Source organism: Sphaeramia orbicularis, chromosome 1 (assembly GCF_902148855.1).
Source record: "Sphaeramia orbicularis chromosome 1, fSphaOr1.1, whole genome shotgun sequence".
NCBI classification, from domain to species: Eukaryota; Metazoa; Chordata; class Actinopteri; order Kurtiformes; family Apogonidae; genus Sphaeramia; species Sphaeramia orbicularis.
The window spans coordinates 27,241,646-27,385,824 of NC_043957.1; the positions used below are offsets into that span (position 1 = coordinate 27,241,646).

Below are 144,179 nucleotides of genomic sequence, written 5' to 3' on the forward strand. Positions count from 1 at the left end.
CAGCACAGTTGGAGTAATGGTATGGATGTCAGTGTATTATGGGATGGTGCATTAGTGTCCACTGTGTCGGCCAACATGGAACTAAAACAACAAAACCCATGAATGTAAAAGAGATCAGCTGGAGAAAAACTGTCCACTGTAGTGACCACTATGCATGAAAGGGTTAACATCATAAATGTCTCGCGACCCCCGACATTCAAAATGGAGACTTTTTTTTTTGCTAAAACTAATTTATTTTTGATCATGTAATAGTTTGCAATACCATGTTACAAATACAAATAATTTTAGACGAGATTTAGTCTATATAATGCATATTATTATGGACGGAGGCAGAAAAGCCAGGTGTAGATTACTGCACAAAGGGAGAATTTGATTTTCCTTGGTCAGGATATGTACAGTCAGTCCAGCTTGGATTTACAAGGCTGACAATTAATACTGAACAAACAAGAACTCAAACTATGAATTATGAAAGAGCTGCAGCATCTGAAACTGACCACAATGAACATTTGACAGATAAACAGAACCACAGTGCTTCAGTTTCAGACTCACAGTTTGTCATGTCTTCTATGTGTTGTGATTGTCTCTGTCAACTCACCATATATATTTTTTTTACATTGGTAAGGGTTCTTTTTTTTGTTATTTATATCAATTACTAGAAATCTCAGGCAACCCCATTTGAATTCCAGGCGACCCCACATGGGGTCCCGAAACCAAGGTTGAAAAACACTGTTGTACAGGATCTCATTCTGGTTTTATCGTCTTGCAACAAAATCCAATAGTGTTTGTTATCAGGTTGGTCCATAGTGGAGATATGTGATGTTTACACTGAAACATATCAATCAGCCTTTATCTGAACGTACAGTGACCCACCATCTTTAAGTTGGCGTGCAGCTGCAAACTTGTTTCTAAGAGCTTCGAGATCCATTCGCCAAATATGGGCAACTGGAATACAGTAAAAATGTTAAATATCACCACTTTTCTTCAAAGTGTAATGTTGACATTAGAGAATATACCATTATGCATATATGGAAAAGATCTTTTTTTTTCCTTGTTTTTTGTAACAAATCATTCAGAATTTAAATAATTAACCCTTTCATGCATAGTGGTCACTACAGTGTACAGCTAGTCAAAGTTGTTCTCTTATATATTCATGGATTTTGTTGGTTTACTTGCATATCAGCCAACACAGTGGACGCTTATGCATCATCCCATACAATGCAATTCATATCATTACTGTTCTTGATCAACCTGATCTGCAGTGGTTATTAGACTGCAATTAACAGGTTTTTGTTTTTTTGTACTTTTTTTTTTTGGCATATCTGAGTAATAACTCGAGACCCAGGAAAGGACAAGTTTTGGCTTTTTTACATTTAATAATTGTCTTGATTGGAAACAGCATGATGCAACAGTTTTTTCAGATAGATTTTTTTTTTAAATTATGGAATGTCCTTTGCAGTGGACAGCATTTTTTTTATATACAGGGTGGGGAAGCAAAATTTACAATGAATATTTAGTTTACAATTTAATTAATTAATTACATTAATTTACAATTAATATTCAGTTGTTTTTTCTCAGCAGGCACTATGTCAATTGTTTTGAAACCAAACATATATTGATGTCATAATCATACCTAACACTATTATCCATACCTTTTCAGAAACTTTTGCCCATATGAGTAATCAGGAAAGCAAACGTCAAAGAGTGTGTGATTTGCTGAATGCACTCGTCACACCAAAGGAGATTTCAAAAATAGTTGGAGTGTCCATAAAGACTGTTTATAATGTAAAGAAGAGAATGACTATGAGCAAAACTATTACGAGAAAGTCTGGAAGATACTATTAAAGAAGAATGGGAGAAGTTGTCACCCGAATATTGGAGGAACACTTGTGCAAGTTTCAGGAAGCGTGTGAAGGCAGTTATTGAGAAAGAAGGAGGACACATAGAATAAAAACATTTTCTATTATGGAAATTTTCTTGTGGCAAATAAATTCTCATGACTTTCAATAAACTAACTGGTCATACACTGTCTTTCAATCCCTGCCTCAAAATATTGTACATTTTACTTCCCCACCCTGTATATATACAGCTGTAAAACTCTCGTCCCCTACAGAGGACAAAAAGGTGTTGCTGGGTCTCATGAGGTTATAGAATGTTAAAATGTGAGAACAGATTAACAGCATTAAAAACATGTATTTGATAGTTTTCACACAGTATTTCAGTAAATACATGGTGTCCAGCTGACTGGACATTTTTGTAACCCCATGAAAAATAGGTTCCTAAAAAGAAAAAATTCAATCACATTGCTTTTTTCATGCCTAAAGAGGAATAAAAACACACAGGAAAAAAAAATCTTGATTAAGGTTGTCATAATTCATGCATGAAAGGATTAAACAGGCATTTAAAGGGTTAAATTCCTGAAAATAGTGTAAATAGTGGTGCTTGTGCTGTGGCTTATCCTAGTGGTGATATGTGGTTCTAGTGCAGCTGAAAACTGACTTACGCCACACCAAAAAATAATTTCACCAGCCGCCCTCATCTGTCGGGCGCTCCTACAAGTACATTCCAATCATCTGTGTCCATCTGAATATGCTTAAGGTCATATTTGGTAAATCCGCTCAAAAGTGCCTGGACCTCATCAAATGGAACCTGTTTGCATCGGACTTGAAACGACCGAACCAGATTTGAATAAATTTCCAGGAACTTTTGAAATTTTTTTACTCAGGTAAGTAAATTCCTGGTAATAAAAGTTCTGGGAATGTGGTGGAAAAGGGGCTATTCAGTGTTTTTACTTGTGGAATCTGAGTACTTCTATCCTGTAATGTCTTTGTGTTACTATTAATAAACTGGAATATTTCCATTTGCAAGTTTTCCGTGTCTATTCCATAATATTTAAGAGTCAAATCCTGTACCTCTGCCTCTACTGCTCCTGCTTACGGTCTTCATCCCATCCTGTCCAGCGGATGCTTGTGACAAACTGAAGGATGAAGTTATCTTTCAAAAAATGAACAGATCTTGGTCCACCTGAAGATAAATGTTCTGTCTTTGAACCCTCTTGAATACAGGCCTGATTTGTTGAACTCGTAAAAAGTTGACTGTATTCCACACTTGGTTCTGACCAGGCAGCGATGATACGAACACACGATGATGCTGTGAGTTAAATAACACGCAGGAATTAAAATAGATGCTGGATCTGGCAACACAAAAAAGGATTTACAAACCCATGTCTTCTGCCAGAACTGGACACAACATGATTTATTATTCATACACAAAACCCTGTCTATCTGTGCAGATTTCAGTTTGTGGTGCAGAGGCAGCATTTACTTTACTGCTGAAAATCTGGACAATAATCTGAGCCATAGAGAACAGAGTGGGATGCATTCATCTTTATTGTACTGTTTTATTGGTTCAGGTATAGTTTAGATGTGAAAATGTCATATGATTATTACCCCGACCCCTGAAGGGTAAGGGCTAGTGTTTTTGGTTTGGTTTGGTTTCTTTGTTAACACTAGCAGCAAAACTACTGTTTGAATTCATACCGAATTGAGTTTATAGATTGCCAGTAATTAAGAATAGATCTGATTACATTTTGGGAAAAGTTGGTCAAAGGTCAGATTTTTTATGAATTTTTAAAATCTTTTTTTTTTTCCCATTTACTTACAATGGCCATAATTTCAAATGTCTATAAAACATCAAGTTTGTTTCAATTTACTTCAAACTTGGCATATACAGGGTGGGGAAGTAAAATTTACAATGAACATTTAGTTGTTTTTTCTCAGCAGGCACTACGTCAATTGTTTTGAAACCAAACATATATTGATGTCATAATCATACCTAACACTATTATCCATACCTTTTCAGAAACTTTTGCCCATATGAGTAATCAGGAAAGCAAACGTCAAAGAGTGTGTGATTTGCTGAATGCACTCGTCACACCAAAGGAGATTTCAAAAATAGTTGGAGTGTCCATAAAGACTGTTTATAATGTAAAGAAGAGAATGACTATGAGCAAAACTATTACGAGAAAGTCTGGAAGTGGAGGAAGCAACAAAAAACGTACCAAAGCTTTTATTAAAGCTCTCAAATCCCAAATCCTAAAGGATCCAACCAAATCCATGAGAAAAATGGCAATTGAACTTGAGGTAGACAACAAGACCGTTAGAAATGCAGTAAAATATGATTTGAAGTTAAAATCTTACACAAGAACACCAAAACACTTGTTGACAACAGCGACAAATCCAACTTTAGCAGTTTTTGGGAATCATGTTTATTGCCGCCTTCTAGCCCAGATCTAAACCCTTGGATTCTGCTATTTGGGGCGTTTTAGAACATGCTACCAATAGAACATCACACAGCAATGTCGACTTTCTTAAAGATACTATTAAAGAAGAATGGGAGAAGTTGTCACCCGAATATTTGAGGAACACTTGTGCAAGTTTCAGGAAGCGTGTGAAGGCAGTTATTGAGAAAGGAGGAGGACACATAGAATAAAAACATTTTCTATTATGTACATTTTCTTGTGGCAAATAAATTCTCATGATTTTCAATAAACTAATTGGTCATACACTGTCTTTCAATCCCTGCCTCAAAATATTGTAAATTTTGCTTCCCCACCCTGTATATAGAGGCAATTGCTATACTGACATCAGCACATGCAAAGACATGATGACATCAGCTGGATCGATGCCAAAATAAACTACAATATGTGAGGGCCAGGGTTTGCTGTGCCTGGAACCACCTGTTTGTTGCCTTCACTAGGAGGTATTGTGATCACTCTGCTTTGTGTGTTTGTTTGTTTGTTAGTTAGCAAGATAACTCAAAAAGTTATGGATGGATTTGGATGAAAATTTCAGGAAATGCTGATACTGGCACAAGGAAGAAATGATTAAATTTTGGTGGTGATCGGGGGGGGGGGGGGGGGGGGGGGCACGACTGGTCTGCCTTCGCAGAGGTCTGTGCTCTCAAAGTGCTTTTCTTGTTTTGTTTTTCTTCTTATATTCAAATGTTTGGAAATAGTTTCTGAGCTCATTATGAGTTGACTTTGATCATATTAATCATATTAGCAAATGATATTTTGCATGAAGACTCTGAAGAAGTTTTCCACCATTGGTGTTTTTGGACTCTAAAGGAATCTGAAAAATGTGAATGGAACTGTTTTTAGATTGTATTTGCCTGCACAAAGCATCAAACCATGAAACAACTGCATCATAAGAGCTTTTTTTTGTAATAAAAATTGATTCAGAGTATATTTACATACTGATATGGCTCATGTTGATATTAACAGGAATCTTATGAAGGCATTTGGACAAATACGGGTTTATGGGATTTGCAAATCATTGCATTCTGTTTTTATTCATATTTATTGGTTTTATTTTACAGTTGTTGGAGATGAGATTGTACTTCCGATCAAAACCATCCTGGACACTATCATTTTTCTTTCTCAGATTTCTTACTTTATTATAGAATATGTTTCAATTTAAAAAAATTCCAATAATTAGAATTTAAAGTAAACTGTCATAAATATTTAACCTTTCATTAATGCATTGGAAAAGTGAATTTGCACTATAATGACTGGATGAATGCAGTTCTGGACTTTTGTATTCCTTTTTTTCTACAGCCAAAATATACTTTCCATGACTTACTTGTACCCAAGCAGTGAAATAAATGCACGCAGACATGCAAACTATTTTTTAGGAATAATTTATTGCCAGTAGGAAAGCGTGAGCTTGTGGCAGTATTCAATAAAAACCTTAACAAGACCATAGCGTTGCTCACACACACATAGACACCTGAAAAAGTCACGTGTCCATGGATAACTCTGCACTATAAATATATTGGGTCCCGTTTTCTTGGTGGAAAAATAAAGAGGTTCCAAAGTCAAAATTTACAAACAAATAAAAAAAGGAAAAAACAAACAAAAAAAACAGCAACAACAACACAAGAATATGCAGTCGTTCATTGAAGACCCTTTTTGAAATGAGCAGGAGACGATACGAGTACACTGGGTTTGGAAAAGCCGCGCTCTTCTCTTCTCTCTTTTTTTAACATTTCATTTTTTAGTGAATGTAAGCACAGTAAGGCTGATAATGTCACACCATTTAACTCTTTTTTACTTGTTGAAAATAAAAGCATAGAATATCTACAAAACCTAGTAAACTTTGAAATCAAAACTGTACATTTAAATTTACATTGAAAATGAGGACTTGTATAAAAACATTTTGCTTGGTTTTATTTATAGAAACAAAGATACTGTTGATAATGACTTTTTTTCTTTTCATGATACTTTTCCTGTTGTTCACTCAAACGTTGATCCTTCACACATTCTATTTCCTGTGTGGTGACAGTTGAAGCGATGGCACTGCCATGTCAGCGGGGCAGGAGTTGGACCGAGGAGGTGGCCACATCTTCTCAGCCGAATGGTCTTTTTCACCAGTCTCAACAACCCCTGTGTGTGTGTGTGTTCTTCGTTTGTCGTGTGCGTGACAGTGTTGTGTTCATGTGTTTATATACTGTGCGTATTTGGGGTGGGTGCGGTGGGAGGGGCTAACATAAGGTGTAGCTGTGGGTTCAGGCACTTTTGTTTGGATCCAGTGTCAGACTTCAGTGTGCTGTTGGGAGTCCAGCGCCGGAATGGCCAGACGCTCAAAGTGGCCCTCATCGCCGCTCTCGTAGTCGCTTATCATCACTTCCGACTCCTCGCAGCACGCCGACATGTCCGAACAGGAGGCCGTGGACGTGTACAGAGACATGGACATGTTGTCCAGAGCTGAGGAGTCAAAGTCCCGGCTGCAGCCCAGCGGGTAGCCCCCCCTGTAGCCGCCGGCGCCAATGGTGGAGGCCGGGGTGGTGGCGCCGGAGGTGGAAGTGGCGCCCTGGCCCTCGGTGTCGGCCCCGTCGCTCGGGTAGGAGTGCTGCGGCAGGTACTGGTTAAGGCTGTAGAGCTGGGGCAGGGCCGGCCGCTGGCGGATCCCGGCCGGACCCCCTCCTCCCTGGCCCCCGGTGGACGGGTCCAGGTCTCTGCCCAGGGGCCGCAGCGTGTCGCCGTACTCGGGCACTGGCGGCGGCGGCAGGTCGTCGTTTGCGGGGAAGTCCTCCGGGGGCGGGGGGAAGTCACTCTCGATGTCGAAACCCCGGGGTAGTAGTCGGTGTCGATGGCACTGGGGTCGCTGTACAGAGGGGCCGGCGACTCCACAACCTCATACTGAGGAAACTCCTGGATTCCAGGAAGTTGAACACTTGGCATCCAATCAGATGTGTCCCAGTGATATCCTGATCAACAAGGAGAAACACGTTACTGCCCTGAGCCAACGCTGGAACCGTGAACAAACAAACGGCACAATGTTAAATGTTAAAACCCACACCATGCAACGAGAAGACACACAACACAATGAGTCCATTAATAAACACTGAGCTGTACACCACACTGTGAAGACAACAACCACACACACATTCACCGACCTCCTTCCAAACCGCAACTGACACTAGACGCTAAAAATCAATATGTCACATTATAGGTCACAGGTCTGAAATCCTCTACAATCCACTAAACTGAATTTATTTGAGTGCTTAGAGCGCTTTAAGTGTCCAAAAAAGCACTATAGAAATCTAATCCATTATTTTATTATTATTATTATTATTATTATTATTATTAATATTATTTTATTTTATTTTTTTAAATGTCTTAATACACTTTTGATTGGACTGAGTAACATTTATGCAGCTGTTACTTTGAAGCCTCGTTTGTATTGATCAAGCTGCAAAAAACTGATACAGAACTAATGATCAATAATACACTGACACAGGGCTGACAGTTCAGTTCAGTGCGCTGCTGTTTATTTTAGAACTCATCGGTCAGGACACTGACACCTTCAGCCAGAAATGTGTTTTATCTTTTTATGTCTCTTTTTCTTTCTTTTTTTTTTTTTAAATGAAAGTCTGTCAACATTCTACTAAACTTATGAGAAGCACCTGAATGCAGCACGAGACTCCATGTACAGGCAGCTTGGAACAACTCTGCTCATTTATTGAGTTTTCTGTTGCCACAGTGACGGTAAAAATTTGACAGACATAAGGCTCAAGCCTATCTGTATTTGCATCTAATTTAGAAAAGCTTTGAGCCCTAATGCTGTTTCATATCTCAGCTGACGTTGTTACATTTGGAGTTGAAGGTTGAAATGACTGAAGACAGACTGCAAATGTAGGCCTTAAAAACTAACACCAAACTTTAAATAACAGCAAATAATTACAATTAAATTAATGTTCAGATATAACTACATACAAAAGTGACACCAACATGGCTCATATAATCACACTTTTACTGTTTGGTTGCAGCCTGTTAAAAATAATGACTATAAAGAGGCATTAGAGTCACATGGGAATATAACAGTGTTGTAAAATAACACAAGTAAACACCCTGGATTATTCTGTATTCACAGCAGGAGTGTGACCAATGTCAGATTTCCTCACATAGGTTCTGTATTTTTTTTTTCCAGGCACTGAATTATATCCATGATGATATTATAAAAGGTGTCACAAAGTCTTACATTTAATTTGAGACCTGCAGAGACCTTGGATTAACTTCAGTCTATTAGTAAACAGGTCTGGCTTTAGTCTATATGCAGATCCTGTGGCATCTCAACAAACATACACATAAAGCGGAGAATATTCACAGTTAAAACCTTTGATCAGACAGAGCTTGGATTAACATTTTCTCCAATGTCACAGCATCAAAGCCATGCACGGGGATGTCTTTGGGGTGATAAAAATAATCTCGCGGATGCAGACACAACACCTTCGGAGACCACCGAAGCATAAAGCCCTTAGTGTCACAGCGGCTTTACCACAGGAACGACTCCAACACCGTCATCAGGTTAGTGGTTTTAAGAGTTAGAAGGTGGGACTGGGGGGTGGGGGTGGGGCGGGACAGGGGTGAACATCAGGCGAACAAATATGAAAAAAGTCACCTCTTGGGTTCTTGAGATCATGAGCCAAAAAAGACTCTTTATATGAAGCAAGAAGAAAAAGGAGAAAGAGAAAGAACAAGTCACATTAAGAATTTCAGAAGAAATAACAATGGGCTAAAAACACTGATGAAATGTGGACAAATGAAACACTGACAGTGAATAATGACAGAGACAGCTGTGCCATTGTCTTAAACAGACACTTAAGGTGTTGGATCAAGAGATAAACATCATACAAGGACCTGGAGCCATTACTTCTGACTGTTTGGCCTAATTTCTCTGTTTTTTATTCAAAGCTGAATGAGTGCTGGACGGTAAACCAGTATGTCAACATTTCATTCATATTTTCATATATTTATCTGTGTAAAACCAACTGCATCCACCATCAGCTCACTGAGTTACACTGCAACACTATGAACCTGCTTTACACCTTTAACTTTATTTCCTCAGTGGCAGAATAATGTATTATACTAACAAAAAGTGGAATGACGGAGTTTATAGCTTAGTTTAGTTCAGGGGCCACATTCATCATCATAACATAACATAACATAACATAACATAACATAACATAACATAACATAACATAACATAACATAACATAACATAACATAACAACCTATAAATGATGTCAACTCCAAACTATTCTCTATGTTTTAGAATGAAAAATGAAAATTAACATTATGAAAATGTTCACATCTACTAACTATCCTTTAAAAAATGTAAATAACCTGAACAACCTGAAATTTCTCAAGAAAAATAGTGCCATGTTAATATTATGTCTCAGCTTCTCATTTACACATGTACATTACAATGTACAGATCACAGTGGATCTACAAAAGCATAAAACATTTAGTGTCAGGCAAAATATTGTTAAAATTGCACTTACTTCTCTTAAGACATTATAACTTGTTCATATTTTTTGTGAAAGGACAGTTTGTAAATGTGAACATTTTTTTATTTTATTTTTTTACACAAAAAGAGAAAAAGTCAACAAATGAGGACAAATAACCCATCACTGGGTGGGTTATGTGAAAAATAAATGTAAAAATCACATTAACTTTTTGTCGAGGGAAAATGTGCCATCCCTGCATCTATAACAGCAAAATGCTTACTCCAGAAAAGGTTTTATGTAGCTCTTCTCATAAGTATTCTTAAAATACCATGTGAAATTTGGCTGTATGTACAAGCTTGTTATTACTATTATTATTATTATTATTTTTATTATCCATTTACTTACTTATTTGATTTATTTATATTACTCCTTTTTTTGCATGTGTGTGCTTCATGGACACGTCCACAATCATTTATACGTGTAGATAAATGTGTGTGCATGTAAGTAAATATAAATATATTCGTTTCTATATATAATCTTTATTATTACTATTTATGTTATTGTTCTGGAAAAGTAGGATGACCATGAAAAGCACTGATTTTCACAAATTACTCCTCTGATTTGTATTGCTCTGGAAAGTCCATATTTATTGAACGATATTCATGCAACAAAGATTCACAAACTACTTTTTTTTTCTTTCTTTCTGTGAGCAATATTGACAACCTTTTTAAAAAAAAAAAAAAAGAGACTGGTGCACTTTGTATCAATGATGTTCTGAGCATGTTTTAAATTTAACAAAATGAATAGATTAAAAAAAAAAAAAAACTATGTAAAATATGTTCTAGTAAAAGAGTTTCACTGTTGCTGTTGCTACAAACACGTATACGACCTTGACTGATAGCATTAGCGTGTACGTTTTTGCGCCCAGCACTCAGCTGAATCTAAAACAGCAGAAAGTGGATGAGTTTGGTCAGTGTAAGACTATGGCAGCTGTACAAGTCACATCCCAACACCAAGGACACAACTACTGGCAGATGGAAGCAATAAAAGAGTACCTTCTCCTTCCACCGTGTCAACAACAGGGTTGACAAGGTGGATTACTGTCACTATGGAGGCTTGTGAGAGGGAGGGGGTCGGGAGAGTGGGTGGAAGAAATCTAGCATTAGTTCAAATGCTTTCAGAATAAAAAAAAACAAACAAAGAAAAACATATGGATGGATAGTGATCACTTCCCACAGATGTACTGTCTGTGTTCCTGGACACATTTTCTTCCTTTTTTTTTTTTTTTTTTTTTTTTTTTATGGCTGAGCACAAGACGATGGTGAAAGGCGACACGGTGGGAGTGGGGGATCTGGTTTGCTTTGTGCAAAGATAACACACCACAACAACATACTGAGATGCTACGGGGTACCATTGACAGTACAGATGGAAGAATCAGTGAAATTCCCCCCGGAGATATAAACGCATTCCCATCCCTGACAAAAAAAAAGAAAAGAACTGGGTCTATTTGGAAAAACAAATTACTTGTTGAGGGACAAGTCTAGTTCTAATTCAATTTGGGGTTTCATCTCAGTTTTTGAGAGGTTTTGATGACTTCTGAGCAGCTTTAAGCCCCTACATGATTCCACAGTAATGACAAAGGGTAATAGTAGTGATATGGAGAATGAATGGGAGAACAGATGTACATATACCCATGTGTTACGGTCCTTGATGTTTGCTTTAAACATCCATTTGAGGCTAAATGTGAAGAAAAAGAACAGACAGAAAAGAAAAGAAAAGAAAACAAGGCATGGTGGTAAATAATAAACATTTGTTGAAGTGTTAGACCCCGTGCATGAACGCTGTGTGATGTAAGTCATCAAACGTACAGAAACTGAGAGCAGACAGGACGCATGATGGGCTCAGAATGCTCTTTTATAATCCTGGGAGAATTACATAGTACATGTTGTTGTGATTGCTTCCGTCTGTACCGGTAGTGACTGACTGAGGACTTACAGGTCGGACCCCCCTTATTTAAAACCTTGTTCTGGATCTGTGGACTGATTTGATCCATATGGGAGCTGAAGCCCCGCAGCAAAAAAAACACAAACAAAAAAAACAGGACAAAGAGAAAAGAACAAGTGACCCAGAGCCACCGTCCATTCTGAACATGCAAAGAAACACTGTTAGCTTTAACATAAACAAGGCTGAGCAGAGGAGCAGATCATACCAGTATCCCATTACAAGTGCATCCTGATTATCTGAGGTTACAGAACAAACATTACAGTATGCTGTCTTTCATAGTGTTAGTGTATCTGTAATGCCGTCAGAGGCTGGATGGTGGTTTACCGTTATCGTCGCAGGACTCTGACTGGAAGGAGCTGAGGGACTGGACCTCAGACATGCTGCCTCTGGTGTTGTATGGGTGACAGGCGCTGTCCTCTACAGGCTTCTTGGTCAGGCACGGGTCCAGGTCGACCACTTTAGCTGCAAGACAGAACACAGCGTCACTTAGTATTCCATAAACATCTGGTAAAAAAAATTTAAAGAACATATAGCTGGAAGAGAGTTATTCTTTTTACTCTTATATTGTGATACTCATACATGTTCAGGTTTTACAATTATTCATTCACTAGTGTGTTGACCCGTGGGGATCCACTGGTTCTAGACATGGTAGTTTTTATGCTGTGTATTCGTGCATGTTGTACTGCATTTATCCAGCAGTCACCGCCAAAGCATTCTGGTTATAGCAACGTGATTGTAAGGCTATTGTATTCCAAAATTACTAATATCTCCTAATCAGTCCAATCAACTTGCCGTTTTCGCTTGTCTCTTCCTTGACCAGGATAAGTATGCCAAACTGCAGCAGTCAGCTCTTTCTGGATTTTTTCTGAATCCCCGCATACACAAACAAGCAAACAGAGGCCACTTGGCTTTTACAATATAGATTATTACTTTAACCCTTTAACAACTGAGACATCATTTCGGGTAAACGGGCGAATTTGAATTTATGAGGTCTCATGAAAGCTGCTGAGTATGTTCTGTAAGTATGTGCTTGTGTTCCTTTTCTTCAGTGGTTTTGTTTTACTGTGTGCTTTAGAGTCAAAACAGGGTGGAATACCAGAAAAAGGTTTTTACTAAATAAGGCGCTTAAGAACGTACATCAATAAGAGATTTAGGATGTTGAACATGAACTGTGAACTAGAACACACTGGACAACAAGTATTGGAATTTGGGCCCAGTAGTTTTTGTTTTGGGGCTCTTTTTTTCTAAATCAGTCCAGCTGCTTTTTGGCACCTGGTTGAACTCCACAAAGCAGTTACATGGTCAAAACTCAGTAAAAACACACACACACACACACACAAAAAAAAGGAAAATCACCACAACACTGCAAACAACAGTAAAAACAAAAAATGTCAAGAAAAAAAAAAAAGTCCAAACATCTATTTTTATAGTGAGTCAGTCTCATTCACTGGTCTGTGTTTTGACCCCCATTCCACAGGTGGTGGGGGGTGCAATGAGTATGGTCAGATGTCTATGGAAACAACAAGGTCTATTCTATCGGCACATTTTGAATTTTTTCCTATTGAGCAAATGGTTGATTTTTTAGGAATATTTAAAATAAATCTTACATTCAGACCACTCACCACAGACTTGTCAGGGGCTAAAGGGTTAATCCCCTGGGGAGTCGTGGTGGGGTTGGAGTCTATCCCAGCTTGTATCAGACAAGGCAAAGTACACTCTGGACATGTCACCGGTTCATTTATAATTGAACATGTAAGATTCATCTATGCTTGTGCATTCTGTGAGTGTGTGTTGTGTTAGAACCAGTCGTTTGTTGGCATTAGCTCACTCCATCTCTCAGATCATGTTAGCCAGTGGTGCACGCTGTTTCACTGAAAAACAAAACTCTGTCATAGAAATCAATAAATGCGCTGTTATGGTGTGTATGAGCAGCTGCGGTAGTTTTCAACTTTCAGTTAACCGCTGTCAGTGAATGGACACAGTTTGACAAATAATTATTTGACTTTTTCCCTTAGAGACACAGTGGTATCATGTCACTAAACTGATATAAATGATAATTAATAATTTATGTTATGAAGTTCTGGACGATATATCAAATTCATTTGATTAATGTCAAATACATTGTATATGTAAGTAGTGAATGTGCATGCGCAGAGGGAAGAGTTACAGTTGGTGGAGAGCGGAATAAGGAAGCAAGGAGGAGGAGCCTTTTAATGTACAGTCGCGGAAAAAAATTATTAGACCATCCTTGTTTTCTTCAATTTCTTGTTCATTTTAATGCCTGATACAACTAAAGGTACATTTGTTTAGACAAATATAATAACAACAAAAATAACTCATAAGAGTTTAATTTCAAAGCTGATGTCTAGCCATTTTCCATGGTTTTCTTGATAATAATCAAAATCACTTCTTAAATCAATAGCTATGACACTGTACTGACAAAAACAGTGCTTTTAGGCATTCCATGTTTTCTTTTCTGTCTGTTTTAGTCACATGATACACACAAGAGTTTGTACTTGATTGCATAACCATTGTTTTTAATGACTTTTGATGGTCTAATAATTTTTTCCCTGACTGTAGACTGAGTGTTACATGTGAGACTTGTACCACTATTTTATTGTTAATAAACTGCGCAACTTTGATTGCTAAAAGAGGATCAAGAGTCTGTCCATCTTTTACATGGTGTCACAAATGACCACGACCGGAGGACTCACGCAGTATGGCCAAGTTTAATCCTACAGTGAACTTTGCTTTTGAGAAGCTGGCAGAATGGCCCAAATGGAGGCAACATTTCCAGCACTACCGGATCGCTACTAAACTAAACAAGGATGATGGCATTGTGCAAGTAAGCTGCCTAATGTATGCCATGGGAAGCGAGGTGGAAAATGTGTACAACTTGTTTATTTTGAGGGCAATGAGTATGACAGAGTTGTGAAGAACTTTGACGAGTACTTTGTTCCACGGTGGAACATCATTCACGAATGGGCATGTTTTCATCAGCGTGTTCAGAAGAGGAGGAGAGAAAACAGAGCTTCATACGGGCTCTGTACAACCTGTCTGAACACTGAGACTTTAGTGCCAACCGGGAGGAGAACATCCGCGATCGGGGTTATCGAGGTTATGCTTTCTGAAAACAGTGAAAAATACATAAATTGCAAATCAAGATTCTTCCTCTTTAGACCTTCTTCATTCAACAAAAAAATCTAAAATGTTACCGGTTTGCTTCTTATATTATGATAATTGTGAATTTATCTTGTAAAATATGTGACATGTTTTAGTAAAGAATTAGGATTTTTGAATGGTGCCTTTAGTTCGAAAAGCCAAAATTAAATAATTATTTCAAATGCAAACTCTTTATACCAGTGAAAGAAATAACACATATTTTGGGTCGATCAGTATTTAACTCAGTGAAAAAGGAAAATCACTTCATTACACATCTTTAATATCAGCAGTTTTAAGAGCGGGACAAATTCATCCTCTAAGGAAAAAATACATCACAATCAGAATGTGGTGATCGAAAAAATCCTACCATATTTGTTTTTTTTTTGTTGGTAGTGATGATCAGAACTGAAGTTGGTTTAAGAGACAGTGGAAAAGTCGATTAATATATAATTCATGTGTGAGGTGATTTGATCCAATTATCAGACGAACCTACAAGTGAACTATAATTTTGATATTTTCTGTCCTAGACTCGTGCATTTCCATGATTTTATCACATGATTTTATTGTTGAGCAGACGTACCATCATAATCATAATCCCAGTTTGGCTTCTGGATGGAGTCACTGTCTGACACCGAGTTGGAGGGAGGGGGCGGGGGCAGGTTGGGTGCTACGCTGCACACGGCCACGGTCTTGCGGTGTCCGTGCACTGAGTCTGGGTTGAAGGTGCTGAACTCCGGGTGCTCGGGGATGGCTGAGCCCTCAAATGAATTCCTGTCCAGGTTGTTCCTGGAGTCGCTTGGAATGCTGGGAGTGTAGGAGATGGGCCGCACAGGGACCTGGGGTGGGATGTCTGAGTAGATGTTCTTGTTGAGCTTGGCGTCAAAGTAAGGCCTCTGGAGGAAGGAGTGAGGCACGTTGGAACCTCCGGGGTGTTTGTCGTCGTCTGTCTTCGACTTGCTGCGACAGGCCTTCTTGCGGATGATGATGAAGAGGAGGACCAGGATGAAGATGCTGGAAACAAAGACCACGATACCGATCACCTCCTCCAGGCCGATGTTCCAAGAGGTGGAGATGAATTCGTTGCGGACGTCATCGCGAAGGTCGCACATCTGCCCACTGAAACCCAGTGAACAGTTACACTTGTAGGATCCGTATGTGTTCTGGCACTGTCCTCCGTTGGCACACGGGTTCTTCACACACTCATCCACGTCACTCAGGCATCTGGAACACATCGGCAACTCTCAGTGGGTTGTGTTCAACAGTGAGAAACTGACAACAATTACTATCTTGTTTATCTTTGTGCATGCACACTTTTTCTTGCACTTTATTCTGTTGAATTTCCCGTTGTGGGGTCAATAAAATCTAATCTAATCTGAGCTCCAGACATACCTCTCTCCTTGGAAACCGGCTTCACACTCACATACTGGACCATCCAGGCTGTCGATACACTTTCCGCTGTTTTTACATGGGTTGTCTCTGCAGTACGGGCCGAGCTGGCACCTGAATGCAAAACAGGCAGAACAAAACTCAACTACTGAATGTGTTTTTCTGTTTTAGCAGCAAGACAGTGGAAGAAACAAACTTAAAACCTGTTAAGGCCTGGGACATTTCTTTCCATTTTGAATCATTTCAATGTAACACAAATCAATGGATTGGCCGATAGCAGAAGTTTGATTCATATAAAACTAAGTTATGATTGGAAAATGGCAAAAGTGAGACAAACTTCATAATCGTGGCATCATGATGTAACCTTTACTTTTTAGCTGTTCTTCAGCTTGTCCAGTGAGTTTTAGTGATAGAAAAATAATACTTGTACAGTTGGATCTGCTTAGTGTTAACTTGCAACGTTGGTCTGTTGTTTTATGAAATTATGCATGACACATGAAGGTTGGTCTTGGACTGTTTTGTTTTCAATATTTGCCCTTTTAAGTGCTGTGTTTGAGCTGTGTTACGTTGTCCGACAATGGAATGGATAGAATGTGTATACTAATACAAGCATCATATAACATTACCGTGGCAACACAGATGGAACTGTGCCTGCCGTCGGTAATGGGCAACTGGGCTTAAGAGGCTACATGTGATCTCACTGCAAGTTCTGTACATGACAAATACAAAATATACATGTAATCATATTAACCAAAAGGTTTTTCTATTACAGGGTTCATACAGGTTTCTACAAGTTAAATTTAAGACTTTTTAAGACCTTTTTAAGACTACTTCGAACAGAATTTAGTGCCTATTTCACAGCCATACTGGCAAAAAATTTGTGACTCCTAGAATTTAGGGAAGTGTATTTATTCACACCAATGCCATGATTCCCACCATTCTGAGTCATTTCTCATTGGAGGCTCCAAAGTTAGTGATAATTGGTTCCTAATTTCAATATAAATTGTCAGGTTGGAGCAGGTGGAACTAAGTTGACTAATGTTACTTTCTTTGGAGCTTGGACATTTAACAGACACATTTAAACACAATATAGCAAACAAGTTTATGGCAACATAACTTAAGACCTATCAAATTCAATTTAATACACTTTAAAGATGTTTTAAGATATTAAATGCAGATTTGTAAATTCAAGACTTAAGACTTTTTAAGACCCCGCAGGAACAGTTTATGTATTTTCAACTTAAATAGAAAAGAAAGTGCTCCACTCTACCTTTGTCCTGAGTACTGCCCTCTGCACTGGCAGTAGAAGTCATCTGCACGAGGTACACAGGTGCCCCCGTACAGGCATGGGTTGGAGGCACAGGGGCTGATGCCAATCTCACAGTGGGTGCCCATGAAAGAGGCAGGACATTTACAGAAGTAGCCTGTGGAATTCAGAAAAGATGACCCATAAGGAGAAAGACTTCAAACAGGCAGTCAGTTCTTAACTGCTGTCTCATATAGTATAAGCCCACAGCTGTGACAGGCTGATGTTACAAAAACTTAACACCTCCTTCTGGTGTTGTACAAAAAAGGCCTTCTGGGAATGGCAAAAGATCAAGAACCTTGAACCACCAGCAGGTTTTTAATGAGGAACAGATGCACAAGTGTTGACTTAGCTTGAACAGCACTAAGTGCATGCACATTATCACAGCACTGATTAGAAAACAGACAGACTTTCAGGAATCTGACATACAGGTGCATTTTAAGTCTGTGTTTTTAAGCAACACCCACTCAAATAAAGAAATTGGGAAACAATAAACCCTCTCTCCATCTCCCTGGAGTGGTGTGTGGGCAATGACTTATTTGTGGCCTTACTTGGGACCATCTTGGCATTGTGGAGAAGGAAGTGACTATATTTAGATATAACTGTTGAGCTGGGGATGAGCAGGAGGTACAACCACACCAATGTAAACTTGTTAAATGTTAAATTAAGTTACACCAAATCATTTAATCTACTTGGTAAGTGAGATAAGTTTGTATGCCATGTGTGTGTAGTTGTAGCTGTACAAACAGAACAGATAGACAGATACCACTTCCATGCTAACATTAGCGTGTACCTATGCTATGCTAACAAGCTAGATATCATCAAGTTATTCAAGTACTGTTTCTTATTAGCGTTAATTACTACAGTAACAACTACAGTAGAGCTGCCTGTTACAAAATAAATACTTGTATCCATTTAACCAAAACGCAGATAGTTCAATTCACTGAGCCTGTTTACAAGATCATAAAAATCTGATAACTGGGAATAATCTGATAATTGTAATAATAAGATCTGACTAATCAGATGAACGTCAGAAATGTGATGATTGAAAAATCCTGGTGTACTTGTTTAATAAATCATCAGATTTCTCTTGGAGTACACACCTATGTACGTACATAGTGATAATAAAAACCAAATTTCCTATTATTGTCTTCTGCTCACGTTTGACTACATCACTTATGTTTTCAACAATTTCATTATTTTTGAAAATGCGCAGAGGTAAAAGATTGAAATAAACCAGATTAACATGTAGACTGTATATGCATGAAGAGATCGGAGTATTCAGGAGAAATTAAGGTGTGTTAATCTGATTTCTCATTATCAGATTACTATTATTGTCTGATAAAGCATATCAGATTATGCTGTTTACATGGTCACTTGAATAATCTGGTAACACCAGAAATCAGATAATAAACGGAGTAGTAGTGTGCATGTAAACAGGCCCAGTGAGAGAGATCGATCACACCTGCTAGTTGACTAACTGCTAAAAAGGACCCATAAATTGTTATTTGTGGAGCAGTGACATACACATTAGCTACAAATACATTTACTGGTTATGAAACAAATGGAACATAGTAATTCATGGGAAAAATCTTATCTATTTTAGAAAGAAATTTTTTCAATGGAAATTAATTGCAGCCATGGTTTTGAACCTGTATCTGGTTAAATTCAAGCTGTGGTTACTGTCTCTTGGAACATTTAAAGCTCCCTGTGTAGTAGAGTCAACAAATGATAGAACTGAAACGTCAAATGCAGCCATTGGGTGTGTGAGTGACGCTGTACCTCCATTAGGCAGGGAGGTGCACACCCCTCCGTTGGTGCAGGGGTTGCTGGAGCAGCTCTCAGCAGGAGCGAGTGCACAGCCCGGGGCCACGTCCACTATGTCCTCCAACACAGCATGTGCTCTGTGAGCTTTGGTGTTGAGAGGCAGCTCCTGTCCGTTCAGGGCCATGGCCTCCATGCAGCCGCGGAATCCGTTGGTGATGGGCAGGCTGCGTCCATGGCGGGCAGAGGCGTGCTGGCGTACGTGACCACCGAAGTAAATGCTGTTGTCGAGGTTGAGGGTCCGGAGGGTGCCTGGCGCAGTGCCTGAGGCGGCGTGGACCCGGTCCAGCACCAGCTTAGCGTAGTTCCCGTCTACTTCCAGTGAGATGGTGTGCCACTCCCCATCGTTGACCTGAGCGCTGTGCACGGACACGAGGCCAGGGCCGCTGCCACAGTCGAACTTGTACTGCAGACGGCCATTCACAATCTATTAAAGCGGCAGGGAATACACAGAACACAGCGAGTGTTAGGAAACAATGTTCAGTCTGACACTCATACTGCAGATGTTTTACAAAGAAAGCCTTCAGGGAACAGCAGAAGATGCTGCACCTTCAACCACCTGCAGGTTTTCAATCAGAAACAGATGCAGGAGTGGTTGAGTTCACTTTAACAACAGTAAGTGAGTGGAAAACAGACGTAGGATATGACATTTACTAATAAAGAAGGTGAAATTAATGAAGTCATTACAAGTCTAGTTGGAGATACTCTTAGAATAAATTAAGGCAACAATAAAATCTCTTTCAGTGTCTGACAGTGTCTAAATAGAAGAACTGTTGAGTTTATTATGGTTAATGATGCTCTTGGTAGATTTATTGACGGCTGAATCTCATTTTAATTGAATTTTGGTCTGAATTTGTATCAAGAATCTTTTCTCAATTTAATAATCTTTTTTCAGTGTAAAAATCATGATGAAAACTATGCCAACTTTTATTTGTTTTATGATATACTACCTAATATTATTCAGTATGGTTCCTTTTGATTAAACTTGACAATGATATTTTTTGTATCAAATTATCAAGTAATGGTTATAAATCCCTGTCTGTCACTGTTATAAGTCATTCCCTATCAGAGTAGCCTGTTTGATTCTATTTCTTGCTATGCCATAAAACAATTTACAATCTTACATTAATGAAAAGATTAAAAAGTTAACAGAATTCTCTGGAAAACAATGTCAAGTCATATGAGATTTAAAAGAAACCTGCATCTTTATTCATCTGTAACTCATGTCTCTGCATTAAAGAGACAGTAGATATTAAAAACATTGCATTTCAGTCAGAAATACAATAAGTGCCTCTTATCCAGCCAGGTTTTTAACTGAAGTCTGGCATGCAGACTGCTATACCAGACAGACTCTAAAAGGAATGTGTGGAAAACTGCTTTCTCCTTCCCTCCCACTACTAAAATAGCTCTTGTGTGTGATTTTTTTTCAACCCGTCACCACATTCTCATAGTCCCTCATGTGAAAGGGGTTTTAAAATGGCTTTCTGAACCCTTCAGCATAGTGGGCTGGTACGCATAGCTGGATGGTCTCATGGGAGGGCAGGTCAGTTATATGTTTATTAAGCCCTTTCTGAAATGGAAATGCTGGGAGGAAATACAGAGGGAACCTGAGAATTGCAGAGCAGTCTAGACTTATTTTCATTAGAGCAAAGCAATACTGTGGAGTAATACGGCTGGACACACACAAACACACCTCGAGGATGCTGTAGTCTGTTCCTTTGGCGTACATGACGGTGGCGTGGTTGGAGAAGGTCCGGAGCCTCAGAGACAGTTTCATCAGCTCTTTGTTGTCATTCTCCATTAGATGGTATTTGATGTACCCGTTGCCACTGAATGTCAATGAGTGGCCATCTGACAGAGACCAATAAATATGTATTAAGCAGAGCAAGGACACGAGCAGTTAACATCATCATCGCACACAGAAATCGACAATTTACAATTTTTCATGTCATTTTTCAGGTCTCTACTGATGTTGAGTTATGGTGTTTCAACTCCAGAGCATTGTCACTGTTAGTGTTCATGTAGATGTGAAGGAAGAGAGCTAGTCAGGGCAGAAGATGCACAGCCTGGATGTGTGAGCAATGCAATGTGGGACTCAAGTAGACTAAAAGTAGAAAAGAAACTGTTTCAGAGAATACAGGCTAAAAAATGCCTGGAGATAACAAAAAATATGAAGCCATGATATGGATACTGAATGTTCAAAAAACAAAAAAAGCATGTTTGAGCAGATGTAAAACAGTTGGAAGTTTATTTTTGCAATCTCAGAAAGTTTTGTTAGGGACATTTACAGCTGTTTCTGATACTAAATCTGATAAAAACTTCAAGTCCTTTTTTATTCTTTTTTACTAAAACACACTGTTTTAACCCTTTATTGGGCAAGTGACTATTTTTGGTAATTTCCACAAACATTAAATATGGGGCCAGTCCTGTGTCTAAGTGAGGTCAAGAAGCATGTTAGTTTTTTATAACTATACACTGATTCAGAGAGATTTTATAGAAATGTTGAATCTGCAAATAGTGAATATGAGTGATTTTTGTCAGTTTATGAAATTATACGTTGTTTTATTGCATGTGTTTACTTTTTAGGAAGTGCTGCTGGGATGATTTATGGCAAGAGGAGATGTCCAATATTACAATTTGGAATTTCAGAGTATTTCAATGAGTGTCCTATAAAGGTAAAGCATTTATTATGAAACACAGTTGTCTTCTGGTAGATGTTTGTGTTTTGTTTTTGGATAATGAATTCACGCCCAAGATTCTAACTCTTATTCAAATTCATTATTTTCAGCCAGTTTCAATCAAACTCAAACTGCAGTCTTGTCCAGCTAAATATGGTTGGACTTTTCCTTACATCAAAGTAGTGCTAAGAGAAACATTATGAACTTGTTACTTGCAGAAGAAGCTATTCTTTCGATAACAGGACACCATAGGTGTGTTACAGTTGGACTGTACCGTTACTACTTTCATTGGTTTTAGTTTTGTTACAGTACAATCAAAATAAAAAATCCTCCAAAACACATTCAAAGGTCAAACTGAAGGTTTTGCAGTTGGAATGTTGACAGTAACAGTATGTAATTTCTGCTTCTAGGATTAGAGCGTCATGTTTATAAATGAGGTACGTTTTTTCCCATTACTTTATGATTCAATGTTAATGTTAGAAAAAGGGTGTGATGTCATTGACAGGTGGCTAAATAAAAATGGGCAAAATCATGGCTAAAGTCCATGCAATCATGTACTCATTACACTTAAATGTAAATATGCATCTGTTTTTTTTTTATATAATAGTCTTGTTGTGAGGTATTTGTTGTGAGGTATTTGTGATTAATGCTTGTATATCATCTTTTTACTGTTCTCTGTCTCCTGCCCGGGGACTACAGATGTAAATTAACTTGTAGCTAACTCTGGTGCACCTAAAAGCAGTGCATTGAACTTGCCTAGTAAATAAATGAAATAAAATAAATAAAACATTTCCTGAGGTTGAAATGCTTAATACATGAACACATAGTCCCAAAGTTTTGGAATTTTTATTGTCATTACATGTACACATAACGAAATTTAAGTTCTCAGCTAAGGTGCAAAGTTAAATACAAAAACAAGATCAAATATCAACACACAATAATATGTACGTCATATATATAAAAATAAATGTAAGATGTACAGTATATATGTACAATGGATAAGTAGCAGCAGAGGAGTAATAGCAGCAGACAGGTAAAAGTGCTTCTCAGTGCCAGTCATGATTTTCAGGTGAAGTGAGTGAATGTGAGAGAGTGTGTAGGGGGCCAGTTGCCTCTGTATGTTTCTGCAGGTGGGGGTGATGGAGGTAGGGGAGGGGTGCGTATGTCTTCAGGGGGGAGGGGCGTGTGTGTGTACAGCTGTAGGGGGGATGCTTTCACAGCTCTGGGGAGGAAACAGTTTCTGAGTCTGATGATGCTTGTTTTTATGGTCCTGTACCATTTCCCAAAATGCAGCGATACAAATGAATGTGGAAATGTGGTCGCTATACCTTTAAGACATTTTAAGAAATTCAGATCAGTAGTTTTACACTTTTTAAAAGCCCTACAGAAACCCTAGGATACAGACAGAGGTGGAGAGGATGATAAATGGGACCAGAGATAAACAAGTTGGTGGTCTTACCGGAACATTTGCCCTTTTTGGCCTCTGGACACACACAGCTGTACACGGTATCTCTAGGATCAGCCACACACTCCATCCCTTCAGGACATGGGTGGTTGTCACACAGATTATTCAGCACCGGACATCTGCCACCTAAGTGTCGACAAACGCCCAGTCAGAAGAGGAGTTCCAACAGCCAATAAAAGGGTAATAAACGTGCCTGTGTGAGTGCACAGTGGGTTTACCTTCACACTGACACGTCGCCGTCCTCTGGTGCCGTGGGGTGACGAAGCTGAGGCGGGCTGTGCTGTAGGTGGACATGGCGGTCTTATCCAGGGAGATGACCTCGTCGCAGAAGCGTAGCGGGCAGTCCAACCCTGCACATAGCTTCTGTACCACCCGCACAATCCGAACTCCCGTCATCTCCTCGATCACAGCAGTGGAGGAGTTCAGTTTACGGAAGACGACCTGAGGAACATTGAGAAATACAGCAAGAACTTTTAGTTGATATTTGACAGATTGAACTGCAGAGTTAATTTTAACAAGAACTGCAAGCAACAGGGTCCAAACACGCCTGCGCAACGCAGACACAAAAACAAAACCAGCCAGACAGGACATCCCCGTGACACTGAAAGAGTGTCAGGTTTTGCATATTGTTCCCTTTTCTCATTTTTGAAAAGAATAATGCAGGGAATCAGTGGCTTTAAACTGGCCTACCCAACATAATCCACTCAGTACATAGTAATGCTTTTATTTTGTTTATTATATATTATTTCTATTCTCCATTCATTTCTTTGTGCATAATCATGTAAATAATGTGAATATTATTGCTGTATTGTTTATTATTATTATTATTATTATTATTATTATTATTATTTATGTAACTCCATCCATTGAACACAAGGATAGAAACTAATTGAATGCATGGTGTACACTTTTACACACACACACACACAAGAAAAAGAAGAAAATTGATCCAAATGGGGATCCACCACTTAATTTACTGAAAGACATGTGACAGATTGTAACTCTGGTTGGTCTCACCTCCTGGGACTGGTATGGGCTTCCAGATCTCTCCAGAGCCAACAGGACGTCCAGATCTCCCAGCTCTGATGGCTGTAAACTCACTAACTGCACCTCACTTCTTCTTACTCCAGCAATGTTTCTCAGCGCCCGCTGAAAGTTACGCCAATACTCCCCGATAAACTCTTCAGGAGCAATATTTGCAAAGCGGACGGCGATGGAGTTATCCAGCGCCTGACGGGGAGCCTGCCGGACGTGCACGGTGACGTCGGCTGCTGTGGTGAAGCGTCCGTCAGTCACCGTCACATTAAGGGGGTAGTGGCCCACGTCAAGGGGCCGCAGGGCGATAACTTTACCATCGGACGCTGAAACTGAGAACATGACGGCACTTCCATCTGTGGGTGAGGAAGAAGAAGGGGCAAGGCTGTAGGTGAGTGTGTCATAGATGTCCTGATCTGTGGCGTGGATCTTTCCCAGGACACCTCCGGGGTATTCGTCACCAGAAGTGGAGATGAAAATATCCAGAGGGAGAATGGCAGGAGGGTAGATGCTCTCTTCAATGATACGGATGCTGATGAAGGCGGTGGAAAAGAGCTGAGGCTGGCCGCTGTCGGAAACCTGCAATTGAAAAAGGAGACAAATATGTGTATTTTATGTTTAGATCTGCAAGAAATATTTTTTCAACAGCAGAGGGCAATCTAGTTCTTTCACTGTTAATGTCCCCAAGGCAGCAGCATCTACACATTATATCTCAGAGCCAAATATTTGTACTTCACTAGATTTGTCTGGCAAATTCAGTTACTTGTAATTGACGGCTTTTTATTCCTTTCCTGTACAGTGAAAATAATGTATTAATTTTGACTGATTTGCGATGAGGATCAAGGATTTCCCCTTACAGGCTGAGTTCTTCCTTCTTAAGCGGAATAAACTCTTTTAAAATCCTCGGGGATTTACTGGAAAACGCATTGTCACAAACCTGAAAATAACCCTGTTTTTCTGAGATCACGAAAAGCTGAGTTTTTGAAAATATGTCGAGGACAGAGATGCTATGAACGTATAGTATGATGAGCTATGGAATATAGGGAGGAAATTCAGATGAGCCCAGGTTTAAACCTTTACAGAAACATAGGATGCATGTGACTGCAGGGTTCAAATGAACCTCAAAGCATCATGAAACAGTGGCAAGTCCAATTTTATTACATAATGAGTGTTTTCACTGTTAATACATCATGTATATTGGCTGATTATGGTATTGAAAACATAGCTGATCCCTGCAGTGGAATATTTTTATTGTACTGTTACTACTTTTAGTTAAACGAAGGCTCTGAATATTTCTTCCACTGCTGGATTTTAAAAGCAACACTCATGGTCAGCAGCTCTTCAAGGAAAAAAAACAACTATGACTCAAAATGAAAGTGCATCTAGTGTGTAACAAGACTTCACACTTTCACTTCATATCCTATCTGCCCACTCATTTTTTTTCTCCTCTTTCCACTAAGGTGACACAGCAGCACCCAACAGAACATGTGACTGTTCCAAATCAAAGCGAGCGGTACAAGTACTCAGCTGCTGTATTTAAGTAACAGCAGAAATCGAGCAGTGTAGAAATATTACAGTGTAAGTAATAATACTGAATTCAGGATGTTAGCAAAGTACAATGAAAGATGTAGTTTAACTTACTATACAATATAATACTGTTGTATTCAATACATGCAGGAGTCATGATGCTGTGTGTACTGTATATTATATACAGCAATCAACATCAATTCAACCAGTCTCTGTGAATGCTGTCAGTGTCATCAAACACAGTACCTTGTTTTTAGCAGTGAATACACCAGATGAATTTCTTTATCAATGTCCTATTGCACTTCAGTATTTATAATTTGGTGATTTTTTTTTAACTCCAAGCAAATTTTACTGCTTTGTCGAACACACTTCAGGTGCTCATCTCTACTTATAAATATAGTGCATTTCATCTAAAACAAAAAAAAGCATGCATCTTGTCTGCATAACATAAGAAGTCCATTATTTTCCCCTGGGATGTAGTGGAGTAAAAGTATTATAATATAATAATATATATATATAACATAATATTTATATATATATATATATATATATATATATATATATATATATATATATATATAATTGCTGAAAATGGAAATACACATTGTTCTTGAGTAGACGTACTCTATCACTGGCTATGAGTAGGGGTGTATACTGGCAAGAGTCTGGCGATATGATATAAATCACAACACTAAGATCACAATACGATATATTGCGATATATCATGATACTACTAACAAGGTGAGGTTTTTTTGGTTTGTTTCAGGATCAGGAACAGGATCTAATGCTTTATCACAAAACTTTTCTCTTTTAAAACTTAAAGTGCTGGATTTGGATAAATAAAGTTATAGCATGTGGCTTTACCAGTACAAAAAACACACCGAAAATTAATAAATAAACAAAATGATGTTGTACAGCATTACAGTTTAAGATCCTGCTCAAATATTATATTGGTTTGTGAAAAGAATACATAGTGGACAGTCCTTGAATCATCCAACACCATTAACATACTTTTGTTCAATCCCAACAAAGGAACTACCATCTACCTCTTTCGGACAGTAAAAAGTGCTTTTAGGACGCTTGAAATAACCAATATTTAACAAAACAGTGTTATCAATTTTTAAAAAAACTACAAGTATGACCTGCAATATCACAATACTACTTTTGTAGAATACAAACAACAGAGCAAACATACACATGTGAATATATAAATAAAAGAGCTTGATAAACTAAAAAGACTAAATATCTAAAAATATCAAAACAGTGTTTTTTAACATCGATACAGTATTGTGAAATGAAATATTGTGATATATTGTGGAACCGATATTTTCTTACACCACTAGCTATGAGAGGCACTTTGAGGAAGCTGCCATTGTCTATGCATGTGTTTTAAGGTAAAACACAATATTTAAAATACATGTAGAAGGTTGAGACGATGAGTCAAAGAGCCAAACACTGACTATCTGGGAAAAAGTGGAGGAGCTCAAGAAAAATCTAGCGCATGAGCATGACAGCGAACAGGCACAGAGTGAAAAGAGGGAAGACAAATAGATCAGGTTGCTGTGGCTTGACAGTTAAATCAATCCAACCTCTCAGCGCTGCTTTCTCTTCGCTGCTGTGACTCACCTGTGCTTGAAGTAGGTAGTGTTCTTTCGTTTTCCTATTCAGCGCTCCCACTGCCACTAGAGCTCCCTGCTGATTGATCTGGAAAGCGTCGGCCTCGTTCCCGTCCACGATGGCGAAGGTGAAAGGCGGGCCATTGTAGCCGGCGTCCCGGTCCGTTACGGTGAGCTGAAGAACACTTGTGCCTTCGGGTCGGTTTTCCTACGAGATACACAAGAGGCAATTTTATTCCATACGGTACGCGCTAAGAGGAGGTGGTTCTGTGATGTTTAACTACAAATGTTTTTCAGATGTGAAGATGAGTGCCTGCAAATGTGTGAGGCAAAGCTGCGACAACAAAGTAGCGGCAACTTTTTGGGAAACATCAAATAGGCGATAGGACATGTTCTTAAGCAGAAAAAAAACTGAGGCTGTCCTATTTATTTTAGCTCAATAAAACTTATCACCAGTTTCTCTGGCCAGCTGTCATCTTGGATTAAGCTTTCTGCCAAGAAATACGATACGATCTTTGACTCCACTGTTTGAATTGACTAGATTTGGCAGCAGTCAAATCTATTTTCTGTCCATTTGATTTTTATACAGACTTCAACAAAGTTACAGGATGATTAGTGTTGAAATTTTCATTAGTCTTCATTTTCATTTCATCTTCTGTTGGGTCTCTTAGTTTAGTTTTACTTCGTGCCAAAGCAGTGTTTATTTTAACTCACTAAACTTTATAACTGAGCTTTCATTTAATGGTAATGCTCATTTTTCAGGTATTATAAGGAAAACTATATTTTTAGAAACTGAAAAAGACAGGTTAAAAGAATGCATGGCATCAAATATGATTTACATATGATTTATATAACCACTGTTCATTTAAAGTGCCATATTGCACAAAGCGGTTTTATTCTTGTACATTATGAAGTATAACATTATTTGTCCCACAAGAGCTTGGTGAATAAATCTTAAAATTATCTAATAAATGAAAACTAATCTCATTTAATGTGTAATTCTGTTTTGTTTTAGCTTGTGTTGCATTGCCCACTGCAATCTAAATTTTGTCACTCGATTTTTATTATTATCTTTTTTTTTTCATTTCAATGAAAGGTTCAGCTGTTCAGCTGTCCTTTAATAACCTCTCAGTACACTGAATTTCAAACGGTTGAAGAGGAAACTATATATCTCTATCTTGGCTCTTTCTTCAGGTGTTTCAAACTCTATCCCATGACAGAAGATCCAGCTGGGCAGAGATAAACGTGGGTAGTTGACTACTTTAATTACCAATCACTGTCAAGATTTCTGTCAGACATGTTAGTGGTCTATAGTTTTGATCTTAGATTCCATTAAATGCTGTACAAAAGCCCTGGTTTGTAATATGTCAGCTGGCAAATGAGTTTCAAAGATAATCCTTCATGTTTTCCATCTGTGTCTCTGAATGGGCTTCCAATCTGTCCTATTCATTTACTCTTTCAAGTCATGACTCAAAACTTTGCTTTTTGTGTTGTCATTGTACTGTTTTACACAGTTTCAGTGTGAGTTTGTGTTTTGCTTTGATCGAGGCTCCATGGTGAGTAAAACAAAGACAGAGAAGAGGGTTTTTTTTTAGAGGCAAAACAATGATTCATCCCGAAGTGCTAAAAGTTGGTGCAATGTGTACAACACTCCACAGTATCTCAAATTAGTTTTTCAGTTTTCTAAACATAGGCTGGCAAAATGAATCATTTTCCTCTTCCCAAAATGGACTGTTCATTTTTTTTCAGACCTTCCAAATATAAATGTATCTGCCCATTTTTTCTTATTTTTACTCATTTCCTTTAGTGCACTTGGCCATGCATTCTTCATGCTACACATCTTTCCCACTCTCCACCACTTCTACCTCACAGTCTTTGTCTTCCAGCCCTTATCTGCATTCTTATACTTAACATGCAGCCTTTGTCTTTCAATTCCCTCACCCCTCTTTCTTCCTCCTGTCTCTTTACCTCTGTTCTTGCTCTACCCTCCCTCTTCTCTTCTTGACATTCTAGTCGCACAGTTTCCCATTATTTCTCCCTGTTAATCCCCCAGTGTCCGCTGCAATCCCCTCAAGCTCCTCCCCCTTTCTTTCTTCCTTTCCATCATCCTTTTCTGCCTCTAATCAACCCTCCATGCTGACCGCCTTCCCCCAACCCTCTCACCTGGATGATGAGAGTGTAATTGGCCTGGGAGAAAAGGGGCGGGTTGTCATTGATGTCTAGGATGTCAATGTTGATCACGGCGGTGCTGGAAAGAGGGGGCATCCCGTTGTCTGAGGCGAGCACCGTCAGAGTGTATCCTGAAGTCTGAGAAAAAAAGAAAAAAAAAAAGAAGAGAGAGAATTACCATACACAGTCAAAGCTGCTTTTGTAAGCAATAATGCAAGGGAGATCAGTAAACAAGCTTCCCTATTAGGCCTGACATGACTCTGATTGGATTCTGCATAGAGTGCAATTAGTTCCTCAGTGGATTAAACTCTATGTGTACAGTCAGCATTGTATCTGCTGTTTCTCTTACTCTCTCTCTGTCCAGCTGGCGAGCAACTTTCAGCTCTCCTCGGAGTGGATCGATGGTGAATGGGCTGCCTTGGTTACCGTCCACTATAGAGTAGCGCACGTGATCGTAAGATGGCCCATCCGCGTCCTGTGCCATGACCTTTAAAACAAGTCAAAGAGAGGAACGAACATAAATCAACAATCCACAAAAAGGCTGACAAAAATAACTCTATGCATTTTCTTGTACAGATTATTTGAAGGTATAAGGTATATTTAAGGTATATTTTAAGGTAAGGTAAGTGAGTCTATATGACTCATTTGGTCGTTGCTATCTTAAATTCTTGGAGCCTGCAGCTAAAGCTAATGCTGGAAAAACTGACTACACTGCTACATTGTAAACATTATGTTAACCCAAAAGGACCCAGTCTGACTTTTTTGCAGTTACTAAATGAATTTTTCTCTATATTTAGCCTTTCCTAAGTGATTTATCACCATTGATTATATTATCCTAATTTTGCATTTTTTTCCAGTGGAAATTGTGTAAATGGCCATAAAAGCTCAGAGTAAAGTCAAAGGTTATTATATCAAAACAGAAAAAAAAAAAACTTAAGTAATAGTGACTTTTTCAGTAAAATATGCCATTAACTGAATATAAACCCAGTGTTTCCATCCACTGCCAGTTATCTAACTCCATGGGTTTAACTGGTGAATTAATGTTGTAGAAGATGACGGTGTTTCCCCATTCACTACAGAGCCTCTAAATGTCCAAATGGGTCATATCTGATGACCATGAAAAGATGACAAATTGTATTTTACACCAATTATTTACATGTGTTGATTGGATAAGTGGATGAACAGTTTAGATCAATACATGCTTTTGGTCGACAGCAGATGTTTGGGGTCTTTATGGTTTAAAATTAAAAAAAACAAAACAAAACACTAGAAGACTAAAATGTACAGCTGTGTTCAACAACAGTAATATCAACTTTATGAAATGTATATAAACTCTTGAGTAAGACAGCTGGTGGAATATTTTACCATTTTGAACTGAACTGATGCAAACATTAACTACTGTGGCTGAGTTATGTTAACAGGTTATGTTGTATTAATGGTATTTTCAATGAACTGTTAAGTAGGAATGATTTTTTCTGTCCCTGTTTTTTCCTATCAATGGCCCTTTAAATCAACCCAACAGTTTTGTGGTGACCAACGTCCATCTGTGGACATGTCACTGTGGTGTTTATATCTATGTTAGTATTGCTGACAGTATTACTAAACTAGCTAGACCAGGTACTGTGCTGTGGAGCTAAAACCATCCATTACTTTTCATTGCGTTTTGATGTCAAAATTCTTGGTGTTTGTTGTGTTGATAGTGTATCTTCACCCCCGCTACAGTAGAAAAAAATAACATTAGTAAATAACTTTTCATTCCACACACAGCAGACGTTAACACCTTGTTTTAGCCCTGAAATCTTAGTAACAGAACATCAGTGCACTTATTAGAGGGTTCAAACAAAGCAATGAAATCATAATTGACAAAAAAATGAACAATTATATCTTGAGAGCACTTGACATTTTTGACAGAGTCATTTGGAACCAGGAATATTTAGTGCCTCTAGTGGACATCAGTGATATTACACCAGAAGGCTGGCACTACTTCAGTTTCAAGCTGCATTTGTTTGTCTTCCGTTTTTACTGTTTATTTAAGCAATGAATATTCATTATTAAAGGGAAATACTCCCAAGGTAGCTGTTACAAGGTCTTTAAAATAATTATTCATGCAACATCATACGGATGCATAGCACCTTTTCCCTCTAACTCCTCCTTCACACACACACACACACACACACACACACACACACACACGACTTCACCGTTTTAAAAACCCACCAACCATCACATGCTGAAAGGGATCCCCTGGGAAATCAGCAGACGGTGAAGATTTACAAGTATGACACAACGGCAGGTATTAAAATCTAATTTTCTGACACACAGATTAATGGCCATAAGGAGCGGCCTTTTTTGTGATTTGAGGGAGGAGGTGGGCAGCAGATGAGAATAGATGAAGTGAAATTTTTTTAGAAAAGGTTTAAAATGCCTTATTTCTGATGGCGCTTAATGAGTCAAGAGGCTTTAATTAAAGAGCTTGAGCGTGTGTGTCAGATAATGCATGAGAACAGAGGTGCACTGAGCATGAAGATCATTGGTCCTAATTTAGCTGTGCCACCAGATGGTGATTTGCCACAGGTGCAGATATGTGATAGTGTACGCAGTGAGTAATGGGCAGAAAAGGTGAACAAACACATTTAGCTGGAGGAAAGTAACTGTGGGTATGACACATGAGAAATCATTCTCCACGAGAACCACCCTCTGTTCACTTTTACAGTAATAATGACTTATTTTCCCAGTAGGCACCTATACAAACCTGTCCCTGAAGAGTATTCGCATCATTCTTACCGCCAACACAGTCTTCCCCAGCTCTGCGTCCTCGCTGACTACAGCTGTGTAGACGGTCTGGCTGAAGACTGGTGTGTTGTCATTGACATCAGTCAGGTTGATGTTCACCGTGGCCATGTCGCTGAGTGGAGGCGATCCACCATCTGTAGCCTCTATAGTGATGTAGTATTCATGAGACACCTCATAGTCTAGTGGCTCAATAACAAAGATGTCACCTGGGGAGAGACACACAACAGATAAAATGCTCATTTAGTGGTATAACAATATGATATTTGAATGTGGTTTAGCATTTAACACAAGAGGATGACCTACTATAAACCCGTTTCATTCAACTATCATGAATTTTGCAGACCAGTTTACAACACTATGTGCCGACATTTCAGCTGAAATGCCCCACAAACCACAAGTAAAATTGTCCCAGACTGTCATCTGAAATAAAACACTCTGCTTGGCTAAACTACTTTGACTTAGTCAATAAAACTGCGTCCTATTTGTGTGTGTGTGTTTTGATGCAGCAGTGTGGCTTTCCAAAGCAGCCCAGCCTGACATAAAACAGGGTGTTGTTTTAAGGTTCATTTGATTTTCTGTGATGGTTGAACACAGTTTGTGGTGAGTTTCAGTTAGAAAAGTCAGAAATAACAAATATCTACATGGTGTCTGGGATAAGACTGTTAATGTTATTTCTGTTATCGTCTTCCTATAGCAAATTAGATTCAACCACATTTAATTGTATGTGTGATGCTCCAATTTTACACCCTGTGTTGGGCTTATTCAATATGATTTCAAAAGCTTCAGATGAAATTTAACTGGACAAGAAGTGCTTCTGAATTTGTGGAAAGGAAAACATTAAGAAGCAGGATTATTAAGGACTCAGAAGGAACAAAACTGAGAACAAAAGCATCCTGCTGAAATAAAAACAACAGTTTTATTGACTCAGTCAAGCAGACAAGTCTTACTGTTGAGCCTTGTGTGGGTTGAGCAATGTCTATGGATCATGGTGAACAAGAATAATACATCTTTGCAGTGTATGATCTTTAATAATAGTGATTTTAATCAGAGTTTTGTGTCTTCATTCAACTTTTTCAGCTTTCTTGAGAATACCCAAAAAACTCTAAATATAAAGCAAAATTTGTTAATTTGGTGTAAAAATACAACTGAAACTATTAATGCACTTAACAGTCAAGTGAAACCAGCCTGAAATCTAAACCCCAGTACTCCAGTACTACTGCTCTGATGCTTCCACGTACCAGTGCGTGAATCCACACTGAACATGCCGTGTTCATTCCCACTGATGATGCTGTACGAGATCTCCCCGTTGGTCTCCGTGTCGCGACTCGCCGCCTGCACTCTGAGCACTTGTGTTCCCACTGGCAAGTCCTCAGACACGGTTGCCGTGTACTCACGATGCTCAAACACTGGCGGGTTGTCGTTAATGTCCAGGACTGAAACCACCACCTGGCAGAGGGAGGAGAGGCGTGGCGAGCCCTGGTCGCTGGCGCGGGCCTTCAGCTCATATACCGCCTGCACCTCACGGTCCAGAGGGCGCTCCAGGCTTATCACACCAGTGTATTCGTCAATGGAGAAGTGACCATCAGCAGAATCCACCAGCGAGTAGAGGATGTCGCTGTTGAGACCTAGAATGACAGAGCGGTGAATTTTACAAGCTGAATAAGGTTTTAGAAGGGGCACTTTGTGTTCATTATATGCTCAGTTTACAACCTGACTGAAGATATTCTAATCATCAGTAAGACTGATGGCCATGTCGACAGAAATCCTCCTTTAAGAACAGGCCGTTAAAAGCATATTGATTCTTGATTGATGCATTGATTCGTAAATGATTAAAATGGCCACCTCTTGTTCTCATTCCAGACCATCCATCTTTTACAGCACCTCTGATAAACTGGAGCTGTAAACGTCTAATCCACACCATTGTCATAACTCATGTCCTCCCACTAGCAAGACACTACCAGCAACAAGACAGAGACGGATCACAATAATAATCATAATGCTTTTCTGCAGGTGGCCCCATTTGGAATATGCTATTATATTCTCATTTATCAGGTAAGCGCCCCCATCCTCTGTGGATCTCATTATGGTACTGAAGAGGCTACCACGGGGAGCCCTACCTATATGGTTTCCTGTCGCATAAACCTCGTCTGATCATCCTACACACAAAACGGTGCTGACATTGATAGTTCTGGATTGTGATTGGCTACTTGCTATTTCTCCATATACATAATATGGCCACCATTGCATAGGACCTTTATTAATGGAAAAATCCCTTTTATAATTACATTCAAAAGTACCTGTTTACTACTTGTTTTTAAGGCCATACAAAGCCTGGCACTTAAACATGTCTCTGACATGTTTGTGAGCTATGAGCCAGCGAAACCCCCCAGGTCATGTGGAACAGGCTGTCTGGTTATTCCCAGGTCTTTACCAATAAAACTGCCATATGCTCCACTCATATATGAAGTACTCCAATGTCATTACGCTTTCTAAACTGAAAAGCTTCTTTTTTACATACACCTTTCAGCAGTCTGGTTAGTCTACATTAATTATTTTTTTAACTCATACAAAGCATTGTTGAATACATGATTTCTGTAATTTTGTCTTAACTATCCTCATGTTCTGTTTTTTTTTTTTTAATTTTTATTTTATTTTCACATGGCTGCAAAATCCATAGTATCATCATCATGTGCTTTTTGCAGCACTGCGCTTCCACCCAGAGTGAAATGTGGTATCTAAATGAAGTTTTGCTTTGCTTATCTAATCACAAACTACTATAGTATACAGAACAAAACACCACATGCATTAAATCTAAAACCTTTGTTAAATGACTGTAGATTATAACACTGCTCAAACAATCAGGGGTTTAAAAGCCACACAAGATGAACTGTCTGCCACAAATCTTTTTAAATAAGCTACTAATTAAAAATCAACACACAGTGTAAATCAATACTGTATCAGAGAGAATAGTATTGGAAGACCCCAGTGCATCTATATTTTTCTTACCCTCCGAGTCTTGAACACATAAGAATTTGGCACAGCACCAATACGGACAAAGAAGAAAATGAATATGTGGTTTCACATTGGAGAAACACAGAATACAGAATGAAGAAAGTTTAGTGCAAAGCAGAGCAGAGGGCCAAGAGACACACTCTGATACAGGCCGAGTGAAAAAAAGGACAAAGCAGAATCACAGAAGGAATGTGTACTCGCATAACTTTAGTTTATCACAGATCAAGGGCACCAGCCTGGGTCTGTTTGTCTGTCTGCTTCATAACCATTCCACACTGATAAGTGCTGGCTCTCAGAGATTGTAACAGCGGGCTGAGCCGAGCGCCGGCAATGTGGGTAAGCATCAAACATCTTCCAGCCAAATGGGCAGGCGGATCACAGAGGCTGTGGCACAAAATGCCAAGAGTGAGTCCATGCAGAGATATGCAGAGTCAAATATCGATGGAAGATAAAGAAGCCCTTTTCTCCCAAGGACAGGGTTACATTAAGCTTCATGTTTTCACTGGAAAAGACAGTTGACTGAAACTTGAGCAAACTAGGTCACAACAACAATGCCTATTTTTTTGTTCACGCTACATACTGCATGGGACCTGTCAGTTATGCTACAAGCTTGCACCAACTGTACTATAAAAAACACTAGATGACACAAAAACACATAAACTCCTCGACAAGTCCACCCATCAATGTGTCAGATACTACATGTGTGAGAGAAATACTAATCAAATCCCACTCTTCTTTCCTTCTGTAAAACTCTAAATAATTATTGCCTCTGGCTAAACTGCAGGGAGCACCTTTCTTCTCCACCCCTCCTTCAAGTACCCTCATCCTTGATATTCAAAGTGTGAAGCAAAATTTGTGCCAGCAAAAGCCTCAGGGAAGAAATGTCTTAATACCAGCACTTTTCCTTTCACTGTTTAACATTTCTTTCAGAGGGACCTGTTTCTAGCATCCCTTTCATTCTGTCAAGCTGTCAGTCCACTTGAACTGAGGGACTGGGGGAAAAAACGGAAATAGAAAGGGAGGGCGTGGATTTACTGGCAGCAAACAGACTGAAATGTTCTCCAAGCCAGAATGTCCTGCTCCACTAAGCTAAAGGTGTAATCTGAAATGGCAAGTCCAAGTGTTTCCTTCTACAGAGGTCGCTTGGTACACACTGCCCAGTTTTAAGTTCTCACTTCCAGTCTGGGCGGTTGGCAACACTCGTTAAAAGGTAAAAAGATAAATACGTGGCCGTCTGGCTTTGCACCAAGCGAATGGAAAATTGCAATGAGCCCTTTGGAGAATTCAGCTTGAACAGAGAAGAATTTCATTAGAGTGTAATGGAGCTTTTAATTTGAGGGGTTGATCACTCATGAAATTTCACATTTGTTATCCCTCCCTCTTGCCATTTAGTGTTATACAATTGCATAATGGAAAGATAATAACCTGTGCATTGTCAGCACTGTGTCAGCACTGAGCTAAGGCTTAGAGAATGATACTAAAAGTAAAGGGTTTATTTTTAAATCGAAACTGCTTTCTATTAGTAGTGGTAACCTTGATTTGCTATAATGAAAAAGAATGTGCGGGCGTAATACTTGGAGTTCATTTTCTTTGCCTCAGCAGAAAATAAAGGTAATTGAAACAGATTCACCAAAGAGCTTTCAGTGACTCTAGGTATATTTACACAGTTCTACATCATGCAATCCCCAAAGAGGAAAGACACAACAGAGATTTTGCCATTTCTAAACATTAAAAAAAGTTGTATCAGTGTATCAGTCAAATATGAAGCAAAACCAGAACATTTATCATAATGGTTTTACTGAAGCATTATCTTGTTTCAGATATTTATACAAGAAAATCTGATTTTTTCCTTCTAACACACTTCAACCTGAATAAAGTGAATTTATCATACACAGATATTGATAAAAATGCTGTTTATTGGCTCAAACTGAAGACCTCTAGATGAATAAAACATCTAGCTATACTCCTTTCTATTTCTTTTCTTGATTTCATTGGCCAGTTATTTTATCTACTTTTTTGTCTATGGTATGTTGTTTTGTCTTGTTTTCTGTCTTCTTTCATGTACTTCATCTGTTCTAACTCTTTCAAAGTGACTGTCAGTACAAGATACAAACTACTAATGTTTTGTCTGACTTTCATTTGATAGTAAAAATAAGAAAAGTAATACTGTCGAAGTACAAGGTCAGGAAAAGAGTGAAATTCCTCACCAATGTCAACATCATTTGCCAGCAGTTTTGCCACAAACGTGCCCGTCTCTGTGTTCTCGAAGACTGTAATGGTGTAGGGGTCCGATGAGAACTGTGGAGCGTTATCATTGACGTCCTCCATGGTGATGTGGACATCGACCTCACAGTAGCGTCCACCTCCATCCACTGCCCTCACTCTGAACCTGTGCTCATCTTGCTCCTCTCTGTCCAGGGGTTGTGAGGTCTTCAACTCCCCTGAAGGTGAAAGAAAACTATTTAAAGCAAGACACGAAAACATACAAACAAAAAATACATGTCCTGTCCTGATGAAGGCAGATACAACCTGCTTCCCAAAAAAGAATATATCTAAAAATAGGACCAGGGATCCTGTAGTCCAACTGCATATTTAAAGACATTAACTGACATTCATTTGACCTTTCAGGGTCACTCAAGGTCAAAGGTCATGGCACCAAATTAAAATCCATATGTGACTTCCTATCTATTGCCAATAGTAATTATATCAATATCTTCAGCTCTGTTGAAATTAGAGCATTTTGAAATTTGTCCCATTATAAACCAGTGAGGATTTTTAAAATGTCAAAAATTCATAAATATTTCAAAAATCAATATTTCTCAATTCTTTGAACAGATGCGGTCTTGCTCTAAGGAATCTCTGCTATGAATTTTATTTGATTCCGGCTGACGGTTTTGAAGAAGAAGCTTCCTGAAAAACTGTTTACGGATGGATGGACAGACGGACAACAACTGATACCAACAGTCCATCAGACCTTCGGGCCATTAGCCTAAAAAGAATTACATTTGAAGATGCAGCATGTGATTTCTGCTACTAGGGGCCTATGAGTAAAAAAAAACAAAACAAAAAGACGCAGTTCAATGATGTCAAAAAGTAGCTGTTTTACTCCTATTTCTTATCTTTTGAAATTTATCACTGCATTACTTCTGTATGGGATTACTATGTTGCAAAATAGGATGCAAATAATATAAAAAACATGTTGCTTGACTGAAATATTACTGTGTAATTGTTATTACATGTACTGAATAACTGTTTTTTTGACGTACAGTATTTATTAGGTTTCTTCAGAAAATGGATATGACAGGCCAGGCCAAAAGAAATGAATACATAAAATAACAGATATCTATAAAATGGAACATTACTGAAAATAATTGCTGTAATGTAAATATGCAAGTCAACAAAACATACAACAGTCAGAAACCTAATCGTAGACACATATTAGTTACTTATTAAAGGTTTGATTGGATGCACCATATGTGAACTTCTGTACAAATGCTAATGATAATTTTTTTTACTTTGTTGTTGCTAGTTTTCTGCATGTGTCTGTGATGTCAGTCATCAAGGCTAAAACTGGCCAATATGATGTTCAGTTGATTTATCGGCACATTCCTACGCATTTTAATGCAGAATTATTCAATATTACACATTTACATCTGACTTGTAATGTGTGAAAGTAAATGTGTAAGAGGACAAACCATACATGCCGTACACTTTCAAGGATTATAATGCCTTCTTCACTGTCTACTAACCAAGAGAAAAGTATCTAAACAACTAATGGCTTTCAAGAGGGACAAGAGGGAAATAAATAAGTAATTGAAGCATGAGTGGAGACAGAATGGCAAAGAGAGTGGGGAAAGGAAAGGAAAACATCAGAGTTGGCAGCTAAGAGCGGCTTGGGAAGTGTCCTGGGATGTGAGGCAGCCAACATTACCACAACCTCTCTGGAAAACTCTAGAGCCTCTTGGTGCTCCTCATATGCAATAATCCTGCTTCTGTGAACTGACAAAACATTCATCCAATAGAACAGTTGCGCTGCAGCTAGGCACCCAATATTTGAGCTTGCCAAAAGGCAGCTGGATGGCTTTGTTGCCTCACTGTCGGCCTTGGTGTGAATCTCTCAGCATACGAAGGCTTGTCGTCACGCGTTTACATTCAACAGCCAATGCACTGAATGGCTGTTTAAATGTACTGGCTTAGTCTCTTCATTTCATGCTTTAAATTTGCATTTATTTTACAAACAGGACAGTAGTGTTTAACTGGCACTACTTCTCTTTTTCTCATCTTAGCAACCAGATGGAGAGTCTGATTTATGGAACAAATTATTTGCACGCAAGAAGTATAGCAGCTTTAAATTCAATTTAAGTTTACAACACTATATTTTGTTTTTTCACTTGCCCTGCAGGTAAATGTTCCTGGCTCTTTGCAATAGAATAAGTGAATAATGATTGGGCACACATTTCTTGCTTCCCCGGTGGCTGATAATAACACATACAGAAAGAAAAATCCTCATATTACTCAGAGATCACAGCTGCCAACTTTTAAGAGCTTACAATGTAAGACTACAGTCATGCTGAGCAATGGATTCAGCCGTTTAGATTTTGTGCCTTGAAGCAGAAGGCTAAGTGTGTTTTATGAGAGCTTTTGCATGAATGTCCCACATACTGCTAGCTAACTATTAAAATAACTGGCATACAACATAGCTGGAACACACACCAGGGCCATTCTACAATCTGCTGTTTCACAACCAAAAACTAGTTTAAAAAGCAAATCTCGAGGACCAATCTATACTCCTCTAGATTTCCACTCATGGATATAATCATTAAATAAGATTTTTAAAAAAAATACATTTATGCTATATTTTCTGTGAAAATCAAAGTGGTTTTATGATGATATTTCTATAACTCATCTTAACAACAATAGACTGGTCCCATCATTCTGAAGTAAATGTGTTAACAACCTCAAAATCGTTGTGAAAATGTAATTAACATCATTAGTGAACGGGTATTTTCTGCTATTCAGCACACTTTTTAAGTGTTAAGGCAGAAAATGCAGTTTTTATGAACGTCCAACACAGTTTGCACAGAGCTAGCCAATCATGTACTGACTAGCATCAGCTCATAACAACAAACTGTCACAACAAGTAGCTTACTGCTACCATAAATAATATTTTGGGTTACAATGGATCAATAGATCTTAGATTTGTCATCTTAGACAGAGTGTAAATTGAGTGAATAATGTGGCCAGAAGTTCCCACTATTACACTAGTGTTAAGGAATGACCTTCCATTGTGTTGTTTCTTAAGGAGTAGTGTAACAGACTCCTAGATGAATAAAAATATTTTTTTGTAGTAACAGTGTTAATGTTGCAAGGTTTTGACTGGACTGTGTTGGTAGATTTTTATTCATTTAGGGAGCGGGGGTGCCAGTAGATAAATCCGACACTGATATAAATCAGCCACTGGGACAACGTTCGGACTGCAGAATTCGCAACACAGCACTCAATACACTGAACTGACACAGAACTGAGAAGTCACACGGCACACTGCTGCATCTAACATGTAGCTCCGCCCACCTTCTCCAGCCTCACTGACTGAACAGAGCAAAGAACACCGTAAAACAACATATAGAGCATTTGCAACAATAATTCCAGTTCTATACTACATACTACCACTAACTTGTTGTTTCTTCCATGAATTGCTACAGTACTGTGGTAGCAAAATGTACAAAAGAATACACTGAAGTATATGCCATCATCACAGTACTGTGGCAACAAGAGGCTAATGAGTTCATGTACGAGTATTCATAATTGGCTCTAGTACAAATCCTAACAACTGATTGGCTCTGTGGCAATAGGCAAACGGATATTTCGTGCCTTTCTCCTACTTGTAATATTTACACACATGCACAATATCACACAAATGCTCACCTGTATCTGAGTCAATGATGAACAGTTCTGATCCAGGTCCCTGGAGCTCATAAGAGATTTGGGCATTTGAGCGGATGTCAGCATCTGTGGCAGAAACCTGCAAGATGAGCCTGCCGGCAGGGGAGTCCTCTGGGACACTCTCGCTATAAAGGGACTGGGGGATAGAAGAAGTACAAGAGCAGGAAACAGAAGAGGTAAGAAGAAAAGTGAATAAAATGTAGAGAAAATGTGTGAAATAGAAGGCACAAAACAGATATAATGAGTAATGCTATCAGTTTGAGATAATGATGCACTGAGGAAGTAAATAGTCTGTACCTTTTCACATACTGGGCTGTTGTCATTGGCATCCAGCACCTTGACCTCCACAACAGCTTTGGCAGTGAAGATGCCATCACTAGCGGTAATGTTGAGGAGATAATTGTCCCTCTCTTCACGGTCCAGGGGCTTCCTGACAGAGACCTTCCACTCATTCTGAATGTGCTCGATGGCAAATTGGCCAAGTGGGTCTCCTCCTAGTTGGTGTTAAAAAAAAAAAGAAGTAAACTGCTTTAAAACCACTTGGACCTCCTTCTTATACACATGATCCAGCGTCATTAAAAATAAAAGCATTAGGATCTGCCCTGAATTCTAATCTCCTTTCCACTAAAGATCAATTAATAATTTCTGATCATTTAAGTATTCATCACTACTTCACAATGCAAACTGTGTCTTTTTCCAAATCAAATGTTTAGTACACAAGCAAGTCTTTCCATTAGGACACAAGAGAAGACATACATGAAATAATGATAGAGTCAGTTTTTGATTTCTCCTGGTATTGCTTGACTTGGCATAGTTACTCACACTTGCTAATTAGCACCAGAGGAAGTATTTTTCCCAAGTCTATTTCAAAGCATTATTCAGATAATTATACATTTCTCTATTATGGTGACCTAAATATTTGCCTTGAGCTTCAGCAGATTAGGCGATAACTCACACTCCTAACAGATAATAGAACTGTGTAGTGTTTCAAAGATGAGATATTATCGTTGTATTAAGTAGCATAAACGGATAATCCCCCTAAGCTGTGTTTATGAAAAGTGTTACACAAAGGAGTTGGGGAATAAACACTCCCGGCGAACTAATTATTAGTTTCACAAAAGGATAAACGCCCACCTGTGATGAAGTAGTTCACTTGCTTATTGATGTCCTCAGAGTCATCATCTGTGGTGCTCAGGATAGCGATCACGCCACTGGGGGGGTCATCTTCGCTGACTGTGCCTTTGTATATCTCTGCAGTGAAGCGGGGTGGATTGTCATTCACATCAGCGACTGTTACCTCCACTTTTGTGCCCGTAACATGTTGAACTTTGTCTCCTTGATCAGTGGCAAGAACGGCGATTGTATATCTGTCCATCTTTTCACGGTCAAGCTCTTTCAAGGTGGTAACCCATCCGGTTTCACTGTTAACAGCAAACAGTTCAGAGATCTCCTGCGAATTCTGCTTGGGGTCAAGGCTGTAAACAACATGACCGTTGGTTCCGGAGTCTTGGTCGGTGGCTTTAACTTGGATCACCTGAGTCCCACTTGGGAGATTTTCCACAACTACTGCTTCATAAGGGTCCGACTCAAAGACGGGGCTGTTGTCATTAAGATCTTTTACTTGAATATTCACATTTACAGATTCCACAATCTCAAAGTTCTCATGTGTGTTCTGGGCAAGCAAAGTGAGTTGGTACCACTTGGTAGTCTCATGGTCGAGGCTTTTCTGGAGCTTCAGTGTTCCAGCATCTTGATCTACAACAAAAACTTCATCTTCATTGCTCTCAGGTGTGTTTCCCTTCACAAGGCTGTAAACAATGGGCTGTTCGCTCTCAGCCTGAATTACATCAATCTCTGTGCCAATGGGCAGGTCTTCAGCAATTGTGTAACGGTAATGTGGTTCAGCAAATTTGGGAATTGGCGTTTCTGGTGCAACAATCCTTATGTAAACCTGGACAACTGAGTGTTTGGGTGGGTTCCCGGTGTCTTTTGCTCGAACAAAGAAGGCATAGAGCTCATTTTCAAGTCCAATGAGGCTCTCTTTGGTTACAATGACCCCAGACATTGGGTGGATTTCAAAGTTCTCCTCCACATTTTCAACATCTGCTTCGATTGAGTACTCTATGTCAGCATTGCTTCCCTCATCCATGTCTGAAGCTGCTATTTTAATCACAGATGTTCCCCTTGGGACATCTGATGCAATAGTGGCTTTATAATCAACTGCCCTGAACTGTGGGGCATTGTCATTGACATCTGTGAGAATGACATTGACAGTGCAGAAGCCTACTTTTCCACCGCCATCTTTAGCTACAAGAGAAATTGGAATAACTTTTTCAATAGTGTTCTCACGGTCCAGACTCTCAAGAGTGAAAATTTCTCCATTGTCATTGACAGCAAATTTGTCTTTAGCAAAGTCGTTGACGATCCTGTACGATATTTGTCCATAAATGCCTTCATCATCATCTGTTGCCTTTGCTTCTGCTACCAAAGTACCAGCAGGAGAATTTTCGACAAGTTCCACCACATAGTCAGCCTGAGAGAAAGTAGGGTTGTGGAAATTGGCTCCAATAACGGTTATCATGACAAGGCCTGAGCTTCTGAATACGCCATCAGAAACTGAAATGCTAATGTTGTAAAGAGGCTGCATATGTGCCCTACGGTGGTTAGAAATCACAATGGCACCAGTGTATTTGTTTATAGCAAAGTTTTGATCCTCATTACCAGAAACGATGGAGAACTGCAATTCACTTATACCTGAGCTATCAGCATCAGATGCCTGGACTTGAGTGATAAAATGTCCTCGAGGAGCAAGTTCGCTGATGATACTTTTGTAAATGTTCTCGGTAAATACTGGTGCATTGTCATTGAGGTCTGTAACATCTATTGTTACAATAACTTCACTGGAGAGAGCTGGAACTCCTCCATCCACAACTCGAACTCTCAACTTGTGCTGTTGAATTTCCTCATGGTCGAGGACTTGAGCTGTGGAGATGACGCCTGTGTCACGGTCAATGGTGAAATAATCTGCAATCTTTCCTTTTTCTTCCGCCAACTGAAAGAAAATCTCTTGATTATTACCAGTATCTGAATCTTTGGCTTCAACTTGCAGAACTGAAGTCCCAATCACAGAAGCCTCTGAAATATTAGCATGATAGACCTTTGACAGGAACACAGGAGCATTATCATTTACATCTTCCAGTATGATATCGACAAACACATCAGAGTGTGCTCCGGTTAAAGAGTCTGTGGCTTTCACATTTAATTTATAGGCAGGGTGTGTTTCAAAGTCCAGAGGCTGAACCACATGAATAACACCTGTGTTGAAATCAATCGAGAACTGCTTGAAGGGGTCACCCTCAGAGATGGTATACACAATGCGAGGGCCTTCTGAGTCATTGGCCTGCACATGAAGCACAGGTGTGTGTAATTGAATGTTTTCAGGGATTTCAATGCTATAAAAAGGTTTTTCAAACACAGGCATTGCTTTATTCACTACTGTTATTGGCACTTCTACTTCTGAAGAGAGTGGTGGCTCGCCATTGTCTTGTGCAATAATAACAACAACAAAGTCTTTATTGAGTGACTCTTTGTCAAACTTGTTGTGGACTGAGAGTTCGCCAGATGGGCTAATTTGAAAGTGTTCCTGATGTTCCTTAAATTGATAGCGGATATCTGCATTTGGACCCTTGTCTCTGTCGACTGCTGAGACTTGTAGGATGACATGGCCTTCCTCTGCATCCATCTGGACCAGGGCATGATAGGGCAGGTTCACAAACATAGGCTTGTTGTCATTCACATCTTCCACTGTGATAGTTACAAGAATGTGAGCCCCATCTTCAGATTTATCCTCCCTGGTGATTTCAACAACAATATCAAATGTGTCCTGTGTCTCACGATCGAATGGAATTCCAGTGGTTGAAATAACCCCAGATGTGCGGCTGATTTCAAACCTGCTGTCAGGGTTCAGAATTCTGTAAAACAGAGGTTCGTTCACCTGGTTCCCAACAGCAGCAATGACTGCTAATGTCTTCTTCTCAGATGAATTTTCCTTGACAAAGGCTTTGTAAGACTCCCTGGTAAACTTAAGCTTGCTCTCCTTGTTTTCTTTTACATTTATCTTTACTGTGGTGACTGTTGCAAATCTTCCATCTGAAACCCTCACTTTCAGCTCATACCTGCTCCTCAATTGTGTGACATTCTGAATTGAGATTATGCCTGTGATTGGATCCATTTTAAATTTATCACCGATATTACCCTCAGAAATGGAAAAGAGAAGTTTGGAGTTAGGACCAGAGTCAGAGTCTGTAGCATTGACTTTAATGACCTCCACTCCTTTGTAAGTCGGCACAATGACAGTGGCCTCATACAGTTCTTGGCTGAAAACTGGTGGACAGTCATTAACATCAATTACTTCAATGGTCACATTGGCTGCTGTCTCTGCAAACAGGCGTGGCATTCCTAGATCATGGACCTGGACTGTGAAGCGATAAACACTCCTCTGTTCGTAATCCAAAGCAGTTGTTATTCTGATCGCCCCAGTGCTAGAATCAATGGCAAAATAATTATGAGCAAAAGGCTCAACAATCTGATATATGAGCATTGCATTCCTGTCGCAATCAGCATCAGAGGCTCGGATGACAAAAGGAGTGTTTTCATGGGTCAGAACAACACTGTTGACAGCGGCCGACTCGCTGATTACACCTTTGAATTCCTTCTGGAGGAAGATAGGAGCATTGTCATTTTCATCCTTGAGATGAATGAATAGTGTTGTGTTACTGGAAAGCCCTGCCATGTTCGTGGCTTGTATGATAAGCTTATATTGAGACGTAGTCTCATAATCTAAAGCCCTCTGAGTCACAACAACCCCAGAGTTTGGGTTTATATCAAATGCACGGTTGATGTTGCCACTTTTTATCTGATAGAAGACAGATGACTGGCTGACAGCTGTGACCAAGCTCACAAATGTTCCGAGGTTGGCTGATTCACTGACTTCTGCAGAGAACTCCTTTTCAGTGAATCTTGGGGCTGCATTGTCAGAAACTGTTACTGCAATGTGCACAGTAGCTGTAGTTGACATTGGAGATATTCCTTTATCAGATGCCTTGACAGTAAGCTCAAAGAGGGTCTTACTGCTGCGATCAAGCTCTTTGGCAACTGTAATTATCCCGAGCACAGGGTCAATGGCAAATGAGTTTGCAACATTTCCTGCAAGAAGCAAAAAAATTAAAATAAATTTACAGTTTATCACTGTTTATCACTAACGTCAAGACTTTTTAGGACCTCATACATACACACATTCAAGCCTAAAATCCATTTTTAAGACCTGTCAAATTCATTTTGATGGTAATTTCTAATTGCATTGTAGAATTTTGAAGAAATTTAGTAGGGGATACAGTTAAAGACCACTTATAGAACACATTCAGTCTTGTCTTTAGGATAATACTGTTCTGATGTCCTTTTCAGAACACTGCCAGATCTTACTTTGACTCAGTAGAAATCACACTATAGTTCAAGTACATTAAGTCATTTCAGCTATTTTAAATATGCATCAACACAAACAAAAAACCTTCAGCACATGTTTCATATTCTCATGAAACAACTCACTGTTGCACAAAGCCACCGTGGGAAAATCTGAGTGGGGATTTGCTCTTCTCCCACATATTTGGAGATCCTCGGACAAAGTCTCCAATATTCTCCTACTCTTTGTAAAGTATTCCATTCATGATCAAGATCCAGTGGGCAGCTAGATTCAATATGACTCATACATTTTTACCAGCTGATTTAATTTGCATCCTTTTACAACGAACCATTTGCAATGAACATATCTCTTTTTTCAAGTTAAAGTGGCAAAACATTTCTTACCTGATTCGATGCTATAGGTGATCTCTGCATTCTGGCCCTTGTCTTTGTCGAGAGCTGTGATCTGGAGTACAGCTGAGCCGATGGCAGCGGATTCAAAGACACGGCCAGAGTACGGTGTGCCTATAAACCAGGGTGCGTTGTCATTTGTGTCCTCCACATTCACAATTACACGAACAAGGTTCCTTTTTACAGGGATGTCCTGGTCTCGTACCTTGAAGAGGTAAAATAGAGACAAAAACAAGACAAAGAAAACCAAGACAGAAAACTGTATGAGAGTATAATTAAGGCATAATTAATTCTTGCCTCATACCAACTTTTGAAAGTCACAGAATACAGTAAACAAGCTTAGCTTAATTTTATGGATGAATGATCTCAAAATAAAGTAACTATATTTAAACCATATATAGGAATGTGAAAACATAATTTATTTCTTCAAACCATGACAGTGAGGATGTGACTGTGCATAGTCTCATGGTCCAGTTGCTCAGCTGTGTACAGAGTCCCAGTTCCTGGATCAAGCCGGAACTTCCTCAGGCTGAAGGGATCGGTGCTGCTCAGGAGTGTAAAGGTCAATTTGTTCTTCTCATCCTCGTCCACAGCACTGATCTGCAGGACCTCAGTGCCAGCAGGAGTGTCCTCAGGGACATTCACCTCGTACCTTGGCTGAGAGAACTGTGGCCGATGGTTGTTGGTGTCAATGACACGAATGAGCACCTGTGGGGACCGCAAAAGTACTGTAAATGATCAAGAATATGTTTGAATGCCTAGTATGAACCATATAGTATAAATCCAGTGTTACATATTGGTGTAAATGTATTAGCTTGTTTCTCATACTAGTACTGATGTCATTTGATTCTAATATAGTAAGTACAGAGGAGTGGTGCACTAGTTCAGGAACACACTCTGATTTAGTCAAAAGTCTCGTTCTGCCCAATCTCACCCCAATTAGTATGTTTTTTAGAGCTGACACTTAGACTGCTATTCTTATTCATGCTGCTTTCTCCACTCTCGATCTCATCCACCTCCCCAGCCTCCTCCTGAATTAAACAGAACAACATATCTATATGTGTATTTGTTCATATATCCTCTGTCTGGAGGATTTGTGATCCCCGGGACCATCTGTGTCATGCTTGCACAGATGTTCCAAAGCCTTACTCGAGCAGTCACCACCAAATACAAATGCATGTCATTCTGTTGTAGGTTAAATCTGAAATACTACTGCTAAGAAGTGCAGTTCAGTGACTGAAGAACAAGTTCCCTAGCTGATAAAAAGCTGTGATAATGGTTCTTTTATTTTTAAGTCACTGCCCTTTCTGTCTGCACATACACACCATAAGTAGTGCATGTACAAACCACATCAATATATATGATGGAAAGAGCAATATTTAAACAGTGAAAACAAGAAATCAGTGTCGAATAACCACAATGCATCTAAATGAATTCTCAGCAATGTACAGGAGCATCTGATTAAAATGAGGTTATATCTGTGAAACACTTCGTGACAGCAAGCTGTCAACACTTGATGATCATCCAGTGACATTAATAATTAAATAATATTATATGTCAAAAATTAGCATGATGTTTAGGACCATTTGACATGTTTTACTGTTCTGCAGAAAAAGAATGCACCTATAAGCAACTATCTGGCATACATTTAGACACATGAGCCTCTTTGGATGGAAAAAGTGCAAGCATTGTGTTTTCCCCACACACACACAGCAAAGAATCTAACATCCCCAAACTGTAAAATTCCACTGGGAGCGTGTTTTATCAACACCAGCCACTCGTCTAGTGGACTTCCGACAGAGGATTATGGAGAGCTGCTGGAATGCCATCTCTGCTTCCCAGACCAGTGAGGGGCTTCTAACGTTGCCAAACATGGGGAACAAAGGGATCAGCCCAGATTAGACACCTGCATACCAGACACCAGGGGGTGATGTCCCGTAAGGAAACACACCGAGCTGAGCCGTATGGTGCAGAAACAGCAAGTGGAGACCGGTCACAAAAGTACTGATCAGTTATCAGCTCAGCAGCCTCAGTTTGTCTGGTCTCTTGTCAATGTAGCTGCCCGCTGTTGTTTTCGTCATAATACTGTTTTCTCATCACCGTGAGCCTATATCACAGACAAATATAGACTCAACCTGACAGGAGTGATAACATTTACAATCTGCTCTGTGCTGTGATGTTGGCAATGCTGCTGAGGCCCACAGATGTCATCATTCTGGGGGGTGTATGGCTGCATGCTGTTGATCGGTGCTGTATGATGGCAGGTTGCCACAAGTCTTGTGTCATGGACCACATATGTCATTGTGCTAATCAGGAAACGTAATCTCAAATAAACACATTTCTCTGACGATGAACTAACAGGGTTCCCACACTTTTGTAGAACTCATTTTACAGGACATTTTCAGTGACGATACAGCTGGTATGACAGACAAGGGTCAACTGTTCTAAGTTCTTCTCACGAAGATGTTCAATGTATGACTGTAATTTATCACTGAAATCTTCACATAGTGTTTACGCTACTGTAAACAGAGCACAAGTATTATGGAAACATATCAGTATATGTGCATAACCTTTACATCTCAGTATTTTCACTGTTATTTCCTCTGACCACTTTATTTTTTTTTTTCCTTTTTTGCTTTATTTTAATGATTTTGTATTCGTTATTCATGTTTTTTATTGAATTCCTTCATTGTATTCAATTGTCTCCTTTGAAAAGCTATTATGCTCATTTATGCACCATTATAATTACATTTTTTTAAACATGTTTTTTTTCTCCCTTGTGAATTATTTCAACCGCTACCGCTCACACATGAATACCTCAAATACTAAGCTGCAATTGCACTACATCTTTTACCTTACCTTTTAACTAGCGCTGCACAATATATCGTTTGAGCATCATCACTGCAATGTACGTGTGCATATTAGTCACATCGCAGTGTAGGAGGCTAATGAACTCGTGTTCTCATCTAATTTCAACCTGGGTACCTGACACACACTGTGCACAGTGATCTACCAATCACAATCGTTCTTAATCAATTTGCCAAAGCAGAGTCCACCCCTGCACATAGAGTGAGTCCCTGGTAACAACATTGAAAAATGAGCAACGAACAAGAGAAAATCCTCAAAAACGAAGACTTGGTGCCAAGAAGAAAAGTAACGTTAATTATCTGGAATTATTTTGGCAACAAGGATGATACTGAAACATGTGTTCTGTGTCAATAGTGCCGTGCACCTGTTGCCACAACGAGAGGAACCACAACTAATTTGTTTGACCATTTATATCGGTGCGACACAGCCATTATATCCTCCTAAGCATTTTTTCATATCGCAAAATATATCGCAGGATTTCAAAAATTTACAATGTCAGTTTCTTCCAATATTGTGCAGCCCTACTTTTAACAATCTGCACCTAAATGTGTCATTTAAGCAGTCCTTGTGTTAACTACGGTTAAGATAAGTAGTTCATTTTTAGCTAAAGAAACACAGAAGACGGCTGAAATAATTTCCCATGACATTGTACTTTTTCTTTTATTATTCATTTGTTCCATGAATGGAAATTTGCCTCAATATTTTCCAGGGTTTACAAATCGTGTGGGAACCCTGACTAACCCTAGAACGGTGTAAGAAAGTGGGGCCCTCATTATATGTTTCACCCTTAACAACCAGGCAGTCGATCTCATGCCACGTAAGTCTTCTCATGTCATGCCAGACATCATATAGCACAAGTTCCCTGATGTCTCCTGATCAACCTTTTGTACACAGAGACGCACATGCACGCACATTCCCACCCACACATGCATCCACACAAAGAGGCTGTCCAATGTATCTCAATCTGGCCAGCGTCAGATAACACGTCCGGTGAATAATGAGTAAGGTGGCGAGAGCTGATACTGCTGTCAAGAAGCAGAAGGAATGGAACCTGGTCAGTAGTAACCGCATCTATCCACAATCCACTATTTTATATGGTTTAGAAACCACACAAAAAGGCAATTCAGCCCTCCTTGCAGACCCCATGTGCACACAAACTTGCTTTTCCCTTTTCAAGGAGTCTCTCTTCAACACTTCAAAGCAACTTTGCCCCCGAACATCACAAAGCAGCATGATACAGCCTGACTGCAGCAGAAAATGCTGGTGCAGAAGAAAACTCTGTAGTCTTTGTATGTGGCTTCCTCTGGGAATGCTGCAGAGGAACAAGATTGGGACAGAGACACAGACGTGACAGATGGAGACACTAAAGAAAAAAGAAAAACATGCTGTGAGGGTGAGATGAGAGTATGAAACAGAAGTGACAAATAGAAACCAAAGAAAGCTAAGACAAATGGTCAAATTTAGCAAACACAGGTTGAAAATAAAAGAAACACAAACAAACGATGTGGCTGAGAATAAAATGAAGGAAAAAAAAAACCTTGATACTCACTGAAAAGAAAAAAACATACATGTATGACTGAATACTACACTGCAAAAATAGCCAGGCTACAAAGACCCCAAATATTCTCATATATAGCAAAAATATCATGTATTAAGATTTAAAAATCTGCTAATGAGATATGCACATTTTACATTCTGGTTAGATTTCTTAAAACAAGGAACCTTTTTGGGAAAAGTGGCAAAAGGCAAGTTGTGCTGACTCCACAGTTCTTTACAATTTAGCCTAATCTTGTTAAATTGGAAAGTTGTGCAAGTGATCTCACTCATAAAATAAAGACACAATCTTCTTACTCTGGTGAAATAATGCAAACCATTGTTTTATCTTTCAACAAATCTAGCTCAATATTAATTGGAATATCTTGATAAGGCAAGGTTAGATATAGTTTCTTACAGTTGGATTGGTTTTGTAATAAAAAATACGTTTGACAAGATTATTGTTACTTAAGGCTAATTTCCATAACGCAAGGAATTTTTACATGAAATTCCTTTTTACAATATGTGAATGTCAAAAAGACACAAAAAGGGTCTTTATTATATGAGATAATGGGAGAAACAGGAGACCAGGAACAGATTGTGAGCAGAACAGCTTGAGGTACTTCTAAACGGCCAAGGGAGGATGTCATATAGCTCAAGATGGGGGAAGGGACGCTCGGCCGAATGCCGAGGCTGCCTTGTTGGCGCAGCTCCTGGCTATGAGGTGCCCGAACTGGAATGCAGCACCCTTTGACTGCATCAGCTGATCCTTCTAAGACGCCTTCACAGAACTACAATGGTCAGATGGAAAATGCAGCAGAATGGCCAACTGTTTTCCACAGATCTCCCACAGACCAGGAGCCTAATATTACCACCGGGGACTGTATAACCAGCAAAGTTTTTCATTCGCAGATGATAGTTGTGGCAACAATTTGAAAACAAATAGAGACATAAAAGAACAAAACAGTCAACAAACAACTGAAGTGAATAGCGAAACACCATTTGTGTAGTATCCAGAACAGGACACGTGGGAGCTCTCACTGTGCTCATTGTCCTCCTGTGCCATGTGTAGGAGAGGATGCCCCCCTGCCAGGTGGCAGGTTCTGGGCAAAGGCAGGGCACTGGCACAAAGCACTCCAACATGTTCCCAAAACAGGATTAACACAGCCCACTACCCACAGAGGTCCACTGTTCTTGTTTGCATTTTTATTCTACCCAAACAGAATAATCATCCTCCCTGCATGCATGGCCAATAGGTGTGGAGTTTTAGGAAAACTGAGAGGGAGAAAATCAGAAAGAAAGACACCGGGAGGCTAAAGCGAGAAGGGAAGAAAAAAAAAACATTCCAAGGAGAGGGAAAATAGGCCAGTCTGTCTGGCAGCACAGTTTCCACATGACTTTGATTTGAGGAATAGATAAGTCAGAGTTTAAGCTTTCACGAGGTGCACTGCATGTGAGTGATTTGTAGAGAAATTTAGTACAAGTTACTTCAAAGGTAAATAACAGAAAGAAAACACATTCATTCTTGAGAATTAGCTATTCCGTGGCGGGACATTTTCAAACTGTTTGAAATTATCTCTCTTGGGATTAAGTCAATGCTGCAAAGACATTACAAGGCCTTTTTGGGGAAAAAAGGGTTATTGGTTGTTTATTCCATGTAATAATCTTCACATTAGATTATTTCGTCAAGGGTTTGATGGTTAATCCTTGCACTGCGATTATGTAAACTATCTCTTTCACTCTCTTTCCTCTCTTCTGGCATTAAAATACGTTCATGCGGCTCCTCTTAGTGAGGACAATGTGACTTTGACTTTTGACCCTCTAAATCTAATCAGTTCATCCCTGAGTCTAAGTGCAAGTTTGTGCCAAATTTGAGGATGTTTTGTCTAATCATCACTCAGATATCGCTCTTAAACCTAAATTGGATTTACCAACCGACAAAGTTCCATAAGTCTAACTCAGTGATCAAGTAACTCATCAATGAAGCTTTAATTTAATGTAGTACGGTTAATTAATGGTGAAATTAGATGTAAGAACCAAAACCAGTTTTGTACCTGGCTATAAACATGTTTATCTCTACTGAAAGTTGGACATTTAACACAGAGACTGGCTTGCTTTTGGAATCTGCCTTGTGGCCATTCAAGGAACAGCCTGTTTTGCCACTTCCACTGACTTCATTTTTTACCCCCAAGGTTTCTGCTTGAGACGAAGGGGTTAATATTGCTTGCCTACCCTGCCCATAAATGAATACCAGGAAACCTATCTTGAGAGTAAATTAATACACTTCAGTGGCCATGACACAACCTTTTCTAAACTTCAACCCTATCAGTTACATACTGTTACAGCACAGTTGCAGTTCTGAGCAAGAAGTGAGTTTACAGTTTGTGTTTTAAAGCCAGGCAACTGCTATTGCTGTTTTAAAGTTTACAGATAACATCTAAAAAAAATCCCGAAGTATCTACTTTAATAAAATATACTAAAACACTGCGTAGGCCTACTTAGAAATACTGCTTCAATTTCTTTTTCATACCTCATCTCAGAGCTTAAAAAATAATTTTCATAAGAGCGTCCTTTTTTTTTTTTTTTTTTTTACATAAATGGTACAGTCTGCGTTAATACTGCATGCCTTGTGCAGTCACCTATTTGGCTCAAAGCAGATCCCAGGCAGCTGGCCTACATCACAAAGTGCAGTTTATAGAGCATACAAATTCGGTAAATCCATTCCCTCGACAGAAAACAGCTGACCTGCAGTGGTCATCTGGGTATATAATGTCTTACACAGTCATGCTCATCTGTGAGAAAGCCTATCAGTCACAGCAGTAAAAAATAGACAAAAATACAGACATTCAAAATGTTCTGCCTGACAATGAGACAGAGCATTGCTGCAAGCTATAAAGATAATTTTACATAAAACAGGTGATTCTTTGACCCGTTTCTTGTGAAACAAACTAATGAGGATACAGGATAAATGCAGCAATTTGGTCTGTAAATGTTATTAAGTATTGGGTTCAATCAGAAGTTGACAAATGAGCGTAGCAGTCACATCAACACTGCGTGAAACTGTTGCAACCTACGAAAGTCAGTCAACAGCAGAGGAAATCAAAACCAACAGCAAAGATTTAATTTACAAAAGCACACACGAATTAGCTTTGTGAAATTTGTTTCTTTTCTGAAGATGATGCTCATTCAAGCACAGTGTGATGCAAATTATGCCATAAAAATATCACAACTGCAGGTAGCAGTACACTGACCAATTAATGTCACCATCCCAAACATCCTCCAGTGCAGTTTGTGTGTCCGTTTGAAAGTCAGTCCCATCTTGTAACATGATGATACAGTCACAGGACAGCTCCCCCTGACCAGTTAGTAGTTTGCAGCATTTTCATGTCACCTTTTGGTAACACATTAACTCATTTAGGACCATGTACCATGTAGTGAGTCCAATCCACAACTTTAACCTGATGGAAAACCAAACAACTGGAGCAGGATTGTGTCAAGTTGAGCCAAAGGAAACTTCTCATTAAATACAATACATTACATAGGCTAACCATTAGGGGGTGTTCTGTGGAAAATAGTTAGTAAGCACTGCAGTAAAGTTATCTAGGTATTGTTGGATCTCTACTGATGGACATATTTTGTCATATCACTCAACCCTGAACTTCATGATATATATTTAGATCAAAGGACACTGAGGCTGATCAACTCCTACTTTGACATTCATCTGGAAATGTGTTCCAACAGTGAAAATATATATGCACATATGTGAGATAGCCTCTTGATTAGTGTATAAAATACTGTATACCACAACGTTATTGGATATGGCATCATGTCAGAGTGTCTCAACTCAACTTCCACCATCAAAATTCAACACCACAGGATGTGAAGGAAACACTTAAGTGAAAAGTTTGAAAGTTCATTATGTTATACTTTATGTGAAAGGTTAGTACAGCTGGACCCGCTGTGAATTAAGCCCCACTGGGAATTAGACCCTGTGAATAGGTTAACCTTTGAAGGTGATTAATTTGACTTAAAATGTCAGTGCATGCTGCATTGCTGAGAGGGTTTTAAATAAGTGCCTCTTGTCAGGGTTTTTTCAGAAATCACAGTACAGAAAAGTAGCTGCTCTCTGGCTGCTGTTTAAGGTTTTTGCACAAACTAAAGGACGCATCTGCGGATGAGCTGTAAAATGCCAGTGAAGGCGGTGCTTCAGCCGAGGCTCAGTGGAGCACAGCAGCCAGATGATGAAAGGCTTCATTCATACAGAGTGACAACAAATAGATTCTTTTCCAGCTACAGTTCTCTGATGCTCCCCTTTGAGGACAAAGGACAACACATTTTGAATGCCGACGTTCCCTCTGACCCAAACTACCATGTAAAAACCATCAAAATCTCATGGACAAGGCATGACCATCTGAACAAAAACTGAAGACAGCTCGCATGCTTAAAAGCTTTTATCATGGCAGTTCAGCTTTGGTGTCAGCTGGGAAGCAAGATATGCAAGTAAGATGAAATTTACATATTAATATATTCAAATTCATGGATTCAACTGCTTTGGAGGCAACTTTTTTGTCATTTGAAACACTCCATCGAAACTGCTCATAGACTGTAGTTTACAATAACTGAGTTTTCCTATTTTTGATCTGGAATAAAAAAAACATTTTTCAGTTTATTTTGTCAGTTTCAGACAATAAAGCATGCATGAATGTGCCACATTTTCTCATTTAGAAGAGAAAAAACCAAGGATGTCTGCTCTTCCCTGTGCAAAGTAAGGGAGGGTTCACAGGTTCAGAGAGAAAACACAGTAGAGGGGAGAAAAGGGGGGGGCTTAAGAATGTACACTTTAAAAAAACCTCTGGCTAGACGGCACCATCATCACAGAATCCCTGCTTCAGGAATGAGACAATGGAAGATTCCTGAAGCTCAATGCTCAACAGAGGGAACAGAAGAGGAGGAATGCTGACTACTGAAACCATCTCTAGAAAACCTATTAATAAAAGAATGTGTTTGTTTCATGGAAAGAATATAACTAATGCTCCAGTTACATTAATATACACGTTGTCGTTTCTGAATTTATAACTTATTATCTTTTCCCATTTTCAAGTGATTGATATTACATGTGGTCTTGTGCAAATAGAAATAAACCCACTAAAAATAAATAAATTAATAAATAAACCCATTACCTGCCAATCGTGTTATTCTAATCATATATGATATTAACACCCAGGAAAGCATGGCCACTGCTTCACTCATTACTTGTCTCTTTCCTCCTGCTACATCTCACATGAGAAGAACAGAACCATGACAACTGCCTCATCAGCTTCCAACCGTTTCATTAGTGTTTCAATTACCTGGGTGCTGACAGTTCGTGTCCCATCTGTGGCTTCCACCGTCAGGTTGTAATTTGATTTCTGCTCAGCGTCCAAGGGCCGTGCAACAATCAAGGTTCCGCTGGCCTTGCCCACGTCAAAGCGGCTGTCATAATTACCACCTGTGGATTTTTTTTTTTTTTCACAAACAGTAAAATGGGACAAAAGATTAACCATAAATCATCACTCACAAATGATATCTGTAAAAGGTTGTACAAACATTACAGAGGGGAAGTGATGTGGACAAGCAAACATCAATATTCTGATATGCTGATGTTGAGGGATATATACCAGTCTGTTTAACCACCAAATGGCCATCTCATGCAAAAAGCAACAACTCCAACAGGAACTCAAAAACTTAATACCACATGAAAGGGTAAGCCTAAATTCAGGGGATATAAAACAGGTCTAATTCACAAACGAGAGAAAGGGAGGCTTTCTGGTTCTCATGAGAGTCTTATTCAGGTCACAGGTTTAAGGGGAAGATGTGGTTCAGTACCAATCCAATGGCATAACACAGTACAATCACAGCCAACATACACCAGTGACACAAAATGCAGGATGATCTCTTAATACAGCACAGCCTATTAGGAGATCCCAGCAGCTACCTTCTGCTGTACAGTTGTGGTCACAAGCCATCTGAAGGATGTAAAACATCTCAGAATCCTCTATGCCGTCTTGCAAAAATCCAACCAAACAGAACATTCCAGAGAAAAGAGGAAAGCAGTAACAGAGCACAGAGAGAAGAAAAGAGACATGTCAGTCAGACGTTGATTAGAAGAGGAACAGGTGGGAAGAAGAGAGTGACGTCTTCTCATGCATGCAGTCAAATGAAACATTTAACAAGCACAGATTTAGTACAAACACTTCAAAACTCTGACAGTAGTAAAAATTTGTTAGACTTTATACAACAGCTCAGCTTGGAAAAGGCCAATAGTTTTTATTTATGTATTTATTTTACTGAGTTTCATGCTAGTCTATTGAAAAGGGAAGAAAGTAAAGTGGGAGCAAGAGGTACAGGTAGTCTGGCTGTAGCAACGACCAAAAAAAGGCAAATACAACCTTACAAAAAGATATATTGAAACTATATAAAGTTTAAACGGCATTCATGCTAAACTAATTGTTTGCTGCCTCTGTACAGCCTTGTATTTAGCATATACACAGACTACATCAATGCTGTAGCTCATAGTAGTACAGTGAATTATTTATGTGAATGCTCAAGTATCACTTCACACAACACAAAACGTGACATATGGTAAACAATATGGGACTAACACTGAACCATCCTTGTGTCTCACCAAAAAGCTAAACTAAAACAAAGCTAATATGAAGCCAAAACCATGAACATAGCTTAGCATAAAGGTAAAGACCAAAAATGCAAAGCTAGACTGCCACTAAAAGAGAAAAAAAGATTCCCTTAAAAAGAATACATATTTTAACTGGTAAACATCCTAGAACCATCTTAAAGTGTATCTTGTAGAAATGTTTTATAGGTGCTGTATGTAGGTCCTTGTGCTAAGCTAACTACCTGTTACCACTTTATAGCCTTGCATTTAGCATTTAGATATAAAACAATAAATTCTGCGGTACACAGCAGGAAAGTGAATTATTTCCATATACACTGAACTATTTCCTTGAATTCACAACCTGGTAAATATAATAAAAAGTACTGTACTAATAAGATACGAAAGAAATATGTTGCTCAAATCTATTGAATATTTGCACAGAATAGCATAAAGGTGGCAATAAGTACAGCTAGCTTGCTGTTTAAGAGTTTAACAAAGAGAGAATAAGGAACCCTCAAGTATTTTAAGGGTGCCTTATTCTAATGTTTGTATATTTAAGGTGCCTCATTATTGCAATGTTTTGATGTCTAAAAGTTGTAAAACTTGCCTTGTAGGCTCTTTATTATTCTTTTAAATAAGCTTTATACACCTTCATGCTGAGCTATATGTAACTGCATGCTAGCTACTTATAGCATCATATTTAACATGGACAGTTACATCAGCACAAAATTGAGTTGAATCACTAAATTTGAACTATTACTTTGACATCACCTGTTGATCTTCGGTGTAAGAATTGAAGATATCCTATCATATGAACACAAGATGTTAGTCCTACCTATAAAGCACTACAACATGAAGCTTTTTTATACATGCACACACATAATAACAAATGCATGTAGAGGAAGCAGTACCTGTGATTTCAAACCATACAGGAACGTCTGAGGATTCTGTGGCGACGACGCCCACCATGTGAGCCACGGGGTCACTCTCCATTACAGAGAAGGTGAAGGGGGACTCTTCAAAAAGCAGAGGTGCTGCATCTTCTGGTACCTCTGGTTTGGGAATCCACTCGATATGCAGACGGCAAGTGGAGGATTTCTGAGGACGCCCATTGTCGACAGCTTTAATCTGAGAAAGGGACAGAGAATAAACACTTGTAGCAAATGAATTTCTGTACTCCTGCCTTAACCTTTTCAAAAGTTAATGCAAAGCAAAGTTATATTGTACATCTTACAGGTTAATTTATTACAGATTAAAACATCCAATACAGAACATTTAATTCACTACACCCATGAATGATGCATGAATAATTTAAGATGATCTATGCCACAGTTTCACACATTGTGTTTCTCTATACTCCAAGCGAGAAGGCTGTGCATTCTGAATAACAAAACACCCTTTGTGCTGGATTCTTTTGTGATTAAACCTTTTGTGAGGGCTTCTATTACTGTAAACTGTGGAGAGCAGAGTCCTCTTGAAGCAGGAAATGCAACTTTTAGGATGCATAGGGAAATAAATACAGGATTAATATCCATTTCAGCCTCAAAGGATGAGTGTTAGGTTTCATTACGAGGTGTATCACAACAGTCTGACAGCCAGTTTAGTGAAAAAACTAGAATTAAAATCATAGGTGAGAAGATTGACAGATATGATTCATTTTCACGCATAACAAAACACATCTTTTAACCATTAGTCTTCAAAAATTCTTAAAAATAGCTGTCATGGTGAGTGGAAAATTATGTTCTAAAGTGCTGTTCACTGTAGCTGATTACTAACATTAAAGAGCCACAGTGACAACTGACAAATTTAGCACTTGATAACAAATGAATCATAAATCCTACCACTTAAATCATGACAGTCTAACAGCAGGATGCTAATTGGATATTGTAGGCTGGAGCTGGTGGTAGAACATGCTTCGGAAACTACAAAGTAGATGTTTTGTCAAATACATTCCAACTATATGATATCTGTGGAGCAATTAGACTCTTGTCCTTCTTGCAGAATCTTTGGACTGCATTAAAAAAACAGAGTTGAGGGCAAATAAAAAAAAATGTAAAAAAACTTTGTACAAGGATATGAGAGATATGTTGCTACAAAAAATACAAACTATAGAACTTGAAGACCACTATAAATGCCTGTGATTGGATACTCACTGTAAGGATGTCATATTCTCCAGCTGAAGAGAACTTCTTTGACGATACGAGTCCAGTCTTGGGTTCAATGAAGAACTTCCCATGTTCATCTCCCTCCTCGATGCTATAAGAGATCTCTGCGTTGGGACCCTCGTCGCGGTCCGATGCTATGACCCGATACACCGGATCTCTCTTCATGGCTCTCTCTCGTTCTGGCCTGTCCCGCTCAGGAAGCTTGATTTTGTAGATCTTCTCCAGGAACAATGGCCGGTTGTCATTCTCATCCAGGACTTGGACGATGATGCGGACAGTGGTGGATTTAGGAGGAACACCGTGGTCAGTGACTGTGACCTACAGAAGGGAAACAAACATGACCCGATGCAATAAAGTGGTTGAGCCATGATTCCACACTCAATCAGCATCATAATACAGTGGCACTGAAACGCATTAACTACCACAAAACTATTCCTGAGTCATTTCCTGAGTTCCTGAGTAAATAACTAAAAAGAATCCAAATTAAATAATTAAAGAAATCCTTAAAAAAAAATCATAGCCATACTACAATGGAAAACTGTTTACTACAAACTTGTATATCTTATCTTATAAGGTCACCTCTAATAACATAATGCATCTTGTTCATTTGCTCCAAACCCATGCACATATTTTTTTTTTCCTATTATGCAACTTTTTAAAAAGTTTCTTTCATTTTCACTTGACATTTTATGGAAACAAAATAACTGATACAGTGCAGACCAAATAAAATCATTTTTAATCCTATCAATGTGAACAAGGATAATGAATAAATTAGAAACTCAGACACTGCATTTAGACTATGATCAAACATCCTTTGAGTTTGTTACAACACCATCATCTTGAAACTTAACCTTTCCAAAGTGTTTAATTAACTAAACTAGAGATCAAAAAACAAAAGTACATCCCTCTGAGAGTTACTGTCTTTTCTAACACACAAACACACATCTGTTCCAGGATTTCAAGCATTCCATTTGTGGAGACTTGTTTTCTTTATGAGTAAAGTAATAACTGAATCCCAAGATTCACAAGACAAAACATCCTTGCCATAACAGCAATACTGGTGCCTTGATTGGGTGCTGGTTCAGTTTAAACCATTTCTTTTTGGTAGGGTGTAGAGAGCATCATGATCCTACTGAGGTTATCAAACCCTTAGGCCAATGTGTTAGCATAATTATTATGAATTCATTATCTAATTTAATGCATCAAGGTATAATTTTTAAGGTGCAAAATAGCTCCTCTAAACCCCACAGGTAATGTTCTGCAATAAAAGCAGAGAAAAATCTCTGGGCCAAATTTCACAACTGGGAAATATACCTTTAATATGAAAATATGGGAGAGGCATTATCCTGATATTAAAATAACAATGGACCACTACTGTGCCTATGGAGTTAGCTGCTGGTTAGAGTATTTAGGTGATTTAATTCATCTGCAGGCTTGTAATGTTTGCCTGTGATCAAGATAACAGTAGCTTGTACAACAGCTACATGAACCCACCAGAGCTAATTATTTTTAACAAACTGCACCTTTTCATTCTGTTTGCAGCAGCTGCACTGACTCTGCTGCTCCATGTCAATGTTGCAAACAAAAATTTTGCACCACTAATAAACATTAAGATTTGCTGCTCTAAAGCCTCATCTTTTTTCTACATCCCAGAGCTACTCTGTGTAAAAGAGACAGTGTCACACAACTGCATCATTAGTGTAGCTTTAATTGAAGGCTAATACCAACTCTCTGTAGTGTGTGTCATTTGTGTTACAGAAGTTCTCTTGTCTTTGAACCTCGGGTGCACAGTTTGCAGAATTTAATCAAAAGCCAGGAGACATGCTCTGACCTAACCAAATGCAATCTACTTTCACAAAGAATTGCTCAGCAGCTACAGTACATTGGTGTATATGTGAATGTTTCTAGCTTGGATCTACAAAATACTATTAAAGGACAGAACAAGTGTCACAGTCATTTAAACCCATCTACTAAGTGCTTTAGTTAAAACAGTCAGGAGTCCAGGGCCAGGCATACACCATTTGGTACCATCGTTTCAATTACTTAACTAATGTGTTTTTGTTTTTCTCGCAGTCTGCTGCAGCTGTCCGTGCTTTTCACATGAGCTGAATTAATTAAATGGGATGACAAGAAACCTAAATGTCCCTCTAAGGGAGGACATATTGGTACCCATACTGAGCTGCGTAATGAACATTTTCATTACAATCAGATCCAGAGCCATTTGGCCTCATATGTGATGTTCTTACAGCCCTTTTACTTAAAATACCCTTAACATATTAGCACCACCAGAGTGTGAATGTAAGAGCGAATGACTAATGGATCCATTGTACGTGCTTTGAGTATGGTTAATAGTAAAGCTCTATATAAATCGAATCCATTCTTCTTCTTATTATTATTATTATTATTTCCTGTTTATGTACTGCAAGCAGACTCATTGTGTATTGATGTGAAAAAACTTGAAGTAATTAAAAGAAAATAATTCCTCCGAGTATGTTTGAGCACATTGCCTAATCACTATGCTCTATGTTTGTGTACACTACAACTCCTCAACTATCCATCACTGCATGCCACTGTTTGGAACTTTTCATCAAAAGCCTTTGTTTTATAATTAGGCAAACTGTACAAAAGACAGAGGAGTTACACCAGAGAGAGTGTAGCTCATTGCATCAGTATGGCACTGCTGAGAAGCAGTAAACTGAGACAATTCACTGTTTTCTCATTATACAAACAAACTTTATCTTACTCACTATATGTAAATCATTTTCCTTTTAATTTAATTGCATTGGATGTTAATTAAAACTACCTGGAAGCTGGGATAAGCACTAAGTAATACATTTTGTTGCAGAGACTCAGCTGAAACTGCAGTTCCTCTGAAGTTGTTTACATACTTAAACAGAGTAACTCACGCTGTTATCAATTATTACCCAACATGCATTGCAGATGGGAGAGTAATGCCTGCAGTAATATGTATGGACTAATGTTACAACAGTACCATTCCATTAGCTGTGAAAACAAACGAACATGTCATACATCAGAGTAAGTGAATTTTATGTAGTCAGTCTACTCATTGCTTCATAAATACAAGAATTTTGATGATCTGACTATCAAAAACAGACCAATACATAAATATATAGGAAAATGGAAAGTATTCATTGGTTTTAGCTTTGAGCTCATACGTTCCTCTGTTTTCAACTTAGACATAATGTCTTTAGTTTGGAGTGTTGTTAAAACAAACCATCTGAAGACTAACAATGTCCTCTATAAGTAAAACCTATTCATTACAAATAAGGATGGAAAAGTCCATGGTTCAGTTAAGGTGTTTGGGCTGGTGCTCGGTTCATACCTCATTTTTGTTGGTTCATTTGACAAACCAAAAGGCCAACATAATCAGGTTTTATGAAAATAACTATACTATGGCATACTATTTGCTAATTACATTAGTAAAGTATTAATAATTATAATTAGTGATTTAACTGTGATATAACCTTGATTGTATTTGAAAGCCGTGAAGGAACTGTAACTCCAGAATGTAGATGTTAGTAGTGAAGATTCTGTCTCGGCTTTAGAGGCTTTACAGCCCTAATGATTATTACATGACAGATTTAATGATTATTCAGAAAAAAGTGACTGAGTAGGATTTAATATCTTGATAAAACAGTACAAGGCCAGACTAGTACCCAGTCCAGAATCCACCTTGCATCTTGCCAAATGCATGCTGGGATGGATGCCAAACAACAGATGTGAGCAGTCCATTCACCTTGTCTTTGCCATTATAATTTTTTCCAGTACAGTCCCAGGCCTGAGCACTAAGCATGTCCTGGCATGTCCCACTTTTGCTATTTACCCACTCCCCCCTTCCTGTGATGGAGGCGTCTCATCCTGCCGCTAGAGCCCACACTCAGACCAGCAGCAGCTCTACCTTTACGCTGCCTTTCTGCCTTTAGCGCACTGTTTCACACACAGGCACACGACTCCCAACCCCCATTCGTCCCACCATAAAAGCTCACAACCCCCCCACCCCCTGTGCTCCTTCCACCTCCCCTTGGCATTTGGTGCAAACAATGCTGACACAGCCCCCACCCTAATTGGTCCACATGTTCCACATGGCCCCACATGTTTCGTTTCTTCCTCTCCAACAAGCTAGTACAAAAACTTCAGCACCAACCAGGGTGATTTTAGTTTGAGTCACTGTAGCAGGACCCGGTGTGTACATTTGATTTCTTCCGACTCATGATTAGGCCTTGATTTGTTGCCCTGAGGACACATCAAGATGTGGGAGGGTGTGGGGAGGCCAGAATGTATGGTTTAGGGCTCCGCACTGCCCTACAACTAAGGAGCCCAATAAAGAGCTTCCTGCTGGATTCCTAATAACCAGTAACCAACGCTCACAAACTTCTTAAGTTTCTGTGGTTACACTGCTCTTCTTAGGCTGTGTTCTCTCAGCCACTAACTATTTAGGTCAGAAGTTACTTGCTTTAAATTAGCTCTCTTCCTCATATTTTTTTTTTTTTTTTACCAATTTAAATAGGATTGTATTCAGACGACTGCACAGTTAAGCTCACTGCAAAAAATGCTTTAATAGGTTGTTTTTCCTTAAATGCTATGTGCACTGTAATTACAGCGTCTGATTAATCATTTTTAGTAATAAACATTACAAAGTAAAGAATGAATATAGGTGCTAACAGAAAGGGAGTGTTGAAATTGGATTAACATAAAAGTATATGGCATTTTAAACTTAGTGTTTAATGTGGTTATTAAATTATAAAATGTCTGGAGGCACTTTGTCAAATGAGACAAATGAACAGCAGTCATGAACTCAGCCGAGGCAGGAATTTGCTTTTTTCACAGACTCAAAGCCTTTGAATGAGACACCAATTCTAACCTAGCAATTCAACAGCTTTCAACCACATGTTGAAAGTAGCAATTCTGTTTCTACAGCAAACTGCTAAGGATCTTTGTCTGGGAACCTGCTGTTCTGATACTGATATGTATTGGCTGTTTTCTAATGTAAGGCAGGGTGGCAACAGGTATCAGACACAACAATTGATGTTTTTCAGGACTTTGATTTAACCTAAGACTTAGTTTTTGACAAATCACCTTTTCCTGACTGAAGTACAGCAGGGGAATACATGAATCTGATGTTACTTTACTAAAAACTGTTCATTGATTTCCACATAATTTGCAACTATTACAATATTTAATAGCTGGGGTTAGGATTAGTTGGGGTTTGGCTCACCAGAGAAGACATGGTAAAATAGTTGTATTGATGTATGTATTAAGCTACATTTGAAAGGGAACAGCTAGTGTCTGTGTTCAGTATGTGGCTAAAACACAACCTAAACCATATCAGCTCCAAAATGCTTCAAATCCTTAACCTCACAATGAATCTGCAGTGACATTCAAGAACCTAAAGGGACCATAATTTGTATCTGTGTGAGATTTTTTGGCTGCAGTGTTTGTTGCTTAATAGTATCATTAATAATGATAAAATAAAGAAAAATTATGCGCATCAGCCGCATATGTTTCCTGTAATTAATAAAGTCTTCCCTTATTTCCCTGTTTCATGTCACTTACTTTTAGTTCTGTAGTACAATTAGTGTGGTACAATGTACAGAGTATGAAATACAAGCTTGCTCTGGCACCAGCTGCACAAACATTATCCATTACCAAATGATCACTGAATTGTGCAAACTCTAACAATAATTAAAAGGTGTCTAATCTGGTCTGTGTCACCACCGGAAACACAATTAAAACAGCTATCATCAACCTTGGTTGTGGTGAGAACGAGGGAGTGAATTATCAGAAGAAAACAGAGCTAGCTCAATTAAAACCCACAAGTTTAGACATTGGCCCGTTTGGTTGACGGCAGTTTCCTGTCCCAGCTTGTTCCATCCACGAGATGGAACAGTGGGAAAGAACAAAGACGCAGTAACCGGGATCTCCCACATGCCTCCCACCCATCCCTCCCCCTTCAGGAAATCAATACAAGGAGAAATAATTCCAAACGGACTCTTCTTGCATACACAGCAAGACTTTTTTGTGTGTTGGCAGTGCTTGGATCTCAGCCAAGCCTGGCTTAAAGATCAGAAACACAGAAATCTAGTGTTTTGAACTCAGGATCTGAACAGGTTGACCTTGGTTGGAACAGGATTCTGAACGACTCCATTTTCACATAAATAAGAAAGGCTCGCACTGACCCATCTCTCACTCTGAAAATCTGCCAAAATAAATTGTGCTTACCTCGAGGATGTGCTCATCTTGTTGTTCTCTGTCCAGCTTCCTGGAAGTGGTTGTAACCAGACCTGTTGGAAGAAGATTAGGATATTGCAATTAATTCATCTCAAACTTAAACAGTTCACATAGAGGAAAACTGAACAGTTATAAGCTGAGGATCAATAAGCTTAAAAACCATCTTCTCAAATAGTTTTCAATATATTGTTGTGTACATGTTAAAAATGTTGCATTAGAAACTGTTTAGGAAAATGCCATAACTTAAAAACTCTAAATATTGTATTGGTTTTTGCCTTTTTCATAGTTCAAAAAAAAAAAAAAAAGTTAAAAGCTTAAAAAGTTGAAAAGCTTAAAGGGAATTATTTGACACATTGGTACCAGTTCAAGTGGTACCAATCAAATAATTAAAATCAGGACCAACTTTTTAATAATCGAAACTGAAGAACAAAATAATCTATATTACTTAAAGTTGGGGACAGTAATAATAAGCTGACAAAATATCTGATCTGTGATATTAATGCAAGAGGCTTACGTTATCTCTTTTCCTATTTATCTCTTTGCAGTTCACTTTAAATTCACATAGTTGAAAAAGGATCAGACATACAGTATATTTCAGCTGTAAAAATTCAAGTACAGAGCTATGATATAATATCTTACTGAAAATAGAGTTCTTATATGAGCAAAGTGCTTCATAAAGAAAAAAAATGCTGAAATGACAGATAAAAAACTTGAGCCCCTGCTGGATGACATAATCCAAACTCCCCTGGTTATCTCATCAGTTTCTTATGAGTGGGATCACACCTGGAGAAGCGCTCTCTTTGTAGGTCTCCCTTGTTTTTGGGAAAACCACTTTCCAGACAGCCAACCGCAGTGCTTTACACATGTGAAATATCACAATGGTCTGCAAACAGAGTCCAAACAGCAGCCCAGCCCCGACACCCTGCTTTTACTTCTTCCACAAGCTGAATAAATAGACAGCAAGACAGACATAGCGCAAGGTCCTGAGCGCTTTTTCAAACAGAAAAGGGAAACCTCAGAGAACATTCTAGTTCTTGTTTAAATGCTTCAAGGGTCTTTTTGAGTTCTATCATTCATTTAAAGTAGACGGATTGATGCCGTGTGACATAACTGACAAAGGGGACTTTGCAAAGCCAGGCTTTGACAAAAGTAAAAATAAAACAAAGCTCAAGCTTCTGACTAATCCAATTTAAAATGTAGCTACTTCACAAACAAGGGCAGAAAAGTAAAAAAAAAAGAGGGGGAAGGGAAGGTTCCTGCTATATGGTTCTACTATAAGCAACTTTCTGTTCTAACTCCCACTGTAATTGCAACTTTGCAGGGACACTGAGTGTAGAGTAGACATGCCAACTTCAACCGCACCAGAGCTGTCTGCTTGCCACACTGCGCCTGATTAGCATAAAGCAAAGGATTTCCGAAACCCAAACCCATCAATGGCACATATGCCTGCACTGAGAATAGCAGGCCACAACTTAGAGGCCCTGAAATAGCCCTCCTTCCCCACTGCAATTGAGGCACAGTGTATGAGCAAAGGAGCTTCTGCTGCCCCCGTTTATATCTGCTCCCTCTTAGGCTTTATTTAATCTTCACAGTGAGCTGCGAAGACATATCTACTGATACTCTGAAAGAAAAAAATACACATCACCAAACGGCAATCAGGATCTCATTCCATTTTGTGCTCTGATGGTATAAATAGTCAGAAACAGATGAGTGAAAAATTAACTGTTCTGTTTTACGATCAAACAAAAATAGCATCTACTGCGAATGCAAATAAGAAAAACTTCATAATAGTGTTACATGTAGAACACTACCTCTACCCCCTGAGTAGAAAAAGGAATTTTGACACCATCAACATAAATTTAGCTTAACATATTAATGATCTCACCTGCAGGATCTGCCTCCTTTTTGTCCTACATGATGTCTGAGGGAAAGTTAGCAGATCAGCATGGGTTTGTGAGCTACAGATTATTACCATCAAAGCTAATGGTTCTACTGTGGTGCATCAAAACACAGCGCACTGGCTAATTATTCATGTGCTTTAGCAAGGCTGAGGCTGATGGATGATAATGGTTTTAAGCTCCCCTGTGTGCCCTGTTAGGTAACTCCTCTCTTCCTACATGTATCACAGAGCTGAATCCAGATGACAGCATTAATAACACCACACTTAAGCATCTATTTCATCATTTTCAGTGAATTTTACCACTTACGAGGTATCTTATCTGACAGTATAATATAAACACAAGTGCCATCAGAGCAGAGACACAGCATGGTAACAAAAATTAGCATCAACTGGCCTTTATCACAAGCCCACTCACAGGGATATAAATTTAGACTGAAAAGAATTCCCATTGCACAAAGATAATTTACACACTGATGCGACAACAGCAGGTACACCACAAGATGTGTTTATCACACAGGGTCGCACATTCCAAAATGAAATTTGTTTACGAGTGGGCATATTGTACATGTTACAAGAACGTATAATTGAGTGTTTTTCTCGCTCTCTTTCTATTTATGTTACACACAAATTAGCACTGCTACATTTAGGCAAGAGGTGATTTGGGATTTCAACAAAACTACAGCTATTACATTGTGGTTACATACCAAATTAAATACTGCAACAGATTCAACTCTTAAAAATGCAAAGCTAGCGGCTGTGTTCAGGGGTCATGCACTTTTCCATATCAAACAGCGGAAGTTATTTGCACTGAATGCATCAATGTGTCACATTGTTAATTTCCATCCCCAGTTATGGTGGATCCCACAAACCTAACTGTCAAAAGTGTGGGAATTCAATAAAACAGTGATCTAATAAAGTCGTTCCATGAATGCCATATTTAGAACTGACATGGCAGACCACAAAAACTCAATGAAGACTCCCTAAGTACATGCTAATGCTTATGGTATCCACACTGCTTTGTTTTCATGTATACTGTATGTTAACTGTGAAATTTCCCCATGGTGGGATAAATAAAGTCATATTTTATCTTATTTTATCTTTTCTTATCTTATCTAAGACTAAATAGCATAGTGTAAACAACAGTTACAACTGCATCTACACCTGGTTTTAACCATTTAAGTAAAACACATCCTATAACACTATCAACAGTAATTAAGAGGAGAATACATTAAATATTTTCGTAATTGGACCTACTTTGCATGAACCTTAACTTCTGAGATGAAGCGTATATGCCAGATGATGACTTTCTTTTACTTTTTGACACTTTGTTTTTTGTTTTGTATTTTTAATGGAAATATAGCTCAGCGTTTTTGGCACTAGTTTGAGCATACAGCAAAGATTTATTTCAACACATTAAGGAATGTTACAAGTGAAACACACATCAGAGATGAAAACTGCATCTGCTGCGGATGAGTAAAGCCGTTTTGATGAGCCATTTTGTGGTTTAAAATGCTTTTCTTTGCTACTGTTCCATTTTTGTCTGACATGCTGCCAGCTTGCTGCTAGATCTCTGACCATGGGACTTGCCACCCATGCTAATATCCAGGACTGAAACCACTGTGAGAAAATAATTCACAAAAAAAAAACCTCATGTCAAAAAATCCAAACTTTTACAAATTCTAAGTAATTCTACAAACTGAAGCTACAATATGGTTCAGTTTGTAAGACTTTGCATGCAAGTGTTCTGTGGGAATAAAGACGCATACCTCCGTATTGCTACCTAAAGCCAGAGCTCACTAAAGAGGTCTGCACTTCCAGTGAATCCACAGCCTTTGTCGCCACACACTCATACAGATACGCACACAAACACACAAAAACCATCCTCAGGCGTGGGCTGAGCTGCGCCGATAGTAATTATAGCCATGCTGTTTTGAGAGGGGGAGAAAAACAACAGCGAAGCAGCAGTGTGGCGCTCTAAACCATGTCCCTGGGCGCTTGAACCGCTGCTCCAAAATGGAGACCTGGAGGGAGTCAGGGAGCCTGGGACATTGTTGGGCTGCTTCAGAGCCGGGCAGTGCTGCTGTGATTAGCAGTCTTGAGAGTGACACACATATTTACGTGACACACATTTAGCTGTGACTCCAGACAATCTGGAATGTGCCGGTTGTCTACAGTGGCTAAACACTTTGTGTAATTTTAACATCCTTGAGATACTGAGCATTGTCAACAAACTGACAAAAAGCTACAAAAAAGTTTTTAATCGCTTGCTATTTTTCTCTTTGAGGGAAAATAATGATAAAGGCCTGAGACATTTGTTATCCTGAAACACAGTGTTCAGACAACTATATCAATAACCTTAATGTAATTATGAGTCAAGTATCTTGTACTTGAGCCTAAACCAATGCTGAGAGTAGCATTTGTTTTCAGTATTCATGACACCATTGATATTCTCAGGGACATCCAACTCCAAATGACTGTAGAAGCTTGAAAAGAGATTGTTCCTTTTGCTGTCTTTTAAATGCTGCTGAAAAAAAACCCAGCTCTTTCTTTCAGGAACACACAGTATTTAACAAATGTAATAATGAGAGGCTTTCTGAGCTAACCTCAACGCGCTCATATATGCACATGTCGTACTCTCGTACTAGCATCTGTGTGAAAGTCAGTAAAAGGCGTTTAGCTGGGATGTATTGTTTACATTAGGATTGAGATATCTCAGCACCTCACAGCTGCAAGGCTTATGTGTAATCTGAAAAGGCGGCTGCGATATGGAGGAGCTGCAGCTATAAGGGGATTCAGGTTTCTAAAAATTCTGAAAGTGAAGGTTATGTGTTGTTGTGAGATGAAGGAGATGTTCTGTAGCAGTAAAGCAGCTGAGGTATCATAGTGTTCACTGACAGTGTATACATATACACGGACTGTTCTGTATTTTACTCAATCTGATGTATGAAAAGCAAAAAGAGAATAAGAGATGTGTCCTTGGCTGGACATGTGAAAAATAGTAGACAGTCAGCGTGGTTTCCAAACCAACAGAAAATACTTTTTATCCCATCACTACTGTTATGCAACAAGAACGGTGGTTCATTAAGATTAGCAGCAGGAGAGAGTGTGTGCGTTTACAGCAGACCTCCATTAAAAAGCTAAAGCTAGCTCCAAAAGGAAACATATCTGACACTCATACACAAACAGTATTGTGTCCAAATCTTCCACTTACATCTTCACAATTTCAGATTTTCACACTTGTTTCTGAGATTTTAGTGGCATTGTGGTTTTGTTTCCCGTCTTACACGACAGTCCTGTTTGTTTCTTGTAATAATTTAAGTTTAAATTTTTAAAGTTTTCTTACTGGTCCACATGTGCCTGATTTTTTTTTTTTTTTTTGCATTTACTTTTTTTCATAAATACATCAGTTTGCTTCCTAGATTTTTAGCACTTTCACTCAACATTTTTAAACAGCCACATGTAAATGCATTCAATGAGATTACTAGAGGTGTTGATCCACATTGCTCTGGGACTGGATTATGGTCTTTTGCCATTTGTCTAATTCATGGCCATGTAAAACCACCTAAGTAGCATTGTTTTTGAAATATATCTGCATAAGAATGACTGTTCACAACCTGCCAATTTATTCCCTTTGGTCAGAATAAAAATGTCATAAAGCTGGGTTCTGGAAAGGCAGATAACTGACACAAAATGTAATACTAGGCAAGGTATTATACATGAACTGACCACATTAGCACAGGATTCAATGAGAAATGAAGTCCTAAGGAGATCATTCTGTCATACTTGAATGATTTCCAGGTCAATTCATCACACAGCTTACAGCTTTTGTAACACTAGGATATTGTCTGTTTTACAAGGTTTCCTGTTCTCATATCAACAGGGAGAAAAGGTAACAATATGCTTACAAGGGATTTGGGTGTCTACAAAACACAAACACAGTAAAATGTGTGACTACATACACATAAAATATAAATAAGTATAAATTTGTCCACTCATTTTTAAGGCACCTTGACATCCGCCCAATCTAAAGTGCTTGCTTCTTCGGTTGACTTGAGAAGGTGAGAACAGCCTAATCGCATTTTGATGTGCACCAACAGGAGCGACCTGGTCCATTTAACAGAGCACTCCCACATTAACCCCTGGTGGAGAAGGGATGAATGTTTAAGTCATGAAAAACACATCAGACTCATGAACATACCCACATTCTGAGTCTTTGCAGAGTAGCAAATAATGTTGAATTTTTAATAGATGCATCAAGATGAGATTAGTTTAAAAGGTATTATCCTTGTATGACACCGTAATGGAAGTACTATTTCAGATTTAGACTGCAGAAAAAAGGAAATTTGTGCTAAATTTAAAAAACAAAACAAAAGCCTTATTCCTGGACGAGTCACTTTCTTTTAGTACGCAATTTTTTCATGAGAAAAGTACTTTGATTTTAAGACATTTTATCTGTCTTTGTCTAATAAGATATTCCAGCTTGACCTGCATTTAGCCTGTAACAATCTAAAGTAATGGTTTATATAATAACTCAGTAGAAGACCATGAATTTGTACTTTATTTGAAGAGTGAGACCACTTACATAACTAATTAATTTAAGAATATTAAATAAATTTGTTTTCATTCCTTGTCATGCACTTAACTGTTTCTTTTGTTTTTTTCTAGTTTTAAGAACCATTATGGTCTTTCTGTGGATATAACTCTATCTCGTTTTAATAAATCTAAACGAAATCTGCTGAAATCATTACCATCTGTTTCCACTTAAAGACAATTTGGTTATGTTAAAGAGTATTTGGCTTCTTTCTAGTAGGTTTATTTTTGCAGTGTACTTTTTTCACATTGATTCCTCTTTGGAGCACTGTGACAATTGTTCGACCCCCAGTTCACTGGAAACATTAGGAAGTTGTTGGAGTTATCCGTTTCCTATCTCCCTTCCCCTGATAGTGGTCAGACCTTTGGTAAACCACCAATAATGTAGTGTGTTTGTTTTCTCTCCCAAACAAAGAAGGTACTACTGAAAGTTGCCACAAGAAGCAGACAACTCACAACTGCAGATCTCAGTGGTAAAGAATTGTTCCTGTTTTCCTATTACCTTTTCATTCACATCTGGGAATAACAAATGCACATAAAACCAGTGGAAGGGATCTGAGCTTGCTCAAGCATTAACCACGGCATTCCTTTTTCAACTGATGGCAATGAACTGGTCGCTTCAGGCAGATAAGAAGGATGGGCAGTGGAGCTTTAAGGATTCACCTGGGTGTATCTTTCCTCAACTGGGTTTAACCACTGAAATGGAAGCTGCCATTAATGGGCAAAAACAATCAGGTATAAACACCCATATCCTTCTAAAGGCATGTTCTTGTCAGCTGTAACTGCACAATTGTCTGGTGACGAATACAGATAGGCGCCAGTGGGTGGAGGGTGGAGTTTTCAGCAGGTTTTAGGCGCTCCATGCACAAATCTCAATATCAGGTCAACACAGAACACTAATGATAGTTTGCTCTAGAGAGAACGTCAGTACCTCAGAACGTCATACAACCGAGGAATAATTGTGAAAGCTTTCAAAAATACTTGATAAAAAAAAAGGTAACATCAAGTAGAGGGTAATAAGTGTTTGTAAAGATAAGAGTGCTCTCGTACTGATCTCTACTACGACTCCTTCTCCTTGGCTCAGATATTAAAAGCTTCCTGTGTGTGTGGTGGAGGTGGTGTTCTGACTACACGTTATGCTTGGTTGCCCTTTCCTCACACATGCATGTTCTGACATAAGAGCTCTGTTCAAAGTCCATGAAGTCATAGCACGGTAACAGTATTTCAGCAGAGACAGAATATGATTCATAAGGTAATAAACACAGCTCACTCTCCCACAGAAAAGGTAGGCAACTAATGTCAGCAACCTCACATGAACTGGCAGCTCTGACAACTCCCTTATAAAGAGAAAATAAAACCTGGCAGCTCGTGGGCAGACTCTAGCTTCAGTGCTGAATGTAAAGACAAGCCACCTTTATTCTGCATTTACACCCAGTGATAAACACACTTTGATTACAGTAAAACCATGTGGTATTTTACACAAAACACACACAGTTATGTCTCTGGCATTCCTGTAGCACTGTCCTTTATTGACAAAAAATTTTTAGCTGAGTTGCACCAACAAGGATTAATCTAAGAGGAGCTCTACTTAAACTTGGTTTAACATGAGTAAATTTAGATTCAACATTAAACTGAGCCCTTCTGTGCAACTAACCAGTCAAGCTTCTCCCTCTTCATCAAAGAATTAGCGGTTTCAGGGACTTTCTACCAAATATGTTTAATAAATTAAACTTGATCTCAAATTAAAATACATGTATAAATATATAACATAAACTTGTGTAAAGTTGGGACCAGTCATACAAGGAAACGTTCACTTTACGCTTCCCTATAACTTTACATTTTTTGCTGGCTAGTTGCAAACACACTCCTGATGGCTTAGCAAAGAAGCTCTGTTTTTTCCTAAAATAACATCTTAAGGCCACTGGGAGTTAGAACATCAGTGGTTCAGTAATATTAGATTTTTGATCAAATCTGTGTCAAATCTCTATCTTAAGAGAAATTTAGCTGCATCATAACTTTGATGGTGTCGTGGTCTCTGAAGATTTTCAAAGGGTTTTTGCTCATTCCATCTCAAAATGGCATCATCTGAAAAGTTAAACCTCCTCAACACTAGGTTAAAGTTACAACTTGATTAATATTTTTTGCATTTGTGCAAAAGAGTAAAAATATAGGTTCTGAAATGATAACTAATAATGAGGTTAGAATAAATACTACAAATTTGCAAAAAATGTTTAATATGTTTTCAGTATTGCAACCAAAAACCTAAAAACTAGAAGAGCTGTTTTAAATGTTCTGCTATCTGATAACTGTTTACAATGTTCCAACAGTTTAGCATGACAATTAACCATCTGATTTCTTCAACTCTCAATAAAAAGCACAAAATACCTGATCAACCATAAAATAATGATTTGATAATTATAGAATAGAACTGAATAGAACTGATCAGAATAGAATAGAATAGAATAGAATAGATCTTTATCGTCACTGTCACAATGGAAATCCGTTTAGCAGCCCTGTTCTGTTTAGCAGCAAAAACAATTAGTGCAAAAAGGGACTGTATAAAAGTATCACACAAAGCACTGGAAAAAGCTACAAAATAAAATGTACAAAAGCTACTGGATAAAATATCAAATATACATATACTACTAAAGTACTACTAAAACTACTGATGAGTAGTAGTAGTACTACTAAAACTAATTCGAGTACATGTGATGTTGCTAAAAATCACTGATTTTTTATATCAATGGATATAAAAAAATCTTTATCACAATAATTTTTTGTGTTTTAGTTAAAAGTAGAGCTGTCAAAACTGACACATGACCACAGATTAATCTATCGTCATGATTAATCTGATTAAAAATTTTAATGCAATTAACCCATCTGCAGCACATAATGACTTTGAAGGTCTCTGGCAACGCATTTCGTGCAGTTCGTCCACGTAGAGATAAGAGTTATATCCGTTGCGCATGTGTAAATGGGCAGATGATCTGGTAGTGACAGGCAGCAGAACCAACCCATTAAGATAGAAGACACTAAACAGTACGTTGGCCCTCTGGATGGAACGATGACTTTCCAAAAAACCAAGACGGAACAGCTGTTTCAAGTTGTTTTGTTGAAACTGTTGAAACAAGTGCACATATTCCCTTCTTTTTGAGTCTGTTCACTCATGCAAAATGAAATGTGATTAACATACTGTAGATTAAAAATGAATGATGAATTGTAATTGGAATTAATCCACAGCAACCCTGTGATTAATCTGATTAAAAATGTTAATCGTTTGACAGCACTAGTCAAAAGTTAAAACCAATGATTTAATTGATTTTAAAAGTTAGCCTGTTGGTGCTACTCTGCCTAAAATTGTGATGTGGAAATAAGTCTCTAGAGTCACTAAAATAAGGCTGAGAAGTCTAAAACAACCATGGTTATGTTTGTGGGTGGGATAAAGATCTGTGCTACCAGACAACCAGGCCTTGGTTCATCTTGAATTTCAACTTCCAGAAAGCATTACTCAGATCCACTGATCTCATTCTGTTTTAGAAGGCTTAATTCATATGAAGCTGACTGGCACAATTTCCACCCAATACAGCTCTGCCTCATCTCTCTCCTTTCCAATCCCTTCAGAAGCACAGCTATATCAAGCCGTTAAGTTCTAAGCCGTCAGATGTTGGAATTGCAATACTGTCTGTCGGAGGAAGAGCTGGCCTTGCACTTTAATGACAAACTGAAGCCAGAGAACAGCCAAAACAGTGGGACTTGTTTACTTGGCAGAAATAAAGTAGACCTAAGCCTTTCATCCTGGGCTTTACTGAGCCAATGTGGGTCTGTGCGGAAAAAGAGTAAACCGTCGCCACCCAAGGCGTTAAGCGAAGCCTTCGGATGAGTTTGTAGCTGGATGGGTTGCTTGGAAAGCATGCACAAGGCCACTGACCATGATAGAGGCCTAGTTAGTTAGCTTAAAACTCGTGCCTGCAAAGTTCCAAAACCCACACACAAAACATAGGCCTTAACATCTTTTCCTTTTTCCCACCCCTTCATAAAGCTTTGTAGATATGCCAAGACAGGGCCTATGCTTCCAATGCAATTTTAGAACATATAATTACAGAGACTTGCATGTTGTAAATTTAAACATTTTCAAAAACCTGTAATATGCGGTGGGAATGCCATATTGAGTTGATAATGTGGAGCGATATCAAGCCTATTTTCATCTCATTTAATACCACAGATACAGGAAAAATATAATTTGTGATCATTCCTGAAGACTTTTCCATCCAATTCTAAACACAAAAAAATAGCTCGTTAAACAAGGAGCTGTCTTTAAAACTACCAGTCTGGATAAATCAGCCTTTTCTAGTAGTCCCCCCTAGTGGAGTCTCCCCACCACCACCACCACCACATACTTTTCTACTGCCACTCTTCAAAAACAAAGACAGAGTAGAAAAAAGGGGGGGAATCAAAGCAACTGAGCAGTGATTTAATGAAGTTTTCTTTGTCCAAAGCGCTCTTTGTTGAACCTGACGCAAGGGGCTCTGGTGTCCCACTGATAAAAGTTTTAACATGCTTTGATATGCATGAATGGGTCTTATCCTTATGCTTCAGTGTCCTCTGTCTGTATAACCAATTTTTTTCTCCCTGCAAGTGCTTCTGACGCTTCTAAAAAGAACGACATACAGATACAGCCAGTCTTGCTCTCTGGAGGTTCTGCCCACAGAGGACATGACCATAAGCTTAACAAATACTCTATAATCCTGGGAGTAGGAAATATTTACTTCAGATATGTGGGCTAAGACGCATTCTTTCAACTCTTGAATAAGTTATGTACTGTATGTTTAGTAATGCCACTTAGTTCACGATCACCTACTTTAGGGTAAACATTCCTTTCCAGCTACACTCACATATATACTCTAAAAAAGAAAAGTAAAAGAATAGGCCTATATCTTAAAAATGCAAATAATTGCAAAGATATTTTCTTTACAGTTCAAGGTCTGCCCGCATTGTAAAAACAGCCTTATGTGACTGCCTTGTTGAGAGATAAATATTCAATTTCCCTGCACTTTTCTTTTTCCCATCCCAGACTACTTCTTCGTATTCTTATCAGTATATGTGAGCTGATCTTGTCATGCATGCAGACAAAACACCAACTTTATAGTATGCGCCTGCATACCTAAGGTTTCCCTTTTTATTATCATTTTAAGAAATGCCCGGAGGTACTGAAGGGCTTGTTTTGGGAGGTAGTGTGCTACAAGATAAATCCTTATTTGGTCAGAAATTTCTCATTGCCACTTCTAACAAAAATAACTCCAGTTTGTTGATGCGACTACCTTGGGAAACAAGACCACACACGTCACTGACGACAAATTGGAGCAACTGTTTCACTGCCCCATTCCTCATTTCAGTTTAATGAGTGTTCAAAGAAATGAGGGACCAGTTTGTAGGCTAGGTGAGCAAGAAAAACACAGTCAGTAATTGGGCCTTTTAGAGACAGATACTGAGTTTAACATTTCATTTTGCCTCTGTGATGTATAACTAGTGGTCAAAATGGCTGTTTCAACGTTCACTAGCTTTGATTTATTTCAGTGTCACATTTGTTTCATCTAGAACAAATTCCTCAATGGGATCCAACTCGAGTAAGAAATCTGAATAAATGTGTACGTTTGCTGATACACAGAATTTCACTTTGCACATATTACAAGTATTTTTCTTTGCTATTCAACCGAACATAGCTAGCTCCTGCTGCTCTAAAAGAAACCAATGAAATATTAATCATCACACCATTTCCAGAGTACCATATGAGAGCACAGTCTGGAGCGTTAGAGTGGAAAGAAAACCCTGTAGGCTTAACCCACTCCTGTCCTGGGTTAAAATACTCCATTCACACAACATTTTTCTTTTTTACATGACACGGGAGGAAGTTCACTAGCAACTCAGCAATGCAAAATATTTATCAAAAGCTGGTCTTCATGGGTAATTTAATATGTAAAACATTTTTTTATTTAAAGACGTTTGGCATGTTCGACCTTAAAAAGCGACTTGCACAATGTTAAATGGAAACACATTAACGTATGAAAAGATTTTCCAGTTGCAAAGCATTAACACAAAATTTCTGAGGTCAAACTAACCTTTTTCAGCATTAGAATTTAAAACATGGCAAATTACATGACAGAAGGGTGTTGAGCTCGATGGTACAGTACAACATTGCCGTTTCCACATTTTGAATATTTTTCTAAATGGGTTATTTTTTTCCTCTGGTTTTAAAAACAAATTATGTCCACACGACCTTTGTTTCATAAAATATTTCTGTCCACACATAACACGAGAACATAAATAGAAAATGACTACAAACTGGTACAAATACACAGACAAACCATTGTTTCTGGCAAAATTTAAACCAAAACCAACTAGATTAATACTGGACGTGACAGATGCAGTGGTTTTAATCTGTCAGGAAGCTGAGCAGCAATAACAGGTTAAGTTATAAGTTGCCTTAAGTGTAGTTTTGGTTGTTGTATTCTTTAGACTGTGAGGATTTTAGAGGTCAAGAAATACACAAAGACGAACCTAATTTCACACCAAATATAGCCGGTGATATATATGGTCTATATTTAGAGTGAAATAAAGTTCTATATGACAACTGTTTCTGGACTTCTTGACCTGGAGCTATTCTTTTTTTTTTTTTTTTTTTTTTTTTTTTTAAGTTCTCCATGCACCTTACAAGTAGGTGAAGTTGTGCTGCAGTCCTTTATTTAGATGTACTTCAGGTCCAGTAAGGTATCTGTGCTGACCTCGTTCTACTGCAGGTCATACACTGATTCATACACCTAAATTTGACATTTCAGGTATAGATTTATGACCCAAAGAAATAATAGTCATGTAAAAATTCAAATAAGGCCTTTTTCCAATCTCTATGTTTCCCTGCCCACACAGACACACACAAACTGGAGTTTTTAATAATCATCACCTTCACATCGGTTTTTGCAACTTAACACACAATTTGCAGTCAAACAAAACACCTGCATTAGATGAAGCAGCAAACACACCAAACAGTATCACCCCTCTTCTTGCTACAATACAGAAGTGTAACAGTACACGTCGACAGCAGCGACCCTGCACTAAACTCCATCAGTTTTCCCCAAAGACAAGGAAAAAACGCTTCGTGTTCTGATTATTGTGCCATTGTTAAATCACAGAGAACCACAGTGTATCTGTCCCGGGGGCTGCTGTCAGCTGATGAGTCAGCCAGCAGACGAAGTTACACCGGCACATGGTTCGAAACAAGCTTTATAAACTTTGCCAACCTTCAACTGAGACAGATAAATATAAATGCCTTCGCAAGGAGTCAATAATCAGTCCATATTTTCGTCTTAATGTGTGACAGAAACATTAAATCACAGTGTTCTAACAGCATCTTCACCCCATCATTACATTCATTTCTCATTTCTTCTTCTCTGTGGTCCCTTTGATACGACCGAACTGAAAATAATAAGCCTGTTGTTTGCCCTAACTGTATGAATTTATATTTTCAACCTGGCTTTTGTCAATATAAGCTTCTCTGTTCATTTATTGCTGTTACAAAACAGCCAGCTCAACTGTTCTCTCTTACTTTACTGTTGTTCTCTAACACATTTATGCTTTCCTTCTATTCTTTATATTTGTCAAAAGAACATAAACTAAAGCCTGACATATGACTTCAGTGATGTAAGAACTATTAGGCAACCCACACACAGAAAGGAAATGCTGCTTTTAAATAAATTACTGAATGAACTGATACAATAAAAACTACAATTCAAAGCAGGAAATGACACATATTGGCATCAAGAAAACAGCAGTCATACCTGTCTTGGCGTTGATGGCAAAGAAACCTTGGGGATTGCCGCTGGTGATTCTATAGGTGAGTTTATCGCTGGCCTTCGCGTCTGGGTCGACCGCCTCAATCTGGATGATGGACACGTCTTTAGGGGAGTTCTCCATGACCGACGGGTAGTAGACAGGTTCAGAGGTTTGCGGCGCATTGTCGTTGACGTCCTGCACCTCGATATAGACCTCAACAAAGGCAGACAGCGGCACCACGCCTCGGTCCACTGCGAAGACTGTTAGCCAGTAGTGAGGCGTGGTCTCATGATCCAGAAGTTCTTGAGTCCGAATTACACCTGAAACATAAGAAAGACACAAATCCCTTAGTTTGGATCACGCCGTGTAACAGTTTTACATCTCCACCTGAACTGAATGTCAGATGTGGATTTCTGGTGCTAAAAAGAACTAAATGTTGGTCAACAGCTGCCCCTTAAGAGGTGCTTATGGGCACTTTGACTGAGGTGTGTCACTGTCCTGTTTACATTCACTTGCAGGGAAGTGTTTTTTTTTTTTTTTTTTTTTTTTTTTACAGCCATAGGGGGCTGTAGCTATCAGCTGAGCAAACAAAAGTGCTTTCAGACACATGTGAGCTGTATAAGTTGACAATGGTTAAATGGAAGAGTGGGGGATGGGCAGGTTGAGTAGAGACAGCACTTTAACCCTCAAAGACCTCAAACAGCAACTGGCAACCAAAAGCATCTACTGATCTAACATGTTTAATAACTTTGGAACCACTAATCCTATCAAAATATTGTATTAAGTCCATTAAAATGGAGTTTCTCAGCTATTCTGCATCATCAGATATAACCCCTTTGGATGTTCAGAGGCTCCGTTGTGAACATGGAAACACTGGCATATTCTGCAACTTTGATTCACCAATAAAACTCATGTAATGCTGATAAATGACAGTGGATGTTAATGCTTGTTTTCATATTCAGTTAATGATATATTTTCTTGAAAAGTCACATCTGCTTCACTTTTATCTGCTTTGATATAATTACCTTTGAATTTTCTCAGAAATTTAATGAAAATCTACAGTCAGTAAATTAAATACTTGCTATTCATTGAAAAATGCTACAAGTAAAGTAATGAATACTCATAAATTGCTGAGGAAAGTTTAGATACAGAGAAAAATTCATTTGGAACTCACCACAGAAATAGCTCTAGGTCTGTAATTGTTAAAACACTAACAGAGAATACAGGGAAAGAGGCTAATGTGAGAAAATATAATGAGAAAGTAAGACAGAAAAAGTGAAAATAAATCTAGTTTGACATTAATAGTATTATGACTATTTTAACTGTAAGGATTCTTGTTATTTCTCTTTAAACAAGTGTCTCCAGTGGAAGGAAATTTCTGCATGTAAAGAGCAAAACTGCAAAAATATAGTATGTTCATTCTACCCTAAGGCAAAAGTGCCAGTCTTATTAAAAAAAAAAAAAGCAGATGCCCAGGATTTTAGGGAACTTGCAACAATGGCATAAAAATGCTTTGTATAAGTTTTACAGACAGTCATGTCACAATTACACCTCCTTGCTCATGTAATTGCAGTATTTTCCACGCTAATTAATAAGGTTTGAAAAGGGAGAAAGCGGCTGACAGTTTGACATCATGTTGAAGAAACACTACCAGTGAAGTCTGCTGAAGTGGATTTGCTTTGGTGCTTTTCATCCCCACCTAATCCCACTCACAAGCAATCACCACATACTCTGTGGGTGCATCTGCCCTGTAGGGAAGAGATGAGTGAATGGACTGAATGTGTGTGGGTTCTATTGTGTGTTTGTAGTGCAGGACATTGTCAATACGTGAATGATAAAATGCCTGTTTTGATTATAGATATCATATAGCTGTTTGACCAGATTATATGTACATTTTTTCAAGGTCAAATTCAAGCACTTAAGGATCATTTTCAAATTTTTCCAGCACAGCACCTTATCACTGAGGTAAAATACATATCTACAGGAAAACATATACTCATGATTATTTTTTTCACTTTTTATCAGAATGATGTACATTGTATTATGTTATAAACATTTAAAATTATGTTTCATGATAGCAAAAAGTTTAGAAATTAAATGAGAACACAAAGTTTTATCCCAAAAAAAATGGAAGCCCCTTGGAGCCAAAGATTAAGGTTAAAATTTTACCTGGAGTCGACCTTAGAGCCCCTAATTTTCTTTTTTGACATTAAGTTTTATTTTTCAAAATGTATCACCTCTCTGTAAGTAGCTTCGGCTTGCCAGCTAACCTGGCAGAATAAATATTAAAAATACATAATAAATAAATCACGTAAGTTATAATTGCAAGCACTTCCAAGCACTTAAACTAAAATTCAAGCACTCTTCAGACCTTGAAAACACAACACTGAAATTCAAGCATTTTCAAGGATTTCAAGCAGCCATGCAAACCCTGTATATTAATGTAATTGTGTTTTAGAGAGATCTAACTGAACCTTTACTTTTCAATCTACCATTTAAAATCTTCATTTTCTGTTTATGTAAATGTACAGTAAAGAAAAAAAGCCTACTTAAATAATGCATACGCCACTCCAAGGCACATAAAAGCCCAAACATATCTCTGTTTATTATTTTTTTCTGCCAAGAGCACAGTTCATGACCTCACGTACATTCTCTTCTCTGCTTTTCAGTGGCTCCACTCGAGGCACTGTTTATTCTGTTCAGGTTGTAGCACAAATAACGGAGGAGGACAACCTCTGTCCCAGTCACTTTGTGATTGTAGCATTACCAAGTGAACTTTGCTCCATATACTATACAACTCAAGTATTACTTTCTCATTATTATTACTTCGTTGTATTATTCACTCACGTTGTGCAGCTGCTCAAAAATTAAATCGATGTTTAACATGTGGTGTCAGTCAATGTGCCTATGCAACTTCAATAAATACCCTTCAGGGATTGTAGTTTTATTCTGATTGTGATTGGTGTGTCACTGCTGTTATCATATTAGCTGATAGTTTAATATTGTGCAAAACTTTAGGTGTAGTTGAACAAAAGCTCACAGAGACATAAGCTCAGCAGAAATAGCAAGAATAGAAAGAAGCTATAAATAATGGAGTAATTATTATTATTATTATTAATAACATTATTATTTATTATCTGAATACCCCTCACAAAGGCCATGTTTACTTCACCAACACATCTTTGCAGTTACCCTATTGGTCACTCAGTGTGTGGAGGTACAGGATTGGTTGTTTCCTTGTATTTTTTCATGTTTTTTTCATGTTTCATATTTTATTTAACTACAGCTGATTATGTATTTCCTGATGACCATGATATAGGCCATGAGCTGAAATGTGGTCTATATTTAGAGGGAAATAACGCTTTTTTTATACAAGTACTGTTCCTGACCTAGGAAGTAGGTAAAGTTGTGCCAGAACCTTCTATTTAGACTTATTTTAGTCGACGGTGTCACGAGTCACACCGTGGACAGTGTGTTGTGTTTTTCTACCTGACACGGACTCAAGACATTTGAATGAAGGCAACACAAACAAACATGGAGCTGAGTTCACTGCCACAGAATGGTGTCATTGTGAAGAGGACTCGTACCTGAAATGGACATGGTTTGGATATGACAAGTTTTGCTTCATTAAAAATGTAATTTTTGGTGTAGAGGGTAACTGAAACCTATTGTCCACCTCAGGTGTCCATTTAACGAAAATCCTTTTCCTGTTTATAACTATTTGAACTATTTTTTTAATCTACATGGTTGTGTTTCTTATGGTAACTGTTTTTTTGCTAATGTGTCAAAATGTTTAAGTGTCTTTGGCTAAACACTGGAGCCCAGGATCTCTCAAATACTGTGCTACTTTTGTGTGCATGTGTTTTTTTTTTGTGTTTGAATGAGTTAATGTGAAACATCAACAAGGTGCAATAGAACTAAATCAATGTCCATTCAATCGACCATCTGTAGCCTATACATCTGCTTTCCTATATTTTGTATACTGCATTCTTGCTGTTATTGTAAATGAAGACCAATCTCACTTATTTCCATGAATCTCAGATAAAGGTTCACAATACATAATATAGACCATTACACAACGAGCAATAATGTAATAAGTCTCATTGTTCAGACATAAAATGAACTATATGGGAATGTGGGATCCTGCTCATATTTCACGATCATAACCTTCACATTTAAGGTCAAATGACTGCAGAACGCAACAAACTGTGCAGACAATGTTTATATTGACAACCATTTCCATTCTTGTTATTGCAATACCTATGTAACCTTGAAAACTGCTATGGGAATATATGGCCATATATGACTTTATTATTATCTGAAAGTAATAAAAGTGAATCATGGTATAAGCACACTTGTATCATTATTGGGTATGGGTGTTGTCTGTGTCCTGGAATGAGTCTGATTCTATAACATCCTTTTTGCTTATGGCTGGCCCAGATAAGAGAGGCTCCAAAGCACCACATATATAGGAACATATACAGGATAAAGTAGTTTACACAGTCTCCCCTTTGCTGCTTCCTTTGTTCAGTTGCTGTAACTTGATCAACTGCATAGAAGGACTGTAACTGAGAGCAGCCAAACCTTTTGCCTTGGGTAATGAAAGATTTCACAGAAAAGAGACACAAACTCCAAATGACTTGTCACAAAATCCTCAAATTTAACATGAGAGGGGAGTCTGGGGGTACAGCTCATTTATTTTCTTGCTCCGCTTTACTTTTTTGCTTCCCCGTATTTTTCAGGCCTGCGATCCTCTCTTGTCATTAGTCATCATTACAGCTCTCTCAACTTAGCTGCAGGCATGTAATAAGAAGGGCAGTCAGGCAAGAGGGAAAATAGGTAGCTCCTGAAATCCACAAGTCCCAAAACCACACCAGTCCTGTGTATCAAGAATGCAAATGAGATGACTGTGTATAATCAAACAAATGGCTTAAAGCTGACAACACGGAGAGGGCGAAATGCACACAAACACTTCGAGAAGTCGTTAAATAGGATTAACAGTGTAACGTGCTAATTTAACTGAAATAATTTCCAAAATGAAACACCATAGCGATGACTTATTTATGATCTTACTGGGCTTACAATTTGCAGTGCATAATACAGAGTATAACTGGAGGAAAACATGCTGGAAACTGCAAATATTTGACATACATTAAAAATTCTAATGTGCGGTATCCTGAGCAAAGACGCTCAAGGACAGGAGGGAATGGACGTAAACTGAAGAACACACAGGATTAGAATAACTGAAATGTAGCACTGGGTATAGAAACGCAATTCTTTTATGGCCCAAAATTGAAGTATTTGCTGTCTAACATAATATTAAAATAACACATTTCCCTTGACACCAGATCATATAATGAACTTGAAATACTTTACACTCCCCATATTAACATAAAAGATCTGTTTAATGTTGTCGCTTCAGCAAATATCTGGAGTAAAACTAGTATGACTGCAAGGCTGGAGGTCTGCAGCCACCAGCAGCTCACTGAATGATCTGATCTTTTAACAATTTCAAAGCTGATGAGCTTTCAAGAAGCACTACAAACACACAACCTAGCAGCATCAATGCAAACAACAACCCATGATGCAAACAACGACCCATGAAGCAATACTCTCTGTACTGTATTTCCACTGGTTCACAAAGATGACTTAAATCAATATTAGCAAAGTAAGTTATTTTTTAAGTTTTTCATGATGAAAGCAGAAAAGAGTTGAAACAAAAGGGCCTGAAAAAAGAGCATATATTTTTTGTTGCAAGATTTATCTGAATCAAAATAATGACAAAAAATGTGACAGATCTACCATTTTAATTATTACTGTTTAGGTTGGGGCAATACATTTCATTAATTTGATTAATCAATGTTTTACTGTCTTAAAATCATCATAAATGCCAAAAAATTACAAAATTCAGATTATTCCATTGCACAGCTTTCTTACTTTGTGTAGGCTACATTTGTTAATATATTGATTGTGATATATGACAGAGTTTTGTTAAACAAAGAGCATTTTTGAATCAAGATTCTTCTTCAGTTCAGTTTTATGCACGTCAAAAAGGTCATCATAAAACTGGAATAGCATTAGCATATCCCATGGGTCTTAGCAAGTGGAATATGCAGTTTACACAAGTCAAATTCAGAGCAATAATGGACTATTAGTGTACATGTTATCATACTTATTGTAGTACATGTTCTTTTTGTTCTGAAATGTCTTGAGTATGTAAAAAAAAAACTAAGAAAATGCAATAAAACTACAGATTTGACCCACATTACGTAGAGTGGTTTTCATTTTTATTCAAATGAATGTTATAAAACTAATGTAAAAAGAAGCAGTATCAGTATCTAGACTACCCAGGTGAAAATGGCTGCAGGAGTCGAGGTGAGGAGACGAGGGAATGAAGAGGTGTGTTCATGTACTCCTGCTAATAAGGTAAAGAGCTAGAAGAAAAGACAATTGAGAAAGTGTGAGACATCTTTTTGTGCTTTTGCCAGGGAAAGGCCCATGGTTGAGTGCTCTTCTGTTTGACTGGCAGACACTGGCGTAGCACAACAATTGCACTCTTACCAGGGTCATGCATTTTGCTCGCGGTAACAAAAAACCCTTTACAGAAACTACACAGCAATAAAGACAAGCACACATAAGGTCAACGGCAGCTTCCATACTTAACTTTTACATGTTTATATTTATCTCTGAAAAAAGACCAAGTTGACCTTAAATGTGAATAATACGAAAAACTATCTTCCATGGCCCTTGGGTGAGAAGTTACAACAAAGCATATGAAAAATGAATCTGAAGAATTCAGTTACCACACCCATCCTATATACCTAGGCTACCCAGTAAGGCAGTAGCAAAACCTGCCCTTAGGCCACCAGAAAAAAACAGACTGCGCAACAATCTCTGCCAGATTTGCTTTCCGCTTTTCTTGCCTTGCTCCTTTTTTTCCCCCGCTGGCTTTGTTCTTCAAAGTTACTAAGAACAGGGGTGGTGGAGTCTTCAGACAGCCAACAGATTTTGGATAAAAACAGCAGGTATTCTGTGTGTTTAATACTGAACAGATACACAATTAGTCTATTCTGTCAAGTCACAGTTACAGAGGAGGCAGGAGTTTGCCAGAGCTGGAAGAAGGTGAAATTTGCTTTTTAAAAACTGTCTGTAGCAAGTGTGTCACATGTAGGCCAGTGAAAAGTAGAGTACTAAAAATAGTGTACAGAGTTAATACATGTTTAAGAATAAACATCTCACACGGATGTTTCAACATGATGTTTCTGAGCGGATTCTGCACGTGGCGCAAGCACAAGTGCAAAAAGTTATGGCCATGTGCACGCTGCCATCCTCCCTTCTGTTCATTTGGAAAGTTGGTGCTTGCTTTGAACTACCTCTGTTGATTTCGCTCACCCCTACCCCACATTCCTCAGCCCTCTCAGGCCTCGAGCTCACATGCTTACATAAACTTTCTCAGTGCGTTCTCCCCCCACCGTCTCTTTCCACAGCCCTGGCAAAATGCTTCAAATTCCACTACCACGTTGTCGGGCCTAGTGTAATCAAAAAGAGTCCTAAATGAAGCTTTGTGTTACCCAGCAACTTAATATCACATCATCCCAGAAGTTCCCAGACATCTGTAGCCAAGATCCTTGTGTCAAAGATATTAAAGCCTGTTGGAATTAAATGTCTGAAACTACTCCTTTAAAGTGGACCAGAGTAATACAATGTTTTGTTGTTGTGTATTATAAGTGTTACCTGAAGCACTGATTCTATCATTTTGGTGAAATATAATAACTTATAAGCCTCATTTAGTCTTTTGTTCTTAAATTCATACATATGTTTTGCAGTATTTAGTACTCATTCCTTGTTATCTGTACATGAGTGATCATTACAGTTCAGCATCAGGTTGGTTATTCTTTTTATTTTACACTTGTGCACTAAAAATACTGTGCATCAATGGCACAAGAAATATAAAATGCACAATATCTAGTTTCTGTCATTCGGGATCTCTCAATTGAAACAATAACAAACCACGTAGTTTGGCAACATTGTAAAGTAGTGGGATCTGTCCTTTTCACTATCATTGCCAGAATACTCTCTCAAACATAATTTGGACAATTTCATTCATCTTACGTTTGATAGCATACTCATGGCGTCTCAATTCCCTCAAATGAAACAGACACAGGTAGCATTAGCTAAAACAATGCTAGCTCAACCATCTGAACGGCCATCAGTGACCAAAAAGATCTACTGATATAAAACAATAATAGCTGTTGAACCACTAATCTCATCAATACATTGATATTATCCAATTAAGTGCAGTTAATGTGGTTTTTGGATGTTCACAGGCTCCTTAGTGAACATGGAAACACCATAATCTTGTGCAACACTGATTCACCCATAAAACAAATCAAAGTGGTTGTAGGTAGAGGTTTTTTTTGTTTAGCAAAATATATCATTAACTAGGCCTAAATATAAAAACAAAGTCACTTTGTCTTCAGTTTCCTGTACTGACAAAATAACATTTCAGTTTCAAAAAATCTGCATTATTTATAAAATAAATACAGGCAAATAGGCCAGCTTTTTGACAGAAAATGTAAAATGCAAAGGAAAATAAATGGCGATGCACCAATTTGCAAAGGTTAAAGGTTAAATGTAAAGAACAATTCATTTGGAAGGTGCCACAAAAAACAGATGTAGGTCTTTTAAGTGTTAACTTTATGATATGCATGCTGTTTACACATTATAGTTAGACTAAAACTGGCATGCAAATAAAAATAATAATACTGGTGTTTTACTGTATATTTAAAGTCTTTCCTGTTCACCTTGATTGTTGTAAAAGAGAATATGACAGATGACCAAATGAGATGAGTCACTGCATTAAACTGTGGATTTCACTAAATCTGAAACATAATATATACTGGTCTAAAACCCAGGCCTATTTTTTTAATTCACAAATATTGTATTAGAAACTAATACTATAATATGTACATAGTATTGTAGCCATCTTACTAATATTGATGCCTCTCTTTGTATGAAGGGCACAAAGTGGCTATAATTCCTCCAGACATAGTCTCAGAGGTAATCATAATGATGATACAGTATCACACAAAAAAACATGTCTATTTTATCTGCTTCAGTATCCAGGGCTAACAATGGCTGTCTGTTGAGCCAGAGAGCCATTTCCACTTCATGCATCACTGCGTGCGCTGTATATTGTCAGTACTGACAGAAATATGGCTGTCAACAGCTGGCTTAAGGGAAAATGGCACTTAAAACCAGCTCTGTCATTACACCAGGCAAACAATAAAAACACTGATACCCTGCAAATCTGCATAAGCCCCATTGTTTTATGTTTATTTATTTTCTGGTTCATGTTAAGGAGGATCCAAAACAGTTCCACCAGTAACAACGAATTTCTTTAGACATAATATAAAACCCATGGCTAAAGAAAACATGAACGTAATTTCCTTGTGTATTGACTCTGAGTGAATGATGAAAGTGACTCAGAAATAAAAACAACTTTTGATACAGTTATTAAGATCATCTTTGATGCATGACTGAACTGGGTTTTTCCTTCTATTTTTTTTTTTTTTTTTTAAGTTTGTGTATTAATTCCAGTTGAGATAGCTTTTGGGACTTAGCTGATAATACAAAGCACCCATTGTTACAGGGAACAGTTTTATTTCAAAGGTCTTTGAACAGGCCTCAAAGCAATATTCCTTGATTCAATATCACAGTATTATTTAGCAGGTACTTTACCTCATAGCTCTGGCAAGCTCATTGTAATAGAGGCAGAAACAATGAAACACAAAGTCCATCTTATTAAAGGAAAGCAATATCACTGCAGTCCATCTCACAGTCAGCTGACACCACACAATCTGTACATAAATTACAGCAAAATGGTGTGCAATTGGTTTAGTTTTTCCATGTATTAGTCATAACAAAATGACATGTAAATAGTCCAATGTCTTAATTTAACGTAATATAACCCCCAAAAAATACCATTAAAGTCATTGGTTAACAGTCATGTTACAAGTAAATGTATTTTAGAGTGTCTTTATGCTTAGGGCTTGGCTTTTAATGGCTGAATCAGTCACTTAAATATGATTTTATTGATGCCAAAGGTACTCTAAATTCTGCTTGTTGGTCCCATGCTTTATTGATTCCCTTAATAATTCCAAATCAATTTTCTGTCAGGGGAAAAACTGAACTGAAACTTAAAAAATCAGGCATTTATGTTACTGTTTCAGCATGTTGCAGATGTTTCCACCTGCACTCAGCATTAGCATTTTACAGACATGATAACTAGCACTGTAGTCATTTTATCTGCAGAAATGAAGCCACACTTTGAATTCTTCATTGCCATAACAGCTCTTTCTTAATTTATATTACTAGCAGAGGAGACATGACTTTGCAGCATTTTGGGAAAGTGCAATTATCAAAAAAAAAAAACCAAAACATACCAGTATCAATAAAAAGAACTGAGAACTGAGCTCAGAAGAATATGATTCCAACAGATCAGGTAAGTGGCAACCAGTGCTCCTGTACCCACATACCTATCTACTTTGTCACGACTTTTTAATGTTAGTTGTACTGGTACTGTTTGACACCATTTAAACGATCAGTAAGACCAAACCAGTGAACAATGTATGTTTTGTAGGTATTACATGAAATAAGTCACCACCATTCAGGACATGCAGATGAGATTGCAAATCTGCAAGATAATCCTCAGTCCATCAACTGAAATATATACGCTAAAGATCAAATACAAGCTAGTATTATCATGATGGGAATTAACACACGATGGATCACGTCTTGTGCACAAGGCAGCTCTAAGTTTCTTTAAAAAGATTTAATGGACTGAAAGAAAAACATACTTTTAACGAGGGAAAGTGTGTTTTTCATTTAGCAACCTACAATCAACTTTGTCTCGCTGCACATTCCTGGTCCCGTCTCCACAGTAACAGCACTCAAGCAAAGACTATTTGGAATCATGCACCACTTTGCAGTCCTTCTTTCATCTCAAACATATAGGCACCGGATAGAGAACAGGACTGGAACAGAGGGCAACAATTCTAAGTTTTAGCTAAATATACTTTGACAGCAAATGAGCAACTATAAACAGAGACCGTCATGCGTCTTTTTCATTACTGTAAGGAATTTGTGTATCTCAACAGGAGGGCACTGGAAAAAGAAGCTAACGAAGAGGCACTTTTTGGCAAACGGAAAACACTAAAAAGACTTTGTCATCATGCATCAAACTGTTTCATTTGCTTTCACAATGAACGCTTTCACAGCACATGCTGCAAACAGCTTCAAGTGAAAGGGCAATGCATATATTAGCCAAAAAGAAAGGGCAATGCATACATTATACAATCAACATCTGCGTCTCATCTAGAAGGAACACAATCTAGTCTGGTCACCTTGTGTACTGCATTATTTCACTTCAAGATGAGACACAACTTAGCTTTGAACATGTGCTTGGAGCAAGAGGTGTCTCAGCTGCAACGTATTGCCACAACGGAAAAATGCTAGATGCTTCAACCAGCTGGTGTTTGCTGATTCTAACTCAAGAATTTAGTGGCTGATTTAAATAGTAACAGTTCATTAATGTAAACAGATACAGTGGGGATATGTACATTTACTTTGTAAGTATGTAGATATCTGTCAAGTATTAGTCAAGACAAATTAAGGTTTCCTCCACGTGTTAACCATGTGCGTTCTCAACAGTACAACTCTATTCTTCAAATTAGATTTTTGCACATTCCTGTCATCCTTCTGTACCCATTGAATTATGCATAAAATTGACTGCCACTGTTCCAGAGCTTATTTATTAGAAAAATGGACAACAGACGTTCTTTCATGTACATTCCTGAGAAGTGGCACTTTTGTATGATGGCAAAAGCTGAGAACATCAAAGTCCAAAATCCTCAACCAGGCAATCCTGCAAGCTAAAATGAAGCTGTGTATATAAAACAGCTTAAGAAAGCCTCTCCTAAACCTCTTTTTCCTTATCCCTTTGACAATTGCATATTGTCTTTCAACTCGATTAATGTGCAACTTTCCACTGAGTGTTACCCTTAGTCACTCCAGACGAAGGAAATGAAAAAGACGGTTACTCATCTGCAATAAAAGAATGCTGCCTGTTGTATCTAATTTATTGTTCTCTGGTTGAAGGTGTGTCGCACTGAAGGTAAGTTCAGGGTACTGTAAGTCTATTGTTCATTGTGTTAATCATTGTGTTAATTGCATCCAAGTTGCATTTCCATCTGTTTGCTTATACAGCTGTAATTCATTCCTAATGACCTCACGAATGATGTGACCTTTGGTATCAAATTAATCTAATACTGTCAGCTGAGCTACAGTTTAGGGTGCGTCCACTCAAAAGCTGCAATGTTATATCAGAATTAGTTTAGAGAGCTACCTGAAAAGCACTGCTAAACAAAACAGTAATGGAAAAAATTATCACATCTGCACCTCACCTCCCTGAAATTGGCAACAGGCCTTGGAAACTTATAACAGCAAACCCTTCAGGGCCCAAACAAAACCTCTTAATAGCATAGGAGGGTAAAAAAAAATTACACCATGTGCTACCTACCCAGTTTAAAAAGAAACAACAGTGGTCAATAAAGGAATGTTTTCTCCAGTTAGCTTCAAAAGTGATGAATAAAATCAAACCCTGGACATCCATTTAATTTCTAAGTCAGCTAAAATGTCACACATGAGCACTCTAAAAACGTAAAGGTCTTTTAGGTCTCCTGATTTTTTTGGGGCTCTGTCAGTCAGAAAATGAGCTAATTTTCCAGTTAAACTCAGAATGGTAAATTTGGTCTATAGCATGGAAAGGGGCCCATAAAAACCCTTGATAAGAGAATGTTTAAATTACGATGGCACCGAGCCAGTGACCACAGAGCTTTTAATAACACAGAGAATGTCTGGGCAAACAGTTGCCACGGACTCCCTCAGCTGTCTAATAGAAAATGAGCCATATCAAGAGAAGACGACGTGGACTGCATAAAAGGGCTTGTTCTACTTGAAAGTGAATTAAATGAGAACAGAATGACATTCAATAAGCACCAATCATGAACGACACTTTTAAATCTAACCACTACGTCTTGCAAACAAACAAATCAATTACTGGTTCCATGGATGGTGTGGAAATGTCAGTCAAGTGGGTAGTAGTCCTGGCCTTGTCTTTGTTCAGATTTGTTAGATACACCTACTCTACAAGAGTCACTCACTGTCTTCATGCATCAACCACCACAGAATGCACAGAATGCTTCCCACAGCAACAACGTAGTATTATTGCTACTGTATTTTTGAGCATCCCACTAAAGGAAGCATAGACTACATAAAACGGCTACAATGATACAATACACTGATCTCCTCTTTAACAAACTTAACTGTACTGTAGGGGTTGGGGATTAAAGTGTAAAGGAAAACAGAAAAGAAGACCACTCTTCCCTCACTCCTTCCCACTCGGAAAAACAAAATACATAACTGAAGGTGTGTGGCTTCTGGCACTCGTCTGCATTTTCCACATTTTCATTTGTTTTCTAATTTTATACCTTTTTAAAACATTCTGGTTAAGATTCACAACATGCAGCTGCAGCACTGGCTATATAGTAGGGTGTACGCCTGTGCTTATATTTTCCCTTAAGAGGCATCAAATGCATATGGTAGCCGAACAAACCGCACCCTTCGTCTAGTGAAATCATAGGAGGGGCATTACCACCTTGGCTGTATTTAGTTGTCTACTGACCTCAGATGTAATCCATAATAACAGGGCCCAACCCAGGACAATCCCATCATTGCACCCCCTGATAATCACTTAATATAGGCCTCTGGGATTAAGCAGAAGATCAGACCAAGCTCCCTGAATCTACATCCTACACAGCATTTTGAGCTAGACATGTATCCGAGTCACTGACCTGCATGTTGCTAAATCAAAACCACAGAAATGCACACACAGCTGACAATCACTGCTTGGGAACAGACCTATCATGTAGGTTCAACTCTACTAAGCAAAAAACTTCACATCAGGTTGTTCTGAGGGGATTTTCTGTTAACTTCCTGAATAATTCACATATATCTGATTCTTAATAAACATTACACTAAAGATATAAACCACTTTTACAAGAGTGGAAGTCAGCAGCATACTAATAATAAATCACATTTTCAGCTTTTTATGTAGATATGAACCTTTGAGGTTACATGTGCCAGGAGAAATCAATGTATTATGCATTCAGTTTCACTGCCTCATTTAGACATTAAATATGTATACTGCAGAGGGAAATTTAATTTCAAAGTGTGGAAAAAAGTCACATTAAGCTGCCAGAGAATGCGATTACAAAGTTTTAAAAGAAAAGGCAGTGAGCCAAGGCCAAAACATCCAAATCAGGTGATGGCTAGGTTTTGGTTGGAACTCGTGGAATTCCAGACTGTTTATTTTGAGTTAATTTGAGTCAGCTGTTAAAATCATTCAGTGCAGCTGAGCAAGTAATAACATATTCTCAGCAATATATTAAGGAGCCCACAAGAATATCTAGCCATCAGCACATGATTTTCAACATGCCGTGATAAAAATGAGTTTCTCAAAAATGTTATTAGAATATCTTAACCTTAGGTGAAACACATTTTCCAAATTAAAATGTTTAAATATGAATGTTTTGCAGTAATAGCAAGACTGGGAAATGAGGAGGTGAAATCACTTTGGATTTAAGCTCCACAGCAGCTACTTAGGAATGTCCACAAAGGTCTAGGAGACAGCTGGTCCATCTGTTCTGTCAGTTCTCCCAGAAAAGAAAAATGACTAGAATCAGGAATCTCAGCCATCTCCTGAAGGACTCTCTTACCTCATTGTTCCACAGTATGACAATCTGAATAAACTAGCAGTAAAAACTTTTCTTATGTAAATCATTTCAAGATTTCAGAAGTGAATCACAGACACGAAAGTCACATAGCACTGTCTGAAAAAGAGAATAAACTCACCAGTTTGCTCATCAATGGTGAAAATCCCCAGGCCAGACCCATCTCGGATTGAATATCTGATCTCTCCATCCCTTCCTTGGTCTTCATCCTCTGCTGTTACAGTCATCACAGAAGTCCCAACGAGTGCATCCTCCCTTATAAATCCCTTTTCCACAAAAGATCGGAAGAAAGGCCTGTACAGATTTTCATTCACATCCACCACATCTACCTCAATGAAACAAGTCGACGACAAAGATATGGGCTTCCCTTTGTCTTTAGCTTTTGCTGTCAGGTTGTACACTTGTTTCGTTTCATAGTCGAGGTTTTGCACAATCCGTACGGCACCGCTGAGTTTGTCTACTTCAAAATTCCCATCTCCGTTATCAGTAAGACTGTATCGTACCTGACTGGAAGGTCCAATATCAGGGTCATGAGCTTCCAGCCACATGATCACAGTACCAACAGGGAGGTCCTCCCTCACCTTGACGCGGTAATTTGGGGGAACAAATTTTGGTGGGTTATCATTTACATCTTCAAGTGTGATCTTAAGCGGCACTGTGGACACTAACTGAGGTTCACTCAGGGCTTGATCACGAGCTGCGATCTTCAAGATATAAACTGGATGGAGCTCGCGATCCAACAGTTTTGTCACAGTCACCACACCGGTGTCTTCATTAATTGCAAAATGATCCGTTCCTCCCAAAATTGAATACTTCACAACTCCATTATCTCCTTTATCCTTGTCTGTGGAATCCACTTGAATTATCTGTGTCCCGACAGGTGTACTCTCACTGATTTCAACAGAATACAAATGCTGCAAAAACTGAGGGCTGTTATCGTTGGCGTCTAAGATCTTAAGATCCAAGAGGCGCGATGAGGATTTCTGTGGAATGCCGAGATCATAAACTGTAATGTTAAGCGTGTAATGGTCAGTTGTTTCCCTGTCTAGAGGAGAGTAAACTAAAAGCCAGCCTGTTTCCATCTCTACTATAAACCGGCTTTCTATGTCTCCTCCTGAAATAACATAAACTAGTTTCCCATTGAAGCCACTATCTGGATCTGTAGCACTTAAATGGATTATCCGGGCTCCAACAGGGAGGTCCTCTTTAACTTCGACGACACTTGGAAATGAATCTGCAAACTGTGGTGCGTACCGATTGATTGAGTGAATGTCCATAAAGTTGTCATCTGGCTCGGCTTGTGTGTGGACTTTGCTGCCCTGAAGCAGCTTTTCTGCCAACATAGTAGCGACGCCGGTTTCGACACATTTTAACTGGACAGGCTTGCGTGCAGTGATGACAGTTATATTCATGATCATTGGCTGAGTTTCATGTTCACCATCAGTTGCAATGATTTGTAAACTATGAAAGGACACTTTAGCTGCTTCTCCCTCACTCAGCGTGTGCTTCAGTGAAAGCACACCAGAGTTTGGGTTCAGTTCAAATAGATCAAGATCGTTCCCAGCTTTAATATTGTACCGCACTAGCTGCAGTTCATCAGCATCTATGGCAGACACTGTTGTTATCTGCTCTCCCACGCCATGGTCTCTTGGCACCGTGACTTCACAGTCTACATTTTCAAACAAGGGCTTATTGTCATTCAAGTTGTTCAGTGTGATGGTGACTGATGCCTCCACCTCTCTGCGGAAAGGGGATCCCCAATCTGACGCCCTGACTTTCAGATTGTAAATCCTCGGCATAAGCTCATAATCTAGGACCTCCGAGGTACTGATGACACCCGAGAAGTAGTCAATGACAAATGGCTGCGGGCTCAGATTGGTAATGCTGTAGGTCACATAGCCATTTTCACCTCTGTCAAGATCAGTGGCTTTAACTGTTACTACACTGGTGCCTACAGGTACATTTTCATCAACACTGGCCTTGTAGGACGTCTGCTGATACTCGGGCCCATTATTATTCACATCAATCACATCTATGATCACTCTTGTTTCTGCTTTTTTGTCACTGGTGATGATGTCCAGCTCAACCTGAGGAGTAGAGTCAGCATTGACAAGTCCTGCAGTGGTGATTAAACCGGTATCAGGGTTGATGGTAAATTTGTTCCGATCAGATTTGTGCTTAAAAATGTATTGAAGATTTGGATATTTTGGCACAGCTGTTACCATAGTGACAGGTGTATGAAGGGGGGCAAACTCACTCAGGTTGACTCTGTAAATGGCCTTCTCAAATATAGGAGGGCTAACTTTAAACTGTGCAGTAGTGACGTGTACCAGTTTAGCCGATGAAAATTGAGGGGGGTTTCCTTTGTCCTTGGCCTGTAGAGTGAGGTTGTATCCAAAAGGCTGGCTGTCCCAGTCTACATTTTTTACTGCTTTGATTTTATACTCCTTGCTCCCTGGACTGGTTCTTACAGCCTTGAACTGCTGAAGAGGGTCACCAGCCACAATGCTCAGTGATGCTATCTCTCCATTTGGTCCCTGATCATTATCCTCCACTGTCACAATAGCGTAGGTGGGGTCATGGTCTGCATCTGAGGGGGCTAAGGTTACTGCAGTGATTATGGGTGCATGCTCATTGGCCTGCTCTACTCTCACTGTCAGTTTGGCCATGCTACTAAAGCCGCTACTGCCATACAACTTCATCCCCCGGTCCACTGCGAGGATCTCCAACTCGTACAGCTTTGTCTCAGAGTAGTCAAGTTTGCCAGTGAGTGTCACCACACCGCTTGTTGGATGAACTGCAAACATATCCGTCCACTCCCTGAAACTATAGTAGTATTCTCCATTCGTACCGATATCTGCATCTGTAGCTGTGACTTTTGCCACACTCGTGCGTATGGCTGTGTTCTCAGGCAGAGAGATGCTGTAGGATGTGGGTGAGAAGAGTGGTCTCAGATCATTTGTGTCCAGTACCTGTACTTTTACCCTAGTGCGACACTCAAAATTAGTACTCCTCTCTGAAGCTTTAACAGTCAGCATGTAGTGGTCTTTAACTTCCCGATTCAGAATGGCAGTGCTACCTCCTTTGGTCCTTATTCGCAAAAAACTGAAATCTCCCAGCAGGTAGTCCTCTGCTTTGAATAAGTTCTCATTGTCTCCAGCAATAATTTTGTACCGTATCTCCCAGTCGGGGTCTGTGATATAGATTCCCATCTTGGTTTGACTCTCTAAGTAAGTCTTAGCAGCAGAGTTCTCATATATGGTGGCATTGTAAACAGAGTGGGTGAACTGCATGGAGGCGGCCCTTGCCATCCTTTGGTTTCCTGCGCAGCCACAGACGAGCTGCAGGACCAGCACAAGCAGTGAAACCAAGTGCTTCCCCATTATCGTACCGTGAAGTTCACAGACCCACCTGGAAAAAAAAGAAACAAAAAAAAACAAAAGTAGGACTGTTAAATCTTATGCAAAATTTATGCAGTACATTGGATTAACTGACAATAAATACGATTTTGAGATTAAAACAAATCAATTATTCCACTATTTGCTACTATCAAAGCCTGAATTTGCATACTTATTTCTCTGTTCATTGTGCACTTCCCCCCAGATTCTTTAAAATACCAGAACAAGTGGTTAGGCTCATAAATGGCCAAATAGGTTCCATGTGGAAATTAAATGAAACAGAGTGACAACTCATCTGACAGTAAGATCTAAGCTGCACAATACCAAATGCTCGTCCTTAAATGTGGAACCTCATTTAGCAAAACATCAGCCTAATGAGCTGAGAGAAGTGAGCTGACAACATGGGAACTTGTGAATCTTACATTTTCTTGCTGAATCTTTAAACAAAATATTTAGACTGCAAGACATTCTCAGTCATTTGATACCTACAAGAATAAAAAAATAAAAATCTCACAACATTTTAGAATTAATATGAACACAATGTAATATAATTTATGACAGTGTTATTATTGGAGTTCTCCCTCTAATCTCAGCAGCTACAAACACAGAAGGGTAAAAAAAAAAAAAAAAAGAAAGAAAGAAAAAAGAAAAGAGGAGGTGGGGGGGGGGCGCATCCAAACACTGAAGTCAACCAACAATTACGATTTGGCTCTAAAAATGTTTTAAATTTGCACATTCATTCGTTTACGACCGTTTTACAGCGTCTGGGGCTGTGTGTGGGTGTCCGTACATAGACAAATAAAACCAAGGGTTGCTATGTCTGCACACAAGTACTGTTTATAACGCAACAGTATTTACTTTAGGCGTGTCAAAATGACCCCACCAGAGATCTAAGTTAATTATTAATACCTTATGCTTAGTTAATATGTGACGGAGCAGAGCGCAAATCACATTAAATCCGCAAAAGTATCGCCTGCAGGTACAAAAGAACCATCTGCTCGTGGGCCACCATTGAAAAAAAATTCACTGTGGAGCAAAAGTTGGAAATTTTACTGACACGTTTAAATGTTACAAAAGAAGCAACGCCAGAAGGCTACATTACTACTGTTTGCGCAAACAAGTGGTTTATTTCATAGAAAGAAAAGTATGTTTCAAGAAATAACTTAAAAAGTGCTTCTTTTCTGACCCCATCCCCCAACTAAAATCCGTTCACTTCACGAACCGAAGTCTGAGCAGATTTCCTTAAACGCATCATACCTTAATTGCGCGAGGAACTTATCAGGATGAACCGGGTATATTTCACATTCTGTCGCGGGTGAAAGCGACGTTTAAGCTTTAATTTTCATGCGGCTAAACTTCTCCAAAGATAGGGTTAGAGAGCAACAGAAAGCGGCTGGTTTCTTTTCACAATAGCCGACCTAACCTATCTCAACTTTTCTACCCCTCGCGGAGATGCCGACGCTTCACCGCTTTAGTCTAAAATAAACCCCGATAAAACCCACCAGAGAGTTCAAGACAAGCGCTTCACATACCTCTTCTATTATTAATCTCGTAGGTTTGGAGGTTTTGCATGTAGTTTTCGTAGTCCAAATCTCGGCATGGTAATACGTGGACTCGTCTCCCCCTCCGTTACTCCATCTACCACCGCCAGGCTCTTCTCTCCTTCCTCACTGACTCCCTTTCTCTCCCATACTAACTGCTGCTGGATCTGGACGGTATCTCTCCGCGTTGCGCACGTCCGGATCTACTTTACCGGCTGGCGGCAGGAGAAAACGTTTCCGTTTCGAACCCAAACACCCAGACCACTTTTATTCCTGCTGCTGGGACCACATTACCCATCTGAAATACTCTTAAAAAAAAAAAAAAAAAAAAAAAAAAAACTAAGACGAATCCAAACCTAGTAGCCACAGCTTTCTCCTCGCCACTATTTTACGCATCAATTTACTAAAAACCAATAAAAACTCCTAAACTCTGTACACTTACATCCTTTCAAAAATACTTATATTTATCTATGCTGTTCCTGACACTACTTTTACGCATTTGCATATAGTTGTCACAGCCTAAAATAACTAAATAACCTACATGACACAGTTTTGAACACGGACACGGATATTCTTACAAAAGGGCAAAAACCCTGTCCTGGAACCTATTTTTGTGAAAATAAAAAGTGAGTTTGTTTGACCTCCAGCTGGTCATAAAAGCATTATAAAATAATAATAATAATAATAATAATAATAATAATAATAATAATAATAATGTCAAATTATCTTTGAAAAAGGTACCTAGTATCCACAGATAATTTGGTTACCTGCATAAAAATGTGAATAAATCGCAGTTCAGGACATTTCTAAGCAGTAATAAAAGAATTGATAATATAATTTATTTTCATTAATGTTAGTATTTGCATTATCTTGGTTGAGCTTAAAATATAACCGTGCGTGCCAGGCTTTGTGTTTTGGCATTGTGCTGACTGATGGAGGAGGTAGATTCGACATGAAGGAGATGATCCCATCACTCCCTCCTCCTCACTCGGCTTCCTGACTGATTCTTAAAACCAAAGCTGCTCCACTACCTTCCTTTTTTCCTTCCTTCCTTCTACTGGCTCATAGGAGTGTGGCTGCTATGCGATTGATGGCGCTGTCTCACTGCTCTTGCCCGGACTGCAGTGATCCAGCTGGTGCGCCTGCAGAAAAGTCTGTGTGCTGCATGCAGCTTGACAACTTGTCAACTTGTACTGCTGCTCCAGACTGTGTGTGTGTGTGTGTGTGTGTGTGTGTGTGTGTGTGTGTGTGTGTGTGTGTGTGTGTGTGTGTGTGTGTGCGTGTGCGTGTGTGTTGGAGAGATAGATATAGAGAAGGAGCTTGCGATCCCGTGCGCAAAACGTGCGTATTTACGCGTTTGGTTGTTTGGTAACTGTATTTAACGCCCTACAAATACCATAAATTGAGGATAAAGTTCAGACTATTCTTCTTCAAAATCAAAATTAACGACTTTAATATTTTCTAATTTCACTTACAGACACTCACCGGACCAGCTGGATGTCCGCCGGCTGTCGCTCCAAACTTGCCCTCACATAAATCCCGGCAGCTTTAGGTGAATACTTTTTCCGAGCATCTCGCAAAGGAGACAACTTTACTATATTTGTGAGGGTGCTTCTTTATTCCTTCCTCGCTCTTCACAGTTTCACAGCCTTCTGTTCCGATCCGTTCAAAGCCTCAGTCTTCACACATGGTGCTTTGGTACAGTAGAGCTGTGGGCTATATGGTTCCCCCTCCTTCCCTCCTCTCCACAGCGCTTCAGCAGGACCTGCGTTGTTGATGCCTTCAGGTAATATCGGAAAAAAAATGTCTTTGGGAATAGGAAGGTCAGAAGATAATAAAGAAAAGGCTAAGGCGTGAGTTTATTGCCTACAGTGTTCCTCGTTCGGCAAAGTGGCAGTATTTTGAGGGGGCGGAGTGAAAGGAAGTCACATCAACAACTGATGGAAAGTGCTGTTCTCTACAATTAGCTTCTATGGATTTTCCGATTCTTCAATGATTTTGTTCTTATTAAAGCTGTGATAAATACATGAATAAATGTATATATAGAAATGCCATGAGTATGTTCTTTATTCTGCAGGATATTATAATGCCCTTTCAAAATAAACAATCTTTCGCATCAAGGGTCAGTTTTGACATCATTTTCACCCAAGAGCAGTTTAAATACATTTAGTTTTACAAGTAAATGATTGTGTCCTGAATGCATGAGGATCTGACACCTTCAGTTTTTGGTGTCAAAGATTCCACTGTCATTCTCGTTCGGCAAAGTGGCAGTATTTTGAGGGGGCGGAGTGAAATGAAGTCACATCATCTGATGGAAAGTACTTTACTTTTACTTGAATTGTCAGATTCTTCGATGATTTTACACTTATTAATGCATATATATATATATATATACATATATATATATATATATATATATATATATATATATATATATATATATATATATATATATGTATACACACATAGGGGCGGTCATGGCTCAGGTGGTAGAGCGAGTTGTCCAATAACCAAAGGGTTGGCGGTTCGAATCCCGCTCTATCCTAGTCAGTCAGTTGTGTCCCTGGGCAAGACACTTCACCCTCCTTGCCTCCAGTGCCACTCACACTGGTGTATGAATGCGTATGAATGTTTGGTGGTGGTCGCAGGCGCAAATTGGCAGCCACACTTCTGTCAGTCTGCCCCAGGGCAGCTGTGGCTATATATGTCATTTACCACCACCAGAGGGAGAATGTGAGAGCGAATGAATAATGGATCAATAATGTAAAGCGCTTTGGGTGTCTAGAAAAGCACGATATAAAATCCAGTCCATTATTATTATATATGTGTGTGTGTGTGTGTGTGTGTGTGTGTGTGTGTGTGTGCCATGTCTGAGTATGTTCTTTATTCTGCAGGATATTCTAATGTCCTTTCAAAATAAGTAATCTTTCACATCAAGGGTCAGCTTTGACATAATTTTCACCCAAGAGCAGTTTAAATACATTTAGTTTTACAAGTAAATGATTGTGCCCTGAATGCATGAGGATCTGACACCTTCAGTTTTTGGTGTCAAAGATTCCACTGTCATTCCAAGCATGCACAGCTCAGTGTGTCGCCTGCAGTGTAGCACTGTTTATTCTTTCCTAAATATAAACAGCAAACATCTCTCTGTATATTTTTTATTGCTTCACTCTGTTCTCATTCACTTTTTTTTTTTTTTGGGGGGGGGGGGGGGGGGGGGGGCACAACATCTCATTTTAATAGTGACCAGTGGATACACTTAAGCATCAAAGAAGCAAATGTCTCCATTCAGTTTCTTGAACATGTGGTTAACAACTAAACCTGACACCGCGCTGTGAAGTGGCTGCCAAAAAATGCCAGAGCGGGGCTGTTGAAGCCAGCAGTCCAGCGTGAGAATCTCTGCCTAATGTCCATTCAGCACTGGCTCATTAAAGTCACATTTGCCCACAGGCTGAGTAAACGAATGAGACCTATGGGTTTGTGTGGAAAAGACAAGAAAGATTGAGCTTGTGTGTCAGGAAGCAAGTGTGTAATGTTTCATCCCACACTCCTCTTCTTGATGGCTCTCTCAGTTGTGTCCAAGACAATGTTAGGTAAAAGGTTTTTTTTTTTGTCCTGCTCTCTCTTTTAGCCTCCCCTCTGATCTGCCTGTAAAGGTTTAATTGAATTCAGGTCGGGTGAAGCCCAGGGCTAGTTCCACAGCTTTGATCTCACCAAGTGTTTGCAGTCCTGGCTGCTGAGGGTCAGGTCTTCATGCCTTACAGACCTTATAGATGTATAGTGTTTGCAGTTAAAAGCCGTTTCAGCCCCTTAATAACATGTTCTTTCAACCACACAGCCGGAATTCCATGACTTTAAATCCAAAAGGCACTGACAGTAACACTGGCATCCCAGTAGTTACTTTGGAGGTTTTTTTTTTGTTCGATATTGATTTTTGTTTTATTTGAGTCTGACTCCATACAGTAAAGCTTGATGACTGACTCATCAGTTGTGTCTCTGCATCCATTACTGGTGTGAATTGGACTATAACTCAGTATAAATGCTTCCCCAAACGTAATGTACGTAGAGGGCTGATTTTCATGTACTTATTCCTAAATGAGGTGGATAATTTGCAGAGTGCCTTGTGTAGATTATTTGGAAGAATACAGACAGATTGTGCACATTTTCATAACACACTGCAGGCATAAAGAACTGAATTGAATCCATATACACCCAGTGCTACTTTTGTGGCAGTTACCAAATGACTTTTTCCTCTCTATTTAACTTTTAAGTGTTTTATCACCATTTATTGTAATATCATCCTCTTTATATAACATTGTTTCAGTGTAAATCAGGTATTTTCCTATTTTTAATTCATTGATCACATAGATGTTCATAAAAGCTCAGATTAAAATTGAGGATTATTATATCAGAAACAGATTAAAGTGAAGAAAAAGTGACTGTTTCAGCAAAGATATCATTAACTGAATATAAACCCAGTGTGCCCATCCACTGTGATTTATTAAACTCCATGGGTTTTACTGGTGAAGACGACAGTGTTTCCACATTCACTACAGAGCCTCTGAACGTCCAAATGGGTCATATCTGATGACCATGAAAAGATAACAAACTGCATTTTACATCAGTTATTTACATGGATTGATAGGATTAGTGGATCAACAGTTAAGAACCATTTTAGATCAGTGGATGCTTGTGTCTTAATGGGTTAAAAAAGAAAATGCAGTGAGGTATTTACTATTTTTTGCAGACCCATTTTGTGCAGAATAAACCCTGCATGCACAGTCCTTGACATTAATATAATATTAATTTATTGCCTTATGACATAAATGACAATATTACTCTTATATGTACATCACATTTTTGCTTGACGATCATTATGACAGAACATAATGTTGCATATTTGTTCCCATGTTAACACACAGGTTCAATTTCCTCTCAAAATCCTCTTCTTTCACCACAAATTGTCTTCATGTTGTTGAGAGGTGTAAGAACAGGCATGGACTGGCGTGCTGAGTGACTTAACTCTCCTTTCACCATGACTAATGTCTTAAGCTGTAGGTTCCCCTGCAACTTGAAACTGGCTAGAGATCAGGAAAAAAGATACAGATGATTTGTAGTGTGCCTGCAGCAATGAAGCAGCCAGGTATCTGTTTCTCTCACAACCAGATCTGTGTAGAATCTGAATCCAGAGGCAGAGCTTAACTGTAAGACAGACTAGAATAATTCAATATCCATCCCACTGAAGTGTCCTCAAGAAAGACACTGACCCATGCAGAGATGATGCCACTCTTTTTAAGATGATATTCTGAGCAAAAACAAGACCGATTCTGTGATTCTTCAAGTATAAATATCTAACCCATGTAGTTCCCAACCTTTTCTGGCTGGTCAATTTTAATATCACAAATTTCTGGCAAGTCCAGGCATTCAAAACAGATTTTTTTTTTTTTTTTTTTTGCTAAAATTATTAGTATTTTTTATGAATGAATGAATGAATGAATGAATGTTTATTTCAGTTAAATACAAAATACAAAACATATACATATAAAAAACAACAGCAACAAAACAAAACACATACATATTAAAAAACAAGCAAACATAAAATTGACACATTTTGTAACTGAAAAAGGCAGAGGCTGAAGCCGGAGGCTTATTTCTGCTTCTTTGTATTTTGTATTTAACTGTAACTGTATTTTGTATTTAACTGTAACTTTAACTGTATTTATTATGTAATAGTTTGTTTTACTATGTTCCAAATAAATGTTAATTTTAGACACATTTAGTCATATAATATACTGCATATTATTATGGACGGAGGCAGAAAAGCCAGGTGTAGATTACTGCACAAAGTGTGAATTTTATTTTCCTTGGTCAGGATATGTACAGTCAGTCCAGCTTGGATTTACAAGGCTGACAATTAATACTGAACAAACTATAACTCAATCTATGAATTATGAAAGAGCTGCAGCATCTGAAACCAACCACAATGAACATTTGAAAGATAAACAGTACCACAGTGCTTCAGTTTCAGACTCAGAGTTTGTCATGCTTATTGTGATTGTCTATCTCAACTCACCATATATTTTTTATTAGTAAGGTTTTTAAAATGTTTTTTTTATCAATTACTAGAAATTTCGGGCGACCCCATTTGAATTCCATGCAACCCTATGTGGAGTCTCGACCCCAAGGTTGAAAAACACTGATCTAACTCTTATCTAAAGAAACAATTTGAATGTCAGAATTTGTTTTATTCTGTCATCCAATGTACCTTCTTTAAAGTGTTGCAGGGGTGTTTTTTTTTTTTTTTTTCAGATGTAGAACACTAAATTTACAGGAAATAATAAACAATTGACATTTTCCCCTGCAGCTGCACACAAGCTGTTCTGAAAATAAAGTCTTCTGCTGCCTCAAGCAAAGCAGGAGATTATCTTCACAAAGCCCCTTGGTTGTAGAAGCCTCTGTAATCACCTAAAAAAATGACACAAGAATACACTCTGCTATATTTGGAGTAACCTGCTTGCAGAGTTAACCTTACTGCATTATTTATTGCTGTTGTTACTTAAGAGAGCGTGCAAATGAAGAATAAAATGTGTGAAATAGATTATTGTGCTTCTTTCTGGTATGCAAAGCTATCATGAAAACCTGTTCTGTGTCCTCTGGGGAAATCAGTGGCCTTTCATTCCTGCTTATAAACCCTTGATTTGATCAAGGTTCTATTTTGAAGCATGTTGTTATTTGGTGGCTCATCCACATTAAAAGACTTCCCCAGGTGTATTATCCAAGAACATTGAAAATATATTGTAAACAGGCCATTTGCCTTAGTCATTCCCAGAACCAAGTCCATCTAATCAACCAGAGAATCCACACTGATTGTTATTTTATATTTGTTCTATTGTGTATTCACTGACCTGCAAATAATATTTATGGCAATAGTTCACACATTATTACAGAAAATTGTTCCTTGTAAGCAATTAGATGGGAAGTAATTTGTACTGTTTAGGGTCTCTGAAGTCAAACAATAAAAGCTGTGGGAATACATGGATTTATGTTCTCACCTTGGTATAAATTGTTGTATGTATTACTTTAACACACACACACACACACCTACACACACACACACACACACACACACACACACACACACACACACACACACATACATTTTATTGACGTTATATTTAGTGACACAGTCACATTTCATTCTGGTGAGATAACCAGTAACTTTAGCTAACCACATGACACCGCTGTCATACTACCAATTGAAATGGACCTGTAGATTGAGTATTACTAGTACAGTTTCTCTGAATTTTCACATTGTTTCCTTCTTTACAGTTAATGTAATGTAAGCGCACAGGTCAACAAAATATGTAGCATAGGCTTCAATTATGTGTACATGTGTTAATGCAGAAATATTATAGCTTTAAAATGGAGCTAAAGACAGTAGCTATTTAACGTAGACTGTATAAAGACTAGCTAGAAACAAGACAAAGTGTAATGTATAAGAATAACAAAACTGACCAGTAAAACGTCACTACAGCGGAGTAATTATCAGATTATTCATCTTAAGGTTAGTTTTAGGTTTTAGGAGGTGGATTTTCTTAGCTGTTTCTAGGATGGATGCTAACACTAGATGGCTACTAGTGTATGCTAGTGCTAGACTTATGGTGAACAGAACACATTTGAGCATGGTTGTTTTGTCAAATTCTGCCTCCAATGGATCTTGTCCATCCATTGATTTTCTCCTGCAGGGGTAGCAGCCTCTGAGCCGCCTCTGAGCTTCTCCCAGATGGCTGAACTCCCCACCCTATCTCTAAGGGAGTGTCCAGCCACCCTGTGGAGGAAACCCATTTCCACTGTTTTATCTGCGATTTTGTCCTTTTTGGATACCCACTACCCACAGCTTGTGACCACAGATGAAATGGTAAATAGACTGCACTTAGAGAGCACATTTTATACTCCTTCATGGTGCCGAAAGTGCTTTACAAAGCCTCACATTCACCCATTCATGCACACACTCACACACCAGTAGGCAGCTGTGAGGTTAGGAATGTAGATCAAATGGTAAATGGAGAACTTTGCCTTTTGGCTCAGCTCCTTCTTCACCACAACAGACTGGTACTGCTTCAGTGGTAATGCCCCGGTTCGCCTGTCCATCTCACAGCTCTATCCTTCCCTCACTTGTGAACAAGACACTTAAATCAATCCATCCTTTTCCAACTAAGAGCCATGTCCTTGTACTTGGGGGTGCTAGTCTTCATCCTGACTGCTTCACACTCCCCTGTGAACCATCCCAGTGCAAGCTGGAGGTCACAGCTTGATGAAGCCAACAAGACCACATCATTTGCAAAAAGCAGATGTGACCCTGAGGCGGCCAAACTGGACCCCTCTGCCTCCTGCCTGTACCTTGAAATTCTGTCCATAAAGATTATGAACAGAATCGGTGACAACGGGCAGTCCTGCTGGAGTACAACCCATACTTACAATGAATCTGACTACCGGCAAAGCTAACCAAGCTCCTGGAGGCCACGGACCCACTACTCCAAAAGTACTGCCCACAGGACATCCCAGGGGACACATTTGAATGCCCTCATCAAATCCACAAAACACATGTGGACTGGATGGGCAAACTCCTTGGAACCCCCTAGAACCCTGTAGAGGGGAAAGATTTGGTCCAGTGTTCCACAACTGGGTCAAAAACTGTATCATTCCTCCTGAACCTGAGGTTTGTTTATCAGTCGAACTCTCCCCTTCAGTATTCTAGCGCAGGCCCTCCTAGGGAGGCTGAGGAGTGGGATCCCCTTATATACAGGAACATGGCAAGTGAAACTGGCTGCCTTGTTTTATCTCCATACAGGTCAAGAATCACACTTTGTCTGACCCATCACTTAAGACCGATTATGAGACCTCACCAGGGGATAGATGCCTCCAGCAACATAGCTCCTACAATTATTTAGGCATTCAAACCCATCCATCCCAATAAGGTGGTAATTTAAGAAGGGGAGGATCTTTGGAGCAGGTGATTTACAAATAAAAAATGATGTAATTACAGGTAGTATGTCATGAAAACCCCAAAGACTATGAAAGCTGACAAAGTTAACATAATTAGCAGTAATATAAATACAAAATGCAAAAAGCTAATGGAAGGCCAAGGATAAGACATATTACTATTGTATACATCACAGTGTTAGTATATAACCTCTGCTAAATAAATAAATATCGATTGCTTCTGAAAATGTTAAGACAACAGAGGACAACAGATCTTGAGGACTATACTGAATGAAAGTATATCCAAACAAAATATTAAAAATATCACTTTCATCTTATATGTGAAATTATCATGATTTGTTTTGTGTAATAAATATACAAATGGGTAGAAGGAAACGTAAACATAAAGTGTCTTAGTGTTGAAACATCTTTGATGCCCTTTGGCAAATCAATGAACTCTGCAGCACCATTTCAGCAAAAAAAATATTCCCTCATTTCATTGTTTTCGTGCCGGAGGTTGGGGTTAGAGAGTACTGTCAGTCCAAAAATATAGGGGCTCAATTAGTTTGAAATACTGTCACTGTGAAGGCCATAGCATATGATCCACATCAACCATTTACTGACCCCTCATGCCCTATGGATCACAGCAGGGCCATCTTGAAAATGACAACTCCCATCAGGCTTTGCTTTTCATTTGTCATCCATTTGTAGTTCAGACGCAGCAGAGCTCATCTTTTCTTGCTTTGCGTCTCATCACCTCTCCTCTCCTCTAGAGAGTCTGTATTCTGGGGTGTTGATCGACTGGCTGGTAGAGTAGGTGGCTTGGGAAGATAATCTCTTTGAAGAGTTGTTCTAAACATATCATGACTGTTTACCATATGCAGTGTGGTCTGCAGTGTCCTAGCAATGCAAGCATGAGCACAAAGCTAGTAAAGTAGAATAAATTGTTATGATATATGATGAAGTTAGGTAATCTTCTTTAACAAGGAGACTGACTGGTCTACTGCAAAAATTTGTCTGAACCCTTTAACCCCTGACCTATTACTTCAGGTAAACGTGCTGCTGTGAATTGTCATCTGTTTCAGTGTCTTAAAAGCTGCTGTGAGAATGTGCTTGTGTTCGTTTTATTCAGTGGTTTTGTTTTACTGTGTGTTTTAGGGTCAAAACAGGTGGAATAACAGAAAAAGACAAAGAGAGGAATGGAAGTTTGACAGGTTTTTACTAAATAATGCACTCAGAATGTACATCAATAAGAGATTTAGGATGCTGAACATGAACTGTGAACTGGAACACACTGAACAACAAGTATTTGAATTTTGGCCCAGTAGTTTTTGTTTTGGGGCTCTTCTTTTCTAAATCAGTCCACCTGCTTTTTAACATCTGGTTAAGCTCCAAAAACCAGTTACATGGTCAAAACTCAGTAAAAACACAATAGAAAATAAATAAATAAATAAATAAATAAATAAATAATGAAAATCACAACAGCGCTATAAACAACAGTAAAAATGAAAAACAATAAGGAAAACAATGTAAAAAAAAAAAAAAAAAGCCCAAGCCATCTATTTTTATACCGAGATGGTCTCACTTACTGCTCTGTCTTCTACCCCCCAATTCCACACGCAGTGGGGGATGAACTGAGCATGCTTAGATGTCTGTGCAAAGCACAAGCATGTTTTAAAATATTTTTTTATTGAGCAAACAGTTGAATTTTTATGAATGTTTGAATTAAATCATACATACAGAACGCTCACAACAGACACATCAAGGTTAAAGGGTTAAATAACTAGCAAATCAACTTTAAGGTTACATTTTATTTTATTTTTTTTTCACATTATTTATAGAACTTTTCAACATTTATAGAACTTTTCATTTAACAAATATAACATTTAGAATTTCAAGTAATGTATTCATGATACAGAGATTGACACAAGACATTATAAACAAACAGAACCCAATGAGAAAAAAAAAAAAGGGCAATCCAAACAAGACATAAAAAGACAGTCAAGACAGTGCATTCTGGTACTGTTAAAGAAAGAAAGAAAGAAAATAGATAAATAAATAAACAAAACAGACCAATAACAATGCTAACAACTAAAATGAATCAAAAGTTCCAGGCCAGGTAACATCTGTGGCTCCCATATTTTGTAAAATTTCTTGATAGAGTTATTTATGGTGCACCTAATTTTTTTCTAACTGTATGTTAACTATGATCTCTCTGATCCACTGATCATGTGTTGGAGGTGATGAGTCCTTCCATTTGAAGAGAATAAGGTTACATTTTTTTGACATAGAATGCCTCAGCGGGCTGTCTCGAGGGGCCGGCTCTTTGATGTGATGTAATATATAAAGGCTGTTGGGGATGAACAACAAATTGAACACCCTGCTGACTGATATTTTTGATGTACTGTATTCCACCAGTCATTTTTTTTCCCTTGCTAAATCCTAATCCCACTGAAATTGTGTCGGGATTATACACAAAAGGCGCATTTCGGACATGGATTTGCATGGATGGATTAGTAAAGCCTTGTAATGGAGGCTCGCGTTTGTAGAGAAACCTCCATCTTTGTGTTGTTGCACATTAAAACGAGGCGGCGCGCCACTTCATGTTGACACACATTAGTCATCTCCTACCCTGGGAGCTCAGATCATTTCTGTTTGCTGTAAAAGTTCGGAATTTTCATATATCAGCCAGAAACAGATCCCCGAGTTAGACACATAATACGTTACAAGGACAGTTTCACATGTCAACAAGCCACTCAAAACAACATACACCCGATGCTGTGCATTCATTTACAGCTCAGTGCTTTAACATAGTGATACAACACAGAGGATTGCGAGTGCTTTGAACCCCGAGGATGGTGTTTGTTTTTTTTCACTCTCACCCAGCCTACATTTTTCCTTGAACAAACTGCAGCTTAGAAAACATTTAATTGCAAATAACCAAACCCATTAAGTACTTCACAGTATATTCATTTAGGCTCCAGAAGACACTGCCTCTCTCTTCAGTCGCCCTCTTTGTACAAAAAAAACAAGCCAATCATACTCCTCTGGCAGTCATGTATTATGTATTTACAGACACATTTGCTTATCTAATAAGAGCCATATCGTGTCTCAGATTTAGACAGCTTAGGGAATGCCCTGAGGACCTCACACTGCCTCCTAATCCTCAGATCTGGGGGATGCCAAATCACTCCTGGGAGTGAATAACAGATCTTAAAGGGCCAAAGTTTCCCTCACTTGCTCTTTTTCTCTTTCTTATGTACAAAACAGAGAACATTTGTGTGACTAAGTGTTTGAATAATATGTCTTTGTCCTTGGCACAGCTACAGCACAGGATGGTCCATGCCTGCAGATGATATTTTGTGTAATCACATCTAGGGTAAATAGACACCAATAGTCTGACAGTCTTTTTTTTAAAGGTGGTACAAATTAATCTTATGTAATTATAGCTGTCTTGTTTTGTGGATCTGTGAATCATCAGTTTGATGTCAGAGGAAACACTAAACTATGAATCACGGCTGCGTCAATTATTCAAGGTAGGCTCAGTTGAATTAAACAGAACCAGTGGATTTGAAACTTTGGTCAAATGTGGACTTTCAGGGTCAAAAAATAAAGGACAGTAAAGTAAAATTAAATATTAACCCCCAAACACCACAGATGACCTAAAGCTGATCTAAAATGTTCAATAATCACTATTCTATCAACATGTATAAATCACTTAGATTAAATGCAGTTTCTCAGCTTTTTGTCTTATTTGTAGTGATGGGGATGAGACTGCCTTTGTCAAGACCGAGTCAAGATCGCGTCTTTGAGGAAGCAAGACCGAGTTGACACCAAGACCATAATGTTTAATGTTTAGTGTTTAAAAGGAACCCCGCTGGCTGCAACCAAAGTGACAAGCTAATCTTCCTGGGGTCCACACAGAAGGACAACACAAAACACAGAACATAACAATACATGATATACATGTCAATCACAATTAACATTATTAACAAAGCAAATCTAAAAATAATAACCATTATCAACATCATTAAAAACATAAAACATCATCAGAAAAATATAGTAGTAGTTATTACATTCATGAGTTTCATCCATCAAAGAAAATAACATACACTCCCCTCCATACAGGACCTACTCAGATATTTAAATAGTGCCTTCTCAGATGATACTTGAAAGATGATTTACCAATCAATTTATGTATATTCAGGAGGCAATTATTTCAATGACTGATGGCACGATAAATAACTGTCTTTAAAGCATTTGATTTTGGATGTGGCAGCATAACCTGGCCATCACCAGCTGACCTTGTAAAATGAGAATGAACTTGACTGCATCTGACAATTTGTTTGTAAAGGAAAACAGGTTTAGTAGAAAAGATAGTGTGGCTCCAAAATGACAACACAGCACGGGCTTCTTAAAGATGGGCGCTTTTATTTAGCCTCTCAAACGCCGTGAAAACTAAAAGAAATAAAATACAATTGATTTAGGCACTTAACTGAAGCCTAAACAACATGAAATGTGAATAGCAAAAGGCTATCCTACCTCGTGACCACCTGTCACTTCGGAGATTTCAGGTAAACAGTCTTTTTGTTTTGTGAATTCTAAATAAACATGTGTCAATTCGAACAAACGTGATTACGAATATACAATGATACAAATGTACACAGTATTACAAGATACCTTATACAGCTAGCTTCCCTTAGTAGCTACTGCAGACGTGGCTTCATCAAAGGCTTTAGCATGTCTGGGCTAAAACGGAACTTGAATCTTCTCTAACTCTCACCAAGTCTCGTGATAACAGCAATAAATAGACCGAAATAAATAAAATGCTTCACATTAACCTCAATATAACAAATAATGCCTCCTATATATGAAACAAAACATATTTTCCATAAATGAAGATAATAACATAATTATAATATTCCATCAAATATTTTAACTCTTAAAACAAAACATAAATTTCTTCCATGCTTACACTGTTACACTGACTGTTACAGATAGTGTTACTGAAAAATTTAACTGTGTTGAGCACAAGCTTATTCTCTACTGTTAACCATGAGAGTTAACAGTGCATACTGACGGTGCTTGTTCTTATGGGACATTGTAAGACTAACCTGGCAGCTCTGTGCTCTTTGCAATTTCTTCATTAAAAAGTCAGTTTTCATAACCATGATTTAATATCACCCAAGTTAATATTCAACAGTTAGGAGTAAAGACTAAGCTAGACTGTTTATTATGAGTAGATCCCTAGTGTCAACAAACCTCAGCATGTTTCCATCATGGTGTGCAGTGGCGGTGGTCGAGGAGAAACTTTGGTGAATGATTACTGTCATTTTTGTCAGAAAAACTGTTAGAATCTGTTATTCAATCCTTATTTTTGAATCAAGTGAACAACTGACAACAGTTGTAAAGAGACCTGCGGACTTGGAACTGACTTTGACTCGCGACAAAAAGAAGTCGCTGTGCATATCGTATTGCGAAACACCCACCCCCCAAACTTGTCACTGGTTGGTATAGAATATCGTGCATATTTCACAACGATTGGCTGAATTCCAGACTGTCTTCTCAGTATTGAATACACTGAGAAAACTGGATGGCTGACCAGGCTAATTCAGAGGCTGTGTAGTGAACACACAAAAACTGTCATTTTGTGCAACATTGATTCATCAGTAAAACTCATATAATACAAATAGCAGTGGTTGTAGATAGGGATGCAAATTATCGATTAATCCATTAATCATTAGTTGGTTGACCTAATCGATCGATTAATGATGAACCGATATGTGGTGATTTTCCTGTGAACCTCAATTTCTCTTTCGATAGGGTCTATAAGAATAAAAGCTAAATATTGTTTATATACTTGATGAAAAAAACATGTCATATTTGTTAATGACTGATTTACTGTACCGTTGGATACAGTACAGGCAATGACATTTGTGGAGTAGAAATAAAGAAATTTTGCAGAGAAATTCAATAAAGTAAATAGATCTGAAGAGGGGCAGTTTAGAAGAAATGAGCATTTCTGACTTTTCATCACTAGCATGATGGAGTGAGATTTCAGCAGAGATCCCCCCCCTGGCTATTTTCCCGTTGCCACCGGCATGACTGTGGGACATAATGCAGGCCACATACCTGTGGCCCAGATCAGGAGCCTGGGGGATGTTAAAACTTCTGTCTCACTGACCAGATAGTCCAGATGACCGTGGACTAGACCAACCTCCAAGGAAAACGCTCCGTCTGGGACCGGTCTGATACTGACCCCATATTTGTGTGTATATTTAGGCGAGGGTGCACCGCTCCTCCTTTTCGAATGCTGAACTTTCTTTTATATAATCCTTTTGTTGTTTGGTTTTAATGCATATTTAAAACAAACAAACAAACAAACAAACAAACAAACAAACAAACAAACAAACAAACAAACACTATGTTTGCTTGAAGCCTATAAAGCCACTTCCACTTCCTGTGTCTTGCATCAATGTGTATTTCAATGCTTTCTTTGACAACTTTGAGCCAATAATTTGCGTATGTGTAGGAGTTTGTTCAGAGTATTGAGCCACTTCTCCCATAGGAATCCATTCAAATCGAACAAAGACCCGGAGATCGTATCTGCACGATTTTGTTGCTTAGGTAAGAAGAAATTTTGGCATCAGACTCAGAAAACTGTTTTTATAAAAAATGCCAGTCAGAAACCATTGTGACATTGTTGTTTTTGTTTAGCTGAGGAACACAAAAGATGTATGAAACTGACATTGTGTGATGGATGTTGTAGCTGTGCCTCTTCTCCTCATGTCCAGTGCAGGAGGAAAATAGCTTTGCTTGCAAATATTCTGCCCTCAGGATGTGAGAAGGGCTGAGATGGTGGCCCTAACAGTATTATCATTGTAATAAGGCAGTATATTTCTCTGTATGACCCTGTGCGTGATACACTTGTAGGCATTAAAACGTGAACCTCTTTGTGTGGGATAGCTGCCTCAAAGACCGTGACTTTAATTGATGTGCGTTTGAGCGTTCAGATCTTCTTCTCCAGAGCCAGAACTGGAAATCAGCGCCAGGATAGAGATGCAAATCACTGGAGCAGCAGGCAGAGAGTGGCATTCATCAATGTTTGATGGGCTTCTTTCTTTCTTATGGCAGTCTGGTGAGCTCTTGACAGCGCAGAGAGATGAGCAAGAGGCAAAAACACAGTCACAAACGCATCACAGAGGGTCATTATCATGTCATGTTTTGTCTAAATCAATATTGCATATGTAAACATTTTAAAAGAATGAAAGAACCATGAAAGAATAACTTCCATTTCCATCATCCTCCCCATCTCTGTGGGAACTTGTCAGTTGCTCCGTGAGTGAAAGCCCTTTTTCAGTGTCAGTCGTTCAATTAAATATAATGGGACAAAATGTGCCTGCTCGCAGTGCTCAGGGTTATTTTTAATACACTGGTTCCCACCCTCTGCCACTCAAATAATGACATCATACACAATACGTGCTGACATTGATATTTGTTCCAGAACAGAGGAGCAGCCTTTAGAAAGTTAAGGAGTTTATCTGTAAAATTAAGCGTTTGTAGAATGAAACACAAGTTGCATCTTGTTGTGAATCAAATTTATTTGGATGTATTAGCAGAGATGGCCCAGACCAGTTTAATGTCCCAGGAAGAATTCTAACTGGTAGTGGTGTGCGATACTACATATTTTGGTATGGATCTGATACCAAGTAATTACAGGGCCAGAATAGCCGATATCAGTACCGATATGTTTCAATAATTAAGGTGGACGCATCATCAAATTGCTGAATCTCAATCAATTTTCATGACCTTTAAGTGTTTTGTGATGTTTCCTTTTCTATTATGAAATAGTTAAAACCCAGGACAGAATTAGGACAAAGTTTATAAGTGAATAGAAAATACTTAATAATCAAAATAAGTTTTTTAGAACAACACAATTTTTCTGCATACATTGTTATGTCTGGAATTTTTTTCATAAATAAACAAGGTGCACAAAATGATCACCAGGAAACAAATTATTTTTTTCAGGTAGTGTTCAGAAACTGCGATACAGAAATTAAATAAAAATGATCTGTACCTTATAGCCTTTTTCCAAATTACTCAGCTTGCTGTTGTCTCATTTTTGGCCTGAAAATATAACCACACGGCGCTGCTCTTCCAATCCATTCTTCTGCTCTGTGTCAGTCTGTGTGCGTTGTACGTGTGCTGGTGGGTGGGCGCACCTGAGCCTTGCTTGTTTGCTTTGCGCTGCTGAGTCACATGACGGCACAACATCAAAACACAAGAGGGGGAGGAGAAGCAAAGTGTACCTGCTCTGCACTAAGACAGAAACAAGTCCGGTGACCTGGCTGTCGCCTCTTTGACGGAACAGTAGCAATGTGTATAAGAGAAAAACTGAAACTAAAGTATTCATCTCACCACTCTGGTATCTTTGGTATCACATACCGATACCGACTTGGTATCAATACTGCCGATATTTGGATCGATCCGCCCACCGCTACTAACTGGTGGCCCTTGGATTATAGCTAACTCCAGCACCAGATTTTCCTTCCTTCTTAATTTAGTAAAATTACTGCAAAACAAAAACACAATGAAATAAAGAAATGACTTAAAATTGATTATAAATACAGTCTAAATAAATAATGTATTGTGCAAAATACAGTACGATACAATTCATCAATTTAACCTTGAGGATGAGTGTGCAATATTTACCTCCACCAAGGAGGTTATGTTTTTTGGTGTTGGTTTGTCTGTCTGTCCGTGTGCAAGATAACTCAAAAAGTTAAGGATGGATTTGGATGAAAATTTTAGGAAATGTTGATACTGGCACAAGGAACAAATGATTACATTTTGGTGGTAATCGGGGGGGGGGCACTGATCTGCCTTGGCTTAGAGCTTTTCTAGTTAGAGAAGTGAAGTTGTAAATGGAACCCAAATAGAATGGAATATCTTTATTGTCACTGTGACAAGTAGAGTGAAATTTAAAAGTGCCATCAAAATCTGTACATCATATACAAAACCATATATACCTTCTAAAGTCTTCTGACCTCACCTCAGAGCTGTAGCAGCAAAAAAAAAGAACCTGCACAGTAAAAGACAGGCGGTAATAAAGTTGGGTTACTGCAGATTATTCCATTCCTGCAACTGGAGCTTCTTAAATCTTACAGGCTGGTCCTTTATTCTCAGGATGCATTCAGAGGCCTCATTTACAATATCAATGAGAAAACAACAGGAAGCAGTGGTGATAAGATGATTAATTTAGCAAACAATGAAACCTCATGAGTAACTGAATGAATTACAACAAGAATTATACAAGAATAAAAATGGAAAAACAACAAGAGGAAGAAGAAATAAGGCAATTAAAATAATAAAGCAGTTATGTCAGCAAGAACAAAAAACAACTTGGAAAGATTTCGAAATAGAGTATAGATTAGAACAAATAAATAAATGTTTTGAAGGTAAAGCTGCACCCCTGAGCTTGTTGTTGATGTTGATGTCGAAGTGCATCTGAACAGATAGGAGGAATATATGTGACAATTAGATGTTAGCTTATAGTGTTACAAAAAAGATGATGGTGAAATAATGGGACATAAACATTATAGCCTATAAACTTGTAAAAAAAACCCAGCAAGAGTAATTACACACAGCATTCATGCACAAAACATCTGTTTGGTGTGCTCTTCACAGTGTGCAGTTCATATGAAAATAATGATAATGACAATGTGAAGGCTTGGGTAACTGGACTTACTGGACTGTGTGTGCCTGGTTTCCTGATCCAGACAGAGGACGATTTATTTAGTACACCTGAAAGAAAAAAAAATCCTCCATCTTAAATCTGGCAAATGTTCATATGTTAATCTTCAGGTTACCAACTACCATGCAATGTAAGACTTCCTAGAACTACCATGAGATCATTTTGATCTCACACCACTGCAGGTTTTGTAATTGCAAATTAGAAAACTGTTACTGCGATATTTGGTCATTTAAAATTGTATGTATGTATGTATGTATGTATGTATGTGTGCATATGTATGTATGTATGTATGTCTGCATTTATTTATTTATATATTTATTTACTTGTGTATGTATGTATGTATGTATGTATGTATGTATGTATGTATGTATGTATGTATGTATATGTGTGTATGTGTGTATGTACATATATATGTATGTATGTGTGTGTGTATGTCTGCATTTATTTATTTATTCATTTGTGTGAATATATGTATGTGTGTGTATATGTCTGCATGTATTTATTTATTTACTTGTGTATGTATGTATGTATGTATGTATATGTGTGTATGTATGTATGTATGTATGTGTGCATATGTATGTATGTATGTCTGCATTTATTTATTTATATTTTTATTTATTTATTTATTTACTTGTGTATGTATGTTTGTATATCTGTGTATGTACATATAGATGTATGTATGTGTGTGTGTGTGTGTGTGTATGTCTGCATTTATTTATCTATTCATTTGTGTGTATATATGTATGTGTGTGTGTGTATGTCTGCATGTATTTATTTATTTACTTGTGTATGCATGTATGTATGTATGTATGTATGTATGTATGTATGTGTGTATGTATGTGTGTATGTGTGTGTATGGCTGCATTTATGTTTAATTATTTACTTGTATGTGTATGTATGTATATATGTGTATGTATGTATGTATGTGTGTGTATGTATGTGTGTATGTCTGCACTTATTTATTTATTTACTTACTTATGTATGTGTGTGTGTGTGTGTGTGTATGTATGTCTGCATTTATTTATTTATATATTTAATTATTTACTTGTGTGTATGTATGTATGTATGTGTGTATGTCTGTATTTATTTAATTATTTATGTATATATTTGTGTATGTCTGTATGCATTTATTTATTTGACAGTACACAGATTGCACACAGGTCACCAGCACTTGATGCACCATTTGACTGTTTAGCACTGACAGTAGCCAGGTCCAAAATGTTATAGAAGATGGCAACTGACAGTCTGAGGGTGCTTCTTCTTCTTCTTCTTCTTCCTCTTCTTCGTGTTCTCTTTCTTCTTCTCCTCTTTCTTCTTCTTTACTTTCTTCTTCTCTTTCTTCTCTTTCTTCTCTTTCTTCTTCTCTTTCTTCTTTTTCGTCTTCTCTTTCTTCGTCTCTTTTCTTCTCTTTCCTCTTTTTTGTCTTCTTTTTCTTCTTTTCTTTCTTCATTTTCATCTTCTGTTTCTTCTTCGTCTTCTCTTTCTTCTTATAATAATAAAAATAATAATAATTTTAAAAAACGACCATTTTTTCATTAGGAGTAATAGATATCAAAATGACCTCATGGTTCCAGGTGAAAACCTTCTTTTTTCTCTCTCTCTCTTTTATTCCAGAATCCACAGATGATACATAAAACACTTTTAGAAAAAATACTTACTAGTAGATAGAAGGTTTTCATTCAAACCGAGGCATGTAAGTCAAAATGACCTGATGGCAGTTCGAGTGTCATACATTGCAGACTTTCTCCAGATGACTTTGGTTTTGCAGGTCAGTCATGAAGATATGAGGGAACATATGAGTGTTGGTTGAGAGGATGTTTCACTGCATGTCAAATACTGCACTTTGATTTCCCTTGCTGTCATTTTGTTAATGGCAGAAAATTCCTATTTGGAAACAGGGACAAGCAAGCAACAGGCAGTACAACTGAGTGTAATGGCCTGACACATTCAATCAGTCAATCCTACTAATATCTTCTTAATGAAAGAATAATAGCCACAGTTGCAAAGTTGTAAGATAATTTAGCTCAGTCTAAATGTCGCTTGTGTTTGTCGCTTGATCGTCTGCTGCGCTAAAACGTGACTAAGCCCTTTTATTCGAGCGCTATTCTTGTGTCTTGTGTCTAAATTCTCCTCCATGTTGCACTCAACACTCTTGAATTTACTGGAAAATACATTAGGACAAAGATGAAAACATGTCTGTGTTTCTGAGCTCATAAAAAGTTGACATTATAAGTTCTCACAGGACAGCGACGCTATAAACGTACGATGATCTTAGAGAATATGATGCATTGATGTAGATCAAACTCCCAGCAGCAGATAAACTAGGTCAAATGAAGTCAAAAAGCAAAAAAAGCACACCAGTAAAAGGCAACATACATATTAATGCAAATGTGATATGAAAATCATTTATATTAAATCACTGACGGGAGTTTTTGATTTTGATTTTTTTTGGAGTGTAATGAGTACTTTTTACACGTTATGTGCATTTTTCTGTTCATCCTTAAACACTTGGGTAAGGTTTTCAATGCAGAAGCTTTACTTAAGTGGGGTACACACATGAGGATTTTCTAAATCTGTTACAGACCCCTCACATGAAGATAAAAAAAATCAGACATTGAATAGTTTTGATCGTACTGTGTGTGGTGTGCTCCAATAATCGCAACACAGCACACCACACATATAACAATTCTGCCCCCCCCCCCCCCCCCCCCCCCAGAATCCAGTCCTTCAAGCCAGAAATGTTCCGTGATCAAACATGATCTAACAAAAACAAAGAAGAAGAAATATAGTAACAACCGGAAAACACAACACGCAACATGGAAGAGGACATATGAGAGGAGGGAATGAGGGTGTTCTTGGGACTATTTTTGACAGAAAATCCACTACCTGTATATATCCTATTTGTTGTACATATCTCTCATTTGTAGGGTAGAGTTAGCTTTTGTATATTCTTTCTGTATATTTTGTTCATTTCAGAGTTCTAGCATTACTTAGTAGCGCATGTGTATTCATATTTTATTCTGAAGCCCTTGCACAGTTCACTTTTCTTAACACTGTGATATTCGTATTTTATTTTATTGTTCATATACAGTCCCCTTTTGCACTAAGGGCCTGATTTACTAAGATTGCAAATAATGGCTGCAAATGTGCTTGCACACGCTAAAATATGCATGAGCAATTGATTTGGGTGTCAGGGGTGATCAACTAAGATTGTCTGTGCAAATGACACCAGGTGCAAAGTCTTGGAGACCGCCCTATTTAAATGAGGATTTTGGGTGCGCTATTGGTTGTTGTCACGGAGACAGTGCGCTGTAAAAACTGCTCTGGGATATGCCAGAACTCATAAATATGAAGTTGCTCTTTTTCCACACAGAGGGGTGAATAGGTATTTCTCTGTTGTTGTTTATCAGTGTTGAAGTGTGGTATTAGTGAAATAAATACCTTCTCTCTTTATGTCGCTCTGCATGGTGAATGAAAACTTTTAAGTCCGTAGGCATGAGAGAAAACCCTCCACATCAGTGCTTATATAGCCGGTTCAGGAGCCCAGTCACAACACCGTGGACATCGCTGCTTGTGTGTGTCTGTGTGAGTGCATGTGTGTGTTGTGCCTGTTCGACGTCCCTTGCGTGCACGCGCGTGGCGAGAGAGAGAGAGAGAGAGAGAGAGAGAGAGAGAGAGAGAGAGAGAGAGAGAGAGAGACATCTCTCAGGAGTCGGTCCTGGCCTAATGTGATGTGCCACTGGTGGAACCGGGTGTAGGGGGCAGACCCATAAAGTGGGAGGCCATATGTCTCAAATTATTCTTTTTTTTTCTTCTGTCATTCCAAAAATGTTGATGTGATCAGAACAGATTGGTTCTCTGTGTTGTGCTTATGCCTCCTCCTCGCCACAACAACTGCAGCCAGTTTTGCGCGAAGTTATAACCTGCCTTTCAGACGCACTAAATATAGACACAAAATCAACCACCGCAATCAGTTTCAGGTTTTTTAAATCACCTTGCACGTGCAAAATAAATATTTGCATTTACTCCTCCCAATAATTTTGCGCATTCTGGCAGCAACGCCCATATTGCATATTCATCAGGACAAACACGCTAAATGGGTTGCGCGAGCTATTTTGCCCATTTGAGAGGTGCAAACCTCGGTGCACCCTGTTAGTAGATAAGCTTCAATGTGTTTTTGTGTGTACAGTCAAGTTTGCGCCTGCTTCCTTGTTCCTCAGTCAGCTCACTTCTTGATTGGCTACATTCCATTCTACGTCACAATTCATGGAGTCATTACTTGGTAGTCATCAGCTTTCCCGAAAACATATGAAGATTTCTGGTTGTAAATATTGAACAAATTTAGTATTTATGATTGTCGGCCCCGACCTGTTTTAGAGCCAATTATCGGGACAAATTCACTGTTAACACACCTCAGACCACAGGATAATCTGAAAGAATACTCTTATAAGACATAAAATGATCTAGCGTTTGCCGTCCTTGGTCAGAAAGGAGGAAAATCAGGACAATATGAGCCCAATTACCGTCATGTGTGTACTCCACTTTACAATATTTCACCACTATCAATGATTTATCTGTTTCAAGCACTATCAAGCTGGATAGATAGTGGAGTGTGTTTGCGAGTGAACTCCCACATTTACTGCTGACTTGGCAGATACGCGGCCAAAGCCAATCTACCGCAACTGTACATAACACAACATTTGCAGTGAATGTGAATAGATTCCCAGGACTGAAATAATCCTCAATGAACACAGTTAAATGTTACTGTCTGCCTTTGTGTTTGCAAACTGAAAAGTTCACTTTTTTTTTTTTTTTTTAGTTTTTTTTTTACTTATCTAATAACAATCACCTCTCAAGTGCATGACCTTTTCCCAGAATACAGATCAATAAGGCTTGCCATCATGCTGCAAACAAACCACTGTTTACTTTACCTAAACGTATCTTTCACTCATTTAAAAAGGTCAACAGCCACCCTGCCCTTTCCTTTTTGGATTGATCTGAAGGTTGCTGCTACAAAATGGACTGTACTCGCTTCCACCCCCCCCATGTCATTTTATATGTATGTGCGTATCAATAAGAGAGTTTGCAGAGGGCATGTGTGCTCAGGCAGGCTTCTCCAGTTCATGTGTTGTAACACTCTTCAAAGAGAAGGGCCAAAACAGTGTTTTATCATCAAGCGGGTCCAGCTCCCCTTTGAAGGTCTAACGAACATTTCTTGCAGCTTGGGTTCTCTTCGGGTTTGTGTGCAAAACACTACAGAGGCAGTTGTTGTGGGGGGAAGTGGCAACAGCGGTGGCTATTGAAGTTTGGGAAGAATGAAGGCTGAGGATTAAGGTGTTCAAACATTGCTGTCCTGTGCAAGCTTTGATATGACTGCACCTGGGAACAGGCTGTTCTGTACAGTGGCAGCTTCCCAGAGACCATGAACTGAAGTGGGACTGCAAAAAAAAAAAAAAAAAAAAAAAGAACAGAATCCTTAAAATGGTCAGTGCGAGGCTGACACACTTTGAAATGCTATAACTATATACATATATATATATATATATATACATATATATATATATATATATATATATATATATATATATATATATATATATATATATATATATATATACAGGGTGGGGAAGCAAAATTTACAATGAACATTTAGTTGTTTTTTCTCAGCAGGCACTACGTCAATTGTTTTGAAACCAAACATATATTGATGTCATAATCATACCTAACACTATTATCCATACCTTTTCAGAAACTTTTGCCCATATGAGTAATCAGGAAAGCAAACGTCAAAGAGTGTGTGATTTGCTGAATGCACTCGTCACACCAAAGGAGATTTCAAAAATAGTTGGAGTGTCCATAAAGACTGTTTATAATGTAAAGAAGAGAATGACTATGAGCAAAACTATTACCAGAAAGTCTGGAAGATACTATTAAAGAAGAATGGGAGAAGTTGTCACCCGAATATTGGAGGAACACTTGCGCAAGTTTCAGGAAGCGTGTGAAGGCAGTTATTGAGAAAGAAGGAGGACACATAGAATAAAAACATTTTCTATTATGTAAATTTTCTTGTGGCAAATAAATTCTCATGACTTTCAATAAACTAATTGGTCATACACTGTCTTTCAATCCCTGCCTCAAAATATTGTAAATTTTGCTTCCCCACTCTGTGTATATATATATATATATATATATATATATATATATATATATATATATATATATATATATATATATATATATATATACGTATGTATAGTTGTGTTTTATTACCTCCACGAAGGAACGGCAGAGGTTATGTTTTCATCAGGGTTTGTCTGTTTGTCTGTTAGCAAGATAACTGAAAAAGTTATAGATGGATTTGGATGAAATTTTCAGGAAATGTTGATACTAGCACAATGAACAAATGATTAAATTCTGGTGGTGATCGACACACACACCTACACCTACACACACACACACACACACACACACAAACACACACACACACACACACACACACACACACACACACACACACACACACACACACACTGATCAGCCTTGTGCTATCTGAGTGCTTTTCTAGTAGTTTATTGTTTTTATTGTTGTTATTATCAATATTACAACTATTTTGTCTGTTAGTAGTCAGAATGGTGTTTTTTTTCTCAATTTTTTTTAAATTGGAATCAAGATTTAAAAAAGTGACAATCATACAAGAATGAAACTATAATTTTGGATTTTCCACATAACATACAATATATATAATACCTCCCTCCCCCCACTCCACAAAGTCCTAGGTAATGCATCCCAATCTGAGATTAAATAAATAAACAAATAAAGACAATAATATTAGAAGGTATGACACTCATCAGGCATAAATAATTAAACAAAAAGAACACAAGAGTGGAGTTGGTCTATGAGCCAGGTTTGAGAGCAAATGGGGTTGTGTTGGGCTGCATTACAACACGTGTCGTCCCTCATGATCTAGTTTAAAACTCATGAATTCATGAGTTATCAAGGAGGGCTTTTAGTGTGTTAATAAAAGACATTACTGGGTTCCAGGTAGAGTAGAAGAGGTTTTTGGACCCCCTGAGTGTGTATTTAACCTTTTCAAGACTTAGATGGAGCATGAGGTCACTCATCCATAAGAAGGTGCCATAGGCAGTTTGGGGGACTTCCACTGCAGGAGAATCCATTGACACCATGATAATCTGCTGGTCAGCAGGCACTATTCCATATTAAAACTACTTTATCTGTCAGTGGTCAGAATGTTTTTGGCTGATCAGTGTAGGGTGTATCCATGTTGTGATGGTGATGACTGGGTCAGAGCATCTCCACTGCAGGTCTTGTTGGATGCTCCTGGTCCGCACTCGTTAGTACTGGCCAGAAATGGACTAAGGAAGGGCATCCTAATCTCAGGACAACTGCTCATCTGTGGGAGGTGTTGGACAAATAAATCTGATCCATGGAGGCCTCACCTCTCTGCCTTCAGGGCTTCAGGGATCTGCTGTGACGCCTTGGTCCAGATACAACAGCACACCTTCAGTGGTCTGGTGGAGTCTAGGCTTCGGGTCAGAGCTGTTTTTGTGGTTAAAGGTGGACCTGCTCAGTATTAGACAGGTGGTAATAATGTTCTGCTTCCATAGATGCTCCATTGGTTGAGATCCAGTTGTTCTTTAGATACTCTGACCCACTGATTTATGTCCCAATGTATCCCATGTCAAAGTTCCTCAGATATCTACTCTTGCTCATTTTGCTGTTTCTAACACATGATCAGGGATGAGCACAGGATTATAGACGGACAGGGGCTCAGAGTCTGTCTGTCTCTACAATACTGTGACACGCTATTACAAGGAAATACACACAGTAGATAACTGTGTTTCACGTTCATTGCATTAAATTGGCACACCAGCATCCTGATGTTGTTTTTAATGGACTTTTTTCAAATTATTTAGGTAATCTGAAGAACATTATAAACTCTAAACTTTAGAGTTTATAATGTTTATAATTTTTAGAGTCTAAAGCAAATAAAATATAAAGACTGTGTCAAGTATATGATCTTATTTAATTTAAATTATTTCTATTTTTATGCCTCAAGCTTTTTCATTTTTTATTAATTATTGTTTTTTTTATTTTATTTTTACTTACATTTGTATCTATATATTGAAAATGTAAAACATTTTGTGAAATGTGACTATTTTTTAACCTTCTTTGATGTAATATTATTATGTATACATACTGTTCAATTGTTCATCGTTAAAAAAAAATAAAGAAAAAAAATTAATAGCTAATTGTGTCGTTTTCAAAAAGGCACTTTTTTTCCTTTGAGGTGAAAAGGGCAGGGGCTCAAGCACCCTTTGGGCCCAATATGTGACAGGTTCCATTGTAATAAGATTATCAAAATTAACCCATAAAGACCCAGTGCTACTTTTATGGCAGTTCTCAAATGATTTTTCTCTGTGTTTAACCTTTCTAAAATGATTTATCACCATTTATTATAATATTATCCTCTGTATTTTGTGTTTTTTCATCAAAATCATGTATTTTCCTATCTTTAATTTACTGATCATGTAGATGTTCATAAAAGCTCAGAATAAATTCAAAGGTTATTACATCAAAAACAGAAAAAACTGATAAGAAAGTGACTTTTTCAGCAAATCTTTCATTAACTGAACATAAACCAAGTGTCTCCACCCACTGTCATTGATCAAACTTCATGGGTTTTACTGGTTAATCAATGTTGTAGAAGATGACAGTGTTTCCACAGTAACTAAGGAGCCTCTGAACATCCAAAAGGGTCATATCTGATGATAATGAAAGATGATCAGCTGCATTTTACACCAATTATTTACATGTAATGAGAGGATTTGTGGATCAACAGTTAAATTAAACAGTTTAGATCAGTAGATGGTTTTGGTCACTGGTGGATGTTTGGGTCTTTATGGGTTAATCCCACGTTTCCTGTCAGTAGTTGCTTTTCCATTGGACATATGCACAAAACTTAACCAATATTTACTAAATGTCGAAAAAACAGAAGTGCGTAATGTTGGTTTTTCCATTAAATCACAAAGGCAATGATTTGTTTATTTATTATCGTAAGTTGACACGAGAAGTCATTCCATAAACATGGTGACAAATGTATATATTGTGTTGATTTACAGATATATTCATTAGTATTATATATTACCCCTCTATCCCGTACTAAATTAAAAAATGATTTGGTTTCCTGGTGTGTCCACACATATCGCACCATGTTTATTACCTCCTTGGCGGAGGTTATGTTTTTGCATTGGTTTGTCCGTGTGCAAGATAACTCAAAAAGTTATGGACGGATTTGGATGAAAATTTCAGGAAATGTTGATACTGGCACAAGGAACAAATGATTAAATTATAGTGGTGATTGGGGGGGAGGGGGGGGGGGGTGATCTGCGCTCTGTGAGTGCTTTTCTAGTTTTAAAACTTTTCTTCATCTGTCAACATCCATTTTTTTTTAAATACACATGACTCTAGTTGCGGAAAAAGGTCTTTCCATTGCAGTTTTGCATGATACACCAATTGCGCTATGCCTGAAAATTCACCTCTTGCCAGTGCAAAAACTTTTAATTGAAAACAAGAGTTTTGGCGAAATTGTCATTTCTCCATTTTTATGCGCAAGTTATATTCGCACAATTTTAGGGTCAATGGAAAAGCAACTAGTTGCAGAATGTAATGGCTGATTGTCAATGCAGCAATGAAACTGAACTCATAGTTAACTTTGAGCATTAGCCAATCACTTGAACATGTTGAATAATGACAATCTCACTTTATATAAAATGAAATCTAATCGTAAATTTGATTTTATTTCGCTTTATACCTATTAAAAATATGAAGAAACAAGATTATAGCTTGATGCTGCATGTGTTTCAGCAGCACAGAGGTTTAAAAAAAAGAGAAAGAGACCTGTATTTTAATCATATCAGTATCAGACATCAGAAATGGGTTTATTGCCAAAGCTTTCACATACCAGGAATTTGCTTTGGTTAGATGGTGCAGCCATAACAATAACAATGGTTTTAACAATAAACAAAAACAGACATGGTGTGATGGGCATGAACATGCAAGGACAATGAACAGTGTAAGAAATACTATTATAATAATACAGTATATTCATATAATAACACATAATAGTGGACTTTATTGATGTTCAATGAAAAACAAAATCTGTCAAGACCTTTACAGATATTGTATCTATTGTAAAAATTGTTCTGTTTTTGTGGATTTTTAGGCTCATAGTGACAACATTAACCGTATGTTAGACATAAATGTGCCAATGGACATATTCCAAATACTTTTATGTGACACATTACCCCTAAAGAATTAAATCGCCCATCCTGTATGTCATCCACTATGTGAGAAACAGTGTACGCTGGCTGTCTAACATCAAATCTTTATTTTATAACAGCCCTGTAAGACATTGTATATTATTCCATATGATATATACTGTATATGCACTGCTGGCTTTTGGTAAGAATAATGCAATATGACATAAATTATAGAACAAGGGGGTTTATTAGAGAACATTATTCACTCCCCACCCACATCCTCACCTTAGGACCACTTTTACTCATCTTGTTCCCTGTCCGTCTTCTTCTGCTACAGGTTATGACAACACACAAGTCTAATGACAAACATGCACTGTGCAAAATATAAGCATGGCTTCCAGGATTATTATTTTTTTCATGATAATAAAAAACAAAACAAAACATACAGCATTTGTAAAGGTGGATTCATTTATGATTATTCATATTAACAAAAACAGAAATCAGAAAACAGATGGAAAGTAGCAGCTGCTGCATGTTTTTTTGTCTTTCTGAGAGATGAACTGTGTCACTTTATCACTGATGGAAAAACTGACTGCACTTCATATTACACTGTGCCCCATGGGACTTTATTTCAGGGGGAAAAAATTGCATTATAGTCAATGGAATAGGCAAGTAATTTTAGGATCCTCTTGTTATAATGCCGTCATTTATACACACAATGATTGTCAGCTTAAAAGATCATTTTAAAATTCACCAGTGTAGAAGAAATGCTAACGTTTCATCATCAAACTTCATTCTTTTTCTGTGGAGCAGTGTCCAGGGGAGAAAACAACCACAGTGCTTCCGTTTCTCTTCACTGTACATATCACTATGACTGTTCTCTAAATACTGTACCAAAAAACTGGTTTTTACTCTATTCCCTCTCTTTTTATTTCAGATAGATGACAACTGAATGGAATAGGCAAGTCATTTCAGGATCCTGTTGTTTTTATTTCATCATTTATACACACGATGATTGTCAGCTTAAAAGATCATTTTCCAAGTCAAGAAAATCAGTTTGCTCTAAAACTCTCAAACTGTAAAAATACAGAAATAGAAAGACTACAAAATGAAAAAATAATGTCATTGTAACGTCTCTTTTCCAAAGCTGCTCAAAGTGTTAAAGATGTCTCTGCAGCTTCAGCATGACCAGACCTGTAGTTACTTTCACCGCTTTTTGATACTTTTTCACCTCACTCTCAAAGCTTGAGGTGGAAATACTGAAGTGAATGACATTTTAGTTGTGGCGACGTGTGTCACATATAGTCCACTGAGCCATGTCACACAAAACTAGATTTTACTTCTCTATTTTTACCACAGTGTGACTTCCTGGACTCGTAAAATCATCGAATGACTTAAGAGTGCAATTTGAACAGGATCAATAAATGATTTGACAGCCCTCATTGGCCACTGTCTGGTCTTATATGGAAACAGTGGAAAGGGTGGAATAGAATAGAATAGAATAGAATAGAATAGAATAGAATAGAATAGAATAGAATAGAATAGAATAGAATAGAATAGACAGGAATGGGGCAGAATAGAATGGAATGGAAAGGATTGGGATAGAATAGAATAGAATAGAATAGAATAGAATAGAATAGAATAGAATAGAATAGAATAGAATAGAATAGACAGGGATGGGACAGAATAGAATAGAATAGAAAGGAAAGGACTGGGATAGAATAGAATAGAATAGAATAGAATAGAATAGAATAGAATAGAATAGAATAGAATAGAATAGAATAGACAGGAATGGGGCAGAATAGAATGGAATGGAAAGGATTGGGATAGAATAGAATAGAATAGAATAGAATAGAATAGAATAGAATAGAATAGAATAGAATAGAATAGAATAGACAGGGATGGGACAGAATAGAATAGAATAGAAAGGAAAGGACTGGGATAGAATAGAATAGAATAGAAAAGAAAAGAATAGAATAGAATAGAATAGAATAGAATAGAATAGAATAGAATAGAATAGAATAGAATAGAATAGAATAGAATAGACAGGAATGGGACAGAATAGCATGGAAAGGAAACGACTGGGATAGAATAGAATAGAATAGAATAGAATAGAATAGAATAGAATAGAATAGAACTTTTTCTTCTCTATAGTTTAGCAACAGCATTGTAGTTGTGCTTGTCAATAAATTAGTAAAATGAATTTATACCATGTTATGTAAGTAAAAACCATGTTGCGAATAACCAATCAAATGCACTAAAAATCTGTTTAGAATCATTCAAACAAGTCCAGAACTGTTACAGTTTAGTCTGAATCATGGACCAACAAAAGGTGAGCAAAGATAATAACATCCCGTAATAACTTTATACCTTCATAAACCTCATAGGCAAATTCACCCATGTAGAAGAAACGCCATTTCACCATCAAACTCCATTCTTTTCATTTAGAGCTGTGTCCAGTGGAGAACACAGCTATAGTGCTTCTCTCTCTCTCTCTCTCTCTCTCTCTCTCTCTCTCTTCCCTCTACAAATAATCATGGCTGTTGTAATCACTGGTTTTAATACCATTCCCATTCATTTTATTTCAGATAGACGACAATTGAATTCCCTTTGGGGATAAATAAGTGACTGTTTATCTCATCATCTCTGATCTGCCTTTATTCAGATTACTCATTGAGACTCATCTTTTCAGAACTGCATTTAATGTGTAATTAATGGTGTGTGTGATGAAAATTTTGTGGTATATGTGTAATTGATGTTAAGTGCTTAATATGCTGTGAATATTGTGTGGTATTGATGCTGAGTTTAATCCACTGTTTTACATTTTTTTCTAGATGTTATAGTCATCTTTGAGTACAATCTACTGCTTCTTGGTTTTTATTATTATTATTATTATTATTATTATTATTATTATTATTAGTAGTAGTAGTAGTAGTAGTAGTAGTAGTAGTAGTAGTAGTGGTTGCCTGCACACTTGCACTTGTTATATTCCTTTGAAATCTCAGGCTGTATTTCAGTGTATAAGACATAAATGTTGGAAGTGGTAACAGTTTTCATTTTTCTCATAAATGTACACCAGAAAAGGACAAGAAGAATCACTTTGTCTTAGAGCAACATAAAGTCAATCTTTGCCTTCTTCTTTTCATAAGAGATTGAATGGTCATGTACATTATGATCATGGAGAACTCCAACCGAAAGAGAAAATGATAAGGTAACGTAAGTACAATTGACAGACCACTATGATTAAGCCCGTGGAAAGCTTTCATCTAGTATTTTTATACTTGCAGCAGATTTCAGGGCGAAAAAATGAAAACTGGAGTATTTTATGGCATCTACCACTTGTTGTAATCACAAAAAGACGGTAGAATCTGTCCACATATTCCTTAACAGAGTTCTCCTATAGAGTATTTTTGGTGGAATTCCAGTCAGAGAGTTTATGATTTATGTGTTTGCATACAAACAAATCGAACACATGCTGTTATGGATACACAAACACTAGGCTGAACTGACTGAATGCTCCCATGAGAGTCAATAAGCCTCCGTGTTTCATCTCTGAGCATAATTGATGAAGTGTTGTACTGTACTGGTGGAGCTAACAGTTTGATCCGCCGCCGTGTAATGCTACCTGTATCTAAATGCTGTTGCGGTCGGCTCCCTGCAGAGGAAGGCCTTTTCGCATTTCTGTCATTGTAATAAAACTCAGCCTTTTTCTCCCGCCTTCTCGCCGCCTGGAAATAACAAGCGCAATATTCCCTAAGTTGTCTCATTTTCTCATGTGCAACCCCTGGTTCTTCACAGACAGGAAAATGCCAATGGGAGAATATTGAACCAGATAACATACTATGACAGTGTTGCTTTAGTGGGGTGGCGGTGACATTACAGAGGATTGCTCCTGAAACTGGAAAATCCAATCAGGCTGTGACTCTCCCTGGGGCGAAAGGCCCACAGACTACACAATGATTCATTCAAATTCTTTGATCAGACCGAGTTATCTCCAAACTCCTTTGGGATTGAAGGCAAACTGAGGAAATCCGGGTCCTTAAGAAGCGAGACAACACACTGAGACAACATGGAACAAGTGTACTTGTGAACCACTACAACCTGGATTTGACAAATTCATTTCAGTTCATGAGCATAAATACACAACAGTGGTGGGGGTAGAAGGCTGGGGGTGCAGGAGAATGGTGGGGTCCAGCCTAACCCGAACCCAGCCCCGGTGGTGATTCAGGGGGGTGGAGCAAAGCACAATTAACATAATAAATGCTTCAAATCACATAAAACAGTTTTTTTGTTATGTTTTGTTTTTTGTAATTATCATACACTAATAAAATGAATATAATCTAACCTCACTAATGTGACCACTTTTGGAAATAAAGCAAAGAGTTGGCTTTAATAAGGTTGTTCTCAGTAATGGCACTGAATTCCATTCCATTCCAAATAATTTTAAATTAAAAACAAGAGGATACAGTTGAGGTACAGACCTATGTTGGACAACTTTGTGTGATTCAGTCAATCAGTTGCTGTTTTCCACGGCAACTCAAACATATTTAATATTCAGTCCATACAGTTCTATAGTTTCCACTGTATAATAATACATTCCATACCTTCTGTGGCTGCCTGTTTGTTTTTCATACAGACCCAAATGCTGCTTGAATATACGCTACAAACAATAAGTTAAGGATATTTTTAACTTTCGGGCTATTTTTTTTCAGTTGGGATTCTTGCGCAGCGCTTTTTACTTTTTTGTGTGTGAACTGAATTGAAACACATTTTTTAATGACCAGACATAGTTTTATTTACAAATGGCAAAAATGACCAAAAAAAAAAAAAAAAAGAAAAAAAAAAGAAGAAATATCCTTAACTTTTTGTTTGCAGAGTACAATTGTCAATTCATGATAAGACTTTAGTCTAGTTTAGATTTAAATCCTTTTACCCTGTACACTACCAGTTGACATGTTTGTACTTTTTAATTGCCCTGTGTATATTTGATTCTGTTTGTCTTTTTATTCTCCTCTGCACCAAAAAGTGTTGAGCCCTAATTTCATTGCATTTTATACTGTGCATGATTGTGCAATGACAATAAAGACTTATCTATCTATCTATCTATCTATCTATCTATCTATCTATCTATCTATCTATCTATCTATCTATCTATCTATCTATCTATCTATCTATCTATCTATCTATCTATCTATCTATCTATCTATCTATCTATCTATCTATCTATCTATCTATCTATCTATCCGTCCGTCCGTCCGTCCGTCCGTCCGTCCGTCCGTCCGTCCGTCCGTCTGTAACAGGGTCAATTATTTCACAGCAATGTGGGTATGTAGATGATATTGTGTATTGTTTGTTATAATTACACAAAATCTGTTCATTTTATTTTCATTTCTTTTGGTTATTACCTGACATTATGGGCCTCTGAGTCAGTATGTGGAACTTTTAATTTGAGTCTGTTCCCCAACTAATAATTTACAGTGTGACACTGCCTGCTATACTTATAGTTTCGCGCCTTTACCTCTTCCCTTTTGTTCTGGATCTCTAATGGAGAGGTAAGCAGCCGTACAGTCTGAGAACATTTTTGGTTTAACCTCGGCTAATATAATTTTTAAATGAACTGGCTAGTTCAAACTGTATGAGGTGTGTTTTTCATATGCTGAAACACATTTCTGTATGATTTGGTTTGTGCAGGGGCATGTTTTATGGGGGTCGCTGACCGAAAGTTTTTGTGTTTTATGCCACTTTTGTCAGGTATGCTGTATTTTGTTTTAATAATTTAATGTATAGCCCTGTTGTTCTGGATCTCTATGGGAGAGGGGCATGCTTTACTGGGGTCGCTGATCGGAGGTTTTTGTGTTTTATGCCACTTTTGTCAGGAGCTGAAAAACAATAAACAGAAACTGCCTCCAAAGTTATACATGCGGGTCTTGTCCTTAAAAAAAAACACAACACAGAGTCCGACACCACCGGTTACATATCTATCAAAAGTTTGGACTCACCTTCTCATTTAAATGACATCAGATGGACCACAGATGGCCAACAAGTGCTCAGCAACAGTGGGAACTCCTTCAAGACTTTTGGAAAACATTTCAGGTGACTACCTCATGAAGTTCATTGAGAGAATGCCAAGAATGTGCAAAGCAGTAATAAAAGCAAAAAGTGGCTATTTTGTAGAATCTAAAATATAAAACATGCTTTGAGTTATGCCACACTTTTTTAACTACATAATTTAAATACGTGTTCATTCATAGTTTTGATGCCTTCAGTGACAATCTACAATGTAAACAGTCACAAAAACAAAGAAAAACTAGGTGAGTCCAAACTTTTGACTGGTAGTGTAGACCCTCGTCATAAGTGGCACATGTGCAATAGAACCCCCCCGCCAACACAAGTGATAGGAGAGCTTTGGAATACACACATTTGAATCCCAAAGAAGTCGTGTACAGATAACTCAGTAGGAAACACCACTGTATATGATGTAGGGGACTGGGGTTCAAATCCTGGCAAGAGCACTTATATTGCTTTCAAAGTTTTACATGTTTTGTTTTGTTTTGTTTTGTTTTGTTTTTTTTGGGGGGGGGGGCATGCCACTAAAGGTGCCAGTAGGTACATCTGCCATTGTATAACACACATATATGCATATTTTGATCATTTCTACGCTTGCATACACAAAACATGCACTATAAAATATTGTCCAGTGTGTTGTTTTAGACTCAGTATAAAGTAGAGCTGAAATACTTGATTGGTTGGCAATTTTATGATTTCAGCTTTTTCAGCATGTTAAATTTATGCTTTTTCCCTTCACTTTCTTCAGTATGGACATTTAGCTGAAAACGGTGCCCTTTAGGAATATAAATGTCTCAGTCTAAGTGCTGTGATTTTCTTATTTTCTGTGTAATAACCGTGAATCAGGGCTGTAAAATGTCAGACTACCTTTTTCTATGCAATTTCTTACGTGAACCCGGTTGGCAGTCTTGTGTGAATTCTAAGCCTATATTGGTTCTTGATGTTTGGTTTGGATTAGTTTGATATTACTATGAAATGAAACAGAAACACAAACATTTCCAAAAATATTTCCACCTAACAAGTCCCAGCATCAAATATCTAATTTATACAGTTTTATCTTCAAGCAAAAGGAAAACTTTGGACCATATGAGAAGGTACATTTCAATATTAGTATGTGTTAATTACCATGTTTTTTTTCATCGGTTATTAGTGGGGTTACTAGATAATTACATGGTGTTTTGACATTATAACGTAGGTATTACCAAACTATTACCATGTTATTATCAGGTTGTAATGAACAGTGCTACTGTGTTAAGTACTGAACTGTAACCAGCAGGTTCAACCCAAGAGAACATCGCAGTTATTTTAAAGAGATTTGGTTTGAGGTTAAACAGCCGCTAATATTAGTGTCTCTACCACTTTAATGAGGAAATAAACAGCCCCCCCCAAAAAAAAAGAAAGAAAGAAAGAAAGAAAGGGGAAAAAAGTCACAACTGGGATTAAACTAAGTGAATACATGGGAGACTTATTTTAATAACTACCACTATTAATATGTTTCAGCTGCAAAAAGTTCTTAAACTGATGCAGTGAGTACAGTTTCTCATTCCTTTAACAACTCTAACTCTAACCCCCACCCTAACTCTAACCCTACAGAGGACAAAAATGAATCGCTGGTTCTCAGTAGGTTAAGTCTCTCTACTTGCTTTAAATTCAACTGGAACAGAGAGGTTGTGACTGGAAGTTATTGCATTCCTGCACATGAATGCGGTTTCTGGTACAGATTGTTTAGTGACCTGCTTGGAGAGGGAAGGACTTTGGTTTTAATAAGAGTCAGACACACAAACACACCGCTCTGAACTGGGGTGAGGTGTGCAGGATGGCAATCTGTATTATCTGTATATGAAAAGTATGAAAAACCATTGGCATGGAAGTTGAAATATTGATAAAGTATAATATAACTGATTATAAGCAGTAAAGAAATTATGAAAATTGGAGGGCCCTTGCAAAATTGAAGTGAATATTTTATTCGTCACTTCATCATAGGCTGACAATATACAGCGAACTGGGCACCAGTGACTGGAAAGCCTTTAGACACGGCTGATACTGGAGAATCAAAAATACATTAGATAGGGCAGAAATATTTCCCAGAACTGCGGGGGTGACCCACGATGTTATTATCATCATCATTCATTTAGTTCCAGGCTGAAATTGCCCTTGGCTACTGAGACATGCAGTCCAATCTTCAACCTTTTAAAATGTGTGGCATGTTTATGCCCTTAGTCTTCAATGGCCGGGGCTTAGGCATCAGGGCATGTCATTAAAGGATCATGACCGCGGCTTGTGGGTTCAGACACAACGGCACAAAAAAGTGCATATACATTTATTCATGTCACAGATGCTGATGTGGTGACCGACAAGTCAAGGGGAGGGCACTGCCTCTGTTGTGGCATCTGGGCATTATGCGAGGCCATATGTTATTACATTCATCTATTCAGATTCTGCCTAAAAGAACACATTTAAATGCTAGACGTAGTATATGATTTATGGACTATTTTGAAGGATATTTAATAAACTAGGAGCATATAGACAGCGCCATACAGAAGAATTTTAGCATAAAATCAATTCATTATAGCTAGATATGGTCAGAATTTCAATTTGCATTTATCTCAGTACATTTCCTGAGCAAGTACATGTAATTTGTAGCTTTTCATGTACTCCTACCCGTAGAAAAGCATTCATTTATGTACAGCAAATGTCCCCATTTGGTACAAATGTCCTGATATGGCCTCTTTCCCTCTCTCTGTCCTCATTCTAAGAAATTAAGTGAAGTCATCTTCTATGTTATCAGCAGTATAGTAGCCCACTGGCAAGCAAACAAGTAACCATATTAAATCTTCATGTACTTTTCACCAGAAACACACCTCCAAATAAATGGTTTACCTCTAAAACTGAATTTCCTTGTCAAGATTATATCTGGTTAATGGTGTCCGGTGAGTGTTATCTATAGAGGGGGGGTGGGGGGGGACCTCACACAATTAGAGTGTCCCATTCAACCATACTGGTGATAAGGATCTGAAATTACAGCTTTCTATTGCCACTGAGACAAGAAAAATGAAGCTACTTGCTTGAGGTGGAAAATTGCCACAGTACAATTATACTGTCACTAACCACACACACACACACACACACACATACACACACACACACACACACACACACACACACACACACACACACACACACATATATATATATATATATATATATATATATATATATATATATATATATATATATATATATATATAGTAATGTGAGTATATATCTCACATATTGACCAAATACAGACTTCCTCTTTCCTTCAACTCATTTATTCTTACAGTGGTGCTTCCACCATAAATCCTTGTCAGACTTTAATTTTCTATCGATCCTTTAAGTTGCTAAGTAGCATATTGGCGGCGGAACCATTCTAGCGGTGGAAAGAGACAAATGAACTGAATTGATTTTGTGAATTAGAAATGGGCACTCATCTTTGGAGGCCATATGCAATATTAGTGACTTCCATTGTCTTTGCATGGATGGAGCATCGTGGACCTTCCCAGCTTTTTTTTCTTCCAATTTATAGACATTAAAAAATATAGAATAGTAATTGCATGTTACAAATACAAAAAATACAGATGCAGCCAATAGAAGTGCTACTATATGATGGATCCATTCAAGTTCAGTGAGACGTTATTATTGTGATATTCAGTTCACATGAGTTAAAGCAATTAAGCTTTTTAGTTGGGTGGGAAATTAGAATTAGAGGGGTTTATTACTACAGGAAAGATTAACATATAAGGTTTTAGTGAACTGTTAATTTCTGTCACATGGGAATAACGTATGCTTTGTAGGTGAACAAAACCATTACCTTAATATTTGTCTTAATTTAGTGAAAGACAGAAATAAATGCAATCAAACTCATGTTCATCTCCATTTGGTTAAAGAAAGAAACATGAATTCAGAAAGTATATGCCTGGACTTTAATGCTGATTAATAAAAATAGGTGAATCCTCGTTTCTTCTCTTGTCATTTAGTGTCCTGAGCAACCTCTAAATATTGATTAATATTAATTACATTTAACCCCATTTTTTTAATTCATTCAAACGTATTGGTGGTGTGAGAGCATGAACTTTTATAAGTTGACAAATAAAGACCATCCATCCATACACACACACACACACACACACACACACACACACACACACACACACACACACACACACACATGTGTGAAAATAAAATGTGTAATACATATATATATATATACACACACACACACACACACACATATATATATATATATATAATAAAGTATATTACTGTACCCTTCAAGCAAAATTATTGTTAGAAAACTCAAATATCAATATATTTTCTGTTTGTTTTTTTTTTTTTGTTTTTTTTCTTTTCTTTTTTGCATCTCTTAAACCACTTCTGCTCAAAACAACCACATGTTCAATTATTTTCAGGATTTTAAATTTTTAAATGCCACTTTGAATATGTGATGTCACTTGTTAAAATAAAAAAAAAAAAAACAACACAAAATATGTTTATGTTTATGTTTACGCATTTGGCAGACGCTTTTTTCCAAAGCGACTTACAGGGGAAAACCAATTAAATCACTCAATCAATCAAATTTTATTTATATAGCGCCAGATCACAAAAAAAGTTATCTCTTGACATTTTATATATAGAGTTGGTCAAAACCAGACTCTAAGTCAATTTACAGAAACCCAACAGAATCCTCCAAAATATACATATTTTAATATTTTCCATGTAATACATGGAATAGGGATGTGGCATTGTTTTAGATGAGAGTCTTGGACATGTCAAAGATTTGAGAAATAACACTGATTTCATTGCATTAGTAGTCTTTGTGCAATGCAGGACCAAACCTCATGGCTAAAAGAAAAAAAAAAAAAAGCCTCATTGACTTATACTAGCACCACGTTATCTCACTGCCCAGACAAGTGAAGTTAGGGTTATTAGCAAACTTTGACATTTAAAGAGTTAAAATCCTGAAAATGATTGAACTTTTGTTAGTTTTAAGCAGAGCTGACATGGTTTGAGAGGATAAAACAGAAAAAATATGATTTTATTGTCATTTTTTTGGATGTACATTCACAGAGGGTGGTAAATGAGAGGGTTAAACAGAGCAAAAACCTCCATAGAACTGCAAAACTGAGCAAAATGTCCATGTAGATTCAACTGTACCAGCAACCCCTTTTCATTTAATGTTAATGGTAAATGCATTAATTCATTTTTAGCTTTAAATTATGACTGGAAAAATAAGCTCAAGCCATTTGGAATTTGTTTATTTGTGGCCCCTTAAGTGTTTGTGTGTTTTTTAAAATTTTATTTATTTATTTTTTTCAAAAGCTCCACTTGCTGCTATATGTTCAATGATGTATGGGCTGCTAAAATCACAGTACTTTCTGACATTACATTGAACTCATTAAGTTTCCATTAAAACATCCAAATGGAAATGCCTCTCAGTTAAAGCAGCAGACTAATGCACAGACCACCCAATCTGGCCCCTTGTTGCTTTTTATGACTGCCCCCCCCTCCCACCTCCAAACAGTTGTACCCTGAGGTGACAGGCGCGTCACCATTATTTACCCTCATACCGCCACCCGCAGAATCAGCAACTGGCTCAAAGGTCAGGAAGTCGTGTCTGTCTGCGCCTCAGCCACCAGACACTCGCCGGATTCTCAGCTCGCCTGCGCCTCACGGACACTCTGGGGAAATCTGAGACCCCCGCAGCTGCAGCTACCAGAATCAACAAGTCCACATTCTGTTCAGTCCCATGGTATATTACAGCCAATGACAAATAGACCTAATTAATGAACAATTTATTTGAATGTGATCTCTGCTCTGTTCCCCAATCCCTTGACTGACTTGGTTAATCCGCTCTTTGGAGGATACGATGGCGTCATGTCACTTGGCTAGTTAGTTAATATTAACAACTGAGGCATTTGCAAACATACCAGAAACACAGAACCGCACTGTTTATGTCCTAGTAAAAACACCAGGATTAGTCTGCATTATGATTATTTAGTCTCAGCATTACAAGAAGTATCTTCCCTAAAAAGAACAATTCATATCTCAAGAATCTGATTACTCTGTGACCAGTGTTGGGAGTAACATGTTACAAAAGTAATGCATTGTAGTGTAACGTGAGGGTTCGTTGGTGGTTAATGGTTCATTCTTTATAAAATGAGACAGCAGGATGGAGACAGATTTCTTCTTAAACAGTGCTTTACTTCTTCACACACACGACCACTACCGCCCCAACGCTTCTAGACACATCATCTCACATGACCGAACTAACCAATCAGGAGCTAGCAGTACTTAGATCGGTAAATGTAAGTGATTTAGAAATGCACATTCGACAGACTATCTTAGCTGCTTGTATACAACAAATGAGAATAATTAAATATGTAAATAATAATTCTGCAAACATAAATGGAAATAGTTAATTGGGTAAACACTGTCAAGATATTTTTAACAAAATGCATGAATTAACTTATTCCCTGTAATTTATTTCACTGTTAAACTTTATATTTCTTCAACTTAAATTACTTTAACTTCTGAGCCTTACAATAGTAACAGATTCCTTTTTGCTATAACACAATAGTGTAAGGCATTACTTACCAATTTTCAGTAATATTTTATTTGTTATGTGTTCAATAGCGCTTGTATTACAACACACTTTTCACCCATAATTTAATTGATCAAATGAAAAAAAAAAAAAAAAAAACACAGCAGGGCCCTGAGACCTTAAGGCTGTGTTTTTCAACCTTGGGGTCGGGACCCCATGTGGGGCTCCCTGGAATTTAAATGGGGTCACCTGAAATTTCTAGTAATTGATAAAAACAAAAACAAAACTTACTAATAAAAAATACACAGTGAGTTGAGAGAGACAATCACAATCCATAAAAGACATGACAAACTGTGAAGCTGAAACTGAAGCACTGTGGTACTGTTTATCTTTCAAATGTTCATTGTGGTCAGTTTCAGATGCTGCAGCTCTTTCATAATTCGTAGTTTGTGTTCTTGTTTGTTCAGTATTAATTGTCAGCCTTGTAAATCCAAGCTGGACTGACTGTACATATCCTGACCAAGGAAATAAAATTCTCCCTTTGTGCAGTAATCTACACCTGGCTTTTCTGCCTCCGTCCATAATAGTATACATTATATAGACTAAAATTAACGTTTATTTGCAACATAGTATAGCAAACTATTACATGATCAAAAACAAATTAATTACTTTTTTTTTTTTTTTAAAGTCTCTGTTTTCAATGTCTGGGGTCACCAGAAATTTGTGATGTTAAAATGGGGTCACTAGCCAAACAAGGTTAGGAACCACTGCCTTAAGAAGTCAAAAATGGATCAGGACAATTCTATTTCCTGTTGGTGTTCAGCCAATGGGTGAAGACAGCAGAAGACAGTCCATTGTCCACATGGACGTATGCTCAGTACTAACCCTAACCCTGCTCTACAGAAGCTCGCTAAAATGATCCCTGTGATCAGCAATGACACGGTAAGCTAACGTTTCTATGACTAGTTAGAATTCTTTATTGATTGCAGATTTATCTACCGGTGTCCTCAGCACTGCACCCCCTGTTTTAACATGTAAAATGATGAATAAAATGTAAGCGTTCCTGTTGGGATTCAAACATGGTAGACCGTAGTGTTACTTACTGAGCTCTCCATCCACATGTACTTCCATCCAATGTTATGGCTGTTCAGTGTGTGGTGTATCACTTGGATGTAAAAGTCAATGAAACATAATCATCATAATCACAATGTAAAGAATAACTGATAATTGTATTTGCCTCTAGTTATTTCCATATATCTACCACCATACATTATCGCTGAAGTTACAGCGTCTTCTTTGATAAGCATCATTCACCTTCTGGAGAAATATTTAGCAGACTTTTTTATTATTTTCTTTCAGTCTGAGTAA

At 38.1% G+C, this 144,179-nt stretch overlaps 1 protein-coding gene across 1 annotated transcript; it reads right to left on the minus strand.

The window, feature by feature from the left end:
* Nucleotides 1-5,681: 5,681 nt before the first annotated feature.
* Nucleotides 5,682-101,273, minus strand: fat1a (FAT atypical cadherin 1a). Its single transcript, XM_030133700.1, is given in 30 exon segments — nt 5,682-7,132; nt 7,135-7,266; nt 8,961-8,996; nt 12,118-12,255; nt 15,536-16,176; nt 16,345-16,455; nt 17,612-17,765; nt 19,430-19,898; nt 21,165-21,322; nt 23,609-23,740; nt 23,833-24,055; nt 24,632-25,228; nt 27,803-28,000; nt 29,956-30,099; nt 30,311-30,448; nt 32,746-32,960; nt 33,993-34,379; nt 37,974-38,207; nt 41,692-41,845; nt 42,007-42,203; nt 42,844-46,914; nt 47,572-47,782; nt 48,010-48,285; nt 57,327-57,466; nt 59,542-59,758; nt 60,784-61,113; nt 67,036-67,097; nt 81,364-81,678; nt 96,332-99,621; nt 101,141-101,273. Coding segments are annotated over 29 exon segments (13,884 nt in total). The 5' UTR covers nt 99,594-99,621; nt 101,141-101,273; the 3' UTR covers nt 5,682-6,590.
* Nucleotides 101,274-144,179: the final 42,906 nt, after the last annotated feature.